The sequence below is a fragment of the Limanda limanda genome, chromosome 8 (genome assembly GCF_963576545.1).
Source record: "Limanda limanda chromosome 8, fLimLim1.1, whole genome shotgun sequence".
NCBI lineage: Eukaryota > Metazoa > Chordata > Actinopteri > Pleuronectiformes > Pleuronectidae > Limanda > Limanda limanda.
Genome location: NC_083643.1, coordinates 9517498 through 9641818, shown reverse-complemented (window position 1 = coordinate 9641818; position 124321 = coordinate 9517498). Strand labels below are relative to the sequence as shown.

The following is a 124321-nucleotide window of genomic DNA, read 5'->3' as shown; positions in this document are numbered from 1 at the left end:
GGTATATTTGAATACAATAAAATACAATACAATAGAATAAAATAAAAAATATTGAGGTAGAAAGAATAAAAACAGAAACACAAGATAAATAGGTAGATAAGGTGCAGTGGCAAGATGATGGTAATAATAGTACTGATGATATGATGGTAATGTTATTGTAAGACACTATATAAAAATAAAAATAGAACAGTATATATAGTATATAATATAACATAATATATATTTATATATGATAGTAATTATACCAATATAATAGCAGTATATAGTAATAATAGTAGTAATGGCAGCAACAGTATATATAATAATAATAGTATATATAATAATAATATTAATAATAACATGTACACATGTATAAATATGTGTATATAGACTTATATATACAAAGAGTATGATATAATATGATATGATATATAGTAGAGGTATAAATATAAGTATTTGACTATACAATAGATAATATAATATACTATGAGTGTAAGAATATGTAGACAGATGTTAACATGCTCAAATTCTTACCAAACTTTGCAGAAAATTAGAAAGTGGTGAAAATTTAAGTATACTGGAGTAATTTTAAATGGGCGTGGCAAATTCCATTTTTAGCCATATTCCACATTTGTACTTTGAGGTACTTGTACCAGGGCTTACATCCGATCAACTTCAAATGGAGATGAGTGTTCTGAATCTCAGACATACATGGACCAGGAATCCTTTGATGCTGAGCCATCAACAAACAACTCCACTCCTGCAGTGACAGTGTCAGTGGTCATAGATCAAAGGAATGTGTATGTCTTGTAAAGGTCACGTGCTCGGGCCCGTTCAGTTTAAACTGTTTATCAATTAAATCATTAGATGAACATTGTGATACACGTGTAAACTACATGGTTTCCACTTAATACACAAGATAAAAGTTGATATTACTTCCATTATAGTGTGTAAAGGGGTTTATTCAATAATCAAACAAACACACAAACACACACACACACACACACAGACATACATACACACACAGATATACACACACAGACATACACACAAACAGACAATCACAGACACACACAGACGGGGGAGTTGGCCTGTGTTATCTCACAGCCGCCTCAGTGTGATGCATTAACACATGCAGGTCCTCACAACATGAGTAATTCTTGGAACACTAGGAAATGCATTGACTTTCATTCATTGTGGGAAACCGAACCAGAATCTTATCCCCAAACTTAACCATGACAAATTCATACCTATCTCTAGCATAACATGATAACATCAAGGAAGGTGACCTGCCTCCCTTCAACGTTACACCACAGCTCTCTGCACTGTTGACACAAGGCAGGTTGGCTCCATGGATTAAGGTTGTTGACACCAAATTCAACCTGTGCCCACTGCAGCCTCATATTTCTGTTCTGGGTTCCACATTCAGCGAGTTGTGCTTTCTATACTTTTCTTCTAACCATAGTTGTTATATGAGAGCAGTTTCAACCATTTTTTTTATACAAATCTGGGTGAAAAACACAGTAGACGTGTGTGTAAATCCCAGGAGATCAGTTTGACATTTACTCAGACCAGCAAGCCTGTTACTGACAAACACACCGAGGTCAAATGTGAATCTGTATCTTCACACCTTTCTATACTGACTAACACAAGTATACCTTTACACAACTGACTCACAGCATCAAACATAGTGTGCATAGTTCATTTTAGTGGTTCAACCTGCACTTTTCGTTAACTTGTGGCCAAATCAACGAGTGTGCAGGTAAATTGACGGAAATTATACTCTCTAAAACCTATAGAGGCAGGAATTAATGAGAAATAACTTATTTTTATGAATTATCACTTGTTTCCAAGGTTTTATTTGACATTAAGTAGTTGACCATTCATTTATTGTAAAGAATATATTTTTTTAAAGTCCTATTACTGTAATCTAAATATTATTACCACTACAACACTTGTTCCCTGGGTGTTGAGAGACCGTCACTAAACCACAGGCATGCCAATACAGAAATCAACCCTTACTGTCGCCCCCTAGTGTCAGTTTCAACCATCACAATAAAGTGTTACGTAACACAATGTAATCCTGATTTGTTTCTTTTTGTCAAGAGGTTATGTGTATCCTGGCCGAGAATAATCCCACTGGGCGTAGACATCTAGAAAAACACAAATGGTGAGGTGAAGATAGGCTGGTCCGAACCTGAAGAGAGGTTTGAAAATATCAAGGGAACAAAGAGAGAACATTTTGTTCCAGCTGACATGGGGAAATGGGGTCAATCAGTTATTTATATGTATGGCTTTATTTGAAAGGAAAACGGGTTTTATTGTAATTAACATGATGAAACTGAAGTGTGTTGATAGGAAAACTGTAATATATGAGGTATTCCTCATTTATATCATTTAATTGAGTAATGGAGATTTTCTGGATTAAATTTCTTTAACTAAGCTATTTCATGACGTCATAACATGATTGTATTATCAATAATATTTTTAATCAGTTAAATCTATTTAATTTCTATTATTTTCCTCTTTCAACGTATTTTTAAACTTACAAACAGATTTATCCTTTTAATTTCTTCCATCGCTTTTATTCTACACTTTATACTTTTATATAGTTTTACTGTAAATGTGTCTCTCTGTGCAATATTCATAATTATGTGCAATTTTCCATATAGCAATTTCCTTTTTCTTATCTACTTACTGTCTCATTTATTAGTTCCTCTGTCTCATGTAACTTCCTTTTTTTATTCTCATTTCTGTTGACATTTACTCTGATAGGCTCTAGTTCTGCATTTCTCGGTATAAACCATGTATTTTTATTCAATTTTCAACATGCTTAGACTTATTTTGTATTAGATTTGTTTTCACTTTATTATATTAAATAGTATATTGTTATGTTACTTTAATCTTGGAGGACACTGGCTCAAGAATTTCCTTCTAGATCATTAAAGTCCAATCTTGTTATTGATCAGCATATTGAATTGAAAGTGAGGCTGGAACTTAATTCATTTGAATTAGTGACTAATGTGAGGAGGTCGTAAATAAATCAGTGCTCCTCCTCCTCCTCCTCCTCTTCCTCCTCCTCCTCATCAGATCACACTGTCATGCTGCATCCTCTGTACGTGCACAGCCACACTCGGCTCATGGCAACACTGTACACAGAGTTCAACCACTCCACGCTGGAGGTGTAGGGGGGGCGTCCTCCGGTGCTCGCGGGCCCCCGGAGCCCCCCACCCTGCCCCGGGTGCAGCTGTGACACCACGGGGGGGCTATCCATGCTGGATGGAACCCGCATGGGGGGTCGTGTGCGTTGCAAAGCGCGTTGGGACCGGAAACAGTTTACGGCGGAATGGTTTATTCCTAATGTACGACGTGCAGAAATGAACGCGCCGCACCCCAAGTACAACTCCCACATTCAACCTAGCATGCTGATTACACAAGCCCCGCCTTTATCACACTCCCATTCGTTTATCACATCTAGAGGGCGTGTCTGTCTGTTCCAGCTCGGCTTCCCATTGGCTTCCTGCACCGCCGCTTCCCCCCCTCACTTTGCATAAGCAGGTGGGGTTGCAGAGGCAGGGGAGTGGGCAGGGAAGGGGTTAGTGCAAGTGGACCGAACTTCAGCGGCGGTGGGCACTATATATTCTTATCGTGCACCTAACTTTAAACCAGCCCATGCTGCTGCTGGGAAAACAATATCTCTGGGTGCTGGGACATTTAACAGACATCCTCCAGTGAGTGGACATGAAATATGTCTTTTCTAAATTATTGCAAAAGAGAAAACTTGGAGGGGGTAAGTAGCTCTCCTTTATCTGCCTCTTTATTCTATATGGTGGAGATGGACCAGGCCACATACTGTAAATCACACGTGGTGGGGTTTTTTAAATTTCTCTATTTGTTTCTCCACACATTGTCAAATAATTGATGGGTTTTAACTTTTTTTTTGTTAATTGAAATGAAAGCGTTTTTTGGTTGTAAATCGACAGTGAGAATCCGCACGTCGTGGAGTGGGAGGCAGCCGTGATAAATAATTCTGAGGAACACTTTGTAACAGTGGTGGACACCAGGAGGATTTCATTTATTTAAAATTCACATATATAAAATTGTACATTTCCCTTTGATTGATAATATTTATTGTGATATTTCCCACCGCTCCTCCAGTGTTTTATTCTCTGATTGTGTCTCACAGCCTTTGTCCGTGTCCCTCCACAGATTGTCCCCCTCACGCATCTGTCGGACATATCTGGGAGACACATCTGAAATCAGGTGAGCCACTGACTAACGCACATTGTGCCCGTTGCCAGTTCCACTGTGCGTGTGACAGCGGCTAACCTGGTTTTGGGAGCACTTCTCAACCAGTCTCCACCCCCCCCCCCCTCTGGACACGTCCCTGGGACAGAGGCCTGTTCTACATGACTTCATGTGTGTGTGTGTGTGTGTGTGTGTGTGTACTGTACTTCCTCCTATCACACACTGTACCTTATGTAGGGCCAGTAGCCTTTTGCATTTTCTCCTCCAGGAGTTGACTTCTGGTAATGCCTCTGCTACTGGGGAGATTATTGGTGAGTGTTATATTTCAGTTTCAGTTTTCATCTGAGGGTTAGGTTTTTAAACAAGAAACCCACAGAACCGGGAGTTCAAAAAGCTGACAAATAACTTAACTATATAGAGTCTGGTTTTAATCTGTTTATTAATAAAGTAATATTCCCTCAATTTCCTTTCTAGCTATTTACACCGAGATGTATAAAAGCTCAAATTCGAGCTCTCAGAAATGAAATTCCTTGTATATGTTTGTAAGAAATGGTAAAGTTTCTGTTATATTATGTATTTTGTTTTACCGTGTAATGCATTTCCTGGTGTCAGCGCGCATGTTTCATACCAACCAGTGTCCCATGAGTCACGGTGACACAGAGGAATAGATAAGTGCAGTATGTCAGACTCATTAACTTGTGGCCCCATTAATCATCCCTCAGTGATGTGGATGTGCAGATGCTCACTCTCATCCTCATGAAGGAGGCCGCAGCCTGTTATAAACACTTATTGATCAGTGGCCGTCAAAAGTGATTGAACGTTCAAAAACAAAAAGCAAAACAAAAACCATTAAGTCGGTTCAGATGAGGGTTTATGTGGAGCGCCATTGTGTAAGCAAATAATAATTCCTTCAGTGTTGTGTCCTGAATCACCATTGTAATCTGATAATGTCCCGTTGATGAGATTGAAGTCCTCTGGAGTTCAGATATGAGGTGTGGGTGAGGCCGGGCATGTTCCACTTTGCAAGTAGGAGAACTGTAAATTACGTGGAAATATAAATAAAAAAGGGAAATATCGTATGAAACATTGATGTCTGCTGAAAATAAAACATTTGACGTAAAGGATCCTTGTGTAGTCCAATGATTTTTGTGAAATGTATCCTATATTCTTTCTGACCCTTCTGTTGACCGACAGTGAATGCAGCATTTCATGGAACATGCAGAGGGAAAGACTATTTTTATATTTTGTGTGTGTGTAGTGTGGTGTCCCCCTTTTCTTGCACCGGGGGCCTGGTCTCATCCAGACAGTGAGAACTAAAGAAGGATTTGAAGCTTATCTAACTCCTGCCAAGCCAGACAGCTCTAAATCTTCTCAGTATAATCCAATTGCACATAATTAATCATAATATCTCAACTGGCCGTCTCGTGTGTGTCTCCTTAAAGCTTAACAACATCGGCAGAAAGTGGAAGAAGATTCAAAAACAAAAAATCCATATTTCTATTGCTTTGAAAGAGTTTTATATATATATGTACTGTATATTGAAATTGAAAGAGAGCTTGCACTGTGCCTCGGGATGTTACCTGGCGAGCGTGAGCAGATGAGTATTTATAGAAATCCACAGGGTTTCAGAGTGGGGTTAGCCAGGGCGCCAGGGAAACTTCACGTCACTCTCGAGACAGCCAGCATATTTACTCTCCTGGGTAAACAAACAGGAAAGGGGTGGAGGACGCAAGTGTTGCGCGGACGCCATGTAGTTGTGCAGTTGTGTGTTTATCCAGGGCCAGGGAGGTTTTTCTTTAAGTCCGAAACCACAGAACAAAACAATTTGTCTTAAGATAAAGAGAGACAGAACATACTAAAACTAAGAGGGGGGGATTCCACAGTGTTCTGCTATCAGTTGTCCTCTAGTGGAGAGGAAACTCCTTACACTGACAGGAATAACATACAAGGAACTTTACGGTTATGTAATAGTCTGTCAGGCCTCTGAAATGCTCACAAGGCCGCAGCGCTCCCGTGTCTTTATTGTCATGTCTTGTACGTATACTGTCACACTAATCAAATCAGCAGAAGCTGTGATGCCAGGACAGTTTGCCACATGTCCCTCTGCAACCGAAGACGCACCCGGTGAACTCTGAGTCAGCCATCTGTGAATTTTAGATTTAAAAAGCCCGGAAACGACTGTGCAGCGTCGCAGGCAATGAGGAAAGCATGCATATTCCATCACCTATAATATATTCATAATGCATTTCACATAAGAGATCCATGGCACGGGATTTTTTTAGAAAGTGCACAGTGGTGAGTTCATTATTTACTGCTGGGTATCCCAGATGCTCCGCTGTGTCCTTTAAATACGGATTATAATTAAATACGGTTCCATAAAGAGGGTAATTAAAAAACAATCAATGCACAAAAGATTATCTAAAACACAATACACATTTTTATTATATTTAAATACATAGTCATATGAATAATTTCTCTAGATAAAAGGTTTCTAAATTATTTTACATTTCATACAGATACATTGCAGTGTTTAGAGTAGAAAAAGACACTCTGGAAATATATTTGTCTTATGTTTATACAGTATGTATAACCATGGTAGATTGAATAATGACATGAGTTACAAAGAGATAGAGGGGGGGGGGTAAATAAGAGGTGATGGTGACACAACAGTGAACAAGTTTCCTTTCGCCCTGCCGTCCGTGTTTTATCTCCAGGACGACTCTCGGGATGTCAGGACTGCAAGACACAAAAATAAGTGGGGATGATGATCCCTTTGTTTGGGAAAAAACAAATTTTCCTCTAAGACACAGCAGGAGAGAGACCTGGCTCCATTAAGGTATTATTATGTACACACAAGCAGACACAAGACCAGTTATTGGTCCTTTGGACTATGACTGAGGTCCTATCGTCATGTTGGTCATTGCTAAAATCAAGAGGCTTTTGTATAATCCCATAAAGAAAACACCACTCTGCAGACGGTAAGGAGAAACATCAACACACGTTACTTTGACCTGTCGGCATCTTTCATATCAGGACGTTTTAAGTGCTATGATGCAGTTAATATTGGTTGAGGTGGTTTGGATGGTCGGTTGTGATTTAACATTAGAGAATACGGTCAAAGCTGTGAACCGACAATAGCATTGTTTATGTTTTCCTCCGCCAAGGAGGTTATGTTTTCACCTGCGTTTGTTTGTCGTTAAGCAGGATTTCGCAAAAACTCACAAAATCAAATCTCTCTCAAAGTTTATGGAGGAGTGAGGCGTGACCCAAGTAGAGACCCAGTACATTTTGGTGAGGATCCAGGAATTTATTTTTACTTCCAGGGCATTTTCCAACATTTTTCTTTGATTTCTCTGAGAATAATTCATGTATCTTTATTTTTAAAAAGTCTGGCATGTTTAGGATATTTATCAATGTGTTAAATTTGGTGCAGATTAAAATAAAAATCTGGATCTAGTGAATTTAAATTTGGTTTCATAAGGGACTGTGTGGCCTTGGCAGAGGTTTACTCAACAGAGTGTCATTCAAGTTGTTATTGGGACTTGGGTTAAGTAAGCTCGTCCTAAATCTACAGTACACTGAGGCACAATGCAGGCTATGACAGGTCAAATGTTAGGTGTGATGACAGCAAAAGAACCAGAGGCATCACACAACGGAGGAAAAGAAACATACTGTAACAAGCCGTGGCCCCTGTTGCACTACTTCTGAAATGTATTCCTTCTTTAAGCAATGGCAAAAGCTCCTAAGAAAAGTTGCACTGAAAGAAAACCGAAGGATACATTTCTCTGTAGGCAACCAAGGGCCGAGGCTTCACACAGGAGGAGAATAGGACAGTGCAATACATTTTTTGCAGAGCCCTCTGAGAAAGGCTCTTGCTCTTTGGAAGTCAAGCGTCACCAAAGTACAAGGCATAGTATAGATACAAACCCCCTCACATATAAACCGTATCCACACTTATAAAGGCAAACTGAAATTACATTAGTCTTGTATCTTTCCATGTCACAGTGTTCGAAAATCAGCGCTACAATCACAATGTCTGCAACAGCCCTTCCCAGGGCGATCAATGTGTGACATGGAGATACAGTGAAAAGCAGCTGTCGGCAGACGATTGTTGATTTAAGGGTGGGAAGCCAACTCTGTATTACAGAGGAGGAGGAGGAGGAGGTGGAGGGGGGATTAGGAGCAAGTTCCCAGATGCATTAAAGTATCACAGAAGCAGCAACTGTTAGTCCAGAAGCAAACAGCGAGAGAGTAGGAGGAGGAGGAGGGCAGGGAGCAGAAGCTACGTGAGAGGACAGATACACCCGGAGCATGAAAGAGCTCAGGAGAATGTGATAAAATGCAAAGAGGAGTGCGGAAGATTCAATTCGGATTAAATCAAATGTTAAAATGTAGGCATACAAATCAGCAGAAGACGGAGAGTTAGGTGCAGAAGAGAAGTCAGCAGAAATAGCAGGGACCTCCGTCGCACAGACGCTTCCACCACCCAACACCAAAAACACCAGATCAAGTTGACGCAGAGAGTAAAGGGGGCAAAGGGCTCTGGGACCAGAGGGTGGGCAGGGCAGGAGAGGAGCAGAGCAGGATGGACGCGGGAAGCAGCAGGGTCTCACACATACACACCCTCGGGGTTGAGACTGGACACTAGAGGGTTCTGCAGGTTGCGTGGATGTCCTAGGAACTGTTTGGCAGTGGGGCGAGGTGGTGAATCCACTGGAGTTGCACTGCGGCCTGACAGAGAAAAAGAGAGAGATAAGTTTGCTTGGATCAATCACTCTTTAACCAACTAGTGTGCAATGCTGAGGAAAAGCTTTATTTGTGTGTTTCCATACTTCCATTCCGGTATCCATCATGCAGAAGATGTGCGAGCTCCAACTGCTCCAGCTGCTCCTGGAGCTCTGTGCGGGAGTGGGTGTGCGCGGGCAGGACAGCGGCCTGCTGGATAAACTGCTGCAGGTTACACTGCCTCAGTTCCTTGTTCAACTCCTCCAGCTCGTCCTGTTTGTCCTGAGATGGAAGGAGAACATGGATCAGTGAGGAAAACAAAGGACGACTGAGCGTCACTGCTGAGTCACTGAACACTGGGACCTCTAAACAGAATTTTTATTAAAAAATGGGATGTAATTCTGCTCTGTGAAATTTAAATGAAATCTCATTCTTAATTATAAAGCGGATGTACTTAATCCTGCCTTTGAATCACTCTGCCACTCTTGCAATTGTCAATTCACCACAAGGGTGCAGCAAAGGCCACAAGACGGTTCTCAAAGGACTTGTCATTAAGCTACAGTGTTGAGTCATCAAAGTTGCACAACTGCCATCAGCAGTTCTTCTGATTCCTTCAGATTCCAGCAGCCTGTGGCGCCGTTCTTAGAGATTGATGCATCATTTAGCTTCTTCATTTCAAAGGCAAGTCACAGGGAAAGATATCCATCAGCTCCAATTACTGAAAAGATGGAGATCGGAGATCCTCCTCCGAGACGGGGCTTGATCTCACCTTCGCGCCCACACATTAAACAAACAGGCCACTCAATCAGTCTTAATCGACTATCCATTTGTGTGTAAATCAATGTGTCTGCATGCAGCTCAGGAGGCAGATGCTTTATGCTGTGGCTCCAGTCCCCAGTGCCTGTGTGTACAGTATGTGTACGTGTGTGTTTGTCTATAGTTATGAGGGCCAAGTTTGGTTCAATAGCATCATTGTGAGGACTTTTTGACACTGTGAGGACATTTTGACTGGTCCATACAATTTCATAGGCTTGTTTGAGGGTTAGAATTAGGTTTAGGTTAGGGTTAAGCATTTAGTTGTGATGGTTGTAGTTAGGGTGAGGGGCTATGGGATGCATAATGTCAATGAGTGTCCTCACAACTACAGAGAGACGTGCGTGTGTTTGTGTTTTATGTTGGACTAACGTATTGTGCTGACGCATTTCACACCTGTAGCTCTGCCTCCATTAACCTAATGACAGGAATGACAGTAATGCTGCACTCGTCAGCACCTACACTTGAAACACTGCTAGGAGCTTCGACCAATCAGCTCACTGATGACTGACGCTGACAGTCGCCTCTCTAGAACCACGGACTGAATACATTACTGCAGCATCATGTTACCAGTGATAACATGTTATTTACAGGAAATAAAAATATCTGATTTCCTTCAGACAATTACGGCCTGGGTGGCAAACTGCCTCTGTGGTTACTTTCATATCACAAAGCACTTCAGTCCTTCTCCGTCCCATCAGCCAATCACTGAATCTGTTGTGTTCACTCTCAGACATTCCAACAGGGCTGACTGAAAAACAACTTCACTCATCATCCAGTTTTAATCTATTATGCAACGTTTTGCTATTATTTCAAATCTAGAGGATTGGAAACAGGACACCATGGTCTTTGTTTATGAAGACACTGAAACAGTGCAACAGTTTTCATGATGAAACATTCAAAACACCATCTAGCATACAACCATTAAACGGGCACTTTATTTTCTTCAGTCTGGCTGATACATATCTGTATAATTCCATGAGGTAAATACCATAATCTTCATCTGGAATATGAGGAAACTCGTATAGCTTAATTTCAAACTGGATTCAGGCTTTTATTGATACAACTGTGTCTGTGACACCCACCAACAGTAAACAAACAATGACATCACCAACTATGATGCGTTGGAGCTGGGTAGATCCAATAAAAAAATTGTTTTCTCCCAGTCAATCCACTTTAATGTCTTTTTTTCCACAGGATACAAGAATAGGATACAAGTCACTGTAATATCAACACCAATACTGTGTTCAGAACATGCATACAAGACGATAGCTGCCAAACCAGTTCAGCTGCTCTGTAACATGTCAGACAGTCAAACAATTTCACACAAGGTAGGATGAGCGAACAGCATTCGTGTTATCCTGACCTCTTTGATACTTATTTCTGTATAAAAATGTCATAATAAATCCTGTTTCCTTTAGACTCAGCACTTCTTTCCCTTTTCATGAGTGTCTCTGTACTGTTGTGTCTGCTGCAGTGTACCGGTAGGAGAGGGATACAGGTTTACAGTGTGGCTACAAGAGGGTCCGTGCTACGTGTGCAACACATGGGGCTGATGTGTATTTACAGCCCTCTCTCCAGAACCGTGACCTCTCTCCTTACCTGCAGCAGAGACGAAGCCTTCCCCAGAGTCTTGTCAGTCTCAGACAGCCGCTCCTCCAGCTCCGACCCCTGCCTCTCCTGGCTGTGGAGCTCTGACTTCACAACGTCGAGGGACTCCTCGGGCCCGTTGGCCGTCGCCTCCGTCTGGCTCTCCCGCTGAATATCTTGCTCGAGCTGGGCAGAACGCACCGAGAACTCGTGGAGCCGTCGTCCGCAGTCGTCTAGCTTAGCGTGGAGCTCCCCCAGCTTCCGCCTCATCCCTCGCTCTTTGTCTACCTCCGCTTGGAGCTCCTCCTCCCAGTACTGCTCGTGGGCAAGCTCGGCCTGGTTCCTTCGCATCACTTGCTCGAGGGTGTCCACCTCTTCTTGCAGACGAGCCTCAGAGGCTGGTGAGGGACAGGGAGATGGGGAGGGGCGATCCCAGGTGTTTGAGTCTATTTCTAGGCCTTCTAGCTGAGCCCCAATGGCCCTTAGTCTCTCCTGTTGCTGAAGAACTTTCCTAAAGACCTCCTCTTTGGATGGGCCTATAGGTGGTGAAGGAGAGGGAGACAGAACATGTGGAGAAACAGGGCTGGGAGAAGGGGATGGAGAGGCTCTCTGTTCTGGAGAGTCCCGAGGAGACCTCTTATACTGATTGGATTTGTTTCTAGGGGAGGTGGAGGGTCCCAGGTTAAAGGTGAGGGCTTTTTTAGGCTGGCTGCGTTTCAAAGGCTCTGGCTCAGCAAGCATGGGCAGCGGAAGGGGAGTGGCTCTGTCTGGTTTCGAGCCAGGTCCGTCACTGCTGCTCGGGCCAGTCCGCCGCAGAAAGAATTGGACTTCGCTGCCATGCTGACCTAACTTGGCCAGAGACTCCAGAGGCTTCTCTGTGGCCAGCAGCTGCCTCTCGGTCTCCCTGAGACGCTGGATCAGAACATAACGACCGGTCTGACCTGGAGACAGAGACAGAGAGACACAGGGTGAGTGCAAGTGAACGTCACAAAACAACTGTGTGAAAATTACAGTTCACATATTTGTCAAATCCATGGATGATTCACTTCACAAAAGATCTTTTCCTTTTTCACGTACATAAAGTTGTGCGTTCTAAGCGAGCAAGGATATGTGAACAAATGACATCAGACACACTGTAGTGATGCTGATACTTCTAAATCGCTGCCTCTGAGGACTGGAATAAAAGGCTGCTGCGTCAGACTCTCACAACATGTCGAAAATGTTCAAATAACTTCCAAGTTTCCACGAGGACCTTCAAATTAGGACAAACCCTCCCTGATGACTTGGCAGGCAGCTTCTCTCATAGACGGAGAGGAGTGTAAATCTGAGTTATGTTGTTAAATGCTACTGCATCGTACGGCTTGCCTTGCCCAAAGATTCTAGTCATATCCACATGCAGAATCCTTTTGTAGAGATTAAGATTATTCATATAAACTGTCCAGCAAACGAATGACAAGTAACAGCAAGCTTGAATACTGGTACGGACAAATTGACACAATGATTCCAGAGCTTGAGATACTCACCGATGGCCTGTGCCAGAGCAATGACCACATCCTGGCAGGACGTCTCCTCGGATAGGCCGCACACCACCCGCACCACTCCGTCCACCCACACTTTGAGCTCCATCTGGGACCGGTCAGGGGGGGGATACAATGAGAAGAAGGTCTTCAGAGCAGATCACTTCAGCTGGGCTTGACTCAGGTCAACACTGCATGGCACTGGCTCTGTAAAACACCAACAGCAGAGAAAGAGGTGTGACGATGAGGTTGATGATTAATCCACACAGTTAACTTCCTAGTTGGACTTTTGTGGTTGGAGATACAAAGTCCCTTGGAGTGAAAGTTTGAAAAGAAACAGCTAACAACACCAGCAGTGATCTCACTGAGTTGTAGATCACGATGTAGGGAAGAGGTCACATACAGGTACATGGCAACCTTGTGCCTGGGACACTTGACTCGAGCGTCATTTTGCTGAAATGCCAGTTTCCACAACAGAACAGTGCTGACGTCAACAATGTGTTGTGCTGAGTGAGGGCATCATTGACTTGTAAATTTCGACACCAGCAGCCGACGGGTAGCGCAGTGTAGCATTTTGTAATGTTCCTAGTGGTTAGTTAAGAGCCGCGGCAATAACTGGTGGACCTGGGAGCATAAATGCCAATCTGTAACCCAATTAAACGCTCTGCTGCCCTCCTTCAAAGCCGTTATGATAGCTTACTGCCGAGGGGAACGGACAGGGAAAGTGGAGCAGCTCAAGTGTGTCTATGTTTGGGAGAGTGTGTTTGCGCAGGGAGAAAGTCATAGAAACATAGCAGGGAGAGACAGAACAAGTGTGTGTGTGTGTGTGTGTGTGTGTCTGTCAGTTTGATCCGCCTCAGCAGGACTAGATCTGGCTCTCATCAGACTTCAGAGAGCAGATCAGCAGGTAGCCCCAAACACGTCTTGGGCAGTAATTCTAACCTAAAATAATATCATTACGTTCAGTCCTCACTCTGCCTGCCTGTACTTTTACTGCTCAGCTTCAAAACAAGGAAATAAAATACTGCAGTGCTCATAAAAGTGGAACGCCTCAGGCAGCGGTAGGATTATCTGTAGAGCTTGGCAAGGTAATTCAAACTTTGTAGCCTAAGTGGGGAAAAGACAAATCTTCCACCACAGTCGGTGGACAGATGGTGTTCTGTTTCCGACTGTCTCTCCAGCCCTCAATGGGAGGTGTTTAACACCGAGCCCTAACCATTATCTTGCCCCTCATTCAGTGCCTGGCTCTGCTCCACTGGCTGCCTATAGGGAGCTGCTTTGGAGGAATGCACTGACTTCATCTGCCAGCCGGAAGAATTCCTGCTTTTCTTAACAAAGCCCTCGCCCTGCCCCTCCCTCCATGCCGCTGACCTGGCTGCCCTGCACCACCATTACTGCGCTGCTGTTTGGACGGCAAACACAAACTCTGCTGGGGAGCAACAGCCGCAGCTGATGTGGCAACAGCACCACAAAGCGACGGCGCAACACGACACCGGCGTACACAGGGAACGATGGCACGGCTCAAGAGATCAAACATGCAGAACAACGTAGATCACAGGAAACAAGTGAGAGATAGGGACGGATGATCACATGCTGTAAGAATTATTTTTGAGTGATCCAAGCGCGGTGATTTCATTTGGAGAGAAACTGGATATGAAAAAGGGGGAGTGCTCCTGAAACTCAAACACCAGAAACTTCAGCACAGCAGACGTTTTTCTTTCAGAGGGCACAAAGTGCTCTGTGATGCAATACATAATTAAGCTTTAACTGAGTCACAGAGCAAGAAAAGAATTGCTTCCTTCTAAAATGTAAATAATTCAATGAAATGAGGAACATTTGCTTTGACCAATTCAATTCTGTAATTCCAAATAAAAACGAGATACATAACACACACACACACACACAGAGCTGCACTGCACTTCTTATTAGGACTTTATATTGACTTCATTAGGGACTATGGGTCTTTATGCAGATTTCAGCTGCAACAACTGAAATCCTTAGTTTTTGAACTAGAAATGTCTATGGAACAGACTTGAAAATATAATTGAAAGTGATTTACTTCAGGCGTCATACTATAGTCAAATATTTCTGTAATTTCTTAAATAAAGATGATTTATTTTAAATATTCAAGTCTGAACTGCAAAGCTGCCTCACAGGCCTGCACCATAAACCTTCATACCTCAGAGTAAACTGTTTGCACAGCTCAAATAAAAAGGTTGAACTCCTGACTTTTTGTTCAAATACATACCTGCATGTCCTACCTCACTGGTGTTGCTGTAACATGTCATTCACACGCAAACAAACTCGCAGAGCGTTCCTAACCTTTTGTACGTTCCGTAACACTCTCATCAAGCGAGAACACAAACACACAAACATCTCTCAGCTAAGAATGTCACTCTCCCATGATGATAATTCCTGTCCTTCCTGGCTGTTGAAATGTGATAATCTGCACTAACAGGAAACAAACAGACCATGTGAGTCTCAGGTTACTGTCTATTCTCTCGGTTGCAGGCGCAACAGCAGTGAGAACCAGACATCCGCCTGACCCCAGCTCCTTTCCCTCAGAGCAGCTCGGGAGTCGAGTGTAACTTCTCACTGGAACACAGACACAGGAGAGGGAGCTTTGTGTTGTTCGTGAAAGGTAGACTGAGAACCAAGAAGCACGCCTCTAGCATGGAATGAAACAGAATATGTTCTGCCAACACATTCCGCTGTGCAGAAATTAAGATGAGTCAACAGAAACATATATTTGCTTTAACATGCTGTGGATGAGCACGGGCTGCACACTGCTTGGTGCATATTCATTCCTGACTCTCACACACCCATCCTAATCCAAACCACTACGATTATCCAAAACTCATAATTTCACCCACATGTCAACAGTGCACAACCCCACACTACCACACCCCTCAAACCTCAGGTCACACCCCTTAACCCCCCCCTCCACTTCTACTTTCACCCGCGCCCCACCCGCCCAAACACAGGCCCACAGTTTCTGATGAAACTCTGAGCTCTGGACGGTCACATGTTTTCTCAAGAGGAGAAAAATCACAAAAATGTACAATCACTTCGGAGGAAATCTTCAAACTGAAGCAATCAAAAAAACCTCCCACCACTCCAAGCTGCACCACGAGCACATCCATGGAGGGGGGGGAGGGAGCCTCTTGAGGAGCTTGTCTGCTGAATTGAATATGGGAAACACACGAGTCCTTCTGTTTGATTAAAGAGAAAGAGCGACAGTGAGCAAAGTAGAAAGGGGCGAGAGTAAATGTGGAGAGAAATGCAGGAAGATGGAAGGATAAAGAGGGAGAGAGAGCGGTGGAGAAAAAAGCAGTGATTGGAGCCATTCCCTCTCTCTCTCCCTCCTCTTATCATCACTCACCCATCTGGCTAACCCGCTTTATGTCTTTCATCACCCTGTCTGTCCCTCTGTCTGTGTCTCATCAACAGAATCAGAGCTCCTCAGTGAGTTTGACTCGAGGCAGAAGCGTTGAGCATCACAGCCACCCAGACACAGGGGGGGGGGGGCATGATTCAGCTTGTACTGTATGTGTGCCACTCTGAGAGACAGCGTCAGTCTGTGAGCTGATGGACATTTGTGGACAAGCTGGAAACCGAGAGGCTTCCTCGTGCCAAAAATGACCCCTGTTATCAACTCAAAGGGCGTGAAAGTAAACATCCGGATTCAGAATTGTTTTCCTATTGAGGGCGTTTTCGCACCTGAAGGTTCTTGTCTTTGTTACATTTGATCTGGTTATTTTTGGTTTCATATTGCAATTTAGGGAGTACATTTAAGACTTGTGTATGACAAACCTACTTGGCCGCTTTAGCATCTTTCTAGATGGGCATGCGTCAGAGGTCGGTGTGTTGCCAATTTGGGCGGATGGTATTCTTTCCATTTGAGAAATTGAAAAGACAAGTTCATTCAATTTCGTAGCCACTTCAATATCATTATGGTATTAATACAAGCATCACCAACTTAAGGTGCAGTACTTGACACTAGTTTGAATGGGCCAAATGAACATCCCAGTCATTCAAACATGGATCATTGGAGAGGATGTAATTGGAAGCGACAACCTCAGGCAAATTGGGCTAACCCGGGCATCTCAGTTTCTGGAGAGAACTGTAAAGTGTCTCCCTCTTTTTCTTCTTCTAGTGTTAAATTCTGTCTCAACTTCCTGCAACTGCTCTGAAAGTCCAAACTATCCCAAAAAGTGTTTTAAACCTGCAAACTAACTGAACTATTGTTAAGTTTGATCTGGACCAAGATCACTTCTTTGGGTCAGGCAAAATTTTGGTCAAAACTCTAGATTGAAGTCCTGCACCTTTCACACTTCCTGATTATGGTTTGGACAAAACTGAAAAGTCCAAAGGTCCTAACCAAACAAAAAGGCATGACAAGAATTGTTGGGCACATGTTGAACACACGCTATTATTTTTGTATTTCTGACATGATAATTCAATACTGCACACAACGCCTTCGCTTGCAAAGAAAAACAAAACACATTCACACAAGCAAACATTCATGAGTTCCCTTGCAGCTGGACAGACACACCCTTCCTTTGAAAAGGTTAGAATGATTATCTTAGTCACGACAGGGTTGAGAAAGATCCAGTCAAAGAATTAAAGCATATTAGGACAAATTCCAAGCATGTTTAAGAATGCACTGTAGTTTCTCAACACCTGAACCCTTAGGCTACATGAAGAGTATGCTTACTGGGTGTGTATTGTGTGATAGTGTGAGTGCGTATGCAAATGAAGTGCACGATAGTGAGACATACTGGTGCCACGGTCAGGGGTTGGGTGTGCATGTGCTGTAAGAGCTTTTATGTTTCAGCATGTTTACGAGCAGACCCACCATTTAGGCCTATATATCTTTATGAGCGGTTGTTCCAGCTGACCCGATTACTGTGCTATCTGTGCAGCGACAGAAGTCTGAGGAACAATAGCAGGAGTAAAGGTCGGAGTGTGAACATCACACACTGCCTCAGAGCTGAACCACGGATGGATACATCAACATGTGTAGACAAACAGCAATCCCTATCAGTATCAGCAGAGAGAAGAAGACCCTGGCCCAGGCGGGTTGAAGTGTACATAATAGGTTCGACATCGCTGTTCGAGGACAATAAACAGAGCTGGGAGAAGCTCTGCCCTCTGTGCCACTCTGCTCCAGGTTGGCAGGGACACACAGACACTCAGAGAGCCAGTAACACGCTGGCACTGAGCAGCCCGGTCTCATCTGTACTGCAGAGACAATATTATTGTTGTGGTTCCACACTCAGCAGACAGCGTTGTCTCTTTTGTGGCCTCTGGCATCGCTGGGTCGTCTGACACACTGCGGTGACGTGCCAGCTTTGATGCCGTTCCGCTGTGTCCACGCATTACCACTGATAAAACTAATAAAAGACTAAACAGATACTTTCTTTTGTGCTCCCTCGCCTCCTGCTTTGCATTCTCTATTCCTCCTCCGCCTTCATCATCCAGTGTTTTAGTCTACTGAGCAGTTTCTGTGTGTGTAAAGACAAATGAGACTTAAAACACATAAAATATAAAGTCCACAATGTGCCCATAGTTGGAATAGCTCAATAATTATTCATAATGGCAGGAAAACATTCTGTTGCTTCAGCAATTATAATGGATTCTCTGTGGGAATAGGGGTTGAATCACGTGGGTCTTTCAAGATCACGACTTTATTACATGGGGGAAATTTCTAATGTCAAATACCAGCTTGCATACTGGCTACAAGAGTTTTAAACACACACACACACACACACACACACACAATTGTTGAATTTTTATACAGTTTTTGTTAGTTTAACCATATTTACCAATATATTCACACATGCTGCTCAACTCGATGTATCGTTTCAAAAGATCGGAACATTAAAGTAAAAGTTGCCTGGAGGCCTGAGCGGAGCTGCACAAGCTACGACCGACTCTGTCCTTGGGCACATTCAGAAGGTATTTGGGAGATGCTATAAAGCAGACAGGCCTAGCCTAGTCTCCGGTTTTTATCTGCTCATGACTTTATCTCACACAGACAGATCTTTACAGACCTATGATAGGGAAAGAAATGCTTCCAAAATGCTCCAGGAGTCTCAGACAGCTCCCAAAACACCATCACCCCCCACCCCATGCAGAAGTCATTATCAGCAGGGATCCAGGGTCTGCGGCCAGACGGCAGGGAGGGGGTCCAATGACCATGTTAGGGAACCTACATCTAAGATCTGAAGACATCTATTGTGGGATATTAAAACTTAGAAAGTGTCAAGTGGTGAAAAGACTCTCACACACAGGATAATTTGCTTTTTATAGTATCTCTCGAGACAGTAAAATGAAGGAAAAATAGTCACAGCTGGATGAGTTACTTTGTCTGGGAGGCGGTCTGCTCACTTTGTGGTGTGTGCACAACTTTTGAAGCTCTGCATATAAACCGAAATCTGGGTTATGGGTGTTTTTATTTGTGCAGCCTGAACAATGTGCATGGCAGGGCAGGGCATGGCATAGGCATCAGTGTATTCTTATTCATCTGATGAATAATGCATATTTATTCACAGCACATTAATTTGGCAAATATTTCTCGGAACAAAGTCCAAACGCTTGTGACTGACGGGCTCTTTGAAAAAATATGCCCCCTCAGAATGTGTCTCTGCTCTATTGACATGCTAATGACTCAGAGCAAAGGAATCAGCAACAGCGCTAATAAGCTTTGGTCGTCATACTCGCATTCAGGGATCTGTCGCTGCAACCTTCAGCCTTCTCCATTATCATGATTGGCTGGTCCAAGTGTGAAATCTCAATGAGAGTGGTTCATTAATACAGGGGACATCTATGCCTCTGAATCAAGGGCAAATATGGGCAACATTGCATACTATTTACAAAACCTAAAACTCACACTACAACAAGGCTGCAAGCTCATATTTCTGATCAAATGGCCCAATTCAGTTAATCTACCATTTCTGGATAGATGTCGTGCACGGTCACTAAATATAACAACGACAAGCTGTGTAATCCCTATGCAGATAATCAATGATTAATGAGGGATTAAAGGTGAAAGCCGTTTACTCCAGTTGATCTGAAGCAGCCCTCGACACGGTCATTCGGTCTGGCCAGCACCTGTGGCTGTCACTACCACTGCAGTCACACTGTGTAAAACTGCTCTTAGTGTGAAATCCCAGTCATCATAAATCACCAGCAGCGTTCACTCAGGCAGATGGTAATCTGGCCTGAACCACAAGACAGAATAAAAGAGTGAAGGTGAGTGAAAAAGCATCTTTATTTAATCTCATTCCTTTGAAAAAATGATAAAAAATGCTTAGAAAGTCAGTTTTGGTATCAATAATCTACTTTGGAAAACCCTGGCACACTTCTGAATTTCAATGAAGCAGTCCAAACACCACTACATTATTCACTTACTCATACCTGGCTTGGCGCTCCTCCTGTACTTGCTTCCTATCCGGAGCGGAGGCGAGAATATTAGAGACAAGAAGTCTGTTTGCGCTGACTCATGGATCCACCCACAGAGCTCGCGGCTAAAGGCGAGATTGATAATTGCTAGATTGCCCGTAGCCTGCAGGAGGCCATGCTGAGCTGGCCTCCACTGAGGGCTCAGGCTAGGTTGAGTGGTTTGGGTGCACAGGAGTTTGCATTGTTGGGTGAGCCAGGGAAAAGGGTTCTCAGCTTGCAGATGGGCACCCATGTGTAATCATATACTGCCGACCTGACTCAGCAATGCTCGCCAGGGAAGGAGAACGGCGCTCTGTTCCCAAGCCGAACTCCTATACAGCGCACGTAGATAACACACGCATCCGATACATGACACATGTTATAAGTATAGCCAAAATAATATACTAAGCAGCTGAAGCACAGACAGGCTGGCTGAAACTCAAGGAGGAGGAATTATTTTGGACTATTGCAACATGCAACTGAGGAAGTGAACCTATTAATTTAAAAGGATGCAATTTACACAGAGAGAAAATTAGTAACCTTAAATTTACCACCAAACAGTATTTATAGCTTTATATTTTTTGCAGGTGCCTGCGTGGCTGCTCTGGTCTCATTTCCCTGCATGCGTGTCTGCTTCGTGTCCAGGACGAGTCAGGGAAGCCGTGGCCTCCGGTTTCACAAGTTCGAAGCAAAAACTCATAAGTTATTCAAAAGTCGCTTCCATGTCTGCTGATATCAATTATTCACTTACATTTTTGTTTTCTTCTTTTTTGCCATCTTTCATTCTTGAAGTGCCATGCCAAATTTGAAAAAAGGGCGATAGGACAAAAACAATTCAATCATAATGAATCAAATCGTTCCACGTTAGAAAGGAAGACAAATTAAATACAGGACTCTATAATTCAATCCAAGCTACTGGATGTAATGCAATTCACAGAGCTGCATCTCCTTCGAATGTGGAGGAATTTGGGAGAAGGCTGTTTTGCCGGTGGCTGAGACTGGAGTTGGTGTTACATCATATTTTAATTTCATGCAATCCATGATGCAACATACACTTGCCAGCTGAAGGGAATATTGCCATCAGCGTGCCCAGGGAAAAAAAACACACAAAAAAGAGAAATGTCATATAAGTGAGCTCAAAGTCTAACACTTACATCACCCACGCAGCTCAGGCTGTCACATCATGTGTTAACAGCCATATACAGGAGACTCAAAGTTCATCTTCCCGGCGAGGAAGTTATCAATCCAGAATAGAGCAGGTGCACATTCTTCTGCGCGGCTGTAATGCAAATAATCCAACAAGAACATAAGACTCCAACAAAACGAAAACACAGATCCATCTGCTGAATGACTGTTTACACAGATGAAAGTCAGGAACTCCACTCGCTTTCCTCCGGAGCACATCAATCTGAGGTCGTGAACAGCACGGGCAGCTCACAAACTACTACTGTGGCTAATGCGATCCATTCACTGCTGGATTTGATTAGATTCGACTTTGAATCCGAAACCCAGAGATCCTGAATGTGTCACTCTTTGAACAACCGCCAGGTATTTTCAAGAGAAAGCACAAGGCTGTGAAGATTACACACTGCTGCTGAGGTCAGTCAGCTATACGCAAAACATCTTACTCTCACATCCTCCCAATATTTACCTAGGGAGTGCCAACATACCTGAGGATACAGGTAAACACGGCCCTGGAGCGAGGGGAGATCAACCTTCAGGTAACCTATTGCAGCACAACCGTGCAACATTCTGTCACACACAGATAAGATGTTATCTTTTCGTGACTGAGATTCATTCCACACAAATGCCATTGTGTATTCAGAGATAGGTTCTGTGCAGTGGGGGGGGGGGGGGGGGGGGGGGGGGGCGCTTCGTACAGGCAAGCATTGTGGAAGGCTCATTACGTCATGATATTGTGACCATTGTTTTGACTTTAGTTAATAATAAAGCTTTTGTATCGTGAACACAGTCAGCACCATTTCAATTGACTTTGTTTAGTGCTGAACTTTATGAAGTAACTGTTATATTTGGACTGAATTAAGTAAACAAGGTTAAAACATATACTTCATTACCGCTTTTGATACGTGATATTTTTGGATGCACCGGGCTATAGACATATTCAAGGCCAAATAAACTGTTAAAAGTTGACACCACACCCTACATGGACCTATGTAAAATGCACAAATAGTTAAGGGTGGAATCCGTTTCTCCTGCCTTAGGATCACACGGCTCGGGATGGGCCTCTCAATGGGCCTGATTTATAGTCTGATGTGGGGGTGTCACACACAACTCTCTCCCTGTCATTATTCCGAGGAGGAGTAACCATCAAGTCTGTCAGAGCAGTGGTGGGGGGCAGGATACGTGGACAGCCAAGATGAGTAAGGAACAGGTAGGAGGGCAGGGCACAGATTTATAGCCGATTCCCAGTATCCTAGGAGCGTCTTCTTCTGGGACTAAGACAGTATATCTGTCCGAGGCTCCCTCTCCCTCTTACAGAAAGCTGCTTTTAAACCATCTGACTCAAGAGATCGCTATGGTGATCTTTGGCATGGATACACATGCATAAACACACAGCTTAATGCTGACGAGGCCGCTGTTGCTGAGTTTACATACGAGATACAAGTCGGCGACCCCCCTGGGAACTGCAAAATGGTCGGAGGGGGAGGAAATGATGAAGGACAGGCTGGACAAAGACAAGTCCAGCCTGTCCAAGGGGGGGGTTACAACGGTTAGCGTTGCAGAGAAGACAACAGAAAGGAACTGTTCCGTGGAGTAGAGACCATATCAGCTCAATCATGTCAATTTTGCAAGGTTAAACCTGGGGGGGGGACATTTGATGGGGTTCCAGGTTGGACTTCAAGCAGCTCAGTTCAGCAGCGCCCAGGTCTGAGTCAAACAGCATCGTAAACCACAGAGAGTGGGGTAACCTGACACTGAGAATTTGTCTTATCTGTTCATCTCCATGGATGAAAGCATGCCACTTGAATGTATTCAGTGTAAATGCTACAGGATGAACATGTGCGGACAGGTTATCACTTCGACACAGATACTACATGTGTAGTCACAGGCTCGCTTTATTTCCCTGATCGTTTGGTGAGAGCATTTCAGAAGTTTCACTTGGAACTTGCCACCAAACCAAACTTTCCTGCTTCCTCTTTATCCACATTTGTTTTCTACCATCAATCATAACGAAAGAGTTTCGCCCGGCTCCACTGCACACGTGCACTTCTGCTCATCAATGTGCATTTGTGCATCAGTGGCTGCCATCTACACAAGCTTGTTTTTCTTCTTATGTGCTTGATCAAACACATCTACATTCAATGACAGGTCTAGCATCAAGCCTCTCAGCTTGAGGGATGAGTCTGTCAAATCCACCTGCCTCCCTCCTCTCCCGTCAGTTTTCTGTTGAATTACTTGTTCGCAGCCCCGAAGCAGACGTTTTCTCTTTCTTGCTGGCGTCTTGACCCCCCCTCCTGGATCCGGCCGGGGCCCTTGGCAGAGGCACCATGTTATTTACTGCCCAGAGAGCTCTGTGAGCGGAGAGGCATGGCTGGTTGAGCAAGGGAGCAACCTGCTGCTCACTGGCGCACAAACACACATCCATGGTTGTGCACAAACACAGTCCCATGAACATCCCAGGGGGGTGGCAGAGATGTTTACCTCTCTACAATCACAACACACAGTAGAATTGAGAGTCGTGGATGTAGAGATGAGCCATAACCCCGGCAACTTACCTGCTAGTAGTTTCAAACGGTTAAAACAGAAGAGGAAAAGTGAACCTATGGGTTTGATGACGTGACAGAGCCAACACGCTTGAAGGCTACAGGAAGTTCAATCAGACATGACGTGACAAAATAGCTCAGGTGAACTTTATGTCCTGCAGGACTCATTGGGGAATGATGTCCTCAGGTGGGCAAAGCTCTGGGAGGACATTCTGTGACTTGCACATGTTGGATAAATCAAAAGAGATCAAGATCCAGACAAGCCAAACAGTTGGCAATAACACAATGCCTGAAAGGGTAATAAAACCACCAGCTGGGATCAGAAGACATGAAGTAGTTTCTGATCGGCGTGAACATTTCTGCTCAGTTTTACAAGGAAAAAATGTGTGTTCTCAGGTGCTCTTAAACTCTGAGTGTCTTAAGAGCTAAAAGGAGAGCTACACTGAAATTCCTTCCCCGAATTCCCTCCTTCCTCTCAGTAATTATAGCCTTCCAGCTGACAAACTACAGGTCTGCTGTGTTTGTCTTTGCCTCTTCAGATACAACAGGTAGAGTAAAGCTTGTGTGTGCTGGGCTGGCTGCCAGTCTCTCACTGGTTCTGCAAGCCAAGTACATATTACCATTCCTGGTACAACAAAAACACCGGGGGAATGAGGGAGGGTGAGACCCATTCTTTTTTAAATATCCTGGCTACAGTATTTCATAGGAAAGAGGATATTTTCAATGAGAACTTGAGTACAGCATCCTACACAAGAAAAACCGAATGTTCCCCTTTAAAAAAATCCTGTGAGGAAAAACTTAGCTCTGGCAAACTTGGTGAAGATGATTTATTTAAAGGAGTTCAGATGATTTGATGAATTGAAAACTGGGTTGACTTTGGATTAGAAATAGGGGTGTGAGGAGAGGATGAGGGAGCAGGGTGTGAGGGATGTGACTGTGAAGCAAAGACTAGATCAATCTTTTATCACTGCAGTGTGCTTTCATCCCTAATGGACCCGACATGAGCGGAGACCGGCACTACCTTCCGTCACATTGCACAGGCCGGGAAGGACGCATGGAAAGATGGAGAGGGAGAGGGAGACAAAGACACACATCAGGAAAAGACGGCTACAGAGGGAAAGAGGTTTCGAAACCACCTTTCCGGAAATAATCCCGACCCGAAACATGCAAACATATTATTTCACCGACATGCTGTTACGGCGTTTTCAATTTACCTCTGGCCCTGAGTGCATCTGTAGGAGTTGGGGAACACTCCTGATAAGGACGGAGAGAAATTAAGTCATCACAGCATGAAGAATGACTTTCAAAATTTCCATCAAGAATCCCATGAGAGATCTGGCTGTGCATGGGTGGACTTGTTTCCCTTGCCATGCGAGCTGAGTGACAGACTGAGAGAGACACGGTCCCAAAAAAAAAAGACAGACAGACAGACGGATGATTTTAGAAAAGAAGGGGACTTCATCTGTGTTTTCCAGCAAGTGAAAACAACATGCAGAGAACAAGGCACGATGACTCTCAGAGGACACTCGGCTCGCTCCATGCTAAACAGGCTCATTCATGTGAAAGAATAAAGAAATATCTAGGCAGAGAGGAATACACAAAGGGAAGACGAGAAGAAGTGGTAACCAAATAAGGCTGTGAAGAAAGTTGACAGTCTTATAATGTAATGTTTTATAATTCTGCCTGCCGGCAACCACATCATTATGCTGCCGTCTAGTTTTCACTTCAGATTCAGAACTTGTAGAACTTGAAAAACGAAGGAACATTTAGCAGTATATAATCATCACTGCTCTGTCCCATCAAAAACCTGGATCAACCATTATAAAATCAATAAATACACAAACTTGAGGATTGCTCACTTTTATGCAGTCTGTATCAGCAAGTATATTTCAAACAGAATACAAAGTGCAGTTACACGTGAGAAACAAAGATAAAATGAATAAAGTCAAAGCTACGATACCCGCTTATAGGTCAAAGTTGTGTGTTTGTATCCTTCCCATTTATTAAACTGACATCATCTCCCTAGAACCAAGTGCATCACACAAACAGAGATAGCACATGAGGTATAACTGTTAAACTCTCACAGTCGGTCAAGAGAGAGAAAAAATAATCAGCTCCCGTGGGAGAGGTGATTCGATCGATTGCCCTGATTGGATAACAAATACAGCCTGCTAATGAGCTCCAGGTTCCACTATCCGACACATAAACCATGATGGGAAATGTTAAACAAGCTGCCAGCCGCGCATAATAATGAGTCAGTGTTTAAATAGACTTCACAGCAGTTTGGTGGATTTGAGATTTGTGGCACGTTAGCAGAAAGGGGGAAAAAACGCAGTAGGAACACGCAGCGGCAGCGAGAGAACTGAACTCTGCCCGTGACCTCCATAAATGAATCTTTAATCCCTCAGTGGTAAAAGGAGCAGCCGGTGTGACAGGAGAGCGGTGTGAGAGAGAGCCTGCACTTGTCTCATGGTTACAACACTCGGTGAATGTTTTCACAGCAGAAATGCCCATAGGGCCTGAGTCACACAGGGAGCACTTGAGACTTGCTCAAAGAGGCAAAAAAACACAACAACACATGAGGGCACAAAAGTGTGAAGTTTCCCCTAAACAGGTTTTAGCCCCTTTGTCCCAAACAGGAACATTTAGATATCAGGTCTAATGTCAACAGGTCTACATGTGACAGCACACACAGCTCACCTCCCTGGGGACATAGCACAGGGCTGCTTTTGTTTTCTCTGTCACTCACTAAAAACCTACAAACACAGCTTGACACTTATTAATAATAATAGCTCTCGTCTGCATGTTGAAACATACAACAAGGCAACAAACATCATCTGACTTCACAGAAACTTCCCAGCACTGATTCCTGAACCAGGCAAGGACGCGTTCGAATAGATCTCTGAAAGCAGCTCTTACACTCACCTAGTGAGAGGATCTTATCCTTCTCTTCTGTGACTTTAATGTCCTCCGTCTGTTTTTATTCTCGCCGTCACTCGGGGGAAATCCTTTACTTCTGACAGAGCAGCAGAGCCGGTTGTGCAGCTGGTGTGCGAGGCAGCAAGTGGCTTATGTGTGTGTGTGTGTGTGTGTGTCTGTGTGTGTGTGTGGAGGAGTGTGCCGAGTCCAGCGGAGGTCACAGGCAGTCAGATGTGGTCACAGGAGGAGGTTTAAAGAGTGTCGTGACTTCTCCTCGGCTCCGTCTTGCTCCTTCTCCGCTCCCTGCTGCCTCGTGAATGCACTTCTACTGGGCGTCCTCGCCACAGCCAAGATCTGAGACTGCTCGAGTTCTCTCTCTCTCTCAATCTCTCTCTCGCTCTACCCCCCTCCTCCTTCTCTCTGTCTCTCACCCACACAGAAACACACCCGCCCAGTCACTCCTCTCTCTCTCTCTATCTCTCCCTCTCTCTTTCTCCCCACCCTTTCCCACTGTGCTGACAGATCTGGTACCTCCCCCTTTCCAGGTAGTTGAAAGCATGTTTTCAGCTTTGACGTTCTCCCTCCCTATCATTTTTTTCTCTTATTCTCTCTCATTCTGCGTTCTCCAATGACACAGAGGACGTCATGTAAGAAAACTCAGAGATAAGAGCAACTTAAACTTGACTTACTCTCTGCATGCGAGTGTATTTACACACGAGTCTCTACTGTTTGTACAATCTATGACCTAAGGCATTAGACATACACCCTCTGGCCTCCAGTCACATGAACAGCTGATTACACAAATGAGGCCGTCAGGTGATTCTCTCTTCCTTTTCCTGGAATGAGGTCATAGTCCAGCCGACCAGGTGCTATTACAGAGTCTCTGTGGCTGTGTGAGTATTGGACAACGCCCTGAGGGAAAATAAGAGAACGGAGCAACCTAAATATGACCAGAAGAGCAACATATGTACAAAACAAAGGCCTGATCAATAACAGAAACAACGCATCACTCATGAATGAGTCAGTGGCACAAACCGGAACCACAGTCACCTCCCACACACAAACACAGAGACAAGGCATGCGTGACCAATGGGTCAGGCAGAACATTTGGGAGCCTCTCAGCATGAGTCAGACCCCCCCCACCCTCTATCTACCTACTCATCTCCCTAAAACTTAAATTTGGACTCATTCATTTCCCCTTTACCACCCTCCCCCAAACCTGAAACCAAAGACTGGACATGATATCAAAGCAGCCGTCCTAGATGTAAATTAAAGTGAGAGTCGGGCTGTAATGTCCCTCATGACATCCTAAAAACAGAATCATTTAGTGCTAGATAAATTAAAGATTGTAAACCTCCGTTTACAATGTAAATAATAAATATCAGAGGATATTTATTATTTACACAAGCACATTACATAAACAAATGTTTTGATAAGGACGCCCTAAATTTGACAGCTAAACAGTAAACCTTGCCAGTGCTGTCTCTAGTGGATCAACGAGGAAATCGGTGGTTAACATAACAATATTTTCAACATTTTGTACGCTGCAATTTAGTATTACTGATCAGCCGAAGGACACCAATACTTATATTTATGTGATAAGCTAATATTAGTTACGTTTCTTTTTTAATATTAAATTTTAATTACGTTTTTAATTGCTTCTGCAAACAGATACTTAGTTTCCTTTAATCTGTTTGCTCATTTTCCTTACGTGAGGCAAAGACATTTGATAATTAAAAACTGAACGGAAAAAAGAACTTGTGTTATAAGGGGTCAGAATTAACAAAGTGGTCCCAGGTGGGAATATATGAAGACGTTTTATAAACAACTGTTTAATATACCATACTGCATGAAACCGCTGCAGTTATGAAACCCAGATATGATTCAGCAGAATCAGAAAGCAGCAGACCATTGACAACACCTCCTTCAACCATGTGTTTACTTTGCCTTCATGTGACATCACATTGTATTCTCAGAGACTAATGAGGACACGCAGTCACGGCGCCTCATAACCAGTGACCACACTGTATAAAGCAGGACTTCCAAAAATAGATTACTTGGAATAATTGTATTAATTTATTGAATTAAATCGCGCATACAAAAGACCACAGAGTAGAACGCTGAAGCTTGTGGACATCTGAGTCACAAAGGCCCTCGGAGCGTCCGTTCATATTTATGTGAAGCGTTTCCCTGATCTGTCTATAAAGCAAAGCTTTTGGCACATCTAAGAGCTGTGTTGTCTGACAAATCACTTAAACCACACTCTAGAAAATAAGAAGTGGGGTGAGAGTTTCTTGATGCATGGCTTAGGTACCAGAGGAAAGAGTGAGAAAAGGCTATGGTGCCAAGGAGAAGTGACATAGCAGAGAAGTAAGTAAAATGGATCCTGACAGTATCACCCTTCAGTGTGATCATGTGCTTGTCCATTACCAGACCCACACAAAATGAATTTAAAGACTTCTGTATAACACATGAGTATGTAATGGTTGTAATGGTCTTCCTTATTGCTGGGACCATGGCCTGTGAAACTCTAATGCAGGTTGGGGTTCATCCAGGCCATTGACAGGTCTGCTTAAGAAAAGATCGTCGCTCTTTTCTAAAAACATTTTGGTATGTAGAGCATGGACCCTAATATACATCACCGACGTAATATGTTGAAGGTAAATTTTCATCCACTATTACTATGAGGCAATGTGGGCCAATGGGAAAATACAATGGACCATGGTATTGGACTAAGAGTCTAAAGACAGACAGACAACAGGGCTGAATCAGGGTGGGTGAGGGTATTATAATGTGATGTGGAGGATTATCAGTCCAAAGCCTCCGAGACCTTCCTGACACCTTCCAGGCATTCCTCAGGGTACCTCCCACTGCTGTGCCTCCTTCAACCCACCCTCCCCTGTCAGACCCCCACATATCATCCCTCTTTTTCTGCGTGACTCAAACATTCTTGGAACCCCCCTCCCTCCTCCTGCGCCCCTCCCTCTGCATTCAGCAAAGGCGCTAAAGAAAACAAAGAGGAGGCCGAAAGTATTTTAAAAAACGCTTTCGGGAAAGAAATCCTTCTCCCTTTTTTAACTCACTAACCAATTGGGCAAACCTAGAATTGCACTCAGCACCTTGGTCAGCTATTCTGTGGCATTCTATCACTGTCCACTACTAAGTTAGAGCTTAGCAACTGATTGTAGGAATAAATATGCCCAAAGAGAAGATGGCTCTAAAGCTGAGAAATAGACTGGTTGGGTTGGGCAGTAGCTCAATAGGTTCCGTGGAGGGGAGCAGAGAGAGGGGAATACATGCTGGTAGTGTCTTTGTTGGCCATTATTCATCAACAATGAATAGCACAATGTTGCTACTACGGCGTTCCCCTTCTCAACTTCCCCCATTGAAACCTCTACCCCTTCTTCTCTCTCTGTTTATTCAGCTTTCGGCTAAAATCAGCTTTCAACAGGTGGACAGCAGGTCGGTCAAGACAAAAGCCTGGACAGTGAACGAAATGAGAGCTTTCTATTTTCAGAAGCCAAAAAAACAAGTAACAAAATCCTGAACTTTTGTTGACATCGGTTTTCAAACTCATGGCAAGCGACGTAAGGTAGTAAAGCTCTGTTTGTCCCAAACAAGCCTAAGTTTAGCATTGCTATCTCATTATGGTCAGTCAAATGCTGTTGCTCCAGCGGTGTTGCTATGCCTTGTGTATCATTATGACAGACGTGATGGCTTTCCCAAGGGAAGGTAATTGCACTGCTGAAACATAAATATAGCATAACCCACACCGGGAACAGACAAAGACTTTTGTTTTCTTCTCAGAAACGTGGCTCAGAATATGATTCATGTTTTAGTTGCAAATGTGTGTCACTATATAATTCTTCTACAAATAAATGCATTTGTATTGAAAACGCATTGCCAGGCTGAAGGTGAAGACAAAGAGATGACAGGGGAGTACAAAGTGAAAATGACAGGAAGAGAGCTTTCATATACACTTCTGGTAAACAAATGTTGTATCCCTCCAAACAGGGGATAGAAAAGAGGCCAGAAAAGAAGAAACACACAGCCTTATTTTGTTCTCTCTGAAGACTCCTCTCAGGTCAGACTAACAAAGCACATGAGAGAATCTCAGTTGGCTTTTAGCAGCTTCCAAGTTGTCAGGACTCTGGCCACACTCTGGCACCATTTCTCCATCGTCTCTCTTTCCTCCTTCTTTACTCAGAACCAGTCAGGACTGGCTATGACTGTTATCATCATTTGAAAAAAACAACAACACTTCTACCTCAAACATTGATTTGTGTTTCATTCTTGAAAAGCTACTGCAGATGAGAAGCTATTTTTAGAGTTGAAATCAATTTGGACATTGTTCATAAGCTGCAGCACTGTCCCTTCATTGCTTTCAAGTGGTCCTGTTGGAAATATCTAACTATTCAAACATTCTCCTTCATCCCCTCTAGCTAAGCCAGTTTGTTTCAAACCTGCCTCTAGATATACAGTCGCTCTCTGTCTCTTGAGATAAAGCTGTACCATTAGAGTCACACTCTGCTGCTTGGCAGGGTTCCTATTAGTAAATGGAAATAGGCTACAGCCAGTCTGATTAGTACAGGGAAAAAGTTGTGACTGTCGTAAAGCCCTTAACTTTTCTTCATGCACACAGATGTTTGGGATGTTGACGTCGAGTACGCACGCCCATCTTATCATTTCTCTCTCACTCCAAGGAGTGCAGGTGAGTCAGGGAACAAAAGAAAGTCTATTTTGAGTCACCATGGAGTTCCTGCCAGAGACAACAGCTCCAAGCCTCATGGATTTCTTGGGATAGAGCAGGGACCCAACCCACAAGCGATGAGTCTGGTCGATTGCACGAAGACAGAGTGAAGAAAAACAAAATGTTGGCCAACATGGGGGGGTGAAACTGCAGATTCAATTATATTGGCAATAACGAACGCAAAAGAAATTGGGGTGGGGCACTCAATGGACAGGAAATGCGGGTTAGTAACAGGGGAGCTATCAGGTGGGTGCAGGTCAGGGGTCGGAGGTAAACAAAGGATTCATAAGCCCCACACAGAGCAAGGGAGAGGCCCCCCGGACACACTCACTGAAGCCCAGTCTGTCTGTCTGCACCTTTCTCGACAGGCACTGCCTCAGGCCTTAGTGCGTTTGTCTAACCATGTTTTCTTACATCTGTTTGTCAGGTCTACATGCTTTTCTATTGTGCCCTCCATTTAGGCTACGATGTTACCTTCACTTTTTTGGTCGGTTATTTCAAAACATTGTTTACAATGCTGGTCTGGTGTCTAGGGGGGAATAAACTATCCAAACACCTGCGGGAACAACAGCACTTAAAAGCTTTCCCTGCACCAGGCCTGTCATCTCTTTCCTTTTGTGGCTTTAGCGGATCAAAGGGAAGCTGTAGCTGTGTTACAGTAAGGAAATCTTTTGTAGCTGCAGCTACGATCATGCTCTAAAAGTACACACGCACACACACACACACTAACGCACACAGAAAGCACACATGTGCACAAACACAAAGACATGATGACACCATTGCATGTTGTATCTCTCTGATGAAACAATGTTCAACAACAGACATTTTGGTTTGTAGCAGAGGACATATGCAAAACTGACTCACCAGAACTTCAAGTACAGACACTTAAAACCTGTTGAATTTTAATCAGGCCGGTGAGACTGCCATCACCATCTTTCTCCTGATGGTGGAGGGTTTGAGCGTGTGCTGGAGTGGGCATGGACGTGACACTGAATTAATGACGTGACCAGGGTGTGGGCGTCTGTGGGTGGATATGCCAGATTACTAATCAGCATTAGACAAAGGCCATATGTGTGCAAGTCTGTGCATCTCTCCAACGTGTCTTGCACATATTCTCCTCCATGTCTGCATAAAGCCCTATCAGCAGGAATGTTAGGATTGTCGGGTCAGCAGTGGTGACATCATGGCCGCCTGTCAGAAGCAACAACAAGGCCTCAGCGCCTTTTTCCTACTAGTTGCATCAGCTAGACGCTACCAGGCTGTGGATCAATGACACCCACTCCAACCCTGCTTCCGGCTCACTTTTTTCAAAAACATGTCAACACTTGAATAATTTGCCATTGCTACTCTCACCGATACGTCACTTGGTAGCTAAACAGGCAGGTTGGCTGCTTGACCGTAGAAGACATGAAGTAGACATGCAATGGCAATGTTTAAGTTTGTGAAATCAAAAGTTGATTGGTTGGAAGCTGAAAAAGATTGCAAGCGAAAGGATCTGAGCAACTTGACAAAGGTCCAATTGTGATAGTCCGATGTTAGATCGCACCATCCCAAAATGGCAGGTTTTGTATGCAGGGGTTAAAGAAGGGTGACTAGTGAACCAGGGGGGTCATGGACACCCAAGGCTCACTGAAGCCTGTAAGGAGAGAAGGCTGTCCTGCAGTCCCACAGAAGAACTACAGATTGCTGAAAAAATCTCAATGCTGACTATAATTGAAAGCTGATAGCTGTGAAAGCACTGTAGAGTGGTCAAAGTCAGAACCTGACCAGGACAAGGGTAAAGGATCTGATGCTATAAGTCTTGGTGCCACAGGACACAGGTCGAAGCGGTTTCGGTGTCACTAGGGAGACCTACACAAAATCATCCAATGGTTTTAATGTTGTGGCTGATATGTGTAGATTGGCTTTATCATTTTAGCAAGTCCAGATGAATGATCTTTTAAAACACTCAGGCTTTTAAAGAGACTGCAGACTATTCACCTGTTTGAGGTGGTCTAAGGTTAACAGCCGGACATAATGGTTTGAGTGAGTGCCTCAAAAGGAGACAGAGTATAGCCTGAGGGGATGCTAATTTGAAGAAGTAAACTACACAGTGGCTACTTAAGTCAGTGCCTTTCTCAATATTTACTCTCCATTATATAAACAACAAATATCAGTGAACCCAACCAGCCAAACACGTTTGACAACATTATTCTTAGAAAAATCAATTCATCTGCCTCTGGCAAACTATTCTTTCATCCGTCCCTTGCCTATGTGAGGGGTCAAGTGTCAGCAAACAGATGCTAGTGTGTTTGTTTTTATGAAGGGGTGATTGTATACGTGCAAGGGATCCTCCAGGTCATCAGATAAAGTGCATCCTAGGGAGGGGCAGGGAGCCAGTTTTCAGCATTGTCATGGTAACCAAACACAGCAGCGACCACCTGGTTGGTGGAGCCCAAGATGGGGAACTTAAAGGGCGCCACTTCAGGACGGTAAACCGTGCCAGAGAAAATCCTCACAAAGTGGCCCCGCTTCCAGAAGAACACAACCCATATTGTGTTGAAGCCATGACGAGCAGAGGGGAGCAGAGCGTCACACAGCTGTTGAATCTTTCATGGGACATAAAAATAACTGGGCCTACTGTACATCTCTCATTACAACAGAGTTATAACTTTGGGCCGTCTTGTCTGTGTAATCTCCACAGGATTTTAGTCCCCGATTATCCTGTTGGACATTTAAAAACCATGTGACAAGCCAACCATGGTTACCATATGTCCTAGACACGCTCACCTAAGTTAGAAGACTTCACAGGACACAATGATACGGCTGACAAGAAGTGAATGCTGAGAAACACACTGTCAAAGCACTAAGCCAAGATTTTCCTAAACATGTCAAATCCTGTTACCATGGTGACTAATACAACTGATAAGAGCATCTGTCAAATAAACAGTGACAAATATTTTTTTTAACTTTTAAACAACTATTCATTGTTTGTTCAATGACTAATCCTTCATGGCTGTTGCAGGATTAAAAAACAAGTTGAGACGTGTTCAACCAGAAAAAAAAAGCTAAAACATTTAATTTAAAAAAAGAAAACTCACAGAAAAAGCACTTAAAACTCAACAAAGAAAGCCCTTTATGTTACTCACCTCTCGCAGTCTAGTGTTCTCTCTACCTGCCTGATGAAAAAAAAGGAGAAGAAGGAAAGCAGGAAGAGCAACAACGCTGTCACTGTGCGTTGTGCTCAGCGGCTACCTGATCCACCACAGCCTGCGGACGACACGGAGCAACTGAGAGCGAGCGGCTCAGAGCAATGCTAAAGGGGAGGGGGGGGCTGAAGAGAAAAGTGAAGTGGTGTCGCCATTCCCCATCACCCGGGAAACCAACGCGCTTTCAAAGAAAAGCGGCCAATGGCAAACACCGGCAATTGTGTTCAGACAAAAAGTCACATGACTGCCCCGACACCACTCCCTTTGCACGGAGTGAGAAGGGAAGAGAAAAGTAGTGCTGGGGGGTAGAGGGTGATAAAGCAGGGGTAGATAAAGAAGCGAGCTTGGTGAGAAAAAGAAAAACACGGGAAAAGATTTGTATTGTTCAGGCATTTGGAAGCTCATCCTACAAATGAGCTCACAAACTATGTTCCTCACAGATCCATCTCCACAGCAGCCTCCCAACAAGAAGCTTTTCTTCTGTTTATTGAGAGGAACATGGCTGATCAGGCCATTGTGACACAGCTTCATCTTCAGGTGGTTCCCCTCAAACAGCACCTGGCTCCTTCCATTTCAGGCCATTCATACCTGTTTGTGTGCAAAGCTTCAACGTGTTGACCGTCAACATGTAAACAAATGCACTTTAAAAATTCCCCCTCCCGATTGTGGCAATTTTTACATTTCTTCACTGAAGTGGGTCTATTCGGTGAAATCAAGAGGAAATCTCCTTTACAGTCTCATTTTTTGTATTTTGTTTTTTTTTTTACTTATAACTGGTTTAGAATTATTTATATATTTTTTGATAGTTAGGGGAATCTTTAAAGTTGGGCTAATAACAGAAAGAGTTAAAGGAAAGTATTTAATCTACTGCATATTCTAAACTTGTTAAATTTTGGGACCATTTGGTCTAGTGCTGCAGAAACACAACATTATGAATACATTCACATTATTCATATTCAAAGACAACCAAAGAAAACCCAAGGATAATGCACTTTTTTTTAGATGTTTTGAAAATTCCTGTCATATGGATACTTCTCTCAACCAAAGAAAAGTAGAAAGTATACTTAAATACCAAAATCAGAATTCATTGAACTCCAGTTAGTGAAAATATATAGTAGAATAGGTGAGGCAAAGATAGAGCTCAATTTTAGGGATGTTCGAATGCTAGGAACTAATTATTCTTTTCATTGTTTCGAAGGGCTCCTTTTTTTTTTCATTGATCAAAGTTAAATAATGCATATGGGAAAGCATTCTTGCTTCATCTTATCCAGTTTTGCAACCACAAATACAACAGACCAAGGTTGGACTGATGTGTTGGGCTACATCAGAGTTGAGACCATATTGGTGATGGTGAAATGCAGTGTTGTCTCTGGTTTGATGTATAAACAGGAGCTATATAATCACTTGATCCATCGTGCTCCTCTGTAATCATTCAAAGTGCTGATCTTGTCAAGTGTTAAAGATAAAGCTCAGGCTCAATGATCAACATCAAATTTACGTGTGAAACGACCAACCACGCTTTTCTTACTTTGATCTAATCTCTGTTGTTTGGTTTTCTTCCTTCTTCAGGTACACTGTTTATTATTATCAGAATCCTGCTGTCAATGCAAGACACGTAGACCAGAATATAGGTCACGCCTGGTCAATGAGAGGGAAATACAAGCGCTCTCTCTGGCTAATCAAAATGATAATGGGAAGGAACAAACATATGTAAATGACTGAGAAGTGGGTGAGGGTTAGCTGTCTACTTCACTGCAGATGGTGCAACATCTCCATCTTACATACATCTATGTCTCAAGACCTCCTCCTATTTGGGTAGGAAGTTGCTTTCCATTCTCTGCCATAAGAATACTCCAGATTTTGGAGATGATCCTCATTCAAAACAGAACCTCGTACACGGCAGAGGTCAGAGCCCAAAGGAGCCAGCAGAGCTACATCATCTGCAAAAATCTGCGATGCACAAATCCCTTTTCAGGTTGAATAATTTGATTCAATACCGTATCATCAGACCACTGAAGAGAGACTGGAAAATGCATTTCCACAAGGCAGTCTCACCACCGACACCAGATTAATCTTGCCACGACACTCAGGCTGGAGCTTTTCCTGTCGTACAAATACATCTTGTACTTCTGTTTTTGCTCTAGTCTTCTATAGTACACATAAAGTTCACAACATAAAATCCCCCTAAGTGTGAAGTTCATCATGTTTTTACTCTGCACACTGGCATCTGCCAAGGGTAGTAAACTAAATTACAGTGAGGCTCTCCAGCATAAATTCCCAAGAGAACAGAGAGACAATACAGTCTATCAATGTTAGGCAGCAGGTTTATTACTCAGACCGGAGTCTCACATCCAACCCTTTCTCTGCAATGCACTGTACACTTGAACACAATCAGCTGCCTTGTAATACATCGTCTCAGCACCAGAAAATTACCCCACTTCAGCTGTGGCGCTGGCGGCGGCGGCGGCAGGCACGTCCCCTTCTCGGAAAAAGCAGTTACCAAGTAAAAAGGGCCCCAATTACCTCCCTACAGAGCGAATGTGACAGGACAGCTGATGAGCCACAGCGAGAGGAGGCGACAAAGCCGATAGTATCCGGAGCTTGGACAGAGATGACACGTCTGAGACCCTGCTATTGATTTGTTCCAAAAACAGGTAACAGAAAGGACTACCTGACGATTAACTATCCTGTATCGGCATGTCAATAGTTAACAGGCACATTCTAGCTCCAGGCTTAAAGCAGGTAATTTGCAATATTAAAACAGGCAAAACTGGAGATTAGATCTAATCAGAAAATATCACCTAAAAACCGATTACCTTTTTGCAATCTGGGGTTTTTTTCCACACAAACCTGCATAGTTTTGAGCTATCATGTCCAGCTGAAGCACGTAGGGCTATATTTACACTTGTTTGATGGTAAAAGAAATGTGATTTGATACTTGGCAACAGATTAAACAACATGGAAAGTCTCCCTGAATTCCTGAAAGCTGATACATTAGAAGATGGGGTGAGAGGGGGGGTTGTTGGTGTTGGAATGATTTAGAGTCTGCGAGATGAAGATTGGGTATCGGTGCGTGTGTGTTTGTGTTTGTGTGCGTGTGTGTGTGTGTGGTGTGTGTGTGTTTGATTCTCAGCTGGTAGAAAAGCCTTTCTGCTCTGGCGCTGAGCAGCTGGACAGATGAGTCATAGTGCGGAGGGGGCAGAGACATCGAGTAACTCAACATTTTACCGGCAACTTTTTTTGTCCCACTCGACTTTTCATTTAATTCCAGCCAACCTCAAACGGAGGAAAACTGCTGAATCGACGTCGACTTCATCACAGAGCGTATATCCAGTCACAGGATCAGAAATATTAGGCTCTTTAAATTAAATTTAGCGATGATGTATCATCTTCTACAAGCTCTGCATAATGATGACCCAGAATGGATTCTCAGTCTCTTTCTCACACACATTCTCCTGCAGATTCTATCTGAATAATCCATCAAGGATTACTCCGGAAACTAATTGGACAGGGAAGACCACACACTAATTGCCAAAACAGTACGGCTTCCGTTTTTCAAAACTTACATCAAATATGCATGAAATATGGAGCTATGCATATGCATGGCCGCGACAAACCATTTGCAAAGTGGAGTCGAATCATGATGTGGAAAAGACAAAGAAAAAAGGGGAAGAAAACGATACTGTTTTGAAAATACAAGGAACTAAGAGAGAAAATGTAGAGATGTTATGAGAAGAGGAGGAAGTACATGAAACAAGATCAGGAAGACAAATACATGGTGTCACATGAGATACTGAACAGGTAAGTAAAGAAGGATGTAAACAAGCTGATTGACATAAGGCCTCACTCTATATACGCAATCAGAATGTATATGGTCAATACAGATGACTGCATCCCAAAGGGGTTGAGACGTACATGTTAGGTTAGGTTAGTCGAGCTCACACACACAGAGTCTATTTGTTGATCAACAGAAAAAGAATTCAATATTTGTCTTTTTAAATCAACCGAAGTGCTAAAGCTTCTTACTATGGATTAATCTGACAGACTGATCAACTATAAAACTAAGAAGAGATGCAGCTAAGAATCAAAACGTTTAATTTATTGTGATAAATCAGTAAAATGGCAAATTTCTCAATATCTGAATTAGGGTTGCAAAGGGGCGGAAACTTTCCAGTAAATTTCCGGAAACTTTCCGAAAACTTTCCACGGGAAGTTAAGCTCGGGAATTTTGAAAAAAAAAAAAAAAAACTATGCGAATTAAACGCTGAGCAATAAAAACATCATTCAAAACTCTATTTTAAAGATGTATAGAATGCAGCACACACTGCACGTTGAGTTTCAACCCTCCACTGTGCATTCTTCCATCACAAGCACAGATAATTCCCAGCATCCTTCACACTACAGCAGGGCTATTGAGGCCTGCTGTAGTGTGCAGGACTAGTCAGGTAAGTTTCGATGATATTACTGGGGAAAATATATTAGCATGCTGATTGAGGATTGTTCATCTGTTCATCTAGCCTATTTCCTTTCATTTATCCATCAATTGTAAAATATTTTTACAGACGATTCCAATTGTTTTGCTAACTATTTATATCTCTGGCATTGCATTAGTGTTTTTTTACAAACTTTTTTCTCATCTTATTCTACAGAACAATGCCACGTGCACTCTCTCATGTGTGGAGACATTTCACCCCATCCAATGTAGAAGGAAAGGCTGTGTACATTTGCAAATACTGTGTAAAGACCTATGTTAAGAATGCCACAACGATGCAGAAGCATATAGTCAAGTGCACAAAGTTTCCTCAGGGCTCAAATCAGTCTATAACAAAACAAAATGTTTATATTTATGTCTGTATATGACAAGGTAAATACAGTTAGTATAAATTACCCACAACATTTCCAGTTTATTCCCGTTAATTCCCATGGAAAGTTTCCAACTTTGAATATTCCCGGAATTTTGCAACCCTAATCTGAATCCACCTTCGATCACAACACACGTTTTCTCTATAAATTCTGTGGTAATGTTGTGAAAATCTTAAAGCAGATGCTGATGATTGAAACATTGTGATCAGTGTTTGTATTTGTGTGTGGATGGTTGTTGACATTACACTGTGACGTGGAGCCTCGTTGTTCCATTAAGTTAAATATCAGAGTTAATTAACATTAACAGCTGTACTTTAGCATCGCTGAGCTCAAGCTAGCTCCACGTTAAGTGAATTGTGAACAAACGTGGTTGTGGAAGCTAAATGAGACAAGGACCATAAATCACACTGAAACAACCACATCATTAGGGCCAAGTGAAGAGGGTCAGTTCATAACTTTAACCCGAGTTGCACAACGAGAACCAGGTCAGTGAGGAGAAGTTCAGCTGTCAGTTCTTCGTCGGTTAGCCCGAAGCCTCCAGCTGCAGGTGCACAGCTCACTAACCCTATAACCCTAACTTTACAACACGTCACTTCTGCTCCGTCACTCCACAGACAGTTTACACCACCTGCTGTTGTATAATAAAACATTTGAAAAGACTCACAGACGAGGAGTTGGTCGGTTGCGTTCCCGCGAAGCAGCGAGACTTTCATCCTCTGGACAGAACTTCGTCAGAACTCCTGCTGGACGCGACACAAACAGGAAGCAGCAAGACCACAGCGTCCGGTCAGGGATTTCACAGTAAAGGTGAGTATCGATCTTGGAGAGAGACTGAAGTATCGTCTACACAATCTTGGATTAGAGAGATGGCAATGTATGTTACATTAGAAAAGCTAACCTATGTAATCAGGGGTAAAGCACAGGAATTTGAAGAGGTGTGGGCACCCTTGATGGACTTTCTCAGGCAACAATAGAATATATCTATCTGGGATATCGAGTGTGACATTTTAATTTTATTTTATTTATTATTGTTATTATTTTACGTAGGTATGTATGTTTGTGTGCATGTTTATCTTTGTTTATTTTATTTTTTGTATGTATGTGTATGCAGTGAAGTTCGCCTGCATTTCATTGTGCAACTTGTGTGGTATGTGTCAATGTGTTTTGTAGGTTCATATTGGAAATTTTGTTAAAAAAAAAAAAGGTGAGAATCGAGAGTATCATTGGGGTTTCAAATACCTTGATTACATTTTAAATCATATTCAATCACATACATTTTATATATTACATAAATCTAAATATTATTATTATAATAGAATTATATACATCGTAATATATCCAATAATGTATGGAAAATTGCAACAATAAATTCAAGGATTAAGTGTCAATTTCTTTTTTCAAAAACATGATAAATATATATAGTATGAAACTATAAAGTATAAATGTTAAGTATTTTTTAGGAACAAGAAATGTGCATGCATTTGTACGTGTTTAGCTCCAAAAAACTGACTGACTTCCCTTGATAACTGTTTATATGGAACATACTGTAGTTGAGCTGAATTTCCACAGCAACATTATACAAAAATCTTAGCTCCTCTTTATATAATGTGATAGTGCATTTGATGAGAAGATCCCACACTCACAGAACTGACAGCAAAATGTAATCTGACTCCAAAAAGTATGAGAACCTCTCATCTCTCACATAAGAGGTAACTGAAATTGCAGCAGGTAGATTACAGTTACCATTATATTACATATATCTAAATATTATTATTATAATAGAATTATATACATCGTAATATATCCAATAATGTATGTAAAATTGCAACAATAAATTCAAGAATTAAGTGTCAATTTCTTTTTTCAAAAACATGATAAATATATATAGTATGAAACTGTAAAGTATAAATGTTAAGTATTTTTTAGGATGAAGAAATGTGCTTGCATTTGTACGTGTTTAGCTCCAAAAAACTGACTGACTTCCCTTGATAACTGTTTATATGGAACATACTGTAGTTGAGCTGAATTTCCACGGCAACGTTATACAAAAATCTTAGCTCCTCATATATCTAATGTGAAAGTGCATTTCTGGAGAAGATCCCACACTCACAGAACTGACAGCAAAATGTAATCTGACTCCAAAAAGTATGAGAACCTCTCATCTCTCACATAAGAGGTAACTGAAATTGCAGCAGGTAGATTACAGTTACCATTATATTTCATATTGGAAAATGGATTTGTAACTAATTACAGTTTTAGCTTGGTTCGTTTTCAAAGATTACGCTTTGAGATTCCTTGTAGTTTGCGGACTACAGGTAATTTCACCTGAGGCTGAGGACTGTATATTTTCTAACAAAAAGCTGTGCTGGTGAAGGGGATGCTATTTTCAAAATATACAACATGTTGTAGCGTGTGTTCGAGGTGTGATGAGCAGGAAGAGTTTCAAGCGGAAGGTTATAATTGTGTCTGTAATAAACTTTTCACCACCCGAAAGAACCATTCATGAAAGCAAAGATTGTTTCCTAAACAAAGGCAAGGGAAGTCACCCATGTCAATCATCACTCATCTCAACAAGAACAGTTTTTTGGGGATCAAGATTGTGTAAACTGAAAAGATTTCTAAGAGATAATACAGCATTGAACCGCTAGGCAAACAGCTGGTGAACCAAAAGATCAAATATTGTGTCATCAGACTCCTATATGTGCAAATATCAAAGATTATAATACTTAAAAGCAAATATTTCACCTTCATCTTTCATCTCTCTGAACCAAAGATTCCTTTATTTACTAATCTTATCTGTGGTGCGAAGTGTGGCTTCGCAAACATGTGTAAGACTAAAATAAATGTTGTATTTGTCCTACAAATTACAATCACTGCCCTGAAACCAGTTTTTCTGAAGAGGAAACAGCTGAAAGGGAACGACAAAGCAGACAAAAACTACAACAGCTGTTAGTGGCTTTCTTCTGTAGGAATAGGTTATCAAACACACACTGTTAAGCCCTGGAACATATTCATTTAAAATTCATGTGTGCAGTATTAGTAGGCCAGAAAACAGGCTGCTATCTTAGACCCGTTGTATTTCCTCTTTTTTATCTTTAACTACAGGTAATCCCCACTGCCTCTAGCTGCTCGTATGAACACATGACCCTGAAACAGAATGAGATGTGAATGCAGCTTTAGTTCTTTTATATTCATTCAGCATTACAAAACAATGAGTGAGAGGATTTCCTTGGTAGTTAATTCTGATATGAGCTATCCCTAGACAAGTGTTTTTTTTTTTATTCATTGATTGTTTTCTCTATTAAAATAACAAACAAAGGTATATTCAGTTTTGTTTTGGGTGATTTCAGTTAAGTATGACAAAAATGATTATGACCAACCTTGATGGCACAATTCAGGTATAACAGGAAAAGTGTAGCCTATTAATACAACGATGAATACTTCATTCATTAATTTCATTGCCTTGATAAATTAAACTTTCTGAAGTAAACTTACTTCAGAAAGATTGTAATAGGAAGAAGTACCTGTGCAAAGGAGGATATTTGGCATGATTCTGCAAAAACTGGTCAACTGATTCCAAAAACATCTTTTGGAGCGGTGGAACATGACCCAAATAAAAACCTATTAAATTATCGGTGAGTATTCAGGTCAGGGAATGTATCCAGGAATCTTTTCATCACTTTCTTTAACACTGTGGACATGGCAATTCTTAACATCTTCTCCCATTTACCAAATAATATTTCACGGAACTTGGTGGGAAAAAAAGGAGACATATTTGGGCGCTGAAATGTGTGTGTGTGTAATTTTGTGCAGCCACTGTATGGTAATCTACATTTTGGCACGAATCTGGACAAACAGAGAGATCCAGGAATTGTTTTTATTACTTTCTTTGACATTGGAGGAAAGTGCCAAAGTGGGTGCCATTCCAGCTGTGAATACAGTACATTCGTGCCTTTTGAATACCATTAAAGACTGTGTTTCTGCCTTTGGCTGTGAAGGTGTCAACAGACAATGAATTATGCAGCTTAAATATGTTGAAGAGAAAGGAATTTTCCTTCTGGCAAGAACATGTACAGTACAAACTGCTTCTGCCGGGCCTGTCTCAACTCATTCTGTAGGTGTTTCCAGGTATACGTTCTGATGGAAAATGTTACCTCCAGTCAATAATATCTTCATCTTATACTATAAAAACTAACACACCTATTCATTTTCTCTGATAAAACTTAAACTCTGATGTTAGTTTATATAAGTTTTTATGTAGGTTGGTTTGTAACTGATATTCACAACCATCTTTTCAGTTGTGGCTATGTCTCTGGAAGCTTTGATGGAGACTTTAAAGGAATGTAAGTACAACCCACCTGACACCATCGTGAGCTGAATGGATTCATATCAAACACATGTGGTATTTGTTTTCCTTGTACCCACAGCATGGGCTGACACAGTTTCCTCTGCTTCAGTGTGTTAGAAATGTCAGTTTGTTTACCCGTGTGTGTGTGTGTGTGTGTGTGTGTGTGTGTGTGTGTGTGTGTGTGTGTGTGTGTGTGTGTGTGTGTGTGTGTGTGTGTGTGTGTCTGTGTGTGTGTCTATGTTTGTGAGTATATAGGACAGAGAGATGTATTAATTTGTTGATTTTTACTCTGTTATCTGTCATATTTACTTAAATTATAATATAATAATCTATAGCCTGTTGTTTATAATCATCCAAAGCAAATTGATGATGCGATTACACTGCAGTTCTCCAATGTTTTTAGATTTTTGATCAAAGAGAGCATCTTTATGGACCCTGACTTAGACACAGTCATAGTTTATTAGATAAAAGACACGATGGATGCTGTTAAGACTAGATAGTTTCTTCTCTTGACAATATGGATAACTCAAAATGGTATAAAGAAAATCCATCATTCCATATAAGGCATCAGGGCAGCCGAGTTCTTTCACCACATATCAACTAAATGAGGGAGGTAATAACTGGTATTGACTGGGGGAGGAGAAAGTCCGTTTTTACATGCCACTTTAGGTCTCCAGCTCTGAATACATATGAGAATAACCCCCTTTCCAAGAAATTACAGGAGAGTAAGTGTACACCCTCCCACCATGACACCATAAAAGGCCTCATTTTTCATTCCATCCACCTCCATCTGTGTCTTCAGACGTAATAGCTCAAGTGAGATTGAAGTTGGCCTGGAAACACCTGACAGGGAGCGAAAGGGGAGAAACAATCCCACAAGTGAAGCAGCTGTGTGAGAAAAAAAACATGTGTGTGAGAAAAAAAACGTTGGAAGGCGTATGATTGAAAGATTTGCTAGAAGATAACAAAGACGCTAACGGGTTATATAAGACCTGTCTCCTGGTTGAGTGGGCGTCTGTGCTTGCATGTACACACACATCATACATTCCTGTGTCTGACACGCGTACACCTCTTAATCCAGCACTGTTGGCAGGAGTATTAGTGCTCTCAAGGTCTAATGACGGGCCAGTGCTGTATTTCTTTGATTCATCTGACATCCTGCATGTGTGGATAGATCTGAGGCCTCGATGACAGAAATATGGCAAGTGTTTTATAGTGTGTGTGTATATTAGAGTGCGTGTGCACATGCTCACGCGGGGTATTCTCAGATAAGGTCGGGCAAGTTTGGAGTTGCAGCGATCTGGTTGTAGCAGTTTTCCTTGAAATGGAATTCCGTGACAAAAATCTTTGTGACACCTTCAAAACAAACAGCATCATGTGCCCCTGAAGAACTACACGGGTGTGAAATGTGCCTCTCTCTCTCTCTCTCTGTGTATGTCTGCCTCATCTCCTCAAATACTGATTGTCACGAGTCAGTGGGTAACAGGACAGAATCAGTCTGAGATTGTCCTTCACAGTACAATGGACATGTAATTCCCCCATAACTCCTGGAAAACAGCAGGATATGACACAGATAGAACATATCAATTCTAATAAAATATATGATCCAGTCCATTACTCCTGTTATAATACATAATCAAATATTTTGTCCTGCACCAGCAGAGGGAAAAGTCAATGTTTGCATGTTTAGTGTTTGTATAATGTGAATCACGCACTTGATGCCGTAGATGTGTTCACACACGGAGGAAAAGAATGAATCATGGGTTTTCAAGGGGGTGGATTTGAGGGGTTGTTTGCTCAAGGAGGTGAAAATGATTGATAGTTTTTCATTTAATGTTTAGAGATAGTGCCTCCAGGTGGCAAACAAACGTTATTACACCATGAATATCTGGACAGTCTGGACAATCATGACTTAACCAAAACCTCACCGTTCAGGGGTTATTAAAGAAAAATAATGTTAAGTATATAAAGTTTTTTTCCAATGTTTTATTTGTTTTTATACAAGGTAACACTTGAGTGTTGATAGTGAAACATTTCAACCTGAGAAATAGAAATATGAGGTTATTAATTACACACAACCTTTATTTTAAAAGAGGGATTATTTCATTACATCATATCCGCCAAATACATTTGTGTAACTTATTTGAAAGGATGTTGGTTCCAACAGCAGAGTTGTTGCTTTCAATATCTACTTCATCTTAAAATATAAAAAGAGTGAAAGAACATCTCATGGAAAAATACTGGAAAACCCGACATACACCTTAAAACATGGTACGAGTGAGGTTCAGAACAAAGTCCTGTTCAACGGCCTCCCCTGCTAAACCATGTTTTGATTGATAAGGAACAATAACACACTGTTCATACTCGTCCCTGGCAACGCATCAGCCCATTCTGCTGTCAGTCAGGATGTGAGCTCCCTCTGCAGGGCTGGAGTGTGTGGTGTGGGTGATGTTTCTGTAGAGCAGCCCTGGCTGTGTGAGGACGAGTGATTGCTGGCCTGTGTGGGAGCTTGGACATCTGAGGGACGTGGCGGGGCTTGTTGCCGGACTGTGCACTGGAAGAGTCCACGTCCACACTGGAAGACAGGGAAACTTTGTTTAGAACAACAACCCTATGTGAACACTTGTCATCTAATCACAGTGAAGTAACACACATGATGCCAAAGACAACTTTTATTATACCAGATTATTCACGAATCCTTGGGGCCCGTAGGTGTGAATGTTAGTGTGATGAGTTATGTGTCGGCCCTGTGACAGACTGATTCTGCCTCTTTTCCAGTGTATGCTGGGATTGGTAGAGCTAATGGGTCGATGGAAGTTAATCATTTTCTGAAATGTGTTTGATTAAGATCCATTATTCTATCAGCAAATATAATCAAGGAGTTCTAAACAGCAGAAACAGAAAACCAATATTTCCTGTTTATGCCGTATAAATTCATAGACTGATACATATAAACAATGCCATACCATGGATCCATATGCCCTTCAGCCGGGGCACTTGGTGGTGGCGGGCGGTGTATGTGTGCAACCTGAGGTAACCTCGCCCTGGTCACCTGCTGGACCTGCTGGATTTCCCGCTCTGTGTTTCCTGCTGCTGTGCCTATCTGCTGGGAGCACCTTGCTTTGCTGGAAACAGGTAAATGTTCTGAGTCGGCCTGGCTGAGTCGAAGCCGACGTGCACGAAACCCTTGCGGTTTGCGATTACCGGGAGCTGCTGTGGCACTGACAGGGGGACAAGGGGACAGCGAGGTGTCTGACGACAGGGACAGCCGAGCCACGTCAGGGGATCCGGCTTCTCTATGAGGCAGGTCTGTAAAAAAAAAAATCATTAAAAAAGGTTCAGGAGCAGCCATTAATCTCCTGCTATTTTATGTCTTTCTTTATTAACTTTAATGTTACTGTGGAATGAAAATCATTAGTTCTCTCATGTTTCACGTCCTTTTAGTAGCAACATAAAGCACATTCGTTCAGAGAGTACTCACCTGGGGAGAGAGACTGAAACGAGGAATCTTGGCTTTCACCACGCCTCTTCCCTCCACGTTCTTCATCACTCCTGTCATTCCCCATCCTGTCAAAACCTTCTTCTTCATCGTCATCAACATTATCATCATCTCCCCCCTCTTCTTCATCGCTGTGTCGAATAGCCAGGACCTGTGGTAATCTTTCCGTCTCTATGGCCTGGAGACGCCTGAAAAATGGAGTAGATAGCAGATATTTGTTGTTTCAAATGGTCTGTCATGGCAAGATGGAGGTTAAGAATTACATTTTGCATAATTTAGTGTATAATTTAGTGTTACGGAGAGGGAGCTCTGCAAGAAGTTAGTACCTGCTGTGCTGCTCCCGCCAAGCTCTGAGTTCAGCGAATACATCACCACGTTCCCCGACATCAGGCTCCTCAAGGTCGTACGTGTGCTCTGGTACGTGGATGAGCAGGTCGCGGGGGGTAAAAGTAGACTTGGTGGGCGCCGTCTATAAGAAAGAGGCGAGGGGGTGAATGAGTGTGTCGGTGGCAGAGGAGGCGAGAGAACATAACCGAAAAAATAGAGGCCCAAGAGTTGAGTGCATCAATTATGGATATACACTTGGGCAAAGGGCAGACGGAGAGGAGGGAAAACAAACACAACAGGGGCTCACTGAACAAGATTGACAGGAGAGAGGAAGACGTGTGTGTGTGTGTGTGTGTGTGTGTGTGTGTGTGTGTGTGTGTGTGTGTGTGTGTGTGTGTGTGTGTGTGTGTGTGTGTGTGTGTGTGTGTGTGTGTGTGTGTGTGTGTGTGTGTGTGTGGACATGCCAGTGTGACGGATCACATGGCGTTGGCAGCGAGGGCTCCATCTGTCACATCCCTCTGACACCGCTGCACCCTTCACACATCTCCATCCCCTGTGTCCTGCCACCGCTGGGCCTGTCCTCTCTCTCAGGCCTCTGTCCTCCTGCTAATACTTTGCTCTTTCTCTTCATATACTGACACGACATTAAAGAGATGAGGCTGCTGAAGCCAGACAGCCATAATGGGCCTGTCAAAGCCCATAGAGGCTTTTCAGTGGACACTAAATGCTCTGCTCTCCGGGACCCAGTGTGCATGATATGATGGATTGGTGCAGATTTGCTTTTTTTAAGGAACAAGGTGATTTTTTTTCACTGAAGGAATTCTGTTGTTCCAACACACACCACCTACCTTCAACTTCTCGCGTCTCGCTCGAATAGCTTGGACTGGGTTTCCACAGTACACGATCTTACCAGCTCCTTCAAGAGTCAACAGATTAGAGGATGAGAGAAAATCAAAGTCTTTTATCATAAATATTTCCTCTCAGTCACACTGCTGAGTAAATACTGGAGATGATCATGTTTATGCAGGGTGATGCTACTTAGAAGAAAAAGAAAATGACTAAGAAAACTGTGAAAAAGATGGAAATGCTTGTCATGGGTAATAATTTATAATTCTGATGAGGTTAGAGAGTTTGTGGTTGGATCATATAGAAGAAACAACACTGTGAAGAGACACTGGTTTACCATGTGTCAGGATGCTGGTTTCTGCTTCCACTGCTGCTATATCAGAGTCTGCAGAGCCAGGTCTGGATCCAGGAGGGGAGAGTACCCTTGACCTGGTCGCTGACATGGGTCTGGAGCCAGTCTGGGGTCTGGAGCCCGCTGATGAGAGTGGCCAGACACAGGAGCGGCTGGAAGCTGGGCGCCTGGCTGAGCTGGGTCTGCTGTCCGGCCACGCACCCTCTGCTGTCTCCTCTACAAACACAAAAGTGAGTGGCCCATTAAATACACCACTGTAATAAACTGGCCTGCCTCGACCAACTCAAAACAACATATAAATGCACACACCGTCCTCAGTGGCGCTCTGGGAGGAGCTACAGTCTCTGATGGAGTTTCGGAGAACGGCCCAGTCTTCTCCCATGGTGCCACTGCAGCTCAGACCGTCATCCTCAACCCTTATATTGTCAAGGTAATGAAGCTGAGGGACCAACTCCCTCACTGCAGCCCGATATCTATAGTCTGACGTCTGGGAAGAAGAAGCAGAGCAAAGAGACAGTGAAATGTTGAGGACAGATATGGGACAAAAGGAAAGAACAGGCAGTTCAATTGTATGTAGTCTTTTGTGCACTAAAAGCCATGAGTGCATTACGTAGCAGTGTTTTTAAGGATTGCATACTGTAAATAAAACATCAGAGCTATTCCTGTAGTGATTTCAGTTTATGGACTATAGTTAAAGACCAATGTAATGAACAGACTACTCAAATCTGCCCTTGACGTCGACTCATGCACTTATTGATGTGCTTGGTATTCCATCTGGCTCCAAAAATGGAATAATTGCACCTCTAACCTACATCTTATTCAATTTAACTGCAGTACGGAATAGTTTAGATATACTAAATAATACATAGCTGTTTAATATGGACTACAAGATGCCCATAGATATGATAAAGACCCAGGATATGTTGTAAAGGAGATGTCAGCTGACTCTTATAAATTATTTTGACCCGCATTCAATAAAGTATTGGTTTATACAGTCAAACAAACCCTGGGGTCCGAACACAGGACAGGTGCTAAATGTAACAATAGCATCACAAGATAATAATGCATAAAATAATGCCTATAAATTAGCCCTCATGATCTTTTTGCTGTAACTCATCTGTAAGATCTAACTTTTTAACACTAGGGGAAGCTACATAGGCCCATTAGGGGAGGGGCTTGGCACTCCTGCCCTTCACCAAACCACACTGTTGCAATGAATGAAATTTTAAAAAAGAGAGCAAGAGAGAGGGTGGCAACGAGGAAATGAGAGAGAAAAGAGGGGGAGAATGATGGCTGAGTAAGAGGAAGTAGGCAGATATATGTGTATATCTGTGTGTGTGTGTGTGTGTGTGTGTGTGTGTGTGTGTGTGTGTGTGTGTGGTGGATACAGAGAAAGAGAGCAAGAGGAGTGGCAAGAGAGCAAACCCGAGTCCCCCTCAGTCACTACAAAGCACAGGCCTAATGCATATTCAGCTCAGCATCTCCCTTCATTGCCCCAGTTTCCTAATTAATGCTCGGCTGGTGGGTGTAAATAAACACATTCACTGTGGCCCAAAAAAAAAAAAAAAAGCACACAGTGTCTCGAATCCATGGAAGGTGGAAATGCAGCTTCTATCGCCACTTTATTTGCTAGACATTTACATCAAATTATGAATGACAAGTTTTCAAAGATCTAATATGCACTGTAATGTAAACATAAAGCTGTGTCATTGTGTCTCCACAACAGAGTGTGTCTGATACGTGGCTGTTGAATATTTTGATCCCTCCTCCTCTCCCTCTGTCCTCTGGTTCGTCGAAGACCCAGATACAGATTGATGAGATCATTGATATTTTCATGTCTCAGCACACGCTAATGACATTATGGCCATTAGCTATTGAAGCCACGGAGGCTAACAATGTTGCTGCACAGGCTACACAACACACTAAATGGAACCTACATCAAAAACACGAGTTGGTTTTGTAAGTTGGCTTCTCCAAACACTTGCAGGAACGCGGACCAGCTTCCTTACTCAAGCATTTTTCTTTTAAGCTCCTAATCTTTGTTTTTATTCTATCTTTTCCGAGATTGCTGTGACTCTGAACCTTGCACAACTGGTTCCTTCAAGTGGTGTGAAACCAGCAAGAGCTATTACAGAGTTTTTATCATATTGTATATCGTACTTGTAATTTAGATAAGATACACATGCATAGAAAACCAATAAAAACCCTGATTCATCTCCATCAGATGTATTTCCTGCAATATTATCCTTTCATTGTCAACCTTGCACGAGGCCACAATTGATGGTCATGACCTATTGATCTGGGACTTTTGCAGCAAACAATAGAACAATGTTAATAAGTATCAGTGTCTGCTGACTCATACAGGACAAACAGATAAGACTTATCTGTATTACCGTATTCAAGAGCCATCTCTTTTCACAGTATATTATAACAAATGTATATTTATCCTACCTGAGGGGCAGTGGGGGTTGGGCGGACACACACAGGATTTCCCTCCAGGGTGAGTTTCTGGAGTTTGCCACATAACCCCAGATACTGGACCTGGACTAAATCATCCACATCGTTGCCTTCCAGATCCAAAAGCTGCAGGTTCTCCAGCATGCCAAGCTGACTCAGGTCTGACACGCTGTTGTAGGCCACATACAGCTCCTGGGGGAACAGGGAAATGACGAACAGAAAGTGTTGACTGGCAGAAACCAAGGAAATATGTGATAAGACAGAGAGAAAAACCAGAAGACATACAGTTTGTTATAAACAGAGAGCCATAGAGACAGATTAGGTATCTTCTCCTCTCACAGATACCTAAGATTAAAACTTCCCTGATCACTAACATGATCTATTACATCATTACTTAGGAATTTTCCATCGTGGCTGTATCGATGCTGTAATGTTACTGGAATCTGTTGCAAGTGCAACACAACAAATGGGATTTATGTTCAAGTTAAGAAACAAATTCAAAAACCAATATGAAAACTTGATTGACTTGATATCTGTTTCTTTTAATCAATATATACATTTTTAACCTCTTAAAAGTAATGTTAGTCAAATCATGGTTTTTCTTCCCCTCAACAGTTTGATGAGTGGTTGAACTTCCTCTTTAAAATCTACCTCCAGACAAGAGAAAGAAGAAATGCCATCTAGGTCTTGTAGGCAGCAGCGAGACATCCACAGCACCTGCAGATGGGAGAGGGTGGTTCCCAAGTCTCTGAGAACACAAAATAGAGCAAAGTTGATTTAGAGGCAGGGAGAGGGAGTTGCACAACACTGTGAAACATGAATGAGTCCCTCCAGTCCCTTGGCCACTGCAGCTACAAGCTCCTTTCTCTTCCCGACTGTGCAACCCTCTCTTTCTGCCTCCCACTTGTCCCTGCAGCACACCCCTGCTCTGACCCTTCCACCAGAGCCTCATTCAGTATATCTTCAACCCTGTTACACCCTCTCCACTACAGCTCCCACAGCCCAGAGCAGGAAATGCTATCAGAGGCAGTGCACGTCCGGCTGGCTCTGCTCTGCTACTCTCAGGGTGGAGCACACAGGGCCCTATCTATCTGTTGTGCTCTCTGATCCCTCAGCAGTCTTTGGGGAAACAATTCTCCACCTGTCCTGTCTTAAGGACAATTTACAATATGTGTTTCTCATTCTGGAAGTTTATTTCTGTGGTTGCAATCAAACTGGCAGTGGAATCTGGAATAGTCTGTGCATGTTACTTGTCTTTTTTCCCAGGATGAATCTGAAAAGTGATACACCACAAAGCCCACTGTGTCCTTTTGTGAGACAGACGTGTGAACCTGTTCTCCATGTGAATCTATCTCTTAGACTGCGCTAAACACAACGTCTGATGTCGTGTGGTTTACAAGCTGCAACATGTATCTGCCGCACACAAACATTTTCCTGTTGGAAAGCCTTGGCTGAAGCAGAGCAGTGCTCTCCACCTGCACCACAATCCCACAACCCTCCTGAACCGACTTTCTTCTTCAAAGCGCCGTCTTTATATGGCTTCCAAAACCTTGTAGTTTCTTGTAGCACCCATGTGACCCGTGTAAAGCCTGACAGTAATCCCCATGGGTCCATCCCGGCTCGTGGTCAAATTACATTTCTGTTTGAGGAAAGACCTGGACATGCTGGCTTTGCTTCTAAACACTAGCTAAATATAAAGTGGGTCAGAAAGTGTATATTAGAAGCACAAATTCAGTTTGATCAAATACCGCATTTCCCTTTCGGTTCCAGGATTTACAACTTCTTGAAAATCTGTGAAATTGCAAGAGGTAATGTCGACATAATGAGTCTGTTTGTGTGTGTGTGTGTGTGATACAAGGCAACAGGTTGCATTTCAAGACTACAGAGGAGGCAACATGTTATGCAACTTTACACTTACCTCACTGACATGATCGCGCTGTTGTTCATTTTCAGCTGAACAAGCTTGGGCAAGAGGGCACCTGGAAGATCGTCACATAAACCAAACTCTTTCTAATTACATCAGATTGGGGATTTTTCAAGATTTTTCCACTCTTAAACTACCTTTCTGATTCAATTCTAAAATGACTGCATCATGCGTTTAACCTAAGTTAGCTGGAGAAAGTAGCACTGATAGCTGCAGGCTAGGCATGATTCACATGTACAGACAATATTGTGACATGTCTGCACTCCTTGTGTAATCTAGGACTTTAGATCGAAGATAAGTACAATGAAGATGATCTTCCACAATGATTAGTTCATTTTTGCATTCAAGTTTGCACAATTAACAGAAAATCTTGTATGGATAAAGTGTACATTATAATGATGTCGTTATTACCTCTGCCAAGGAGGTTGTGTTTTCACCCATTTGTTTGTTGGTTTATTTGTATATCTATGTGTGAGCAAGATTACACAAAAACAACTGCAGGAGCTTCATGAAACTTGGTGGAATGATGCTGTATGGGTCATGGAAGAACGTGATGAAATTTGGTAAAGATCTGAATCAGTTTTCACAGGGAATAATCCACATGTAAGGAAGTGATGTATGAAATTTGGTGCAACTTGAGGAGACTGCTGGGTCTTGGTATGAGGTTTTAGTCTCTTATTCTGTTAAGGTGAGCTGTTTTATATATGCAAACTTTCCACTAATAAAAGTTTGAAAAAGTAAGCTGTGATCTGCCTTTATAAAAAGCCATAGTCGTGTACATCTTACCGAAGTTGCCCAGCGAAGTTTCTTGTGTGTCTACGCAGATCTCCAGCGAGGTCACAAACGAGAGGTCCCAAGTTCCACATAGTGATTTCTGTGTGGAAAGTAAATGGACAGCACAATAACGGACGTCTGAGTAGACATTGGCCTGGATTGTATCTTTATTTTACTCAGTTATTAGTCAGTATTTGCCTTGGATGTTCACCTATAGCTCTGATGGAACAGGTTATGTGAAGCCTGTGGTATGAAGTGATTCTCTCTGCCCACCTCACCTTGAAACTGTTCTTCTTTACATCGCACACAACAACACAGCCATTGTTTATGGTTCAGTGTGAACCTACCAGCTTCTCTGCAGAGAGGTGAAGCTCCACTTCTGTCTCTGGGTCCTCGCAGGGCTTAGTGGAGGGAGTTGGGTTGATCTGACCTGATCCACTCAGCTCAGTCACCAGGACCCGTGCCGAACCGGGCCGGTCCTTCCGGGACACGGGCCCATGACAACAGCTCATCTCTAACGACTTCCTGAAAACGCACGACACAAACGTATACGTATTTTCTGGCTAGCAACAAATAAACAAACAAACCAGCGCTAATTGCTTTTCTACCATAACGCAATGGAAAATCAATTAATATTCCACTCTGAGGTAATTACAACGAAAGGTGATTCTGATCTAATGTCACATATCAGTTTTACACAAAATAAATGTACCTGTTATAGAAAACTCCAGCTTCAAGGGGAAGTCCTCGCATTTCACAGGCTGAAAACACTTGGTAGCAAAAGTTTGCTTGACAACCACAGACGACTTCCTGGATACGGCACAGGGCGACCCGCGGCTCCCTGGGAAATGTAGTGCATGCAACAGGTAATGTCAATAGAGTGTATATAAGGTTGTGTCTAATAAAACCAGTGCAGCCCGTGAGGATGGGATTCAGATATCAGGTCTCATGTTCTGCTACTGTTATTAAAGATTAATTTAGCAAAACTCTGTAATACTACTATCCCGGTGGTCCGGTGCTGCCTTCAAGTGCTCGTTGTAAACTCTGGGATTGGAACCGTTAGTTTTTAAAAATTCATGTCAAGTCAATTGGGATCATCTCAATTAATGAAAGGAACGTTTATGTGTTTCAACAATCATTTTCTTAGTAGTTGAATATCTCACTGACACACACATAGTATTTTTGATGCGGTTTCAGGGTGAACAAGAGCAAATTAGGGCATAATCGTGTGTTATTTAATGAAACCTGATAATGTGATGTCGTGAATTTTTGCTATTTCACTGCACTATGACTATGTTTAGACAAAAATAATGAGAAAATGACAAAGTTACTATTAAATTACTATTAGTAGAAGTACGTGAAATGGAAGTACATCAGTAAAGAGGTACTGTATATTTGTTTTGAACAAACAACAACATCCAGAGTATGACCACAGGCCGAGAAAAACAGCCCATGTAAATATCTGCAGTGATTTCACCTCTTGTCAAATCTAGGGGTCACTTTGTGAATCTGACTATCACAAACGTCTGTCTGTCCATATGTGGAACGCATAGCTCGTAAAACGTTTGTCTAATCGGCTCCACACCCTCCACAAAGTTTAGTGCAGATTTAGTCACGACAAGAGACTATAATCATCCTCAATGCAGATACACCAGGTAGGATGAACACAAAGTTTTGTCATCTTAAACTGTGTATAAAAAGGACACAATGAAAAAGGAGTTTATTGTGGAGCAGTTTACTCTGACGAATGACAATAAATCTGAAGTAGACTCCAGAGCATATACCACAGGCCGAGCAAACAGACCATGTAAATATCTGCAGTTTAGCGATTTACAGTACACATGCAAAGCGTGACACCGATTAGACGGACGTTTTGCGCAGTGCAGCTTTTGTCTCGACAAGAGACTATACAATCTTCAATGCAGATAAACAGAGGATGTTAAAGCACCATGTTAAAGCCCTATGAGACAAATTGTGGTGTGTGAATATGGTATTGTATATTCTGAGCAGCCGAGATGTCGATGGCGGTGAAGTTGAAGGAAGAATTTTGCGGACCCAGAACTAGCTTGTATAGTAAAAGTTTATTACAGAGAAGTTCACAGATCAGGACGGGCATCCAGATACCCGGAGACGTTCCCAGCCAATGCAGAAGTCTAACATGCAAGGGTCGAGTACACAATATATAGAGGTTGCCTACGCCCATGACAATGTCTCACATCCCATGGTTTAGCAGGACATGACTGCATGGGCCTGAGCATATGATATTTAAAAGAAACAATGAATTCATAAGTACGTGCCTCGAGCTTAGTAGACGAAGACCCATGTTCTATACTCATCCATTAACAGGTCCGAGATCATTCCCTAGGGGAAGAGAAATGACGAGAAATACAAATCATGAGGGCAGAATGCTTAAACATGTGATTCTGGTTTCTATCTATGTGTAAGGGATCGATTAACAGAATATACTACAATGGGCTATACAAATACAATTACAATTTTTTTTTTTAAACATATATTTATTTGTTTTATATAGTTTTTACATTTACATCAATTTACAAATATACAAGACCCTTCCCCAACCTGAGCATATGGCAGCATAAATGGAAATAAATATTACAAAAGTCACAGAAATTGCTAAGATATGATTCCAACATAAATTCAAATACAAAACATTACAATGAAACTACTAGTTTGTTTAAACTAAATAAAAACAAAATTGACTATGTAAAATAGAATTCAGTCACTAACAAGAAACATAGCACAGCACACATTCCTCACACCAGATTAGTCACTTCACATTTCCAATGCCTCTTCAATGTCACCATTCTTAACAAAGTCCAAAAACATCTCCCAGATACTGTAAAATTGAGAAGCTTTCTTCCTAACTACATATGTTAACTTCTCCAGAGCCAAACTCGACGTTAAGTTTTTTAACCAGTGGCCTAGAGAGGGGCAACGAACATTCCTCCAAGTCAGAGCTATTGAGCGCCTGGCCTGTAGAAGACACAGATCAACCATTTTTCTTTCTCTATTAGACAGAGAGCATACAAATACAATTTGATTGATTGATTGATTGATAAACAGGCAGGTCACTCCACTGGTTTGGACCGAGCCCAGGTTGGAGGTCGGGGCCCGAGTCTCCGGATTTCCCACGGCGTGTGAAGGCGGCGGTAACATGCTCGGTAACCGGGGCGGGTCCATGTGTGATGGAGCTGGGCGTGGGCTCCCCCGCTCCTCATCCCCGCTCTCCTCTCCCTGTCTGCGGGAGCACATTGTTCAACGAGGGCTCGGTTCACCCACAGAGCCCCAGGATCGCTCCGGCACCGCATTGTACCCAGTGAAACGAAGAAGAAGAAGAAGCAGAACCACAAGAAGCAGCAGCAGAAGAAGAAGAAGAAGAAGCACCAGAAGAAGAAGAAGCTGCGGGAGATAACTGGAGACGACGGGGGGAAGCAACAAAAACACACACACAAAAAAAAACCAACACAAGAAAATTGAGTTTCCTCCTGAAAGATTTCCCCCGGTGGTGGACCGAGCAAACGTCGCTAATTAGCCCCCCGCTTGTTGTGAGTATGCCGGGCACATTCCTGTCCGCCGTGTCCCCTGTTGGCTCGAATACATGTCGGCTGTTTTTTAAATAAGGACCCTCTCTCTGTGTGTTGTGTGTTGTTGTGTGTGTGTGTTTTTTTTGTGGGTACATTTTTGGAGATGACTGCGGGTTTAAACGTGTTAAGCTAGCTCCCTTCACGTTTGTATTCACGCCCCGGCGTTAACGCTAGCTCCACACACACACACACACACACACACACACACACACACACACACACACACACACACACACACACAAACCCCCCCCCCCCCTTGCTAGCTCCTGCACCCATTCACTACACGTATGACGGAATATGTGATTTATAAATATTGATCCCACATTGTGTTGTTGTGTGTCGGGGTCCCTGTTGGTAGCCAGGAGCCATTTGGGTGGAGGAACTCAGCCCATGGAGGGACTCTCATTAGCCCGCTGTGGGTTTTTCTAAAATATATATTTTTTGATAATCGAAAGTAAACGCATTTAAATTAAACACGTCTCCACCAGAAGGCTTGGTTAGGGTGTGTGTGTCCGGAGCAGGGACCGTGTGGAGTGCGAGGCTGCAGCCGGGGACAGAGTCCTCTCACACGGGCAGGGTGACGCCCCGTCACACCGAGTAGAACCGAGCGTATCACTGCGGAAGTCAGATTCCATTACAAGGCGTTCTGTGAGGCTGACAGGGATCAGGTCCGGAGGATGGTACAGCTGTGTGAAGAGGGAAAGCGAGGAGGAGAAGGTTCCAGCCATGACACAACAACAACACGATGGATCCCCCCCCACCCCTAGAGCTGACAACAGGCTACGTCGTTGTGTCCATTGTGTTGTAAAATCGACTTGTACAAAAAGTAGAATCCAAACTTAAGTTGGGGTCCTCATTGGAAATCAGTCAGTGGTTTCTGCAATGTTGTCTTTTCTGGCTTTTACTTTTATCCCATTTTTGGTGCATAACTTATTTTATCCACTGTGTTATCAAGTCATTGTAAAAAATACGAAAGTAGAACTAAAATCCTCCATCAAAAGTTTTCCTAGACAACAAAGCAGTGGGTGTTTTGTTCCTTTTTTGGCTGATTCATTTCATATCTTATTTTATCCACCTTAGCATCGCTGTCAGGCTACGTCGTTGTGTCCATTGTGTTGTAAAATCGACTAAAGCAAAAAGTGGAATCCAAACTTAAGTTGGAGTCCTCATTGGAAATCAGTCAGTGGTGGTTTCTGCAATGTTGTCTTTTCTGGCTTTTACTTTTATTACATGTTCCTATGCATAACTTATCCATTGTGTTATCAAGTCATTGTAAAAATACGAAAGTAGAACTAAAATCCTCCAAGTGAAAGTCCTCCTAGACAACAAAGCCGTGGGTGTTTTGTTCCTTTTTTGGCTGATTCATTTCCTATCTTATTTTATCCACCTTAACATTGCTGTCTCTTATTATAGCATCATATTTGCGAAAATGGCATAGAGACAAATAATGTGACACTGGCTCACGACCTGCACCCGACACACCACAGGACAGCAAGAAGCATATCTGACATGGATTTGTATCATCTCTTTAGTGATTGAAAAGAAAGCTCTGATGTGTCATTGGCCATCAGTCAGATTATTGCCATAGTGGCTGCTGCACAAAACAATTAATTCATCCCTAGCTGACATCAGTGTTTGTCAGAATCCATTGTGTCATCAAGTCATTGTAAAATGTAGAACTAAAACCATCTAAGCCAAGGCCCTCATAGAAAACAAAGCAAAGAGTGTTTTGTTCTGTTGTACACTGTCACATTTTTGGCATTTAATTGTCACTGACTGATTCATATCTTATTTTATCAAGCTTAACATCACTGGAGCTTATTATAGCATCCTATTTGAGTGACACGTTGTGGTTAGCATGGTGGAAAAACAAGGATTGGGACAAATATTTTGATTTTTTTGGCGCACGCCCTGAACCCCATATTCCACAAGACAACAAGAAGGATGTCTGACATGGATTAGTTTCTACCCTGGAAAATGTTACAAGTGTAAAGTGACCACTCAAAGCTCTTTACTGTACAGTTTCGCCGATCACAGATTCACACACACATCAAACAGTGCATCCTTGTGCAAGTGGAATTATTCGGGTTCAGTATCTTGGCCAATGACAGCGGAATAGGGCAGGGATCAAACCGGCAACCTTCTGGTTATTGACCGGCCGGCTTGATCTCCTGAGGCCTAGCAGCCCAAATACACCCCAATATCCCTTAAGCCGATAGTTAATCATTTATTTTAATGTATTGTGGAGAATAAGTGTGGTTTTCAGTGGACTGAGGTCAAAAGGTGGATTTTGTCACCATATTTATAACTGGAAATACACAGAAATACTATCTGTTATTGTGAAGTCCAATGAGGCCATAGAGGGACTTGAAATAGGTGATTATGCAAGAACAGATTTCAAAGCACACAGGCGATACTTGTTTTTTTTTGAGCCCTCAATTGCAAGCACTAAAAGTATCCCCTTTCCCCAAAAGTATTCGGAACGAAAACCAAATTATGAAAATTCTAAAAGAAACTTCGGAACACGAAATACAAAATTGCAATTCCAGAGTAGAATGTTAACACGTTTTGGTAAAGTCTCTCTGTACTCTACAGATGGGAGTACATTAGATTCCATCAAGGAAGACCAGTGTTTGTCATTTGAGTTTGACGCCAGCTTCTGTAGTTATGAGTCAAGGCAGCTAGAAAACAGCTGGAGACGGTCCATGTAGTGATGGAGATGTAATGTTTATCTCTTGTCCTCTTCTCGGAGCAGCTGGAGCCCGAGTGGTGTCCAGGTGAAACCGAAAGCAAGAGTTACTCTTGTTAGTGGCTTCTTCAATACTGCTTTCACAAATTTAGTTAATGTTTACATGTGAGGAGATGGCAATTTTTGTTTACATGACCTACAGTATGATTTCTGTGGCCCTCTGTGCTTTCACATGCACTCAAACACAACTGGACAAGTTCTGCTCATTCCTCCGACTGCAGCAAAAGCACAACAACAAAAAAGGCGACCACTGATGAGTTTCGGGGTGTTTGGTGTCGGATGATAAGCCTCATGGCTCCTCTAACTGGCAGGCCTTTGTGTGGAGGTCAGCTGACCTTTTCATCTGTGCTGCTGCCTCCACCGTCTCACCCTGCCCAACACGCTAAAAGGATGACCCAGTGTGGAAAAGGTCACACAGACCCCAGTGTCTTTTAAGAGCAGCTTGTTTAAGTGTGCACACGTATTCTCTCCAGCTCAACTCAGGTTCAACTGAGGTTCCCTATGAGCTAAACTGCAGGAGGCTCTGTCTTAGATAAGTATTAAATGGATAGTCCTGTTTAAAATGTGTTATAATCTAACTGGATTTATCACATACACCTAATGATTAATAATTACCTCACTTACTTTTGTTTCATTGGCCTCCGAGAGCAGAGCAGTGATTCCCCGGCTGCTTGTCGACACTTATGCTTGGATGCTGTTTAGGAGGATGATGTCATTGGAGAGCTGCAGGAGGGTGCGGTGGGCTATCGGGGCTCTATGATGGGTCTTGGAGTCTCAGTATTCGACCGTGATACCTCCCTAGAGAGGGTCTCCTTACCATCACCGCTCCATTAAAAATCTATTATCTCTGCAGTGGGCATGTGGCTCTGCCAGTATGGATACTTTAACCAATTAAGCACTTAAATGGGGAGCAGGATGCATGTCGGGGGAAGACAGCCGTCCGTGTGCCCTCCTTCTTGCATCATGACATGTAAAGTGATGGAGCCTTTTTCCAGGTTACACAGAATCTCAGAAAAAAAGTCAGGAGATTTTTTTATTGACTTTTTCATTATTGATTTCTGTACTTATTTTTCAGTTTCCAGGGCGACTCCCTCCCTTCTGTGGTTTGCTGGGCCCTTGGCATGTAGTAAGAGTAGCCTTGTTGCTCCTTTGCTCCCCCCCCGCCCCAGCGACTCTCCTTCCATCACCTCTCTCGCTGCTCTGTGCTCGCACCCTCCGTATGCTGTCATGTAAGATTATCCTCTAGGTCCAAGCGGGGCTCTAGGGTTTCAAAATGAACTGTTAATTTTCCCAGGCTGGAGGTGGCGTGCTATAAATAACTCTAAACACAGACATACTGTGTAGGTCTCTGTGATCAAGAGGGGAGAGCAGCCATGCAATGATTTTGGGGACCAACTTGTAGACAAGTCTTCAGCTATTGACTGTTTCAGAGTCTTGTATATAAACAACGGTAGAAGGTGCAGCATTTGTGAAAGGAAAATAGAGCATAGTGAGACATCATTGTGGTTGTGTGCATCTTTTTACTAGTTATTGTTATGAGTATATGGGGGTTATGGCAATGGGACAGGATAACATCTGAGTGCACAGATCAAAATAACTTTGACAAAAAGTTGCTTAGTCCATGTATGTGGATAAAATATTTTTTTTAAATTGATACGACAACAAGTGTGTCTGAGAAAGCGAGAGCATGTCTGTCAGTGATTATTTTTCATATTCATCTCCATATGCGTGTGTGTGTATTATTAATCAGCTGCAGACATGGCCTAGTTTGAGAGGAGATGGAGGGCTGTCTTATTTTGCCTCCTCCAGTCTTGTGGTTGTGGGCATGAGTTGAATCTGCATTTTAGGCTGTTTATTCCATTCGCTTGGCAGGTGTACACTCGAAATCTGATTATGGAGATGAGACGCTATAACCCACCACGTCAGAGAGCGGTGGGTGTTTGTGAAAGGGCAGGTGTCAGTTTCATTTTGTTTTTATTTGTTTACGCATCCCACTCTTTCCATCTTTACAACTCACCATTTTAATTCAGTCTGTTTTTATTGGCATAAAAGTTCATAAGAAAAAGCTTCTATTGAGGGAAGATCTGATTAACCAGTGAATATTACTAATAACACTGGCTTGTTACTGCCAGATGAATTCATGTGTGGGGAATTCATGGTCAGAGTAAGTTTAAGCATGTGTTGACGTGCTAGCGTGAATCTTGGAAAGAAGGTTAAAGACCTTATCAACCAAACTGGGCTTGTAATGGCATTGGGAAGACAGATCTTCATCCATGTTAGTGTTGAAACATCACTTGATTAATCACTCGTCAACACAAAATGTTTCAACATTGTTTTACAATCAATTATCATGTGAAATTGTGTCTCCAGTTCAGACAGAGATTTGCTGTGTTGATTGGATTTTTGAGGCTGAATTAAAAAAACAATATAACATATCATATTTTCATATGGCATCTGTGAATCTGTTTATACTGGCCAGGGAAATGTGATGGACATTTAATCAGTTGGCAGCAAAATAATTGATAATGAAAAGGCTTTAATATGTGTCATGTTTCTGATTTGAACATGTGGTTCCTGACGAGTCCTGATTTAAATTCCTGCCCTCAGTGGCCGAAGGTGTTCCAGCATCTGCCTGTCCTGCACCAGTCTCACACAGCTGCTGTTTATGTGTTTAGAGCAGGTTCTGAGCGGCGACGCTGGCCCTGCGGCTCCACACGGCCTCTGTTCTCGGGCCAGGGAACGCTGCACTGTGTACCAGGTTGATTTATTTACAGTGAGAGAAAAGCAAGCCAAATGTTTGGTCACAGGATTGAGGGGTCAGGATATTTTCCCTCCCTGTTGTGCTTGAAAATTGTAGACACAGGTTTATTTTACAGGCAAACCGCTGTTTAAATTGTTGAAGGGCCTTCAAAGCTACCTGTTACATTGAAGCAAGGGCATGTGGGATTGAGGATGTGTCGCTGGAACACTTATGTGTGTGTCTCTGACTGAATGTGTGCAGCTAAATGGCCGTGTCTTCCCTTAACCAGTCTGCTTTTTCTGTCAATCATTACCACGAGTGAGCCAGTCTAAGTCTTGGCTAATCTTAGACTGCTGCAGCACAGTTGCACACAAATAACCCAAACAGAGGTTTTCACAGAGGCGCTCACAGTTTCTGTTAACACCCAGAAACAAATTTACTAGCAAGTCTGTTACTTTTCTCCCAGGACTGAAATAACTTTATGTGTTTACTTTGCATGTTGTACTTAGACAAAACTTCCCAGAGGCACCTGTTCCTCCTCTGTTTCTACAAGTCAAGTTTAATATTCACTCCAGCTGTGTGTGTGTGTGAGCTCCTTGGGGAAATAAAGCACCAGAGAGAGGGTGTGAGCGTGTTCTGCTCAGTCCAGCGTAGACTGAAGTCCACAGCTCGTCTTGAGTGAGCTGCATACGGTGCATCTTATCTTTGGGATGACAGTTGGTGCCTTGAAGAATGCAAAGAAAAAAGCGTATATGTGACCTGAGGTGCTCGTGAAATCCTGACAGATTGATAACACACTGTAGCAGGTGGTGCAGGTTAGTGTTTTTCCTCTGCAGCTCACTTCAGGAACATTCAGCAAAGTGAGACACTGTCAATGAGCTGTGATGTTAAACCCAACGTGACCTTTTCATTACTCTGAACCGTAAGACATGAGAAAGTCTGCTTTTGAGGAATTTAGGGCGTGTTGGGTGTTAGGGTGGTTTCTTGTTAAATTTGTGGTCGCATGCTATCAAAATAGAATAGTGTAAAAACATCTGGAGCAGAGTCTTTGCTCGCTACCGTCAAAACAGAAAGTGAAATTCAACTGCCACTTGGGGTATTTTTAGAGATACAGGAATTCCAAGTGATTTCCTGTATGCTGTTGGAGGTAATATCTAACAGTTATTTTCACAATAATAATTTGGCCAATACAATATGAAAATCAAAGGAGCAGCAGTGTGGTTTATACAGAGATTCCTCATCAGTGGAAATTAAATGTAAAAATTACCATTCTCACTGAAATATCTATTTGTTTCATAACGTCCAGCCCTCCATGACGTAACTATGATGACCTCACCTGACAGCTCGTCGTTGTCCGTATATATAACTGCAGCTGTAACCGTGGCAGGTTCCTGCGGTTGCTATGGGCCTCCAGCTCACTTTACTTGTGGCTGGCTGTAGGTTTGGTCACACTAGTTCTGGCTTGCATTGAATTCAGTCTTGTGAAAGTCTTGTTGTCGCTTAAGCACTGACTCATCGTGTCCTCCACTGGGCTGGTGTCCGGTCATGTTAAGGTCATAGTTTTTTTTTGCAACAAGTTGAGTCACACTTAGCCACTGTATGTAGTGGAAACACCCATATGACTACACTCTACCAGTTGACGCAACATGCCTGGAATTTCACTGGCCAGCAGTGTAGCAGGGTGCTCGGTGTATTTGTGTACCTTTTTGTGGGCTTGTGTCCATGCATGTTTATACTTGTGTGCTTCCAGCTTACTCGACAGTTAAAACTGATAACACAGATAACACAAGCTTTTCTGCAAAATTCACACATTTACTGAGGACACCTCGTCGACATCATATATTTTAAGATCTGACGCCGAAATGCCCCAAATTGACCATTACTTAGCTGAAGTTTGCGTTCCCTTGCAAAGGTTAAAGCAGGGTAAATACTGTTAGAATGTCAGCTGACTCAAAAGCATTTGAAATATGTTGGCATCACTAAATTTGGGAGATTGTGTTTCTCCAGTTCAGACATAAGGATTTGCTGTGTTTATCTTTAAATTATCAACCAATTGCCAGAAGCTGATATAAAATGCTTTTACATACCTGTTCCCTCGCTGTGAATTCTCAAATACATATACGAAGATTCCCCCTTATTTGTTTTTTTAATAATGTAGCATATGTTTGTATTCCAATACTTTTCAAAATGTGACTGTTCATTTTACCTTTAGGAGCTGCTTTACTTTATCATTCTCGTTTTTCGTCCATACATTCTTGTTAAAGGTTTTGTTTCCCCGTGTAAGTTTTAGCCTTCACAAAATGGACATCACTTATGTTTTCTCAAGAGACTGACATGTTTCTTTAATAAAATGCTTTGATTTATGCTTGGGGTTTTGACTAGACCTATTAAGTGAGTTCAGTGGGTCCACAGGGGGCAAGCGAAGGTACACCTGGAGTCATAAAATCCTCTTTTAGGCCTCTTGTTATGTTGCTTTGGATCAATCCCTCTGAAATAACCAGGGCAAAACCACCACTAACATGGCACCCAACATTGTTGGCAATAGGGAACTGATTCATTATTAAAAATGTGCAGGTACTCTAAGGTATAACACTTTGTAGTGCTTTAAACAAATTCTATTCAGTGATATTTTGAAATGGCTGTGTGTTTTTGTTTTCTTGTTATCTGACAGCACTGGCTCTGGTGTCTATCACCTTCGGTTCAAAAGAGACATGAGTAATGTGAAGCCTGAGTGATGAGGATCAGTCTGCCTGTGTCATGCCCCTCCTCTCTCTCTCTCTCTCTCTCCCCCCTATCGTTCCCTCTCATATACACACACACTCTGCTGCTAACACTGAGCGGGAGAGGATTGGAACATTGAGTACCTTCAGCACATTTTTCACATTCCCCTTTGAGGGTCTCAACCTCAGCCCCCACTACAGACACGCACACACACACACCACTAATGTTTCTCACCACTAGGCAATAATGGCTACATGTATGTGTTGTCAGTACAGGTGGCTTTGAACAGCATCATGGCAGAGAATATCTCCTCAAACCTGTGTGTGTATCAGTGGTTCTGATAATGTGTATGTCTCTGTATTCTTTTTGTCAGTGTGCTAACCTGCACCTTCTCCCTTTCTTCTCTCCAGCAGTGGTGCGTGTGGTGAGCAGCAGCGGAAAAGATGACGGAGTATAAGCTGGTGGTGGTGGGAGCAGGAGGCGTGGGCAAGAGTGCACTCACCATCCAGCTCATCCAGAACCACTTTGTGGATGAATATGACCCCACCATAGAGGTGCGGCCCTCTCCTGCATGTTCTACACACTGTTCTTGTTGAAGGCCACAGAAGGGTTGAGCATATTCTTAAAAAAAGTTCCTTCCTGCCAAACCCATGTCACTGCTGAACAATATCGTGTACACCCTGAGACAGCTCAGTCTAAACTAAGTTAATATAATTAGATAAATGTAATTCTTCCAAATGCTCAGGCTGGGATGCAATTTCAAATTTTGTTTAAAGAAGAGATATTTACACTGCCCGTCTTTGTCATTTTTATGTTTTCATGAAAATAGAACGTTACAGGGAGTAGAGGGAATCCAGTGAGACTGTTTTCCCCTCTCTTTTCTCTCCTGGTTTTCCTCTGTCTCCACTCTCTCCCTCTCTTTCTCACCACGCCTGCCTCTGGCCAGACAATGTCCTTTTTGTGTATTTGCATTCCTGGCCCCTATGCTCTAACAAACAAAGGGACAGCACTCCATGTTTTTGTGGCTGTGTGTTGGAAGGCTAAACATTGGCTCGGATACCCTGCTCCTCTGATCTCTTTATGGTCATTTGACCCGGAAGAGGACAGGGAGTTGAAAACAGATATAAACCTAATACATGTGTGATCATCAGTGGGGGTCCCACAGTTGACTCAAATCCCACCTTATCTGTTTTATATCTGATTATTGAGGAGTGCTCATTCAAACAGTTCACTGGTGTCTTCACCACCTCTAAAGCTACTTTCAGAATATGTGAGAATGCAAATGTCTGTGAGTGGACATTCTCCAGAGTTTTTCCAGCTAGTCCTTAAGTAAAAGCTCCGGTGAATCTCTGAGTGAGAATACAGCGTGGGTGCGCTTCTAACATGTCTCACACATGACAGATGCTAAACTAAAGAAAACAAAAAGAATACAAATATCTCAGGATAAAAACGAGGAGCCATACATGAAAGATAACCACATTCAAGAGCTCTTGGTGATATAGGCCGATGAGAGTGTAGATGTGCCGTAAAAAAACTTGTTTCCACAGCAGAATTACCAGTAGATTCCCCTGTTCTGATCACGTCTGACCTGCAGAATATCCTGGTGCATTTTTCCAACATGAAAGGCAAAGTTGTTCCTTCTTTTCACTGCAGGACTCGTACCGGAAACAAGTTGTGATTGACGGAGAGACCTGCCTGTTGGACATCCTGGACACTGCAGGTCAGGAGGAGTACAGCGCCATGAGGGACCAGTACATGAGGACAGGGGAGGGTTTCCTCTGTGTCTTTGCCATCAACAACACCAAATCTTTTGAGGACATTCACCAGTACAGGTGTGTACGTTTGAAAGAAAGATGCAGAGTCACAAGTTACGAGACAAATCATTGTTATTGAGCATGATGTGATCTACTGGTGAGGTAACAGACCAGTCATGATGGGGTTCAGACACAGAATCCTTTCTGTTCTCCTCTAAGGTTCAGTGCAGAGTGTGTGTGTGTGTGTCAGAGGGACTCCCGTTGGGCTCTGGAGGGAGAGGGGTGTGTATCTGTGTGTGTGCCAGCTCTCTGCAGCAGTGGGTTGATGTCATGCTGTAGCGTTTAACACGGCTTAGCCCCCAACTGAAGGATTACAGCATGAAGCCAATGAAATCGATCCTGACTCAATTAGAGGAGCGGGGAGAGGTAGCACTCCCAAGGACAGGGAAGGAGAAGTGTGTGTGTGTGTGTGTGTGTAGATGGAGATGACAGTGTGTTCTCTATCTTTGCCTTATTCTGTCTCTCTCATCACATCCGACACCCACTTGCCAGTCATGCACAAGGCGAGTGAGACGCTGCGTATTTACTTTGCCATCTCCTCTACAGTTTTCGCAGTGATTATTACACACCAGTTGTTTGACTTTCTGCCATTGCAGCTTAGCCTGTTCTGGCCACAGCTATAACACAACTTATAGTGCATCTGTGCAGTGTGTGAAAGCATTCATGGATCTTGGGCTGCATGCTAGCATAGGTGCTGGCCCGGTTGGAGTTATTCAAATATCTGTCGTCAATTTTGTGCACCTGGAAGAGGTTATCACGTCAGCTCTGACATGGTGGTTCTAGCAGCATCAGCAGTGTTGTCTGCAGATGGGCTGGGTTCACTGTGGTGGATGCATCCTGCTGCACTGTGGCTGAGGGAGAAAGGGCTGAGCTGATTGATCTGACCCACTCCTCTCGCTCAGTTCCCCCTGGCTGCCTGGCATTTGGCGCTGGCTGCTGTAATGATGAGGTAATGCTGTTCGCAGCCTGCCTGTTGTCCATCCCTCCCCCTCCTTCCCTCCCTCCCTCCCTCTCCCGCTCCCTCCTTCAGCAGTGCAGCACAGCCCAGCACCAGCGGGCCCTGGCTCTTCCTCAGGGTCCTAGAGCTCCCTGGGTGGTTAGCTGCTGTTGTTTAGGAAAACTGGGAGGTTTCCAACCAAGAGAGATGTCACTGTGATTAAATGCAGCTCAGAGATGGTTGATGGAAAGCAAAATGAAACACTACTCATCACATTTTCCTGTTTTTGAAATTCACAGAGAACAGATTAAACGTGTAAAGGACTCAGACGACGTCCCCATGGTGCTTGTCGGAAACAAATGTGACCTCCCAGCACGCACGGTGGACACGAGGCAAGCCCAGGAACTCGCCCGCTCCTACGGCATCCCTTACATCGAGACCTCTGCCAAGACACGACAGGTAGGAAGTGAACAAGAAGCACACACCCCCACATTCTGTACAAGCACAGTCATGGAAGCATCTTGCTCTTTCTCCGTCACACACATACAAAGCTATAAACTTACAAATTTGCCCAATTTTTCCCACCATCCCTCACAAATCCTAAATATCCAGATTTTATGTATACTCCACTCAATAAGTGTCTGAGTATAAGCCATGTCAAATATGTTATTTTGTACATTTGTCTGTCTGAGTTATGTATCAATGCACATGAGGAGCAGAGAAAGGCCCCACGGTGTGATGTGATGTGATTTGTGTTGCTGGGAACATTTTATTATGCCGCAGGCAGTGACTCATAGCCAGGTTACCTTGGTTTGAGAACAGAGCTACAGTATTTGAAAGGCCTCGTAAGGACAAGTCACTGCACAGCTCCCACTCTCACACTTGACGTAGGTACATACAGTCATTCGTTCATTCAGAAGCTAGATTACGCAAAAGAACTAAGCGATAACATCGACATTATGATTTATTGATTGAGGGTGTCTGAAATGATCAGGGTTGCCATGGTAATGTTGCGAAACCTCTGGATTGTTAGCGTACTCGACTCATGATTTACCAAAAGTGTCCAGATCTTGCTGAAGCTGTGTTTTGTGTCTGTGTGTGTTTGCAGGGAGTGGAGGACGCCTTCTACACACTGGTCAGAGAGATCAGACAGCATAAACTGAGGAAGCTGAACCCACCTGACGAGAGCGGTCAGGACTGTATGAGCTGTCGCTGTGTGGTATCGTGATGCAGGTGAGACATTTCTCCCAAAAACCTTAGCGTACCATGTCTCAACGTTTTCTGTACAGTATGTCTTTTTTTTATATTGCGTAAAAAAAGTCACTTGCAAAAGCATTGTTTGAAAACACCCAACTAAAACCTGGGATTTCTCAAGAGCTGCCCAAATTGCCAACATTTACAAAAACTGAAACAGATAGAGACAAATTAGCTACAACATTTGACTTTTATTGTAAGTCATTGCCTTTTCCCTAAAGTTAATGAAAATGTTTTTAAAGAACCAATAAAGCTGACAATCTTGCAGAAATTCCTCCTCAAACATGTCTTTTACCCACCGAACCCCTGGTCAGCTGGCACATCATCTGGGTCTGAACTGTTTTTAATTGCTGCTTTCAATGTTGTTTTTTCGTTAATAAAACACTAATGTAATCTGTCTGTAATAGTATAAAATGCAACTTTTAAAACTTCTCTGTTGGCATATAGCATTTCAATGAATTCTAACGTATTTCATCAGGTCATATTCTTGAAAACGGTGAAATCACTTTAATCATGCACTCGGCTCTAAAGGGAGAATCACTTAAAGTTGCTCCTGTTGTTAAAGCTTTATACACATGTTGGACAAACCTCAGTAACAACGACCTCACTAACTTCTGTCCGCCTCTTGTGTCCCCAGCTGACAGTTGGACGTTGAGAATAAATGCTACAGCGCGTAGTGGCAGCATGGACTTAAAGGCAGGAAGATAAAAACAACTCAATGATGAAATATAAACTTTTTCAAAAAGAGGACGATTGAAGCAAAAACGCTCTCGAGGAAACCACCAGAGCTGACTGAACCATAGACCCTGTTATGGAAAGGAGGATTTTTGGATTGTTGCCTATTAAGCGGCTGGCTGAACAAGCCTGGTCTGGTCCCTTTTTTGTTTCTTTTTGGTCCACTCGTCGACCTGTGAGCAACACCACTAATGACTCTTTGTCAACTCCAGTGCGGCCTCGCTGGGTAGCTCCACACGTTTTCTGCTAACTTATTGTTTTCAGTCTCAACACTGGTCTTAAAGGGGGTGTCACCAACCGCCCCCCTACATTTGCCTAAACCCCCCCCATTTGCCTGACCACTGGAAGGACCGACTGACTGAAATGGAAAGGACTGGAATGGACAATTAGTTACCCTAACAGCTCTTACATGCATTTACATCTCCACCTGACTCCGCCTGCCTCTGGTTTCCCCCGATTGGCTTCGTCACACTGATTACCAGGGGTGGAGGTTGACATGGGAACGACTATTATTTGTCATTGTTGTTTAACAGTTAGCCTAGCTGTAAAAAGTCTTTTTGATTTTGTTTTTGATATGGATCATTTTTGTTGATTGGAGGATTTTGAAAGTCCCTGAGCACTATGTGAGCGAGGGTGTTTGTTTCCAACGACGCCTAGTTTGACTTTTTTTTCCATGACTTGCCTGACATAGAAGTTCTTTTTCAGGGTAGATATCTCAAATGGAAAATATAGAGATAGATGAATTTCAAGAATTCAGCTGCCTTCTCTCCTCGCAGATGTTTCTTTGCTCAGAGTTGTCTTTGTGAATTAATAATAATAGTAACAGCTAGTGTACGTAGGTTCTGGTGCAATAGGATTCTTAACTGTCCAATGAACACAAAGTATTGGGAATAAACCACCTCTCATGACTACTTATTTTCCTGTTTTACTTCGGCTGAGGGGGGGAGAGGTACAGTGCATGAAAATGTAGTTGTCATCATTGCAGTTGCAGGAGAGGCTACCTGTAGATATGGATGAACGCAGATTATGGTGTTGGGTGACTTTATTTCCAGCTTTCTTTCCAGCAACTGCAGAGCGTGTATAACTTATTTACTACATGACAGTTAGTTTTTAGATTTTCCAAGGATCGCTCCTTGTGTGTAAACGGCTCAGGATAAGGTGGGGGGGTCCGGTAAGGGTCTCCTCAGTCCTGGGACAGTCCTGGAAACCAGGGCTACGGATGTCACCAGAAAGCTTTGCAGAGCGTTATGCACAAGTCCTGCCTCACTTCAGTTTTTCCCTCACGCCACGCTTTCCTCAAAACTCCTCCTCTGTCACTGCAACCTCAGCTCTTCAAAGACACACACACAGGTCAGGTGCTAATCATGTCACAACCATATATATATCCTTTATATGTGGGGCTGTTGTGCATAGTAAGCGGTGGATGTTGGGTTATCTTAGCTTTGCTTCTTCTTTTTTTAACACTGACTATCTCGTTGCTCTCCACAACTGCATTAACTTGCTGCCTAAATGAAAAAAAGATTGCTCTGTGTTCACTTGGCCTTATGTTATCTAGTTTGTACCTCATGTGTGCAGCAGGCTCTACCTGAGATGATTACCATGTTCTGTTTGCTGCATTGTTTTGTTCATGTTTTATTGTGTGCAACTGAAAAAAGATATAGAGGTGTGTTGAGTTTAGACATGCACTGTACAGAAATTGAAAGACAGGACAAGCCCATAAAAACACTACACTGATTATTATTATTATTTTTTAAATAGGGGGGGGGGTGGGGGGTTGTTCTCTGTAAAAAGCATGTGAATGTGATCCTGTTTAACACGACTGAAAAACAAAACAAATTAAAGTGAATTCTTTCAGACAACGTCCAGTACAAGCCAAGTTGTCTTGCTCTCATGTCCATGGAGTTTTATTCCTGTTCCTTTGGAATATATGATGTTAATTAACACAAATTATAACAGTTAATACACATTTTACTTTCACAGTTTTGAGAATTGGTCATGTGTAATAATGTTCCAAACACTGGAGGCAGATTTTGGCAACAGCCTTTTAGATGCAAAACCTTAAAAATATCCTGCGCCTTCTCCTCTTCCTCCTCCTCCTTCTTCATGAAAGATGTCAAATGTTATTTTGCCACTGCCTCATTTGAACAGAACTTTTATTTTGTATTGATTTTGTACAGGTAAAGTGAATCTTTTTCCATTCATAACATTGCTTAAAAATATGACCAGTCTAGTGGATGTGTGGATGATAGTGGTCCAGTTGTTTTTTATGGGTTCATTTCTCTGCTTAGACGACAGATATGAACTGTGAATGTGTTGGAGTCTTTAGATATTGTTTGCGAGAAGCCTTGTGTTTAAAAAATTTACAATACTGAAACAATGCAGGAGTTTGTCCATTTCTTTGGGGCTGTGTTGTTCCTAACTTTTATTTTTCACCCGTTGTACTCAAAAACTTTTAATGGAAGAAGAAGAAGAAGAACTCGTAACATGTTATTACAGTCCCAATAGCGTGCTTGTCATCTCCCCGTCGACCTCTAAACAAAACATTCATAATAATACCATAGAATTCCAAAAAGATCTATGCATTCAAAATTCCCATCACATTAGAATATCAGCGTCATGTTTCCACGGTGATACTCTAGCCAGCAAACCACAAGTATATGTGTCAGAAAACCTGGCGAGCATGACAACGACTGTACGGACCATTGGGAGTTTTGCACAAGGAATACAGTGTGCTCAAGGGCTCGTTTCTCCCCCTTGCAAACTGTGGAATGGAGGCGTGGAAGGAATTTGTGAAAATGTCAACTGTTTAGCTATTTAAGATGTATTTACTCTTTAAAAAAAATGTGGCAAATGTATTGCAGGACAGGAATAAAGATGTTAAAGATGAAACCGTGTCTTGAACTTTCAACTTTCACACTTCACAACACGTTCCCCTCTAATTTAAGATTTGCTGCCACCTACAGGCTGCTTTGTGTATCGTTTTTAACAGCATAGATAGATACTTTTATTTATTTGTTTTAACATGGCTTAACTGATTTCCCACACAGTATAAATAATCGATTCAGAAAGGTTTTGTCCCTGCTTTCCTGGCAGGATCATAGTGTATGGGTTAAATTGTAATCAACACGATGTGGGAAGTACAGGGCGGGATGAAGGTTCAGAGGACGCTCATAAATCTTGTGTTTGCACATGAGTTTTACCGTCAGCAGAGATGATCATAGGAAATGTTACTGTTGATTGCACATTTGAACTGGGCACACCTATCTTACTTTGAAACTTAGCAAAACATGTATATATATATATATATGGACAAACAATTTGATTCTCACCACCTGATATACTAAAGTTTGTTTTGTCCCACTTAATCAGAGCCTTGGTATTGGTTTAATATTTGTCTCACTTAACTTAAGTGTATAAGCAACTTCTGAGTTATTAAAAGAAAACAACTAGTTCATGTAAAGGATGGAGTTTATGTGTGTGTTTGTTTTTGTTTTCCCCATATGGTTCCACTGGACTGCTTTACTTTGATAGAGGTTACAGGTAAATATATCATTATCGATCTGGACTTTGCAATGATCCTTATCAGTTTGGATTAAGTGTAAAGGTACCAATATATTAGCAGGGGGATCCTAGTATTTATCCTGACCCTAGAAAACAGATCATAAATCATGGTTATAGCCAAAGTAAAACCATGTTGGTTTGTTAGTCCAACATTATACTGTGTCCCAGTCATTTTGGTTTGAGCCATGAAGCCTAGTTAATAGCTTTAGGGCAGATGACGTGTATGATGGTGAAGCTGCTCTGTTACTGGCTTTCAAGAGTCATAAAAGACGAGTGGTTGTCTATAAACCAGACAGACGGAGGGAGGCGACTGTTGTTCAGTGTCGATGATCGAAGGAATACAAAGTCATATTTCCCCCTGTGGATGAATCGTGATCATGCCGCACAGCGAGGGCTCGATTAGGAAAATGCTGCCGCAGGTAAGAATGATCATCGATTAAAGGCAGATTGAATTCTCATTAAACATAATTTAGGAACTGTTTATTTAAGTATTTATTTTTTTTCATTTTGTTTTTAAGAGTTATCTTCGCAAGCATGTGGCTCATGACATACATGTTGCAATGGTCAACTTCAAACGGCTGGTGCCCAAGATGGATGAATTTGGTGAGAGGCAAAATAATAGTTTCTTATCTTATTGAACGTGAGATCATTTCAATTCATAATCTCAACGATGAAAGTTGTTCTCATTTTGCTCTGCACAGTTTATAATGATGGATCCATCAAGGACTTGATGAGTCTGAGTGGAACCCTTCCTGTCGAATTTAATGGTAACAATCACTTTAATTTAGTAACTCAATAGAAACAAGTTCATTTTTTGGCATATTAATTACAACACTGTAAATATGCCACAGTAAACAAAGAGCCCTTGTTTTTGCCTTGTGTAAAGTTGTCAGGCTGAAGTCAAATAACAAGATACATCTTTAAAACAGTTATTAGGATATAGACCTTATCAATTATGTAAGATAAGGTATATAGATATACAGTATATGTTGAGGACAAATGTGAGCAACAAAACGAACAGCACACAAACACCAGCTAGGGCAGATATGCTAACCAGATAAATTACCAACCGTTTCCTTTCAAATGAAAATCAATTCTGAAATTACTCAAGATTTGCAAAGTAAAACACAACTTTCTCTTGTTGTCGCACAAGACTCGACCTACAACATCCCTGTGTGCCTGTGGCTTGAGGACAGCTACCCTCAGACTCCTCCTCTCTGCTACGTCACGCCCACACAAGAGATGATGATCCTCAGAGGGAATTACACCTCCATCAACGGAGAAGTGGAGCTGCCTTACCTGGAGGAGTGGAAGACTGTGAGGAACCCGAAAAATTATCTCATATTCATTTAAAGAGCTGAATTTTTAAATAAAAGAAACAGACAATGAGATCAGGTTTACAGAATGACAGTTTCTGGCTCTGCTACAGTGCTGTGATTGTTCCTTGTCCTCTTGTCAGGGGGAGTGTGACCTGGTGAGCCTCCTGCAGGTGATGCAGGTGGCGTTCGGAGACTGCCCCCCCGTGTGCATGCAGCCTCCACCCGAACCTGAACACTCCTCGTGTAAGTAACGCTCACACTGGAAGAGAAGTGAGGCGCCATGTTGATTCAAACCAACACAAACATCCCTGCCCCAGATACAAGCTCATGTTGATCCCAGATCCAGATCTAGGCCACGTCTTATGAGTTTAACCAATCATAAATCTGAAATCACCTTTCCCCTGTCCTTGTGTTTATGACTTCATTGAGATTGATAAGAATTTTTTTTTCTAGGCCGGCTACAGGTACAAAGACAAGCAGAGGTGCTCTCAAGGGAAGATGGGAGCTCGTATCTGTCGTTACCCACAGACGACGGTCCACCTTTCTTTCCAGGATATGAAACCAACTGTTAGTGTTTTGTGGAACGTGACAATCATTTGTGTAAAACCGGTTCTGTGTCTTATCCTTTGTTCAGTGTCAGATGGTATCCATTGATTGTTTTGTAGTTCATGATTTTTAAGACAATTGCTGCAATGCTGTGTATTTTTTGTACGATTATGACTGTAAATGTTAAAAAGCACCTGATGTTTTGAGATTGTTTTATTTTGTGTGTTGTTAAAGGCCGAATCAATTTGGCAGTTGTAAAACTGTGTTGAAAGACGTGAATTACTTTACTGCCGGCTCATAAAACTGTGATTTCACCCGACCTGCTCTGACCTCGGCCATAAATCTTGTGGACTTTTGACTGGAGAAGAGAAAAGACTGTAATTCAAATCAAGGTGAAGCCTTATACCACAGTTTATTACAGAAGAGTCAGGCTATTTTTATTTTGACAGGAAAAAGCAGAATTTTCCACAAGCTAGATGTTCTGTTTTAAAAAAAATACTAAAAATCTCTAACAACAACAACTTTTTGAATTCATTCTTCACTTTTGATGGCCCTGCAAAAGAAACAGTGCTTATAGGATACTTGTAAATAAAACTCTAATTCTTGTCAATGTGAATGAAGAAATAAACCCATGTGTGTAGATATTGAATAATTTTCAGCAAATGTCAAGTGTCTTTTATGCTTCAACTGTGGCTTCATATTATATTCAGGGCTGTGCAATAAAATTACAGCAATTATCGCCGTATAATTCTCACCAACAGTAATACAAGAAGGGTTTAATATATGTCATTATGTTCAATGTGTGAGCACAGTGAGGAGATGCATAATTGATCTGATTTAGATTTGAATAATGTTTTCTTGTTTATCAAAAGTTGGTCATTCTCTCACTCAGGAGCAAAAATATGTCTTTAAACTAAGTAAGACTAATTTTACATTAATAATTATTGATTTCAACTGCTACAAAAACATTTATCCTGATATATATGTACATTGCTGAAGCTTTCCGAACTCTTTCTTTAGTCTAGTTTCTCCATTTGGAGTATCACTGTGATTAGTGCATCTGAAAAGGGTTTTTAAGTTTTCATAGGTAGTATATATTCTTCCTGTCTTCCCTGGTTGACGATGATTGAAATTGGCAGGCAAGATTTTTGGTTTGATTTCAGCAGTGACTTTTGGATATCTATAGCTGTAGACTCTAACACAGACTATACAAACTATATGTTTTTGTTTGTTTTACCATGTGGGCCTTGAGCCTGTAATAAAGTTTATTTATAGAAGCAAATTATAGGGTTAGGGTTAGTCACAAGGGCCATGAATGTACCTGCGCTCTGGATTCAAATTTTTAACTGTGACTTTCCTGTTAAACCTATGACTTTTATACATTAATTGTACAGGTAATCAAAACGTAACCATCGCCTCATTTACCTGTGTTTTCATAACAAGGGTATAATTGATCTGTGAGTCATTAACAATAAGAGGAAGAATAAAAACATTGTCTCCTTCAAGATAAAGGTACAGGTGACGTGGGGGGGGGGGGGAGTGTCTCACCTCCTCTGAGTCACCAGGACATTCTACAACATGACAAATCCAGGTGTTGTCCCATGTCCACAGCTGTACCCTCGTCACACAAGGGACCGGAAGCAGTCAGACCCATCGTCACTCTCGTCCCGGAAGCAGTCAGCTGCGGAACCGGAAGTCCCTTCTGTTGACGATCGTGTGTTTGGTTTTCGGCTTCTCTCTTCTCCGTTTCTCCGTTTTTCCGGTTCTCGGTTGATTCTCTGCGTCGAGACTCGTCTTCAACACAAACGCTGCTTGTGTTGAACCGGAAGTTCCCGCACAGAGACCGAGTCATTGTCTCAGCTGCAGTCGGGCCCGAGGCTGGGCTAACGTTAGCCTAGCATCCAGTCAAGTCCTGCTAGCTGGCGTTAGCTTGTGTTAGCTTGTGTTAGCTGTCAGACCCACAGAGTAAAGACAGTCCTGACGTGAACTCGTTTGTGGGAGAAGTTAAACAGAAATTTAGAAAACATGGCGGTTATCAACGAAGCTGGGCTGAAGAAGATGCTGAAGGTAAGACCGCAGCTAAACGGATGTGGACAGCATTAGCAAGTTAGCTGAAGTTGCCGACGTCAAACACGGCGCTATTAGCTCGTTAGCTTGTTAAAACTTCCTGGAGTGAGTCTTGCTTTATGCTTCTCTACAGATTTAGTACATTTAATACTTTATTTTACAATGTCATGGTAATTGATTGGCGAAGAACCATCAATAATCACCTGTTACATTCCCTGGTCATGTTGCATCTTTGTTAACATCACTAATGTTATTAAAATCTCGATTTAAACCACGATTCCCTGTTTTTGCAAATAGCTGTTGTTTATTTTATTTCCCCCAGCAATGACCCCACACTGTGTCATGCTTTTGTACAACATAAACATGTATTTCTAATGTGGACGTTTTAATTAATACAATTCCCCTTTGATAAGTGTACTTGTCTGAAGTTTAAATATTTGTTTCGTCCATGTTAAAGTTTCTGTGCTTGTCAGCGTCTATGTTCCTACTTTTATTTTACTAACATACCTTGTTTTTTCCCCTGTCTGTTTCATTGCCCAGCAATACAAATACAGGGATCTGTCTGTTCGTGAGATAACCAACGTCATCTCCCAGTACAAGGACCTGAAGCCAGTTATGGACGCTTATGGTAAATTCAATGATACTGGTTGCATCTTGTATGGTTGTATGATGCTCAATTTGTTGTTGACATGGGATGTTTTTGTGTTTCAGTGTTTAACGACGGCTCCACAAGAGACCTGATGAGCTTGACAGGCACCGTCCCAGTGAGCTACAGAGGTAAAGAGCCATACTTGTCTTTTCTTCAAAACATTTGCACATTGTCCCCTCAGTAAATTAAATTCCTCTGTAAAACTTCTCGCCCAAATACTGTAAAGCATTTGACAACAGAGGTCGACCAAACCAAAACACATAAACATGTAGAAGCATATGTATCCGCAAAAAAAGTGTGAGTGGTATTGTGCTATCTCATGTTCATGATGCACCTGTTTTTCATCAGTTCATCGTTATGTTTTTAAATTCCACTTATGAAATAGTAGCAATAACTACCCCTGAATTTTATTGTATTTTAGTGTGTTTTTCACCAACAAATGTATGTTATCTTTTTATGGGGAGGGGGGTTATGTGTTTTGTGTATTTTCTTGTTATGTGTTATGCTCTGATTCTTGGCAAACTGAGGCAAATTCCAAACAACTGAGTTGTATGGCAATAAAGTATTGAATCTTGATATTAGCCGATTATACATATTAAAACAAAAACTTCTTAATGATTGCTAAGAGGACCTAACCCTTACGACAAAGAAATGCAATTGAAGCTTGGTATTTTGCTAATGTTTGTTAGAAATTTGCAACAAAAGATAACACGACTACAATCAAATATGTAGAACTTGAAAATAAGAGTTCATTTTGTATGAAACGTATGAAATAATGCATATTATAATGTCTGAAAGTCTCAGATTGGATGATGAATTGGTCTGGCTCCACCTCAAATTGAATCCAGTAGTTCTTAATTTCTTGGTTGGGTTTGCTTGCATTGCTATCCTGTCTGATATTGAGAAAAAGTTGCAGGAGATCTGTTGCACTGTGAAATGTATTTAATTCACATACACCATATCATAATTGCTGTGTAATACATGACTAATAACCATGTGCTTTTGTAAACCGAATACAAAGGGGTGCCTTAAAATAGCAAAACGCTTGGATGAACATTCAGGGTGGAAAGAAGAGAATGTTAAGATTTGAAAGGGTCAATATTTGCTTTGTGGGTTTGCTTCTATTAGGCAATGTCTACAACATCCCAGTGTGTCTGTGGTTGCTTGACACATACCCCTACAACCCTCCCATTTGTTTTGTCAAACCCACCAACGCGATGATGATCAAAACTGGCAAGCACATCGATGCCAACGGCAAAATCTACCTGCCTTATCTACATGAGTGGAAGCATGTGAGTGCCAGGTCGTTCATCATCATATCGAAATATAGTTTATTCAGGCAATGATAATATGTGGGAATTAAAGCATGGATTAATTAGGAGGTTTGATTGTGGCAGTGACTTTTGGAAATCTATGGATGTAGGCTCTAACATAGACTACTGTAAACTATAGGAGTAAGTTATACCTCTGACTTTAAAAGGGGGCAGTCACGAGGGCCATGGATGTACTTGTGCTCTAGATACAAATTTAAACTGACTTTCCTGTTGATTCTATGACACGAGTGCTTTTTTTAGTACTGGTAAGCAAAACCTAACCATCACTGTTTCTCCTACAGCCCCAGTCAGACCTGTATGGTCTCATTCAGGTGATGATTGTGGTGTTTGGAGAGGAGCCTCCTGTGTTCTCTCGCCCCACTACACAAGCCCCTTACCAATCCTTCCAAGCAGCTGGACCCCCAAACCGTGAGTGACTTGTTTTTTAATTGTTAACAGAAAAATCCAAGTTTTCAGGATAATTCACAGACCCCTTTTCTACAAAGTCATATGGTGCGCATCAGAGAATTTACATCCTGAAAACCCTGGTAAAATATGTACACTTCATCATCTATACACTAGATGGCGCTCTTAGCTCACCCTTAAAACAACTGACGGTTCATGTGTCTGTGAGGGTGAGTGTTCTGTATGTTTGGTATGTCCAGGGTCCTGATTGTTTCAATCCCTCTCTATCTCAGCCGCCTACATGCCTGGTATGCCCGCAGTGTCACCATACGGTCCAAACGCTAACCCAGGGTAAGATGTTCGCCAAGCACTTTTCTCACCCAGATAACACATATTTACTGTATTTCTCAAAAAAAACAACCTGTCCTGGCTTGTCTGTGTGGTTTCTGCTGTAACATTGCACCCACATGCATATCTGTTGCTGGAAAACTTTACAGCCAGGCCAATTGCATCAGAAAGTTAAACATCAGCATTTAAAGCCTTTCGAAATGAAATAATGGAAAGTGTCTGCTATTTTTGGTTCATGTATCTTTTTGCAGAGGCTATCCAGGATACCAGTACCCAGGGGGCAACTCATACCCAGCCACTGGCGGCCCTGCACACTACCCCACCCAGGCCCCAGTCTCCGCAGTTGGTATGTGTTACATTTAGTATCAGGGGAACTTTATTTCTTCCCTATATCAAAGGTGCATTTGAAGGTCTGAATCTGCACTTGATTTAATCTATTTTTCAAACGCAACAACATATGGATTCTGTTCACTCAGAAACGATTAGATATTATTTAATTGTACAGCAGTGTCTGGGTTACTGTGAAATTATATTACAATGGTTTAATATTAAACCAAAGGTTCAATTCACACCTGACCAAAATTATACCTTTACCATTTTCCGTGGTCTTTAGTCAACCAGAAATCAAGACACTTGACCTTCTGACTCCGCATCTCTCACCTTCTGACTCTGATGGCATGATGAGCTGCAGCCTGCCACTGAAATGTCATTACTGTAACAAGAGTGGGGCACATTAAAGGCCAAAGGGTACGATGGACCCGAAAGGAAATGGAACAGTCCCCTCCTACTCCCCACACTCTAAACCATAGTTGAGCCAAGTGCTATATTTAGAATTGGAACAGTAACTGCTCACAATGACAGACCTCTGATAAGGGATCCATCTGCCGCCCCCCAACATCAGTATGAACCAATGAAATGCTTGTTAGGGATCAGCGTGCAGGAGGAGATTAAACTCCCTCCTACATTTTGTGAAATGCGTTTGATTGACCACCGCTCAAGGCAGATCAACTCTGACATTTGTAGAGCTGTCTCCAGACTGCTCATGAAGTGGTCGTGACCCTGCAGACATCCATCAGTGTTTTTACACTTACATAACCTGGTATATGGCAGCTTTGAAGATGTACTTTGAGATGGGCTTTTATATGACTTATATCTACAGTACATATGAGGAGTATAAAATATTGCACCTTCAATATCAAGCTTCACTAAAATACATAAATAAATGTTGTATACCTTTGATATATTTTATAATCAAGTAAAACACTATGTTAAACTACAGCCTTAAAGTTAAGAAAAGTACAATTTTTTGCAGAAATTCTGTTGGATTACACCAGCTTTCAGGAGTTTCCTTTTTTTCACTAATTCAGAATTATTCAGATGTGTCACAAGCTTCGTGCTTCTGTTTTCGCAACAGAAATGATGCTTGTTACCATCGATATTACCCAAGTTATGACCTTAATAAATGAACGTTGGCTCAGGAGGTCACATAACCAGTAAGTGGTTTGATTCCCGTCTCTTTCATTCCGCTTGCCAAAGTGTCATTGTGCAATGTCCCTGACGGCTGTTCCTTCTGAACAGAAAAGCTCTGCAAATAGAAGTGCTGTACAAATATGTGTGATTGGGCAAATAAAGTAAAGCTCTTTGAGTGGTTATCAAGATTATAAAAGTGCTGTTTAGATGCAGTCCATTTAACATGAGCATCTACTGTCACGTTACAGATGGAATAAAATGGCCACAGAGGCAGGTGGTTCCATGCTGTACTCACTGAATGTTTTCAGTGTGAAAATGATTTGTTATATCACGTGTCATTCACAATCACAAATTCTAAACCTTACTGAAAACGTTTGGGTGATTTTGTAGCAGTTTTAGGAAACTCAATGTAATTTTTTATAACATCAGACAAGAGATTATAATTTGGAAGTCTGACACTCATCCCTTCTTACGTCTGCTCATTGGTTTGTGAGGACATGTTGGACGATAAACAACTGTTCAATCACTGCGTCTCATTGCTTCTTAACCTCTTCATCTTCAGGTCCAAGCCGGGATGGCACCATCGGAGAGGACACCATCCGCGCATCTCTGATTTCAGCAGTAAGTGACAAACTTCGCTGGAGGATGAAGGAGGAGATGGACAGAGCTCAGGCCGAGCTGGACGCCCTGAAGCGAACAGAGGAAGACCTGAAGAAAGGACATCAGAAACTGGAGGAGATGGTCTCAAGACTGGACCAGGAAGTGGTGAGAGTTGTATATGTATTTTTTTATGTCCTCTATCAACATCTTTTCCATAACAACAACATTGAAAATTGGTTTTATGGTTGTAATGTTTTTGTAGACGGAGGTTGACAGAAACATTGAGCTGCTGAAGAGAAAGGACGAGGAGCTGAGCGAGGCCTTGGAGAAGATGGAGAACCAGACGGAGAACAATGACATTGATGACGTCATTGTGCCGACGGCTCCTCTTTACAAACAGATTCTGAACCTGTACGCTGAGGAGAACGCAATCGAAGATACTATCTTCTATCTGGGAGAGGCTCTCCGCAGGGGCGTCATCGACCTTGAGGTTTTCTTAAAGGTAACCACCAAGTATGAGTAAGAGAAACAAGTGTTAGCACATTTTTATCCTGAGATTTACATTCACCCCTATTCTCTTCTGTTACAGCATGTACGCCTCCTGTCCAGGAAGCAGTTCCAGCTTCGTGCCCTCATGCAGAAAGCCCGCAAAACTGCAGGCCTCAGCGACCTCTACTGATTCTCACACACTACCTGGAAGCGTTCATATCTTCAATCTCTCTTCGTTTCCCTTCTAGCCCTTTTTGTTGTATTCCCTCCTCTAACGTCTTCTTTTATTTTAAATCGCTGCTCCTTTTTATGGAAATTCACTATGAAATCTGAAAGAACCCGGAACAGCAACGCTTAAGAACAATTGGACTGTCGTGTGTAACACAGTGAAATTTCCAACTGTATGGCCACAGTTGTACACCATTTGTATTTTGATCTGACCAAATACTTCTTTGAAATCATCATGCATCAACAGTCATGAACCAGACACGACAAATGATTGACTGTGGTCGACACAAAAAACTTTCGCCATACAGGTAAAAGTGAGGTGCGAGCTTATTCTGTGTATGATGTGTGTGAGTGTTTGTGGTGAAGCCGGGTTGTGCGTTATTGTGTCGACATGTTTATGCTGCATTACACCCTGGTCCACAGGTTTTTGCTCTTTGTCAGACAAAGTAATTTGGCTAGTAAGCACAAATAGTCAGGGGCTAGTGGCGAGGGGCTTTGTAGAGAGCCCCATGTGTCCGCTGTCCCACACCCCTCATAATGAAAAGGTTAGGCTGTGATATAAATACCCAGGGCAACCTTTCATGAAGGACGGGGGTTCAGCCTCAGGATTTAGTTCTGCCTGGGGTCTGGGTCATGTTCAGTAGCCATGGAGTCAACTTGATCTCCTCTCATACAGTAGAGGTGATGATCAACGTGGCCCTGAGCTGTGTTTCTGTGTTGTGTGGGTCTATCAATGAGCTGAATTCTTGTGAGCAACCATCAACTTACCCGCACCACTCTTTATCTGTCCCCTGATCTGTGTTTTGTCTCCATGATGGTGTGAGTGAGGCTGTTTGATCGCATGTCAGCTGCTCAGGTCTACCCTCTGACTGCATTAACCAGTCAGTCTCGTACAGTGGTCGTCTCACTCTCTGCACTGTCTCTAACTAATGCAGGTGGCTGTCTTGACATACTTAAATCTAAAAGGAAATCTTTTTTTTTTTTTTAACTTTTCTATTTCCCTTGTGCTGTCCACTTATTCTCAGTCCTGCTGAGAAGTTTAGATTTTCAGAAAAAAAAAGGTTGTGAATAGGCCAGAACGTTGGAGGGTAAAAAAAAAAAAAAAAAAGGACTATGAACTAATCAAAAAAAGTTAACTTATGTAAAGTTTGCAAACAGGTCTCATTTAAATTAGCCTTTTACTAAATGCACTTTGAATTGTATGATAGAATATCTGCTGTTGTTTTTTTTTTCTTTGTTTCCAAATCAACCACCTGTTCTTTTATATCTGTAGATTTATGTAAATCAGTACAAATAAAGTAAATCTGATTTAAAGTTTCATCTCTCTAAGATCATTATTCCAGTATAACTTTTTTACTTTAAGCCAAGGAGGTTATTTTGCGACTTAGGGGCATTGGGTTTGTTTTCCAGCAGGATCGTGGAGAAAACAGGTTTTAATGAAACTTCGATGGATGGGACACGGGCCAAAAAAAAAACAATTTCGTTCTGGATCTGGACAAAGGGGCTGATCCAGGAATTGTTTTTTATTTCTTTTACACTGCCAGATTGCAACTGTTTTTTCACATTTCACTGTCTTCTCAGGGATTAATTCAAGGATCTTGATGAAAAAAAAGCATATTTAGTGGACTTATATCTGTAAGTGTGAGAATTTGGTACATCTGTTGGGCCTTGGTGGGTGTATGCACTTAGTCCCATTCTAGTTCATAACTGTTTGATGGCTTATTGATCACAGTTGTATCTCTTAGTTATATCTCTGTCATGCACTTGTTGGACAAACCACAGAGAGAAGCATTAATGAATAGTATATCAGAGCCTAGTGGCTAGTTCGCGCTGGCATTTATTAGTTGTTGCAGCAGTGACCACATTTCTCATGCACAGAAGCTTCTAATCCGCTGCATGTATTGACCCATAGATTTGCACAGTGAGCAGCTGATTCAGCGACCCTGTAAACACGAGCTGCTTTTCACTAGACTACACGACAAACACAGCAAAGGACAAAGGACACGTCAGTATCGTCATCCTGGCAGTTTTATTTGATGTTACGGGGCAAATCAAAATCAACATTCAGCTGCCCTGACAGGAAGTCTGTGAGGGATCAATCAACCCTATCCAATGTTTCAACATCAATACATAAATAGATCTCATCTGTATTTTTACGTCATAAATAATAGTATAGTTCTGTCAATGTTCTTTATTTCCCAAAAGTCAGGATTCAAATAAATACAGACACCCTTTGAGGGTATTTAGGGTGCGCACACGTACAACACCTTCAGGATTGTTATCCGTTATGATTCATAACCATAATTATAGCTGACTCTTTCCCTTTGGGTCTCTGTTACATTATGGCAGTTTACCTTGTTGGCACCCTCTCTAAGTCCGGTGTGACCTTACTTTGTAACAGCTTGCCTTTTAAATATATATATTGAATATATATTTCTCTATCAGTGCACTTGTGTTTTTTTATTTATTTTATTTTATTTATTTTAAAGGCTTCGGTGCCAACCAGTAAACTGCTACGCATCGCTTGTCTCAAGTGATAAGGTACTTTGGAATCACAGGAGTCCAGTGATTGATCTCAACTCTCTAGGAAGCCTTCCTCATAGAGAATGGAATGTCTCCATTGTTTTCCAAATAAAAAAATTAACAGAGATTCCCAAGTGGAAAAAATACAACCAGTAACGGCCACAGAATACGCTGAATCCCGACCAAATACGAACGAGGAGTGCACAGAAGTAACAGCAACAGTACATGTAAACATACAGTACATAGAATTATACACTCAATATGCAAATGCCTTACAATCGATGTATAGTCAGGACAATATGAAAATGCCCCCTCGCTTCATCACTGACTGAGATCGAAGGCTAAAGGTATGAGATGTGTTTCTGAATATTTAGTGGTGGTAGAAGGAAGGCAGCAACAGACAATGATACCCATGTCAACTAAAATCTAGTTTCCATTGGTTTAGCTACAGACACGTGGACATTTTTATAGATACTCAAAAGTCTCATTCGTCCATTGCCGTGAGGGACACAGGAGGTACAGTAGGTGGAGATCCACCACGCAGAGCTTGGTGTAGCTTCCGGGTGGAGCTGAGAACTCAGAGCCGTCCTCTTCACAGGGTGAGCTCCTTCTGTACACCCCACAGGGTCTCAGCGCTCTTCACCAGCTGCTTCTCCTCCTCGTCCTTCAGCGTCATGTGGATGACGTCTGTCAGGCCGCTGTTGCCTAGGACACAGGGGATGCTGAGGAAGACCTCATCCTTCACTCCGTGCATTCCCTAGCAGACGAAGAGAGGAAGAAGAGGACCAACCCGTTACTCATCTGCACACTGTTTGGTAAATGAATCAACAGCGGGAATATCATGATTTGGGATTTGTCCGACTTGCTGCCCGGCACCTCACCTGGACCAGTGTGGACACGGGGTGAACTTTGTGCATGTTCTTCAAGATGCTTTCCACCAGGTCAGCCACAGACATGCCGATGGCCCAGGAAGTGTAGCCCTTCAGCCTGATCACCTCGTAGGCTCTGCAGTGCACATACAAAAGGATAATAAAACAATTTGAAGTGAGAAGAACTGTCATGTCTCTCGGACGAATAAGAAAATCAAGCTCGGATTTGGTATTTAGGACAAAGTTACTCTGTCTGACTGCCTGTTAATTCAGTATCTAATGCTGTTTTGTAGGGGAAGTTTGTAGTTGCCACTCCTGAATTTCTGCTGTGCACACAGCAGCTCATGCTGTAAATATATCTGGTCCATGTTAATCATTTATGAGGAGGGCAGTACACCAAAAAGATTAAGTAACCTTTCTTTAGTCAGGAATTAATATCCGCATATATTTCATTAAGGCAGAACCTGGATGTTAAAGTGAGGTCATGAAGTTTTGTGTAACAGAGAGTAGCAGATCTAGTGTGTGTGTTGTGGCAGAGAGGATGTAATAATAAAAAAGAAATGCCTGCCTCTGCTTGTCTCTGGGCTCAGTTCCATGTTAAAATTCCTCACCTGAGGAAGTCAGCACGCTTGAATTCAACTGAGCCTGCTGGGACTTTCAGTCTTTATGTTTATGAATAGTGGTGATCAGTTCCCATTGAGCCCTACATACCTGTTTTAATTTTATGGCTCCGACTTTACACAATTGCAGCCATAAATCTGCTGGACAGATGTCGTCCGTGCAGGTGAAAGAGTGTGAGCAGGAAATGTTTCCGCTCAATGCTGGTTTACTTAAAAAAAAAAAAAAGAAAGGGTCCTTACCCTTCAACCACCATCTTGTGAACCTCCTTCCAGTTCTCGGCGTCACCCTCAGCCCCCATCTTCGGGTTGAGGCACTGCAGAGAAACTCCGGCAACGTTCACGCCGCTCCACACGGGCACTAGGAGAAACACACATGAGATCATTAAAACCTGCAATTGATGAACCTATATTAAATCGTTTGCTGGAGACCAACAAACATTCACAGCGGATGATATTTTTGGTTGAATCTTCGTACCACTGGAGTCTCCGTGCTCTCCGATGATCCAGCCGTGACAGCTTGACGGGTGGATGTTGAGCTTCTCTCCCATGAGGTGGCGGAAACGGGCGGAGTCCAGGTTGGTGCCTGAGCCAATGACACGGTGGCGGGGAAAGCCACTCAGCTTCCAGGCCACGTAGGTCAGGATGTCCACTGGGAGGGAGAAGAATGAATCAGCCAATGACAACATTTCAAACTGCACCGCACTTTCTCCTCTCACACGTTCTGTCCCCTCTCATTCACGCTCACGTCCTCCTCACCTGGGTTGGAGACCACCATCAGGATGCAGTTGGGGCTGTACTTGACGATGTTGGGGATGATGAACTTGAAGATGTTGACGTTGCGCTGCACCAGGTTGAGTCGGCTCTCGCCCTCCTGCTGGCGGGCGCCGGCAGTCACCACCACCACCTTGGAGTTGGCTGTCACGCTGTAGTCTACAAAATGGATAGAGAGAGTGTTCTGATGCAGGCACTGACAAGTTTTTTGGGTGAGCCAAAAATTAAAAAAGGTTCCCAGCAAAAGTTGTGGTTAATGTTTGTAAATTTTTTACCTTTGTCGGCCACAATCTTGTGCGTCTTGAGGAAGAGGGCGCCGTGCTGCAGGTCCATGGCCTCACCCTTCAGCTTGTCCTCCATCACGTCGACCAGAGCCAGCTCGTCACACAAGTCCTGATGATTAACACATTACATAGAGTTAGTCATTCTGACAACTCACTACACAATATGTACAGTGTGTTGCAGCAAATCTAGTGAGTGGATAGAGCTACACTGAGACCTGTGCCAAATGTGGAGGATCTCTGTTATTCCTACAGGTATTCTTCACTTTTATATCTATTTACAGAATATAAATATGAAGCCATGTCTCGGCTAATAAGATGCATTATAATTGCAATGACCCCTGGCTTCTCTTGGCCTCTGTGGTTCCTCAGCTCGCTAAGATCAGGCTATATAGGTGTGAAGGGAACCGGACATTAGAGGGGAAGTGCTAAGGTTCCTCTCCTTTGTCCTCCTTCTACAAAACAATACAGAGGTTTGGCTGTTCTCAGACCAGGGACTAGTTTGCATAACCTTAATATTCCACAGAATGCATAATGCTGTTGGTTTGCAAACTCATTCAAGTTCATCTAAATCTACTCCATAGCCATAATTTAGATCAGATCCAAATAAAAACCCAAATCCAGTGAATTTAAATGTGGTCTTGCAGGAGGTTCATTCTAGTTGCTACTTTAATAACTCTGCAGCCTCCTTCATAGATTTACCTTCCCAGTTATCATAACATCTACGTTTTCTCTTGGCTCATTCTAAACTACAATGATATATCACATGAAATCGACTCTTTCTCTCCCGTCTCACCTTCAGCAGGACGCTCATGGCGCAGGCCATGCCGACCATGCCGACGCCCACCACCGTCACCTTGCTCTGGCTGCCAACAGGCTCCTCCTTCATCACATGGCTGATCAGCTTTTCCTTGGTAGACATCTGAGATCAAATAAAGAGGCACAGGGAAGGTGGGAGGAAGAAATAGTAAAAGGGAAGGACAAGGTTAGTAAGAGGCGGTAGAGATAAAGCAGGTAGGCAGAGTGTAATAGGGGGAGAGGGAGGGTTAGAGATGCATAATGTACATGGTGGTTATTATAAGGTCTGTTCACATCCTATGAGGTTTGGATTCCCTTTATTTTGTCACCACAGAAAGTTTCTGTAAAGGGGTCGTGACAGTTTCCCTTTTTCATGACCACAAAACACAACTTCTATCAACCGCAAGTTCCTGTTCTAAACTTCCAAGTCTGACACTCTTCAATATGTTTACTTCCTTATATGGTTTCCTGATAGTATTTGCTCCTTAGCCCCTCTCCAGGTCTCCATAGCAACCACTGTCTGGGAAAATTCCACTGGCGGTATCCGTGCGGTACAGACCATCCCCAGCTGACGTCACTCTCACACACGCTTCTACTTATGCTTCCTGTCTGAGCTGACTAGGCGGGTGGGCTGCTCGCTTTGCAGGCTCTTACATCAGCAGCGTGATAGCGTCGTGTCTCTGTGATGTAGAGATGCTGGTCATGTGACACACAGGACATGTGGCGTACCTGACTGGGCAGCGCGGTGCTTTGTAATACCTTCCCTGAGAGGATATTTAAAACCTCTCCAGGGTGAGTTGGCACACAATAGCAGGACATGGTAGGTGGGACAGTCATACCTCATGTCCCTTTATCCAATTACCTCTCACTCAGAGCGAGCTGAAGGCTTATTACATAGCAGGACGTGACCCTGAGGTCAGCCCAGTTACAAGAAAACCCTTTGTTAATATATAGTAAGTGTGGATTACAGTATATGTTCACCATTCCCTTTCTTTACACTGGGCTGTACAAACAGACATATTACTTCTTAGCTTCACTGAATGAGGATTAAAAGAAGGATTATTAGGAGCTGAAAGAACTTAATGTGATATGCTTGGTAGGAGTGAGAGCGAGATGGATGTTTAATGCCAATCCTCGGATTATATGAGTTTCTGGGACTGTGTCACACAACTGTACGACTATAACAGCTTTCTGCATATGATCATATTTCCCAGCACATAATGACATTTGCTTAACCAGATCCCCGGCAGCAGGGTAAGTTAGGAAGGGTTTACTGAGCTCTGATAGGGTGTCAGGTATCACAGCGGTGCTTTTTAGTCTTTCACATCACTATTTGGATGATGTGATTTTACAAAAAATATGACTTTATCCAAACTTGTATTTGCTTTCAAAGATTCCAACTGTCTCTTCTGTAAATGTAATGGAACAACTGTGGCTGCCATCACTGCCAGGTCAGGTCTGATTAATCTGAAAAATTATCATCAATATTTTCTAAATAATTGATGTGATCATAAAAAATGGCAAAGCACTAAAACACCAGTGATGACAATATATCAGCATATTATATATCCCCCCCCCCCCCCCCCCCCCTCCTGATGGTGGGTACATCGTGTTTCATTCTCACGTGCCGGCTCGACACCGGCTGCGGACGTGCACTTGTGTAACAGCGCGTTTATTCGGTCTATGACGTCACCACGATCCTTTGATGTACTGATCCAAGACCTGTCATGTACTGATCCATCACTTAATGGCTCTTCTATTGACTTATTATAATCATATTATCACCTAATATTGATATTTTTTTATTAATATTACGCGTGGATTACAATGGGCAGTGACTCTATGATTCTTCTAGGCATATGTCTATTATTTAGATTCCATCCATCTCGTATTATATGCGGCACTGGAGGGGGGCGGGGGTGTAGGAGAAACCCACAGGCCTACGTCACGCCTCCTCGACTATTCTGAAGTATTCGCTCTAAAAAAACAAAAAGTGCACACTTTATTGCACCAATGTGGAAAAGGCGTAAAAAAATAATCCCGTAACCACTCATAATAATCTATAATCATGGACGCCCCCCCCCCCCTCCCTCCCCCTGGCATCCTGGTCTGTGGGATGATCCTCACGATGCGCATCAGGTTGATCAAGTCTCTCTCTCTTTTATCAGATCGAATCGCTGAACAAGGAAATGGATGGAGAGAAAGTCCCGGAAGAGCCCGATCCTAACGCAGACCACATCCCGGTGCCATGTTGTGTGTTCTTACCTTGAGGTTCGAGTGGTAGACTGGGGGAGAACTGGTTCCGGACTGCGGGTCTTCCTCTGAGCTGCTGCTGGTCTCCGCAGAAACAAGTGGCGCTGCGGAAGGGGGCGAGGCGCTTTAAAGGCTTCCTTCATACGCAATGAGCTGGGGGGGCGGGGCTTAAGGCCACGGTGCATGTTGCCGGTCACGTCCCGTCTAGTCCCCAGACCGGATGTGGCGCGAAGGGGGGGGGGGGGGGGGGGGGGGGCGTCATCATGCTTCGTTCTTATTTCCAGCGAAATTCCTCTTCATCATCTTAAAGCAGTGATGAAGATCGCTCAGGAACACGTGTGTGAATCAACCGGTTTTCATCATCCTCATGTTACAGGAAACACACACTATTGTTTAACGCCTAGTTTCATAACACAACACTTTGTATAATCCAGTTTTTATTCAGTTTATACTCATTATAGCAGCTTGACAGTGTAGCAGGGGATTTCTAAAATATGTCTCCTGTAATAACAACAAGAACAATAATAATATTCACAATAATATGAATAATCCTAATAGTAATGATAATAAAGCAACAAAAACAACATCATCAATCATAATAATAATGAAAATTCCTCCAGAGTACGTACATTTTCACCACTTTCTAATATCTAATTTTGGTAAGAATTTGAGCATGTTAAAGCCCTCAAAAAGCCAATTCATTGTCCTGAAAAAATAAAAAATAATAATCCTTTCTGTCTGTCAGTGCCTGTCAGTGCTCGGGCCCTAATGATATCAATAATAATTATAATATCAATAATATACAGTAATTCATATATGTTTCTAGCTGCTGATGTAACATTAACACACTGTGTTAGTTAAACAAGGCAGCATGTTCCTGGCTTTGGATGAATAGCAATTTATTTGCGCCACCTGCTACTTCCTGTTCGTAATTACAACACAGGTCAGGTTGTGACTCAACCAGCAACTTGTGTTACCTATCTTGATTTATTCTGACAGACACTTAGCATAATAGTTGCAACATAGCATTTCGATTGTATTCGTCATGCTGGGCCAACTGTTTGTCTCACACCGGGACCAAACCTTCGTTTTCCCTCACAACCCAAGTCCGGATATACTACAGGCCGCTGTTTGCACTCTCAGAGATATGTGAACACTTTCCTATTGGGTCATTCAGCATTCAGGGGGGAACCAAATTTTCAAATACTGGATTTTGTTTTCAAGCAGCATCACTGAATCAACTTTAGGTGGAGATTCACATGTAAGTGTCCTGACAAAACACCACAAAAAATGGTCAAGAAACGCCAAAGCAAATTCACAACGATCACTTTAAGATCTATGATACTATGAAACATTAAACCTTTGTCACAGCCCGGCTCAATGTCTGTGACAAGGAGGGACACGAGTTGACTGTTAGGATCCCAGACATTTATTAACAAAACAATTTATAAACACAACATGTCCTTAAGCAAAACAAAAGGGATGCTGGGAGTCAGGGAGCTCGTCCCTCAGAGAGAAGGAGACAGACTGAGGGGGGGCTGTTACAGCTGACGTCACCTCCACCTGCAGCTCAGGGGACTGAAGCACGGGCACACCTAGTGTCCAGGTGAGGGTGGAGGGGGTCACCACACCTTTGTCAGTAAAACATCCGTCAGTATAGTGTTCTCGAATCAGCAATAAAATGTTTGACTCATCAATGTCAAAAAAGATTGAACAACCCACTTACATCTCTGTTCATTGGTTTTAAATACTTGTACACCTGACAAATAAGAGTTCTTTAACAATTTATGTTTATTTTACACATAAACATGGGTCACACACCAGTCATGTAAACAATAATAATTCACGAGAAAACAATTTGTCAGTTTTGACAAACAAAGACATACAGGAGGTCAGAGGTCACAGAGGGCCACAGTTCATGATCGGGAGACTCCTTGGAACACGATGGAAGAACAATCAGGTCCCAGATCATTCAGACTCTGTAGAAGTGATCTGTTTGTATTTAGAATACAAGCAATACATTCCAAAAGAAGCAGCTGTAGTACAATGTCTCTGCAACCCCCAAACAGAGAGGCCCCTTATCCCTGAGTCACTGTGACCACACATCTTCTAGCAGCAAAAGTAAGAACATTATAGAAGCTTTTGCAAGTTGTACAATTTATATTTACACACAAGTTATTTGATAAATACATTTTGTCATGTTTAATTTTCTTTGTTTTGTCAATTTTCACTTGCAGGTCAAATTGCAGCCACAGAAAACAATCCTTATAGTGTTATAATGTTTGCTCAAGGACCCTTCAGCAGGCCAGATGTTTGAATCCAGGTCGTCCAGTCGATGTACATTCATCAATGAATATTGTCGCAGAGCAGAGGCAGAAGTCTGATGAGTGTGATTATTGTTTGAGACTTCACAGCAGAATAAAGACTAAAACAAAATGATGAGATTCACGTACATCTACAATGGTCAAAGAAATATGGGTCCATACAAACTAAACAAAATGATATCATTATTAACTGATCAAACTACATGTATATGTATATCAATGTTCTCCTCCTCTAACATCCTGTTGGTTTTGTTTATATAAATTTCTGTTTGCATGTCCATGTCTTCACCACACTGGTGTAATAAATTAAACTCACCAGCAGGCGGTGCTATTATAAAGCCAGTAGAACAAGCATCAGGCAAGCTCTCTTCTTCACTTACAACATTGCATCACTTTACCAAAATCCTAATTTACAGACTGTTGAGAAACATTAAATATACTACTGCTACTACTACTACTACTACTAATAATAATAATAGTATATAATAATATTGAATAATACAACTGCTTTCCAAGGTCAACACAAAAACATGCCACAAGATTACAAGATGTGTAAATAATACAATATGTACATTAAAAAAAATATACACATACATAAACAAACCGATACAGGTATGCATACATACATTCACATTAACACACACACATTAAAACAGATAGAAAACATAACATTTATAAAACCACCAGCTCACACAACATAAATAAAATATATCAGTCATTTCAGTCGAGTAAAGCTGAAGATAAATCGGTTTTCTCTACAACATGTTTCACAGTTTTGAGGTAGCGAGCTGTAAAATCCATCCTTTCTCCACATCACAACACTGCAGTGAATCAAAGGTGCAGCAAAACGATCCACTCAGGCCACTTCTCCTCACATGTCAGTCCCAGCGCTCCAGTTAAAACAACATCTAACACACGGGCTGTGGCTTGAAAAGTAATGAAAACATCAGTAAAATGTGTTAAGGTGCCTCTGTGTGTGTGTGTGCGCGTGTGTGTGCTTGTGTGAGACTATATGACAGTATAAAACACTGCTGGAGACAGATGAAGCTGCATTAGATCCGTGTGACATCAAACTCCATCTCCTGTCGCTAAATGTCCTCAGTTTGCCTCCAGCGAAACTTCTCCTCCCTTTGCAACTTCAGCTTGTCCTTGCTGCCGAATTAGTCGTCGTCCTCATCCTTTGTGTACCACTGCTTTCAACGGTCTCTGGAGTGGCTGCCAATTCAATCATACCCCCAATGGAATATAAAGAAGAAACACAAGCTTTTTGCTGTGATAGCTTCCCTCACTCACACCACAGGGTCAGTTGCCAACATGCTGTTATTGCACAGGGCATTGGGACCGAGCTGCGGCTGCTGCAGGTGATATCCCACCTGTCTCTGTCTGCAGTGTAAAAAAGAGAAATCTAATCAGCTCTCCTCCTCCTCCTCCTCCTCCTCCTCCTCCTCCTCCTCCTCCTCCTCCTCCTCCTCCTCCTCCTCCTCCTCCAGCCTCTTGTTCAGAAACACAACCGAGGAACAGAGCTACACATCAATCATAAATCGGATCCTCCAGGGAAGGAGATCACTCCCACAACTGTTGTCAGATCAGCATCCAGCTCACTTTGACTCGGACACAGCCTGAACCCCCAAACCCGAGGATCCTATCTCATTTCTGGCGTTTCCTCCCTAATTCGTCCTTCCTCTGTCCCTCAACATGAATCAGAAATCGTGTTCCTCTCCCCCTTTCATCCAACAGTCACTTCCTTCACATCTCCCCCCCCCCCTTCTTCACTACCTGCTTCTTCTCTGTCCTTCCTCCCCACCAGTTTCACTCCGTGCACACACCTTCTGCCTACAATTGATAACATCCCTGATGGAGCTCCTGTATTAGCCACCCACAGGCAGATTAACCAGAGCAATGATACACCAATCAGCAGCAATTATGCATTGATAAGCTCAGGGAGAGCTCTGCAGGATATGGGGAGAGACGGTGGTGGTGGCGGTTGTGTAGTGATTGGGTGTGTTTTGGTGCATGATTAAAGGTTGTGTGTCTGTGCATGCATTTGCTTGTGTTATACAAGTGATTGTTCTTTATGCGCCTGCAGTTTTAATTCCTTCATAGGTCATATTATCATAATCAGATGAGAAATCAGTCCTTGTCTTCCGGGTTCTTATCGGGCGCTAATTGAAGCTATGATCAGACAAGCTGTAGCCTCATCAGCTATTATTGAAAATACAAGCCAGAGTGTAGAAAACAACATCTGAATCAACAGAGGTTTGGAATCCATATGGCGCGTCCTCACTGTCCCTGTGTATCTGCCATGATTGAAGATTATAATCCCATCATTAGAGTATATTAAAGCGCCTCGGTTACAATGTTGGCACTTGTTGGCTTTTGGACGTCGCTGCTCAAACAGCAGCCTGGCGTTGTTATGGAGCCGCTAAGCGATGATGACAATGAGTAAAAAGGCCAGAGTTTCCAGCCTGCGGGCGCTCACACAGCGGCCAAGTCTGATTTCAAGAGCAGCTGTGTGGGTTTAAACACGCTAACATGTTTGCATGAACACAGAGACACACAAGCAGGAGCTTCTTTTTAACGGCAGAGCAAAGACCCTGAAAGCTGTTTACTGCTGTGCGGCCTGGAAACCCACCAAACCTTCATTTCCAGATCTGCTTTGTACCAGCAAACCTGCCAAAGAGTGTGTGTGTGTGTGTGTGTGGGTGGCTTCATCAGATTAGCCCTAGCCCCCCCACCCCTCAGCTGGCTTTAGAAACAGTGATCCTACCCTATCAAATCAAAGTAGACCAATATACTTTGCGTATTTCATTTGGCTCTCTCAGGTTTCCTGCGCAGCGCAGCAGAGTTTGATTAATTCTTGCAATTTCAGCATCAAAAAGCTGGGGTGTAATTTTGCAAACTGGCTCAGAGAAACTGTGTGGTTGTGTGTGTGTGTGTTTGTGTGTTTGTGTGAGTGTGTGAGTGTGTGTATGCCTCTTCCCTCTTTTCACCTTAGTTTCACTGAACATATACGTCCTCTCCAACCTTGACGTATCTCAGGCAAAGTTAATCCTTGGGCACAAAATGAAACAGACATTTGCCATTTCTTGGAGCATGAAATTAAATACCTTTCCTTTGGCTGTCTCAGCTCTAATTATTTCACCGGATTTATGACAGTGTCACTATTATTTGCTCAGGGATAGTGTGTACACATGCATTGTGGCTGGAAGGCCTCGCATTCTTTCACAAGTCACCAGTGAAGCTCTGCGGAGCCTCAGTCTCTCAGTCCAGTGACCTTAACAGCAGTGACTGATATGGGAGGGGGAGATGTGCCTGTGTGTGTGTGTGTGTGTGTGTGTGTGCGTGTGCGTGTGCGTGTGTGTGTGTGTGTGTGTGTGCATGGCGGCGTGTGTTTGGTGTGAACGAAGGGGTAAGGTTAATTGAAGTTGTTAGAGTGAAAATGATTCCCTCAGGGGGGACAGAGCAGGTGGAGGCGATGGGTGGGTTCAGCAGTGGGTGACAGAGACGAGAGAGGGATGAGACGGAGGAGTAAAAGGGGAGAAGGGTGGGGGTCAAAGGGATTGCTCCTCAGCCCGATGCTCAGAGGCAGTGAAACATGAGGGCAGAGGAATGGAATGATTCATCTGAAGGTCAGGTGTGTCTGTCCTTCTGGTCGTGCGACCCCTCACCCACCGCTGCCTCCTCTCTGATCCCTTTTGTCTTCCTCTGCTTTCGTCCCTCCTCTGCTAAATATGAGCAAATTGACTCTTTAATTTACACAATAACCTTTTCTAAACCAATCTGCGTGACCCTCTCCTCTCCCTTCCTCGCACATGGCTCTCTCTCTCTCTCTCTCTCTCTGGTTCTGTCTGGCTGTCCGTCCCCTCCTGTGGACCTTCTCCTCCCTCTCCTCCCCATACTATAGCCTTCATTTCACAGATGACAGGTTGGCTGACTGTGATCCAACAGATGCTGGGGCGGGAAGACCTCACCAACTGTTTTAACTCCAATCAGCTTTTATTGCTCTCCGGAGGAACCCCTGTGCCAGCCTGACATTTCAGAAAGGAGGAGAGTGGAGGAAAAAAAGTACGAGAGAGAATATAGGGGATGTATATATATATATATAAAAGTGCGTGTGTGCGTGTGTGAGCGTGCGTGTTGGTTGAGGCAGGGGGCTGATGGGGAAAAAGGGTGATAGTCATTTCCCCCCTGTGCCTGGCGTGAGGCCGAACCACTGGCTTCAATCAACTTAGACACGTGTGTGAGTGTGTGAGTGTGTGAGTGTGTCAGTGTGTCAGTGTGTGTGTGAGTGTGTGAGTGTGTGTGTGTGAGTGTGGGAGAGAGAGAGAGAGGGTGTCCGGCATCAGCAGGGATGAAGATGTCGCTGGTAATGCATCTGCTACTGTCGCTTGCTCCTGCCACCCCTGCATCGCCCACGTCTGTCGCCTCCCTCCTATTCTCCGTCCACTGCTCTCTCTCTCTCTCTCTCTCTCTCTCTCTCTCTCTCTCTCTCTCTCTCTCGCTCTCTCTCGCTCTCTCTCTCTCCCTCAGCACCCCACCTCCATCCTCCATCCTCAGTCTCCCTCCCTCCGTCCCTCTGAGACAAAGACAAAAGCCACTGCAAGTTACAATGTGACTTTGAAGCTACTCTGTTCTAACAAGGTGATGCTGTGAAGTTGAATTACTGTTTGTGTCACCGGAGAAGTGTCCACAGCTCTCCCCTGCTGCACATCTATAATCTCCCTAAACGTAACTAGCAGAGATATACACTGACATTTTATGTTTAATTTAATGGATAATTTGAGTGCACAAAATAAATGCATAACATAAATGTATCTTAATTGTTCAATCGGCAATCAGCAAGTCTCTATTTTGTTCGTCAAATAATTTTTAGGGAGTGATTATTATATTATTATACGTCTCTTGACCTTGTTTACTACACAATGTACTGCTGAGTTTTGTTTGGTCTCACACTGTTGCACTGACTGATAAATCAAGAATTTTATTTGTACTTTATATGACGTCTAATGAAAAAGGTTCAGTGTATAGAGTCAGGTGAAAGGAAGGCTACCAAAGTTTCTCTATCATGTTTGGAATGGGAGGTTGAGATGAGGGGGTATTCAGCTGCAACATGCAACTCCACCACTAGATGTCACTGAATTCTACTCACTGACCCTTTAAAACAGGTTAAATGATAGGAGCAGCTCTCCAAAAGAACATTTTAACTTTCTGACCAATAACTGTAATTCACATTCTGTGAGCATGCTGTGGCTGCGTGTTACACTGCCAGGCTGAGTCATATACTGAAAACTCAAGGCTGTCCTTGCTTGTCAACAACAGCCAGTTGCAGGGAAACACTTTTTATGGCAGAAATGTGTAGGCATCTATGTACTAGACATATTTGTGACTTGCTGCAATATACAAGCAAGATATACAATATACAATATATGTTTGCAACACGAGACAAGAGGTTTACAGCTGTGGTTTGTGCTGCTGGTTCTTTTCTCCACTCTGACACGGACACTTTATGTTTGACGAGTTCATCTCGTTGTTGGATTCATTGCATCTTTCGGTGTTATTTTTTTTCCCTGCAGTCTCTACACTGAGTCTGTTTTTTGAAGAAAGTATGAAGCTGCATTTAATTCACAACATCATCTTTTTGCAAATTTCTTTGAGGACTGATGTGGCGGATACGATGGAGTAATGAGCAGCACTGGAAGACCTCACTGCCGGATGGAGCTGTGCTCAACTTTCATCTTCTTGATTCCTCTGTGGAGAATATTTTGCCTCTCAGCAATTATAAGACTGTTTCAATACCACCAAGAACATTTCCTTCTATGTTACATATCTTCTGATGTAACTCCTTCACCAAATGGATTTATTTTTTGAGAGTAAAAATAGAGTGGAGCAACCAGATATTCCCCACCAGCTGAACACAGATATGAACATAGTGAACACAAGGAATATGATTAAGATGACGGTACAATGTTAGTCAGTGTGGCTTGGGAAATGGGTCGTGAACTACAATGTGCGTGATACATGATGTGCCATATGTTTTTACTTTCAGCTTAACCCCTTCAGATCGTGTAGCTACAGTACATTGTTCTAAAAGCTGGAGCGAGTGACATTGCCAGAAGCAGATTTTGAAATTGGCTAGAGAGGAAAGATTGCTTTGCGTGTGTGTTGTGTATGTGTGTGTGTGTGTTAGAGAGGTTTTTTCAAGGGCACTCCGTTAGTGTACAACAGGGAAAGGTCACCTGTGTATTCAGCCCGACAAGCAACTGCTCTTTATAGTGAGGTAATGGGTATTGGCAAATACTCAAAGCTTTTAAAATTGCTGTTCTCTTGTCTGGTCTGGAATCTAAAGGATGCAGGTGAGGTCTATAGGAACAAGGCGGCAGGTTCAATGGTGAGAGTGTAAATTAATGATTATATTTAGTTGCTTAAGTTGTATGGGTAGGATAAGAACTTCTGCAGAATAACCCCGGGGGAAAAAAAGCCATGTTGACAACACATAGTACATATTGCAAAAGATGCTGATTGAAGTTATAACCATGGAGGAAGAGCATATATGATTTATTTCCCTAAACTCAAAGTGATGGTGAACGAACGACCGATGAATTTATCACAGCCAAATATATTAGCTTTAGTCCGTCACCCCACGCTGCCATTAAGCGTCCCTGTGATTAGTGAGGAGCGCCCAGTCAAACTAATTACCCGACGCTGTTGTCAACCCTCCACTTGATTACCAACAGTTTGTTTCTTATACTGCAATTATGTTCTTTGCGATTGGCAAGAAGCCATGATTAAAGAGGAAATGCTTTGCTTCGTGCGCACTTGTTTGTAAGTGTTTAGGCATCTGCGTAAACGAATGTTTGGATGACAATGAACAATTATGTCTTTTGTTGTACTCTTATCCTCACCACATTAGCCACCACACCTCTCTCTCTCTCTGTGTCACAAGGTTAAATGTCATTCTCAGGGCTTGTTGAAATGATTTTTTTTTCTGTGCAGAACAGGAAAATTATTCACCATCCCAAGACTTACCACAGGATGAATCCACCTTAACTCTACAGCATGTTTATCTGCTAATAGAGACGTTCAGGACTCGACGGCTGCAGCTCCACAGAGAAGAAACACAAGCAAACTGGGTCAGATGACTGTGGTTGTGATTCCATGACGTCAGTAGAAAAACATGTCTCTCTTGCTCTGCTGAGATGTTATCTAATGAAATTTAGATAAGATGTTGAATTGTTGTGATTCCAGTGTATTCACATCCTTTTAGTGGGGCATTAGGAAGGTCCCCTGATGAGGTGAAGGTTGTGGGAGTGCTAGAATGTGTGTTTTTTAACCAGCAGGGGGCAGTGGAGCTGCAGCTGTCCATCTATCTATCTCTCCATCTCTGTGTGTGTATGTGTGTGTGTGTGTGTGTGCGTGTGTGTGTGTGTGTGTGTGTGTGTGTGTGTGTGTGTGAGTGTGTGTGTGTGTGTGTGTGTGTGTGTGTGTGTGTGTGTGTGTGTGTGTGTGTGTGTGTATTCCCTCTGGTGAGAACTCCCTCCACAGCCTCACTCACGGGCATGTTAGTGTACCACCAGCACACTGTAGTGACATTTTTGAAATGAACACCAGCTGACTGCTGATCACGGTGCATGAACACGCTGTATGGTGGAACATATGTGTGTGTGTGTTTGAGTGGCTCTGTGATCCCACTCATTTGCATACAGAAGTGGCGAGGGCTTGAGTGTTCCACGCTCCAAAGTCCTCGTGCAGACTCGGAGACGTGCACAAGTGTCCTCCAGTGTCCGGATAATTATGAGGCTTCATCTCCATGTAGGCTACATGTGACTTTAAGTCACATTCCTGCTCTGTGCTTATAAAAAACCTTGTCTTGTGTAACACTCACAGCTACGTCTCTGTTAAGAATATGGATTTAATTACCTTTTCACTTTGGTATGCAGCTTTTATTTCTTTGGGAATTGCTCAGCACACAAATACTTGCATTAACTCACTGTTGCATGTTCAGAAACCTGTACGTGAAGGACGGAAATGGGAGCCACGATATGTGTTGTATGTTGACAGTAGCCTGTCACTTGAATCCTATTGTTTCCCTTGGGTGTGACTCTCTTGACACCGCACGTCTGTTGTGTGTGTTATGGGAGTGTGAGACATCTATGTTGTGAGGAACATCATCTCCTGAACATTATGTGAGCAGATTCTTTAACTTCCTCTCTTTCATCACTCATGCCTTTCTCATCTCTTCTATGCTGCTCATTAGTTTGCATGTTGTACTCAAGTCAAAAACGCCAAAAATCCCTCTCATATCTGTCAGGCCAGAGGTCGGATCGCGCCGAAATCCACCTTCACTGCCCTTGCCTTCACTCCCCTGCTCTCTGGTTCTCTAAATGTTTGCAGATGAACACTAATAGTCTCCTCTGTATGTGGATGACACACTAATTAATCAAGCACACCATGCTGGCCAAACCAGAAACAGGCCAACAGCCTCCAGTCCGCAGCTCGCTGGCAGGAATCAGTTTGTACAACCCTGAAGGGCTGTGAGTTCACATGTACACGTCTGTGTGTGTGTTGCTGTTGTTCCTGGGTGGAAACACTGTCCTACTACAAGAGTGTGAATTTGTGTGAGTGCCAGTTTGCGGTTGTGTGTATGTGTGTGTGTGTGTGCAGATATTTAGTGTAAGGTAGTGTGTTAACAGCCCCCCTGTTGAATGGGTCGGACTGCGCTACAAAGCTATTCATTATATGGTGCTATGGTGGAGATATTATGCAGTCCGGGCTCCCTTTAATGTCCAGAGGTTATTGGACTCCAGCCACACACTAAGTACGCTCCACTTTCTGATGAACTACTCCCTCTATCTCTCCCTACCTCTGTTTTCCTCCCCTCTGCCTCACCTCATCTTTCATCACATCTCTCTCAAAGCAAATAGATCTGATGAAAGATAAACTTTCCATTAAAGACGTCTGGGTTGTGTACACCCATATCCAATGACACGATTAAATAATCAAACATTACAGGATTGTTTGGTTTGATCAGTTGTTTAAGGAAGGGAGAATTAGTATGCAAAGCCTGTGGAGTGTTACAGCCTGCGATTGCGGCGGAATGCTGTTTGGCCTGTTGTCAATGTGTGTTATCTACAGTAACACAACGCTTTGATGAAAGTGAGACGCCGCTTTGAATTGAGCTGGTCCTGTTGGGTTAGGGTTAGGCTCACACAGGCTCAAGCACAAACTCAGACCACTCCTCGTTAATTTCCTTGCAGGCAGCAGGGAGAGAGGGCTGCAGACGGCGAGGAGGCAGGGGAAGGATTGATGGGACGCAGGGTGGCACGGGCAAGGTGATTAAAAACCGGAGCTACAGATGTTTCTGGAACACTTCAAAGTGACGCGCCTGCCACTGCCAGAGCCCGGGCATGATGCATTATTGAGATGGTGCCCACCTGGCAGCGCGCTGACATCACATGCCCGGTCCACCTGGCAGCACGCGGTCACGTGGGGTCACGCCTCCCTCCTGCTCACACCCAGCGCCCAGCGTGATGAAGGGCATCAGGGGAAACAACACACATGCTCAACACGGACCTCAAAGACACCGAACTGGGGCATGTGATGGTTTGTAAACTTCATGAATGGAAAGTGAACAGGGAGGAAATGTTCTCATGAAGGATTGCAATGCATTTCCTTTATTACTCTGCTATACCGAGCTGTGAGGTGTAAATATTTCTCTCCTACGGATCAGGATTTACGCCTTAAATAGAATTCCACTTCCACACTTGGCTTGTAAGTGCCTGTTTAAATTTACAACACGGCACATTTGTGTAATGTTTAAGCAATATTGTGTTTTGTCTTGCTCGCCGAGGGAAGATGAATGTGAACTAGATGATGCACTAAAGCAAATTAATTTCTTATGAAATAAATTATTGAATTGCAATGACGATAATTGTTTGGTGCGCGGATTATTGGACATATTAACATAAAAGCTGAAATGTGTTTGGCTTTGGTGCAGCTTAGGGTGTGATGCAATTCTTTCTGCTTAACATTCCAGCAGCCCCCCACTCCCCCCTTTAAATTTGCAAGGAATATTTAGAGGTCACAAAGTGTGTTTGTGAGTGTGCATGTATAAGTGTGTGTGTTTCTCCCCCATGTGTCCCCTGACACCTGTACTTTCTCAGGGTGCGAGGGAACAGACAGAGGCCAGAGCCACAGTCACAGGTCTCAGACCAGTGGGGTGTGAAATGAATCAGAAGGCCAACACACTCTCCCCCTGCTACACACATACCATACAGTGTGTGTGTGTGTGTGTGTGTGTGTGTGTGTGTGTGTGTGTGTGTGTGTGTGTGTGTGTGTGTGTGTGTGTGTGTGTGTGTGTGTGTGTGTGTGTGTGTGTGTTTCGGAGAAGGGTAAGACAGGAGAGTGCCGAGAAAGGACAAAGTGAAAAAGAAATAAGAGCGGGCAGAGACAATAATCGCCTACACTGTGGTTCCTGACCGCAGTAACAGTACCTCAGTAAATAAAGTCTGTATAAATATTTATGAACGCTGTAACACTTTCTGGTGAGAGATGGTGTTTGGAGTAATGGTGGTTTAGCTTCAATGGTTCGGTTTATGTATGGAGTTAGACACTGGAAAGCTGTTTTCACAGGGAGAAAGTTTCTCTATGCTCACTTTAAATCAGAGTTTAACACACAGGCTGCTGATCTCACAAGTTTGGAAGCCGCTCTCGGTCCAGTATGCAGCTGGATTGGGAAATGGAGTGGGCCAGCTGGTCGAGCAGAGCAGACCAGGGGTGCGTTCAGAAAGTCCAATACTCTCCTAACCCCTATTCCTTGACCCCGGTGGAATATGTCACAAGGTGAAGGAAAGATGTGAAGGAGAAGCTGGAAGGAGTTAGGAAAGGAAAACCACAGTGCAGGATTCTTTTTTGTGTACATTCCATAATCTGGGGATTGAGTCAACTCAGAATAAATCAGGAGATCAGATAAATGTGAATGTTTACATCAGCTGTGGATCGTAACAGAAAATAAAACAGCTGTTCATTTTATTTTATATGCAGGTGGCTGTGTCCAGGTGCAACTATGATGCTGGGTCAATTTAAACGCTGCTGCTGCCATCGTGGGATGATTCTCATTTCCATTCGTAAAGGCTGGTCTGGTGTTTTCCAATGCCAAAGAAGATAAGTTTAAAACCTAGAGAATTCAAACAGCTCTTATTATGAAGGCTGCTAAAAAAGTGTTAAGAAGGTTCCTAAGCAAAATCGACTATTGAGAGGGGGGGGCATATAGACACAGGAGCTAAAACTGAGGTTTCAGACAGAGGCTGAAAAGAGTAGCTGCAGCAGTGGACGCTATGGGGCAACATTAGCACTTGTCACATCTAATCAAATTTTATTTGTATAGCCCATATTCACAAATCACGATTTATCTCATATAGTACTTAACAATGTCCTTTACTCTCAACAAGAAACTACGCAACAATACCCTATAACCATTAAAACCATATTCACCTCAGAGAGCCACGTGTGAGGAATCCCTCTCCCAGGATGGATAGAAGTGCCTCATAGATGCCTCATGTAACCGACCACATCAGCAAAATAACAATATTTACAACATTGATCAGAAGAAACAGTTTGTCACATGATGGAAAAATGTGTCAAAGTATTTTTTTTACATAAGAAAATGTCTGATGGAGTTGAAGGGAGCAGCGCTGACAAATGAATTGAGTTATTGTCACTAGTGTCATGTTAAACCTTTTGAGTAATGACCCAAATTAAAATGACAAACCCGAACATAAGCATAATATGTCTCCTTCAATTTCAATGACACGCTGTATATTAATGTATATTTGTCCTGACTCCATCCTTTAGTCTTATTTATTATTCTCCTATAATCTGCACGTTTGTGTTGACTCCTGCTGCTTCGAGCTAAACTCTCTCTCGGGAATAATAAAGATAACAAAGATTGTGCTCCGTTAAACTCCCCACCTGCAACGCGGCTGCAAGAGAAGGGCTGTCCTGGCCCTCTGATTGGCTGTTCTCCTCTGTCCATCACCTCCCTCCCCCCCCATCTCCACCTCCCACAGACGCACAGCGGCGGCGCAGCTTCCACCGACCATGATCCACCACCAGGCACTTGCGGCTCGTCTGCAGCGGTAAGAGCGAAGGAGGCGAGGAGAGACGAGAGAGGAGCTCACCTCCTCAAGCTGCGAGTGAGAGAGAGACAGAGACAGAGAGAGGAGACAGAGGAGAAGGCTGTGGAGTAACAACCAAAGAAAGACAAGAAAGAGACAGAGATAGAGATAGAGAGAGAAGACGGCAGCGGCTCGGAGGACGAGTGTTTAATTGTCTGCGCTAAAGTGTCCTTTACGCACAGATTCGACATGTCATCGTCCGGCAAAGACAACAGCGCGGCCCAGCACGCCAATCATGTGGGACCTTACCGTTTGGAGAAGACACTGGGGAAGGGACAGACAGGTGAGTTGCACCTTTTATTTTTTATTTTTAAATTTGTAATTGCGTGATTTGTCTTTTTTGCTGGGAGCCAGTTGTGTGTCTGCAGGTGAAAGAGAACTCACAGCCATGACACCTGCACCTGTCCACGGATAGAGGTTTTTTTTTTTGCATGTGGAGGGATTTAGGTGATGTTGGCTGTGCGTCGGCGTTGGATTGTGTGTCCTTGTGTGTGCGTGTGTGTGTGTTTGCAGGAGCAGAGCAGCGTGGAGACCCTCCGGCAACACAAACGATGACAGTTGTGATGTCCTGTAAAAATGAACTTTTCTTTTTTCCTCCTGGTATCCCCGGCTGCCTGCTTCTGTGCGTGTGCCTTGTGCGTAAATCTGTGCGTCCTGTGATTGGAGCACAACGCCGTTAATCCCGATTTGCCTGATACATTGATCTATTCTTAGTCCTTAGGCAGGCAGGGGAAGGGAGAAGGCAGGCAGGCGTTTTCTCTTCCTACAGCCTGCCACTGCAATACGTGGGTTTCCTCCAATATATAGAGTCGAGGGTCCCACCTTGACAGATTACCCCAGGAGCAGGGGGGAGCAGGAGCCTCGCTGCTCTATATTCATGCACCCGAGGGGGATGCAATCGCCGGGCTCCGTTGAACAAGGAGCACATGCTTCATCTCAGCACCAGCAGCGGTGACACTGCAGTTTGTTAAAGTTGCACATGAGCCATTCCTGATACATATAAGGTGGTGTTTGTTTCATTTCCATTGGCTCATGTGTAACACTGTTGTCAGCGTTGCCCAGTGAGAATCCTCTCTGGTGAAGTGCATGCAGCCAGTGGAGCCATGTGAGAGAGGCAGGCACAGCCCAGTGTGTAGGCAGAGATGCTGTGGAAGCTCACCGCCCTTAATAGAGAGAGAGAAAGACTTTTCCTCTCCTCTTCCTGCACGTCTGTTCAGATTTTCCTCCCCTTCCCATCTGCTGTCGAGTAAACCGGCTACAAAAAGGTGTAACTTGCCCACATACCTGCTCCAGCTGGTCATGCCGAGCAGCCGTGTGTTCGTGTAAATGTTTGTTCACATGCTTTCTTGAAATAGCCTCCCTGGTCACTTCATTCACCCGGCCTGTCCCCACTGGTCATTAACTGGACTCTTGCTCTCTTTGCTCATTCTCTACAGATGTTAAAGCGTGTGTTTCCCACCAGCAATTCAATTCCAGTGCATGTTCCATCCACGGGCATTGAGTGCAGTGTCCCAAGTCTGCAGCGTGATGACTGTAGGAGGAATCTAACATTAAGAATTCATGCTGAAAGCTTTGTTCCCTTTGGTTTTTGGAGCAGATTAACAAAAAAATGTAGTATTAATTCAGCCGGACCCCCTTTCTCCTACAGCTCACATTTAATGGTTTGTGTTTACAGGAGGATCTCTCCCTTGCAGGCAGACTTTCAATATGGCTCTCAGGAGTGTCTAATGGTTGTTTATGGTGGTGTGTAGCTGGCAGTATGGTCTGCTGGGTACAGACGTTTAATGACGTGGTGTCGCTGAGATCATCCGTGGCTCAGGATGTATTTATCTGAGTGTTGAGGCATTTTTCCTGCTACCCTGAGATGTAAGGGTAGCAACACACGGGTGGAAGCTACGGGTCCACATGGCTCATAACTTGTGTCCTCGGCCCTCACATGCCAGGTAATTCAATCAGGAGAATTTTAACTGAGTTACAGGTGGACGGAAGATCATAATTAAATAGCACATTCATTTCAGCCTGGTTTTCATTTTTTGAATGTGTAGCCACGACGGTGCCCTGAATTATGAGTGTATGCTTGTTGAGTAGAAAAGAAAATCCTCTGGTTACTGGCGTCTGTCCAGCTGACTCATGCCAAACCTATTCAGATTAATGACAGTGCATAATATCCCATTTGCCATTTAACCATTCGTTAATCTGTCAGATCTCAGTCCCAGGAAGGGGTTGGTTTGGCAGCTCCCGTCCCAGTGGTGAGTGGCAGCCGGGCTCGGCCAGTGGGCTAAGTCCCTCAGGTCCTTTCCCAGGCTGTGGTTGGCTGCTATTATTAGACGGGAGAAAGCGGAAGGCCTCTGGTTGATCTGGCTGTCCTGTTCAGTAGAGTGGTGCTGTTCCATGTTCATTAAGTGATTAGGCCATGTCCTGACACACACACACACACGCGCACATACACACACATACACACACACACACGCGCACACACGGCCACCACAGTGGTTCTGGTTTGGCTTCCTGATTTAATCCCCTACACAGCCAAAGTCCCCTCGGCTCTCACTCACGCACTCACGTGGCCCATAGGTAGGATGGGCTGGCCCACACCAGCTTAGCAACTTAGCACCTCCAAGCTACGGTTCAAGAAGAGTTGCACAGGCTGCATGGGACAGGCCACAGTCTTCCTACAACCACCACACGTGCATAGTTTAAACAGAAGGATGTAGCACATTATCACCTCCCCCAATAAGAAGGTTATGTTGTCATGTACCTTAGTTTGTCTGTTAGATAGCAGCTAGCAAAAAAGTCCCAACCGATTTTCATGAAATTTCATGGGGATGTGGGGGACCACCCATGGCAGAACTGGATCAAGGGGCAGATCCAGGAAATATATTTTCCTTTCTTTAACATGAGGTGATGAGGGTGTATGTCAAAAATGATTTCTTAGAGAAAAATTCATGGTTTATGGGCCTGATATGTTCAATCCTGAGCTAGTTTCTTTAAATGTTGTTTCATAAGAGAACTCTTGGGGCTTGGCAGAGATATGCACTCTGAGTGCTACTCTAGTATCACACAAGTGTATGGTTTATTCTATGTACAGTATATTCTGGACTTGCCTGTCAGTCTGCGACACCCCCATATTTCTCTCCACTTGCTTTCCTTCAGCTTTATTGCTTTCTAGCCGGTTTCCTCGGACTATGAGAGCAATCCCGTCTGTGTCAGCTGTGCATTGGGGCTTGATGGGGTCTATAGATACAGTGTCGGCATGGCTGGCTACTGATTGCGGCTGAAGCCACAGAAGCATGGCGGCCATTTACCAAGGCAAGGACCGTTATTGTGCTTAGGTGCATGGCAGAACCTGGCCGGGGCACTGTGCTCATGAGATGCTTCAGGGAGGTCCCTTGTGTCTATACCTGAGATTTAGCATTTTCGTCATACCTCATCATTTTGAAAATTGTCAATCAGCACCTTTTCCTATCTGACACTGAGTTGCCTGTTGGGTTGTATAATGTTCTGTATTTGCCTCTGATCAATGTCCCGATGCTCCAGTAAGTGAGGTAACATTTGTTTTTATCAGCAGCAGGGGCTCCGAGTATCCGACTCTTTGAGTTCCAGAATCTCGAAGCTTTGTTCGACAAAGCTGAAGATTGTGGATTTGTGTTTTCACCAGTGCACCGACTTAAGACTGAATCGCTACTCTGTTCCACTAATGCTTCGGAAAACACTGCCATGCTTCGCCTTTACTTTGTTCCTGTGGGCTGTTTATTAGCGAGAATAGAGGCCTATTGTCTGGAAGAGATTGGCTGTTAATCCAGTGTAAGTCCCTGTTTTCTGCGAGACTTGGATATTGACAGGCGAACAGTTGGAGGTTGATATGTTGGCTCCTTGATTCTTTGATTGATGTTTAGAGTGAAATCATCTGCGCTTCGGGGCCTTTATATTGACTGTTCATCCGACAAAAAGCTGCCTGTGATTTCACGTCTTTGCTCGCTCTTTATCTATTCAGTTCCCCCTGTTCCTGTCTATCTGCTGGAGACTTCTTGTTCTCGTGCTCCCCAGGTTTACAAGGCATTTCAGCCAGGATCCTGCTATTCTCTGTGTTTCCATGTCAGCGAAGGGCCGGCCAGATTGTACCTCTCAGCGTGTGTTCCTCTGATGCAACATGAGGTTGTGTTTGTTTCCGTGTTTTAGGGCTTTAAAAAAAAATCTCTCCTTTTGTCTTTCTTTTCGTTTACACATGCGCAAATTAACTTCACCGTTCCGCGAGCCTGGTAAATTGCACGTTAACGTAAAACCGTTAATTTGATGTTGATTGATAGCCGGTGAGCTGGGGACGGTTGTTTCGGATCAATGGGCCCTCCCAAAGATTTCCTGTCTGGTGGCGGAGATCCATACTGTTTCACAGCACATGATATTCCTGATGATGACAAGTGAAGAGGGAATGCTCAGTCGATGCTGTCAATGAAAAACCACTTGGCAAATCCACAGAAACTAAATGATTGTGTGGCTTGTGAATGGCCCAGGTGCTCAAACTCTGGATGACCCGTAGTCTGTGTGCTATTAAAATAATCCTCAAACTACTGTGGAGCTCAAACACAGGTGTCCATCTCTCATGTTGCCAGCCTTGACCTAAAATTGGTGATACGGGCTCCGGTGATTGGCCCCCTGGGTTAAATGGGCCCATTCTGACATTCAGGTCAGAGGAGTCCAGACCCAATGGCTGTGCAGTGTTGCTCCCAGCTGTGTAGCCGCCCGTGTTAGCAGGCTGGATGAGAGCTGGAGAGCAGGAAGCCAAGGCCTGCATGGTCTCAGCTGTTGGACGGTGGCAAACGCCCAAGCCCCTCTCCCTCAGCCGTGACATGTATCCTGAATGGTGGGAGGCTGGTGTGCAAGTGTGTCTGTGTGTCAGCTGATAAGTAATGTTGTCCATTTGTGTGCTTGTGTGAATATATACCATCTCAAATGTGTGTCTAGGCTCAGGCTACATCCATACTTCCACTTTGAGAATGAAAAAAATCATTGTGCGTTTTGGCTGTGTATCATTTTTATTCCCCGTCCTTATTAATTCATTTGAAAATGCATATCAAGTCAATGCTCACGCACGGCTCATTATACAATTGTGGTAGATTGCTCCATTATTAGCTTGTCTCCTACACATGAAGCAGCTGCAGCTGTAAAATGCAGAATTTAACTACATAACAGCTTTTAGCAAAGACAACAGACTCTTCAACGCTGGTAATTGATTATCCATTTTGCGTCCTACATTGGTAGCTGAGGCTAATGCCGGTTGTTGTTTTTTTTCGGAAGGGGGTCATGTGATAGTACCTTGACGAATCAGCAAAGGCTCTGTTGTGACTGAAAAGACCCAAACGGTAAACATTTGTGAGTGTCTACGTCATCATGTAGCAGAATTGATGCATTTTCAAATGCAGACCTTATAGTGTGGATGTAACCTCTGTTGCATCAGTGTTAATTTCTTGGCCTGAAACCATTTCTTGAGCAAACTGAACCGAGACTTGGCCTGAAGTCTTTCCACCTGCCTGTGACATTGGCTGAGGTTATATAATGATGATGGTCTCTGTCATTTACTGAACTTCTGCTCTCATCCACCTCCCTCCGTCTCCCGCCTTCCTCCGTCCCCCTTCCGTCCCCCTTCCGTCCCCCTTCCCCTGGCGGAGTCAAGATTCATACAGGGACTCAACCATGTGGTAAATCAGACAAGACCTCTGTGGAATTGCATCGATTGGGAGGAATGTATGTAGCCAATGATTTTCAGAGATTAACGATGAGGAGAGAGGTGGAGAACTGGAGAGGGGGAGGAGAGAGACGGATGCAGTCAAGGAGAACAAGGAGGAGCGGAGGAAGAAGGGATGAAAAAAACAACCCTTGAACCGAGACGGCATGAAGTGGTCGTGAATGTTCGGACTGCGGCGGAGGTTATTAATTAAGGCAAAGTATTGATCACTCTCTTCATTATACACCTCCTCCTCCTCCCCGGTTTTTATCTCTCTATTGCTGACCTCGAGAGGAGGAGAGGGTTCAATCCTTAGATGGAAGGTCGGTGAATACGCAAACGGCTGCTAGAACCGTCTCTGTTGGCAATCACGAGTGAGTGTGAGTCTGTTTGTGTGTGTGTTGTTTGGGACAGGCCTCATTACGTCCTATTTGGGTTTTATCCGAACTCGGCGCATCCACCGTCACCGTTTCTCTGCCATGTTATACAGCGTGGAGAATCAGGTTAGAGCTACATGGTTTTATGGTCCATTTTCCCCCAGTTACACATAGACACGGTACACACACATCCATGCACCTATAAACACGGTCTCTACCCCCCCACCCCACTCTGACCGTGTCTTGCTGTGTTTCTCTGGGGTCGCCGGCCCCGCTCGGCTGCCGGGTTTCACGTAATGTGTTATCGCCTCGTGCCATTTAGAATTTCACGCCACCGGTTTCCCCGCGGAGAGAGAAACTCCGAAACACACCATTTCGCTTTTCACCGGTGCATCAAATTGTTATATTTATATACGACTTCACACTGTTTTCTTCAATAAAAGAAAAATATGTGTGGTGTTTCTTTTTTTTTCTGCCTCTAGACATCTCTGTAACCACCAGCCCGAGTCCCTGTGCACTTCTGATGCTGCTGCTCAGTCGCCAAAGTCTCTGTCTCAACATGGCGTATTTAGGACGTACAGTGTCTCTAACGTCTTTGCACATGTCTGTGATGGAGGGAGCATATTTCTCTCTCTCCTCTCTCACCCAGCTCAGATTAACTCTTGCTGAGAGTCTGGCTCTGACTGTGAGAACGCCCGTTTGGTTGCCAAGGTTGGTTGTCTGGTTGTCATGGTTTCCTTGCTTCTTGCTGGTTCCCAGTCTGCTCTTATGAAGAAAGAAAGGGGGATACTCTCTCATGGTCATCTTACTTACTCGCTCTTGCTCGCTCACTCTCTCTCTCTCTTGCTCGCTCACTCTCACTGCCGCTCTCGCTCTCTCTCAAGCCTTTAAGTGGCTGCAATCTGAAGTTAGCATCACAACAGGCAGCAGAATCCTCTCTTGCCTCCATGCGTGTCTCCAAGTTTGTCCCTATCCGACTTATTTCTGCATCGTCTCTAGATGTGACCGTGGAAATGAGTATGTGAAGGACTGTGTGTTTTCACATGTATGCCGCATGTGTGCATGCTTGTGCGCGTGCTCAGACGTACGTGGATCAGACAGACTCGCCCTGCTCTGTGCTCTTGTGCTGTGTTCCCATTTAAATCTGGGAGATTAGCACATGTGGGGAGCCTCGGCTTTAGTTGCTGTCAGCTCAGCTTGCCTTGGCAGGCTGTCCTCAGATCAGGGGGTGAAGCTCTGCACTCATCCCGCCATTGCTGTGTGTCCTGCTGAACCTTATCCATTAACAAATAGGTGGGTGGGCCAGTGACCTTGAGCTCGGTACAGTTCTCTTACTGCTGCGGCAAACTTCTACAATTCACATGTCTGTCATAGCTCGGCTTTACATAATGTTATTTTTCCGTTTTTCTCATTCCAATATCATCTACAGGCCCCAAAAAAGTATTACATTTTATTTATTTGGTACATAACTTGTTGTGTTGGCTAAACTGTCCCATAACATATGCCTGCTTGATTCATAGTAATTGATTTTATTTAAGCTTGTAATATATATATATATTTGCAGATTTGCTGACCTTAACTGAAATTGATTATTCATAAATAGTTCCTCTGAATATAATCAGAAAAAAGTTCACTGAATCATTTTTATCTAAGTAAGTCAAGTATAAATATAATTAATTTATATAAAATATGAAAGCTCAAACTTTTGTGGTTCTGTATCAAAGTAAAGAACTTGCTTATATTTACATATTAATCCAAACTTGTGATGTGTTGCTAGTGAGGAAATATCAGTTTGCTTGAAAAGTTAAACCCATTGAAGTCGTGTTTCCAGTGTGAATACAGGGACTGAATGAATATTAAATGACCCGATCCCAGACTCGCTGGCATCTCCCCTCTGACTGCTTCCCAAGGAAAAGTACATGAATGAAAACGTGCGCTCATTTACCGCATGCAGCCGGTCCCAGGGGGCAGCGATGGGCTAATTGGGATGCAGTCAGAGTTTTTCCCTGCCGCTCTGTTGTCAGCTCTTTAGGCCATGAAGCACAATGTCGCCCATGCCTGAAACACCTGAGATGTGGCCGGGACTGTGAAGCGAAGCAGACAGGCCTCGCTGAGATGAGGTTAGATGAGCACGACTGGTCACAAACCAGCAACCTGCGCCGGCCGCTCGTCTCCGTGGCGCTGAGTTCCGACACTTGGCCGGACTAAAGAGAATTAGCATGAAGGAGTGTGTTATTCACGGAGAAGGTGCGGAGGGGCAGGTTCGGTGTGCTGTTCTGATAACGGATCACTGGTGTTACTGCATCAGTGGTCCGGCCAAGACGAACTGTTTCTTCTTTTCTTTTTCCCCGTGTTGCCACTGCATCAGAGAATGGTTTGGTGCTTTGAGTCGGCTGCCAGGTCAAATCCACCGTGGTGACTATGTTTCAGGATGAAATCAGATCTCATGCAGGCAGATGTCAAACCTGATGCGGCGAGTCCAGTTTGAGTCTTTGTGTTTTTCCTCCGAATCTCGAACCTCGAAGCGCTGTTTTGTTTTATCAATGTTTTTCAGCATAAAACTTTTCATATGTCCATCACCGTCTCTCATTTGAGTTCTGCCATTATAGGCTGATGGTGAACCAATCAGCATTCAGCTCTGTATCATGGCGTAACCTCTCGTAAAAATGTGTCAGGAGATACGCTCTGAATAACTTTAAACATCAGAAAATCGGGTGCTATATTCATAATGTATTCTGCATCACCAATAAATTTCCATTTTACTGCTTTTTGCCGTCGTTATGTGACCAATTAGGAAATTGGTGAGAATTTTAATAAAACTTAAAATGTAAGACTCATTGTTTGATTTGCAGCGAAACATAAATACTCTGCTTCTCCTTCAATGGTTTAAAAATCCTACAGGTCTAAGGTCAGAAACTTTAAAGGAGTTCTAATGAACGAGTTATCAGTCAAATTGCTTTTATGTGCAGAGATTGTCAAATATTACATTTTACCACTTCCTTGCTAACGGTGTTCTGTTTTTGAATCCTCTGAGTCCATTGCACTTTCACGATTTGTGAGAAATGCTGTGAGGTTTTAAAAAAAAAGTGAATTGAATAAGAAATCTGAGAAAATATGCTCAATAACTTTTATTGAATTAAGTCTTCACCACCTGTATTAGAATCTGGAAAGACATGGATTAAAACTGCAGGTTACCAGTGCAGGTAGATGACCATTAATTCTACTTTCTATCTTTGTCTCTCTCCTTATGGCTTCCCTTTTTTTTTTACACTCTCCTCTGTCTAATGGAACAGTTGATGGAGTGATTAAGGGAAAGAGCAATGAAGTAGGGGCGGGCTTCATCTCTTTATCCCTGAATGTCATTTTTTGTATTTGTATTCATAACTAAAAGCTGCTTATTCCTGAGGCGGATGTTGCTGATGTTGCAGCTGCTTTTTGTAGTTTTGCGCTGTTGTGTGTGTGTGTGCACGCACGTGTGTGTTTGTCTGCTCCAGCGTCTGAGAGCTGTAACTCTTTGGACCACAGATGAACATGAAAGAGACGGAGAGGAGGGAGGCCGGGCTCACAAAAGGAGACAGTTCTGTGTGAGAAACGGAGTCACGGCAGTGAAGCATCTCTCAGGGTCAGTGCCTCTATTGTCATTCAAATCAGGCAAACACACACAGCCACACACAAACAGGAATGTGCTGTGTGCGGCACAGGAGTGGGCGACTTCTGGTTTCTACAGGAATCCCAGCTCTCGCTCCGACTGCAGCAGAGCTCTGACGTCACCACGGGAGGAGACGCAGGACAGATTGCTCTCAGTGCAAAAGCCTGAGGACACACAAACACAAACGCACAAACGCACAAACTTCCCAGTGCCTTTAGGACATTTTGGAAGCTTGTTCCCCTGCTCTTCGATCTTGTCCTCTGTTTGACCTCACACGAGTTTACCTGCCAGTGCCCACACTTTTTGCAAAGTATTTCATGCGCTCTGCATATAGAGAACTGCATTCATGTGGCTGATGACTTGCAGTGGCCTCGGTGCTTTGATGTGAGGAGTCAGTAGCCATAGCAACACAGGGACACAGCTTTAAGTGCCAGCTCACGTGTTGAGGGTACCAGAGTGCGGCTGTGCTTCAGTGCCTTGTTATTTTGGTTGATCAGCTGTGTTTGCCGTCCTCGTCCTTGTTTTGATTTATTATGGTTTGTGTAATGAGAGCATGAATGGGAGCCAGCAGTGGCCACGTCCATTTGTCTGCGTCTCTGCACACACATGCGCCTCTGTGGCTCTCAGGGCTGCATGACTCAAGGGAGTGTGTTATTAGGATCATTATGGGGCTTGCGTTTCTCTTTCTGTAATGTTCTCTCAGCCTGTTTGCTCTGGCGGACTTGTTGAAGCTTCTTCTGGGTTTACATCAAGTTAGGACCACGCTGTTTGCTTTAAGTTCGCTAAGAAGATGTTACCATGGTGCCTCTCTGGTGCATTTAGACGACATCGCTCGAGCAAACACATATGACACTTTGATTGGGTGATAATTGAGGTTGTGCAGCACTTCACTTTGACCCAGTTCAGACCTGGCACTTACATCCATCCTGGGTGGACAAAAGTGGACGGCCCTAAGTACAGGTGTGAACGCACCCAAGATGCATCACTCTGACCACATTCAGAGGTTTTCTAGGATGCACATGGTCCCACATTCTTTTTGCTTTGGAAACTCAAATGTGTCCAGAGCCTCGTTCAAGGACCAAATACTCTGACGTCAGATTTTTATACTTTTCATGGTTTCTCACACACTTATTTATTTACCACCACAAACAGACGTCTGCAAACTGGCTACAAACAACATAATTGGCTCTTTGCAAATGACGTACGTGTGTATTGTCATGTAGGGAAATCAGATCCGGTCACAGTTCACATGTTAACGCCAGGTGTGAACGGAGGTATATGCAGAGCAGTTCACGTGTGATCCAATCTCTCGAGGAAGGACAGATGTTTATACAAGATGTGAGCAGAGCATCATTTATGTAACAAAGAACCTCACACAGCTGCTTGACTACATTTCTTAACACACACCTAATCGCAGAAAGAGTTTATTATGGTTGACTTATTAGACTCACTGCAACCTGCTCCCTCTTTTCTATTTCTGTCTCCATTATCCCTCTTTTCCTGCATGTCTTGCCTCTACCTTCTTTCTTGACCCTTCCTCCTCCTGCTCCCTTGTTTCCTCGCCTGGCACCTAATGGAGGTATTCCCCCCGCAGCCTCCAGACCCCCGCACCACCATTCTGCTCAGGTGGGGCTCATTTCATGCAGGATGATTAGATCTCACTGGCAGCGATTCAGGGTTGGATAAGCCCGAGTGTTGCGGGCCGACACAATAGCAGCTGGAATTCAATTAAATCTTTACATATAATCACCCTTGCAGTATATACCTGCCAGTCGGACATGCCACACACAGTATGCATGCACACACTCTCATTTACATATACACACATTTGTATAGATGCATAATTAGGTATTTATTTACTGACAATATAGCAGATATAATGAGCACGTATAGCTCATGAATTTAAATTTTATAAGTTCCCCTGTTGCCCTTTACTCTTCTTATTCACCACATTTCTCATTTTTCCAACTGGAAAAAATGACCAAATACTTGCAGCATAAAAAAAAACACACAACCATTTGTGTGTGTGTAATGTGTGTAAATGGGCTAATTCAATGTGAAAGCAACCCATCATAGTATGTCTAATGGAAGAGGCATATCCTGTGTTGATTTTAATGGGCCAGAGCTGGTAATTGCTTGTGAAGACCGATCTGAGCAGAATGTATCATCGTACCTCGAGTAACAAACTGCAATGGTAATTGGACATTGAAATAAGACGTGTGTGTGTGTGTGTGTGTGTGTGTGTGTGTGTGTGTGTGTGTGTGTGTGTGTGTGTGTGTGTGTGTGTGTGTGTGTGTGTGTGTGAGTGTGTGTGTGTGTGTGTGTGTGTGTGTGTGTGTGTGTGTGTGTGTGTGTGTGTGAGTGTGAGTGTGAGTGTGAGTGTGAGTGTGAGTGTGAGTGTGAGTGTGAGTGTGAGTGTGAGTGTGAGTGTGAGTGTGAGTGTGAGTGTGAGTGTGAGTGTGAGTGTGTGTGTGTGTGTGTGTGTGTAATTCTCGATTTGCTCCTCCAGTTAAAATTAGTGTTTGAAGTATCACAACACTGTGCGTGCCAAGATTTGAGGATGTCGGGCATTTGTCATCCTCAAGCAGTGACAAGGAATTCCGTAATGAGAAGTTTTGTATAAAATGCGTTGAATGAAATAAATTGTTTCCAAAAGCTGCACATGACATAGCCACTCTAGTACAGGCGGAGACTTGTTGTTCTTTGTGTCTATATGATGTTCTAGTCATTCAACCTAAACATCACTGCACGTGCCTAGTTAACATTACACTGAACTCTGGTGGCAACACAATCTCTTGCATTACTCCAACAGCACACAACGTAAAGTAGCTATACCTGAAACTCCAGTCAACAAAATGTCTAACACTAAATGATCAAAAGGATCCGACACTGTCACACAGCAAATATTTGCTTTTGTTTAAAGGGATCAGCACAATAAAACTTAATGAAGCAATCACGATTCATTTAAATGTAAAGGAGTGTTACGTGTTTGATCCTCGCGTGACGTCACACTGAGCACGTCCGCCGGCAGAGAGGGCGTCGCCATGGCGCCAGGGAGACAATTGAAGTTAAAGTACTTTGCTGTATTAAGCACTGACACTGTTATTAGAGTCCAATTATTGGAGTCAGGTCAGATTTTCGAATGCATTTTTTTGTGCATTTGTTTTAAGTAAAAAAGTTTCGGTTCTGGCATCGTGTAAGCATCTGTGGAGGAATTTTAGAAGAATCGATTTTGCACAGTGTTTTGGGACAAAATAGTACACCCAACCCTGTACTCCATTGTTCGTTTCGTATGAGTAAAAATAAAATAAAGACCTTTTAAAAGTTTAGTCAAATCCAAGCGATGCTCCGTCCTCCGAGCTGGAAATGGGGGAAAATGTGGTGTTTTTCTCTCGTGTCTCCAACGCCCCTGAGCTTGTGATTGTGTCTGAACGACTCGGGCTGATTAGGCTTGCATGGGATCTGAATTTATTACTCTTGTCTTCGCCGGTGTCATTATCCCTCAACCTCTTATATTCACTTCTTAATGAGCCTTTATTAAATATTCAAACCATTACCTGGAGGACTCCTCTTCGTGTGTGCGCACGGTTTTATATCCTGGCGTTCCTCGGGGGGGTTTATCAGCACTTTTGGAGGTCTCGTAGCGCTGACAGGCCAGACAAAAGACAGACAGCCACAGGAATACATTTACACTCACCTGGAGACAGACATAATTTGAGTCGGCGTAATGATTTGTTATTCCAGAATTTACCGTCCCGGCTGATGAAGGGTCCGGGCTAGATCAGGCTCATTAGGCCCCAGAGAGATCTGCTTGTTTGCTGCATGTGTGCGACTCACTCTGGGCCTCGTCGCCTTATTTCATCCCCACTCTCACTCTTTCTTTTCGCAGTCTCTCTCCCTGAGTGCGGCACTAAATCACCCGGACCCTTTAATTAAAAGACACATTCTCTCTCCTCTAAACACGCTATAAACAGGCAGAGCCGTGTATTGGACACAAGTGCACTAAACTCCTCCTCCCTCGCAAACACTTGCAGTGAACTCTATATCAAACGAGTGCAACAAAAGGAGGGTTGAACTTTGGGCACGTCACCTGATTCCTCATGCCCTTAACTCTCCCACTTGTTCAGAAGAGGCTGTTAATATCCCCCCCTGTCTTGTTTGACTTTAGCGAAAGACCCTCCCTCCCGCCCTCGTCCCCTTTCTGAAGTTCCTGTTTTAATGAAGTGCTCCAGTTCCCTGTGAATTACACCGAAGCGGTTTCTATGTCACGTATGAGGAGTCCCATGTACGAGGGCACGGAGGTGAGGGATGAGGCCGTCTCCTGGGGCCCCGGGATGTGTGTTCAGACTACGGAGGGATTCATTAAGCAAGTCCCAGGACTCGCGTTCGGCCTGTTCCGGGTCTCAGCCTGACGCAGCCCCCTTTTGCCTTTTACATGTGCCGATCTCTAACTACTTCACGGAGAGGCTAAGTGTGATTGGTGGAGAGGAGGAGAAGGGTTCTCTGTCTTTCCGGTCGTATACAAGCTGTCCTGCGTGAAGCGATTACCGGGCTCCCTTTGGGCTCTTTCCCGGTTTAATGGCTGAAGTAAAGGAATGGTACTCATTTCAGAAACTGCTCGTAGGCGGCGTGTGTTTTTAATGTAATTTCAATGTGTCTAAAAAATATTTTAACATTGAAAAGAAGGGATTGTTATAATTTTTTCAGTGTGTGTGTGCAGACACGCGGCCATACGGCGGCCATTCGCTCAAACACAGACGTTGAAATGCACCTTCGGCTACTTTGCAGTCCTCTGAAAAATTCACATTTAATCTACAGCGCAAGCTCTCGTGCACATGTGTGTTCATGCATGCAGATTCCTACTATGTGTGCGTTCATTAGTGGCAGATTATTCCGTGTTGGGGATGTGATAAACTGGATGGAGCTGCTTTGGCTCTGATGCTGTTTCAATAATCACCCTCCGATGAGCCAAACACAGGCTGCTCACTTATGACTCCATCGTTGCAGTGGGAGAACATTACACGTGAATATGTACATACCACTTATTTTCCACATCTCTGTGAGAGCGCACGTGTGCACACGGGTATCAGTGTTGGGCTGTGTGAGTGATTAATCTCTGAGGCCAGAGGTCGAGGGGGTCAGGGTGGAGATGCCTGTGGAGCTAATGACACTGATAGGGGTTGGTTGGGCTCAACCTTCATCATATTCTCCTCCTCCTCTTCAACACGTCGTCCCCCTCAGGAAATCAGTAACCTTATCACTGATAGGGCAGATGAGCAGAAACCTGCTCCATGTGATATGGATCCTATAGTAGGCAAGTCTTCTTCATCTATTCCCTGTCTCCAGGTTAATGGCCTCCTCTGAGGAACGTAACATTGTGACTGCGGGAATTCCTTCATTATTGGTTTTCTTATGCTATTAAATCATGATGTTGTCTCCAAATAACCAAGTTCCTTTGTAGCCTTTCAGTGGATCTGTTCAGCGTATTATATTATGCAGCAGCACTGTGCCCCTTTTAATTATGAACTTGCACCGTGAGTTATTAAAACAGTCAAACTTGTTGCTATACGAAAACACACCAAGTAATGGATCCCCTAATATAGCTGTGCAGTACGTTGCGATACACGTTTAAATTTGCCTTGAAGCCTCTAATGCCTACTCACCATAATATCTGCATTAACCATGCTTCCATAGCGAATTCATTATATCATATCTTTCTTTTATCAACCCGCCTGAATTTACAAATAGTCTCCTTGTATGTGACAACACCCGACAGTAGGAAAGGGTGAAATGTTGCGTTTGCATTATGTGACAGACGCAGTTTGTTAAGGTTCTTCCAATGTGCGAGTGATTATACCAATTATAATAACACAAATAGTGTTTATCTCAGTTCAGCCCGTGAAAACAAGTTAATTAAGTCAAACCACATCAGCGTACGAGATATTATTTTATTCTGACATGTAATAGCTTTTAAAGGGTTTGACTCCTCACATTTTTCCAATCAAAAAATTGCCAATCTTATTAGAATCAATGGGTGTCTTGCTCTGTAGGGGTTCCCCCCCGAATTCACTGGTCCTGCAGTAAAATCAAATCCTCAGCCCAGTGCAGGAGAGAGAGAGAGGGAATGAGAGAGCAAACTAAGAGCTGAGGTCTTATTAATAGTTTTTCGCCAAACCCAATCTTTTTCAAAGCTTTTTTTTTCCTCTCCTCATCAGCTTCTTCCTCACTCCCCTAACTGCTCTCTTTCCTTTTTTCTTCTGCATGTACATCCCTTCTTCTTCTCTCTCTCTCTCTCTCTCTCTCCCTCCCTCCCTCTCCCTCTCTGTGCCTTTCAGCCTCCCCCTCCTATTTTGCTCTTCCTCCATCACTCTCTATTTCCCCCTTTTCAGTCTAATGGGATCCCCGGTGAGCATGTCTCTCTCTTGCTCTCTCTCTTGCTCTCGCTCTCGACTGTATCCTCACTTATCGTGGTGAAGTTAATGAAATGGAGTACAAGAATGACCCCTTCCTTTCATTGCTCCCTCCTCACCTAAGTATCTTCATCCTGCCGAGCCCAACCCTGTCTCCTTTTAAAATAGCCTATATCTTCACTCCTTGTGTCCTTGTTGTTCCTTTGCGTCTTTGAATTTCTACCTTTTTTCTCGTGGTTTATGCCTCAAACTGCTGTTTCGACAGATTATTGTAACTCCCCTCTCTCGTGCCTCTGCATGCAATCAATGCGGCTATAAAAGCATTTCTTCCCCATCATTGTTATTGTTATCTCCCACAATCTGTTTGAAATTCCTGTTCTGCAGCCTTACCCAACACCGAAATGAAAAGGCCTGGACACAAATAATGTGATGTGCTCAGTAAGCAGAATCACCACCTGCCTGCTTCCACTCCCCCGGCTTCCTCTAATGATTTATTTTCTCTCCCAGGCATTATTAGACTTTTATCAGTGACCCCCGAGTCTTTTTGTGTGTAGGTTTTAATGTGCGGTGGGAGAAGTCTGTATATATGTTGGTGTGTTGGTGTGTATGCACCAGCGCTCGTATCTCAACCCTCTCTATGTCAGAAATGTCACAAATGGTGTTTCCCACGCAAATTGCTTTGTTGGTGGGCTGTGGATGTGTATGACGCTGTCACTGTGTGTATGGTTGTGTTTGTTAGTTTGCAGTATGTGGCTGGTCTGTCACCATAATGCACTAAGCTGCCTGCAGCTTGGCTCATGGGTTAGTCAATAAGGAAAATACATTTGTGCTGGTGAAAAATGATCCATCACAAAGCCACTTTACTGATGCTGGATATTGTCACTTACACACACACACACACGCGCGCACACACACACACACACACACACACACACACACACACACACACACACACACACACACACACACACACACACACACACACACACACACACACACACACACACACACACACACACACACTGATGGGTGCACACCCGATGCGCTGAGCGTGTGAGTTCAGACAGCAAGTCAGCATCTCACAGCGAGTGGTTCCAATCAAGACAGTGATGCTGAAGTCAGACCCCCCTCTGCGTTTACCCAGCCACCCTCCTCTAACCTCACCCCACCACACATGCAAACACACATTCGTACACACATGAACAACAACACTTTATATTCATTCACAACATTCTGCACACGAACACACGGCAAAGCTGTTTTTGAGTTGCTTTCTGCAGGAGCACATGCTGGTGGGAGAGTGGGAGTGCCAGTTATTTTTAAACCCTTTGTGTCCGTGGTACTGCACCTGTTTGCTTCGACACCCGTTTGCCCTCATTGAGGGACACCATCACAGTCGCACATATAGTCACCATGGTAACCAACATGCCAAACATCTGTATGTGTAATTGCAGAAGCTTGCTAACAATGAGTTTTTTTTCCCGCTACAACACTTTCGATGTCCTTCTTTCGTCTCTTTATACATTTTTCCTTGATTTTGTCCCATCATGCACTTCTCATCTCATTCCAGTAATGGCATTCCTCCCCCAACAGCTGTGATCAGAGAGAGAGAGAGGGAGAGAGAGAGAGGCAGAGATAAGTAGAGCTCTATAAGAGAGATAGGTGAGGCTCCTGACTTTGATGGTGCACCTCATCCACTGCAGCATTTCCC

The 124321-nt window shown here is 43.2% G+C and overlaps 6 protein-coding genes across 9 annotated transcripts in view; 3 read left to right on the top strand and 3 right to left on the bottom strand.

The window, feature by feature from the left end:
- Positions 1-6641: 6641 nt before the first annotated feature.
- Positions 6642-40500, bottom strand: rassf7a (Ras association domain family member 7a). Of its 3 annotated transcripts, none has more exons than XM_061075964.1 (6): positions 40428-40500; positions 12879-13079; positions 11368-12296; positions 9060-9234; positions 8851-8958; positions 6642-6963 (listed from the first exon to the last, which is right to left on the bottom strand). In XM_061075964.1, exons 2-6 carry the CDS (start codon positions 12979-12981, stop codon positions 6932-6934), a joined length of 1347 nt encoding a protein of 448 aa, XP_060931947.1. In that variant the 5' UTR covers positions 12982-13079; positions 40428-40500; the 3' UTR covers positions 6642-6931. The 3 variants fall into 3 exon arrangements, with proteins under 3 accessions (XP_060931947.1, XP_060931946.1, XP_060931948.1); XM_061075963.1 differs by lacking the exon at positions 40428-40500 and adding an exon at positions 26969-27412; XM_061075965.1 differs by lacking the exon at positions 40428-40500 and adding an exon at positions 21473-21793.
- A 6008-nt stretch (positions 40501-46508) lies between these two features.
- lrrc56 (leucine rich repeat containing 56) lies at positions 46509-54802 on the bottom strand. The gene is made up of 12 exons (XM_061076517.1): positions 54638-54802; positions 54303-54390; positions 53511-53571; positions 52244-52340; positions 51587-51784; positions 49445-49622; positions 49121-49351; positions 48786-48853; positions 47937-48079; positions 47689-47798; positions 47150-47402; positions 46509-46686 (listed from the first exon to the last, which is right to left on the bottom strand). Exons 1-12 carry the CDS (start codon positions 54800-54802, stop codon positions 46509-46511), a joined length of 1770 nt encoding a protein of 589 aa, XP_060932500.1.
- A 2742-nt stretch (positions 54803-57544) lies between these two features.
- On the top strand, positions 57545-73734 carry LOC133008695 (GTPase HRas). 2 transcript variants are annotated; one of them, XM_061075959.1, is made up of 6 exons: positions 57545-57856; positions 66519-66659; positions 67759-67937; positions 69156-69315; positions 69965-70089; positions 70748-73734. In XM_061075959.1, the coding sequence occupies exons 2-5, from the start codon at positions 66549-66551 to the stop codon at positions 70082-70084; spliced, it is 570 nt and encodes a 189-aa protein (XP_060931942.1). In that variant the 5' UTR covers positions 57545-57856; positions 66519-66548; the 3' UTR covers positions 70085-70089; positions 70748-73734. The 2 variants fall into 2 exon arrangements, with proteins under 2 accessions (XP_060931942.1, XP_060931941.1); XM_061075958.1 differs by having other exon boundaries at positions 66516-66659.
- Positions 73735-77945: 4211 nt separating this feature from the next.
- LOC133008650 (tumor susceptibility gene 101 protein-like) lies at positions 77946-85124 on the top strand. The gene is made up of 10 exons (XM_061075903.1): positions 77946-78338; positions 78879-78966; positions 79050-79115; positions 80116-80279; positions 80603-80729; positions 80999-81056; positions 81305-81399; positions 83086-83288; positions 83386-83625; positions 83713-85124. Exons 1-10 carry the CDS (start codon positions 78297-78299, stop codon positions 83800-83802), a joined length of 1173 nt encoding a protein of 390 aa, XP_060931886.1. The 5' UTR covers positions 77946-78296; the 3' UTR covers positions 83803-85124.
- A 726-nt stretch (positions 85125-85850) lies between these two features.
- ldha (lactate dehydrogenase A4) lies at positions 85851-92053 on the bottom strand. Its single transcript, XM_061076127.1, has 8 exons — positions 91968-92053; positions 89701-89826; positions 88899-89016; positions 88609-88782; positions 88328-88501; positions 88093-88210; positions 87245-87368; positions 85851-87120 (listed from the first exon to the last, which is right to left on the bottom strand). The coding sequence occupies exons 2-8, from the start codon at positions 89824-89826 to the stop codon at positions 86956-86958; spliced, it is 999 nt and encodes a 332-aa protein (XP_060932110.1). The 5' UTR covers positions 91968-92053; the 3' UTR covers positions 85851-86955.
- A 14588-nt stretch (positions 92054-106641) lies between these two features.
- The window catches only part of LOC133009351 (serine/threonine-protein kinase BRSK2), a 165434-nt gene continuing 147754 nt past the window's right edge, over positions 106642-124321 (top strand). The window contains exon 1 of the mRNA XM_061076834.1: positions 106642-106735. Within this exon, the coding sequence (XP_060932817.1) occupies positions 106642-106735 (94 nt within the window). The remainder of the gene's footprint in view (positions 106736-124321) is intronic.

Bases quoted from the DNA above. Each gene is read 5' to 3' on its own strand.
- rassf7a (XM_061075964.1), bottom strand. From the start codon at position 12,981: ATGGAGCTCAAAGTGTGGGTGGACGGAGTGGTGCGGGTGGTGTGCGGC. The intron at 9,235-11,367 runs GTAAGGAGAGAG...CTTCCATCTCAG, and splicing joins AGGCTTCGTCTCTGCTGCAG to GACAAACAGGACGAGCTGGA. The intron at 8,959-9,059 runs GTATGGAAACAC...TTTCTCTGTCAG, and splicing joins TGATGGATACCGGAATGGAA to GCCGCAGTGCAACTCCAGTG.
- LOC133008650 (XM_061075903.1), top strand. From the start codon at position 78,297: ATGGCGGTTATCAACGAAGCTGGGCTGAAGAAGATGCTGAAG. The intron at 81,057-81,304 runs GTAAGATGTTCG...ATCTTTTTGCAG, and splicing joins GGTCCAAACGCTAACCCAGG to AGGCTATCCAGGATACCAGT. The intron at 83,626-83,712 runs GTAACCACCAAG...CTTCTGTTACAG, and splicing joins ACCTTGAGGTTTTCTTAAAG to CATGTACGCCTCCTGTCCAG.
- ldha (XM_061076127.1), bottom strand. From the start codon at position 89,826: ATGTCTACCAAGGAAAAGCTGATCAGCCATGTGATGAAGGAGGAGCCT. The intron at 89,017-89,700 runs GTGAGACGGGAG...GTTAATCATCAG, and splicing joins CCATGAGCGTCCTGCTGAAG to GACTTGTGTGACGAGCTGGC. The intron at 88,502-88,608 runs GTGAGGAGGACG...TCTCCCTCCCAG, and splicing joins GATGGTGGTCTCCAACCCAG to TGGACATCCTGACCTACGTG.
- lrrc56 (XM_061076517.1), bottom strand. From the start codon at position 54,802: ATGAGCTGTTGTCATGGGCCCGTGTCCCGGAAGGACCGGCCCGGTTCG. The intron at 51,785-52,243 runs GTAGATTTTAAA...CTGTTCCCCCAG, and splicing joins CTTCTTTCTCTTGTCTGGAG to GAGCTGTATGTGGCCTACAA. The intron at 46,687-47,149 runs GTTACCTCAGGT...CCTGTCTTCCAG, and splicing joins CAGCAGGTGACCAGGGCGAG to TGTGGACGTGGACTCTTCCA.
- LOC133008695 (XM_061075959.1), top strand. From the start codon at position 66,549: ATGACGGAGTATAAGCTGGTGGTGGTGGGAGCAGGAGGCGTGGGCAAG. The intron at 67,938-69,155 runs GTGTGTACGTTT...TGAAATTCACAG, and splicing joins GAGGACATTCACCAGTACAG to AGAACAGATTAAACGTGTAA. The intron at 69,316-69,964 runs GTAGGAAGTGAA...GTGTGTTTGCAG, and splicing joins CCTCTGCCAAGACACGACAG to GGAGTGGAGGACGCCTTCTA.